The 144,179-nt window shown below is 42.4% G+C and overlaps 3 protein-coding genes and 10 non-coding genes across 14 annotated transcripts; 6 read left to right on the top strand and 7 right to left on the bottom strand.

Annotated features, from left to right (window-relative positions):
• The first annotated feature begins 6,427 nt into the window (after positions 1 to 6,427).
• htr2cl1 (5-hydroxytryptamine (serotonin) receptor 2C, G protein-coupled-like 1) lies at positions 6,428 to 40,308 on the top strand. Its single transcript, XM_085402389.1, has 6 exons — positions 6,428 to 6,955; positions 22,758 to 22,958; positions 35,317 to 35,480; positions 35,584 to 35,737; positions 38,292 to 38,524; positions 39,736 to 40,308. Exons 1-6 carry the CDS (start codon positions 6,532 to 6,534, stop codon positions 40,306 to 40,308), a joined length of 1,749 nt encoding a protein of 582 aa, XP_085258515.1. The 5' UTR covers positions 6,428 to 6,531.
• On the bottom strand, positions 13,655 to 13,727 carry trnak-cuu (transfer RNA lysine (anticodon CUU)). Its single transcript has one exon. It is a non-coding gene; the product is annotated as a tRNA-Lys (tRNA).
• On the top strand, positions 21,097 to 21,169 carry trnak-cuu (transfer RNA lysine (anticodon CUU)). Its single transcript has one exon. It is a non-coding gene; the product is annotated as a tRNA-Lys (tRNA).
• trnak-cuu (transfer RNA lysine (anticodon CUU)) lies at positions 28,809 to 28,881 on the top strand. The gene has a single exon. It is a non-coding gene; the product is annotated as a tRNA-Lys (tRNA).
• A 22,074-nt stretch (positions 40,309 to 62,382) lies between the features above and the next one.
• LOC146674438 (actin-binding protein WASF3) lies at positions 62,383 to 116,741 on the top strand. Of its 2 annotated transcripts, XM_085395915.1 has the most exons (11): positions 62,383 to 62,638; positions 89,495 to 89,639; positions 96,990 to 97,124; positions 102,278 to 102,431; positions 102,521 to 102,638; positions 107,519 to 107,587; positions 108,123 to 108,167; positions 109,508 to 109,641; positions 110,145 to 110,447; positions 110,552 to 110,964; positions 111,289 to 116,741. In XM_085395915.1, the coding sequence occupies exons 2-11, from the start codon at positions 89,507 to 89,509 to the stop codon at positions 111,444 to 111,446; spliced, it is 1,662 nt and encodes a 553-aa protein (XP_085252041.1). In that variant the 5' UTR covers positions 62,383 to 62,638; positions 89,495 to 89,506; the 3' UTR covers positions 111,447 to 116,741. The 2 variants fall into 2 exon arrangements, with proteins under 2 accessions (XP_085252041.1, XP_085252048.1); XM_085395922.1 differs by lacking the exon at positions 107,519 to 107,587.
• trnak-cuu (transfer RNA lysine (anticodon CUU)) lies at positions 63,624 to 63,696 on the top strand. The gene has a single exon. It is a non-coding gene; the product is annotated as a tRNA-Lys (tRNA).
• On the top strand, positions 65,654 to 65,726 carry trnak-cuu (transfer RNA lysine (anticodon CUU)). Its single transcript has one exon. It is a non-coding gene; the product is annotated as a tRNA-Lys (tRNA).
• Positions 66,161 to 66,233, bottom strand: trnak-cuu (transfer RNA lysine (anticodon CUU)). The gene has a single exon. It is a non-coding gene; the product is annotated as a tRNA-Lys (tRNA).
• Positions 75,111 to 75,183, bottom strand: trnak-cuu (transfer RNA lysine (anticodon CUU)). The gene has a single exon. It is a non-coding gene; the product is annotated as a tRNA-Lys (tRNA).
• Positions 75,582 to 75,654, bottom strand: trnak-cuu (transfer RNA lysine (anticodon CUU)). Its single transcript has one exon. It is a non-coding gene; the product is annotated as a tRNA-Lys (tRNA).
• Positions 76,914 to 76,986, bottom strand: trnak-cuu (transfer RNA lysine (anticodon CUU)). Its single transcript has one exon. It is a non-coding gene; the product is annotated as a tRNA-Lys (tRNA).
• trnak-cuu (transfer RNA lysine (anticodon CUU)) lies at positions 77,393 to 77,465 on the bottom strand. The gene has a single exon. It is a non-coding gene; the product is annotated as a tRNA-Lys (tRNA).
• A 16,827-nt stretch (positions 116,742 to 133,568) lies between the features above and the next one.
• gpr185b (G protein-coupled receptor 185 b) lies at positions 133,569 to 136,561 on the bottom strand. The gene is made up of 2 exons (XM_085402390.1): positions 136,425 to 136,561; positions 133,569 to 134,977 (listed from the first exon to the last, which is right to left on the bottom strand). The coding sequence occupies exon 2, from the start codon at positions 134,973 to 134,975 to the stop codon at positions 133,905 to 133,907; it is 1,071 nt and encodes a 356-aa protein (XP_085258516.1). The 5' UTR covers positions 134,976 to 134,977; positions 136,425 to 136,561; the 3' UTR covers positions 133,569 to 133,904.
• Between the last annotated feature and the right edge of the window lie 7,618 nt (positions 136,562 to 144,179).

Below are 144,179 nucleotides of genomic sequence, written 5' to 3' on the forward strand. Positions count from 1 at the left end.
GTGAAAGCTACCTGTGCCCAAGCTCTGAAAATATCTGTGTTAAATAATTTAAATTGCTCAAAGGCATGTGAAAGTAGAGTATGTTCCAAAATGACCCCAAATACACCACAAAGAAAATGGACTCACGAACTGTGTGCTTTTCTTTCTTTTTTCTTCTTTTTTCAGTCCCATTATAAAAAAGTGTGTGTGTAAGAGAGAGAGGAAAGAGTGCTCCTTTCTAATGTGTTATAACCCCAGGATATCAAATACTGCCATTATGAGTGTTACAAGGTGTTCTTGGGCATTGATGCCACACTGTCCCACCAGTATTAAAATTTGTGATAAAGTTTCTCTTTGGAAACGCAACAAACCCAACGCTTTGGGGCAGGTTTTCTCAGACTTTAGTCACATAGACCTAGAGACCAGTCAGCAACGCTTTTAGAGACTTAAAGATATGGAGATCTTTGCAGCTGTCCTTATTGCACTTGCATGCAGAAAGTTTCCTTATATCAATCAATCAAAGCTTTATCCGTCACATGCAGGTTGCCCTGCAGTGAAATGGGACCCCCCCCCCCCCCCCGACCTTACACATATAGCACAAACATTACTTGGGGATACAGGTCGGAGATTGGTAGAATCAGAGAAAAAACATTCAAATGTACACTACAATGGGGAAAGTACAAGAGGAAAAAAAGAGACCCCTACTCATGCTGTGCTTCCATGGTAGGACAGCATGAGAACAGGAAACAAAAAAACTCCTCTGCACAAAAAAGCACATAAATGTCCACAGCACAACATTGTGAAGACATGACAAGCCACAGGGGTGGGTGGTTGGTGAGGAGTAATCCGAAGCGAACACAGCAGCCGCCCTGCACAGCGCTACCATTCCAGCGCGGCACACAGACCCGCCGTGTTCCCTCGCAGGAAACAAGCATCGAAGGCGTTGGAAAGGGAGGGGGGATGAGTGAGTGCCTATGCCTATAGTGTTATCATTCTTTTGATTCTGAGACCTCACCGCTGCAGTGATCCGTTCCGCGATGTCTTCCAACTGTCGCTCAAGGGTCTCATTTTGAGCAGGCCTCTCTCTGATGTATCCCCCCATACGCTCAATGGTGTTGTTTTGAGCCTTCACAGCAGCTGCAAGCGTCTCCAAGGTGTTGACCATATTACGTTCGTTGTGAGAGATTGCGCCTCGTTCCATTTCGATTCCAGCGGGCAGCCTTGGGGGGGTTTGAACAGCCGGTTCCGCTCTCTTATTTCTCCGATAAACCAGGGCTAAGCCAACTCCGATCAGCATGAACCCTGTTATCACGGTTCCGAATAGATAGATATCTTCAGCGTCCTCGATCGACAGTCCCGCCAGGCACATGATCCTCCAGTTCTGCCACCCGTCCATCGTGTATCCGGCAGGGAAAGTCCCTCCAGGGCACTCAGGCTCTCCCGAGCCCAGATTTCTCGTTGAGAAAAGGTTGCCAATAGCATTCAGAGACCAGTTGATCAAATCCATAATTCTCTTTTAGGTTTTAGAGGACGACAGTGGGAGGCTATTCCAGGGAAAGTAACAGAGGTGGGACCAAGTCATTGTTTTGCAAGTCTCAAGTAAGACTCAAGTCTTTATCCTCAAGTCTCAAGTAATGTCAGGCAAGTCAGAGTCAAGTCTCAAGTCACTGGTGTAAAAGTCCAAGTAAAGTCACAAGTCTGAAATTTTGAATTTCAAGTCCTTTCGAGTCTTTAAAAAAAAAAACGAAAAAAAAGCATGTTGCAGTTATGCTAAATGTAAATATTAGACCATGTAATTTTAAAATCTGTGTTTTTCTCAACACATGACAAAATAGTGAACTTAGAAAATATACACAAATTGTGAAATTGCACCTCTTTAAAATGCAGCTCAATTAAACCTAGCTCCAAGAATAATTTTCACCGACAGTTCTGAGATAAGCTGCAGGACTGGCTTTAAAATCGCATGACAAAAATATCATACACATTAAAAAAAACTGCATCACCAACGTAGCCTGGACAACATTTGCTAGTTAGATGAAGTCAGCTATCTCATCTTAGCATATTTATATGCATATTTATAATCATACGGTTCTTGGAGTGAGTGCATACACTCATGAAGTTTAGTAACTTCAGGTCACTGCAACAAGCCCAGGTACCGTTTACCGACGGATGGGTGCAGGACCTTGAAATGCACCGTGTAGAAAGTAAAGACCATCGTACGTATCATAAGTTTACCAGTCTCACAAATTGTCGTCATAAATACACATTCGTTAACCGTTTATTAATAGGACCTTTGAGCTCAATGGTAATTAATTAGCAGTGGAAATAATTTCTGGTAGCATCACAGAAATGTAGCAGTGACAATAATATTGTATGTTGTAATCGTACTGGACAATTAGTGATACAAAACAACTGTTTTATCCTGTGAATAAAAGTATATGTTTTTGTCAATGTACCATAATAACAGAAGCGAAACACAATATTGTGTCAGGACAATTCACTATTTATGCACAATAAACAAAGGAGCATAGCGCGACAATTTCTGCTCAGCGCCAGACTTGCTTGTAACCTATATCACCAATTATGTTATGAAAATGACGCATTAACTACAACAGCAGACTGACCTTTGTGGAAATGCTTGGAGCAGACTAACCTGTGAGCTGGAGGTTTCTGGGACGTTATATTTGGTCTTTGAATGGCTGCGATCCAGGCCATTCGTCGCGTCTTTGTTACTTCGGAAACATGGCTCGAACAATTTCTCTTCAACGACGTAATCCGATAACAACCGATCTCTTTACCCGTCGGCTTCCCGTGGCTGTCATGTGACCGGCTATTGCAGTTAATAATACAACGGCTTCTTGACATTTTTGTGTTTCTTTTTATCGCTGTATAACTGATTTTAATTGAAAGCCTGCGTGCGCTAGTACCGCTTGCCACGAGTTCCCAGAATCCTTTGCGGTTCTACCCGTGAATGACGTCACATTTTCAATCTCTATATAATATGCATGTTAAATTTTATATTTGGGGTAAAATATCAAGTCTTTTCAAGTAAACCGGTTCAAGTCCAATTCAAGTCCCAAGTCATTGGTGTAAAAGTCCAAGTCAAGTCACAAGTCTTAGAACATTTTTTCCAAGTCAAGTCTAAAGTCATAAAATCGAGTCCAAGTCATGTGACTCGAGTCCACACCTCTGGAAAGTAATGCACACAAGACAAGACAATGACATAGAGGCTAAGCAGGGAAGATAAGGGTGAGGAGGAGAGGAGAAAAGTGTGACCGCCTTCGCTGAGAGCTGAAGAAGAAGTGTCTAATATAGAGCACAAACTTGAGGGAGGAATGTATTTAAACAAAAAGGAATGTATTTAAACAAAAAGAGCACGAACTGGTGCAGCTGGACTGTAGTGGGCACTGTGCCAACGCTTTAGGCTCTATAGCTCACTCCAAATGTTTAGAGGGTCCTCAGTAATACTGGTATTTGGATGAAGCACAGCAAAACCTAACTGAACCTCACAGGCAGTCATGCTCTGGTATGATGAAAGGCAACCACACCTAAAAAGAGTGAGACATGCGGGCTCCTGTTTTAGTTCTTTGCAGCATCCAAACACCTGTGAAATAGCAAGTGCATGTTTCCCATAGAGATATACGAAATTACAAGAAATTATTTGTGTCACTTTCAAAGAGGTGACTTCATCCCAGCTCAGTCTCAGGAGTTTGTGAAATAGTCACCCAAAAAAATGAAAGAACTACACTTTTGTCAGTGAGCACAAATTTGTAAGTCATGCAATTCAGTGGGAAATATGTTTTGTCCCAAAAGCACGTATGTTCTGTAGAAAAAGCAAGTGTCACCATGGCAACCAGAAAGAAGTGTTTTATAAGCCATGGCAACTGTTGCGTTTATTTTTTAAACCTAACCCAGCAGATTTTAATGCCTAAAGCTGCGTCCACAGTGGAATCAATTGGCTGCGACCTGGCAACCACACACCACAGAAAATCAACTTCAAGCGACTGCACTACTTGCAAATAACCCCTGACAATGTAAAATGTAAAATGGGCGGGACCTGAGATAACCATTTCTCAACTTTTAGGCGGGCAACTGTAGCGACTAAGTGAGCACAGGATACTACTGATTGGCATGTGGCCTGGTAGTAAATACATGCTTTTTTCAGACAACAGTGCATCCCTCACAAAGCCTTATTTTGGTTAGTACATTACTTGCCCACTAATCAGCCCATCGGCCCAACACTAACCCAACAAGCTGAAAAATGATACCAACTGGTCAGGTTAGACAGGTTGTTATAGGATGACCCCAAATGGGTCACATTCCTATTTCCAGCCACCCTGGGAATAAAAATGTGCCATCCTGTCAGTTGAGTGGAAAATGAGAAAAGAAGTGTTTATGTATAATAAGTGAAAGCAAAACAAACAAAAAAAAAACATTAAGGTCCAATTACTGCATTCAATATGATAAAAGACCAGTTGGGGAGGGTGTGGTTCAAGGTAAACTGGTAGGCATCTACTTTAGACTCAGTTCAGGGGTTTTTGAAGGTTCTCAGTCATCCAGGTCATCATCATCTTTAAGTTTCTTGAAGACGTTTCACCTCTCGCCCAAGAAGCTTCTTGAGTTCTAAGAGGTGGAGAGCCCTATTTAAGCCCTATTGGGAGTGTCCATAAGAGGGTTGCTGACCCTCTATTGATCATCTGCCTAATCACATGAGCCAAGGTGTGAAAACAGGTGCTGGTTACTATCAGCCTAATTGTCATTTAAGTACGAGGATGGGTTGTTTTTATAAACAACACAAGTTGGAACACACACACCCAGACACACACACAACAGTAATCTGAATGAATTATTGTGTTTGCACTCAATCGCACCTAGACAGTTCATTTGCATTCAGAGCAATTTACACAAATAAGTGCAAAGCAGAGACAAATGAATACACTTACACACATTAAACAATACAAATGTTAACAGACCCACACCCACAAAGAAGCACAGTTTTTATTATTGTGTATGTAGCATTCAGTAAAATATGGACAGACATACTCTATCCTTCCTGATATTATCATAGACTCGCCGCCCACTAAAATATCTCAGCTGGAGGCTTGGTTGCGTCTGGAGATGTGCTCGCTTATCATCTCAAAATACACACTCACAAGTGGACACATGGGAACGTAGAAAGAAAAAAGCACAAAAATAAACACACACACACTTATTCGCATTTCATTCTTAAACATCCCACGCAAACGGGAACACGTCTCAATGGTTTTTGGTCGTTTGTGCTCTTCACAGGCAAAGACTCACTGTATGCGCGTGCTGACTATCACACACACATAAACTCTCCTTGAAGACATTTATGAGGTGCTAAATCACTAAGCTGCCTGACTGGTAAGGGTAAATAGAGAGGAGAGCCATACATACACACACACACACATGCTGTGATGTGAAGGAGTAAACATCAAAGCATCTGTTGGATTTTTATCTTTAGTATATTTTTGAATGAGTACAATGTTTAACGTTCTTTTCAGACCTTTTTTTGAGGAGTGTGGACAAAGTCTAAATTAGTCTGGTGGAGAATCACTTGGAGGGCAAAGGAAGCGGAGAAAATGCAGGACAGAAGAAGATTTGAGTGGGCGCGCTGATGGATGGCTGAAGAGGGAAGAAGAAATGGATGAAAGCTCAAAAGATTTAGAGAAGGAAAGCATGGAAATTTATTGAGTAAGACTGAGGGAGAGGAGTGGGTGAATGGAGTAGATGGATGGAAGGAAAGTAATCGAAAAGGGGGGATATATCAAGAATATATCAAGACAGACCAGAAGGAATGTAAGAGAGAGAGGTTTGATTTATTCTCAAATCATGAATGACTGGGTGAAAACAACTTGTGCATGCAGGAAGTTCAAATTAGATGATCTGATTCTTTTTTTTTTCTTCCATTGCTTCTTTCCGCAGTTCGCCCTCACCATCATCTCGGATAAACACCTCAGATATGTCCGTTCACAACAGCAAGGTTCAAAGCTGAATGCAGATACTGAAACCGACTGACACCCTGTGGCAAACGGACTACAGCGATTGGGTGGACAGAGGACGATGGTGGCCCGGAGCCATGGATATGAGTCATCCAATTTCCAGCTCTAAATTAAAAACTCTTAAAGTCTCACTTCCACTTGGATGTAGATGTGGCTGAACACCAAAAAGCAACTCGGGACAGTTTTGCTCAGCATATACCTTGAGAACTCCCTGGCAATGATTTGTTGGCCAGTAATGGGAGATACAAGCCTAACAGAACAATTTGAGGCTGTTTGGAACTAGCAAGATTTATTAAAACACAATAATAAAACCAAGAGCCCTTGTAGCTGCTTCTTCCCTATCCCCCTGCCCCAGCTTCCCTGTCATTCACAATCCCCCAGATTTCTCCCTATCCTGCTTTCTTCCCATCCCATCTGATCAACTCTTAGGTGATATCCTTCAGAGAAGTGTCCCTTAATTTTGAGTGCAGCTTCTTCTTCTGTATGCTTCTGAAGCAGATTGTCCAATCTCCAGTAATCTCTCTTTGAAATGGGTGGCCCAGCAAGGGCTCTTCTTGGCGGGTTCGGGACAACCACATCCTCCTTGGAGGTCGGGAGTCGAATGGCTTGGCCGAGCAACAACCCCTTAGATCTCAATCAAACCCTCCCATGGGGGATAGGACTTGGAAGCAGCAGCGGAGGTGGTGGTGCTTCCGGCATGAGTTTAGGTCTGGATAATTTAACAACCCAGGAGTCTGTGAGCAGGGCGGTTATCAAAGAGAAGAACTGGCCAGCACTGCTCATACTCGTCATCATTGCGCTGACGATCGGCGGAAACATTCTGGTCATCCTCGCGGTGTCGCTGGAAAAGAAGCTCCAGAATGCCACCAACTTCTTTCTGAGGTCACTGGCTGTAGCGGACATGCTCGTAGGGATCCTGGTTATGCCAATCTCTCTTATCAACATCCTCTATGGTAAGTTTATGGTACCCATAAATGACATCAGCATGAAACACTTATATACAAATAAAATTCACAACTCATCTCTGCTGACAGTAGCATATTTATAGTCTTACGCAACTTTAAAACATCAGTGAACAATTGGATGAGTTGGTTTGGTTTATATGTAAGTATATATGTTATTGCTGTCAGCGTTAATCTCGTTAAAATGCCGTTAATGCAATAACCGCATTTAAGGCGTCAAATCTCCGTTAGCGAGTTAATGGAGATTTGCCACGTAAATGCGGTTATGGCGTTAACGTCATTTTAACGAGATTAATGCTGACAGCACCCAAAAAAAGTCGTTCATTTTACTTTCTGTATCTTTGATTTTTTTTTTTTTCCATTTTTCTTTTCTTTTTCTGTTTTAGCCATTTAAGAATGATTCAAGAGTCAATCATCATCTTTGTGTGCCGTGATCTCAGCACTTGATCGGATGTGTTCACGGACATAGTGCAACCTGTGATCAGACCAGCTGATATCATTTAGGATAACTTAGTAAATTAGTGTTTGCAGTGAAGATAAACTGACCACTTAAACATTTAAATGACGCTTTTCTAGTTTTGTAGCTTCAGGCTGAAAAATCAAAGAGAAGGTGGAAAAATTGCTGCAAACTGAGAAACTACATTACTCCTACATTCTCAGTAAGCTCAGTACAGTCAAAAGGAACTTGTAAATTACTCGTACCGACTTTGAAAGAATAGCAAAACAGATGATCCACTTTCCTTAAGTGTTTGTAATTATGTATTCACTTCTTTACAGCCCCTCCTTTAATAATAAAAAGCCAGATTCATCCCTATAAATCTCAATCTTTAGACAATCTGCACCTGATCTCAAATATCCCCCCACTTGCCAGCTGTTGTCAGCACACTGACATGCGCCTGCCATCATTAAAAAACATTTTTCCGTGCAGTTATTGAAATGATTATTACTTCTCTGAGACGGCGCACACTGTTATTTTGCAAGTGAATCAAAAGCCGGAGGATGCCAGCTTAATAATTGCAATTTCATACCAGCTTTTTACTGCTGTTCTTGCTTCCAGTGTCCATGCCAGGATTCTGCATGAACGCCCACATTAGCATAATAGGATATGTGCATTCCCCAAGCACGTGTGAAAACATTCGATTAAAGATAGACTGTCTTCTTCTAATGTTTCAGCTAGCTCTCGACGTGAACGCCTCAGGAGGGAGGTACATTTCCTACTTCATACCTGTAAATGTCACCATCACAGAGACGATCACAGAGCTGATAGTCAGTGAGAAAATCTGTTTCAGAGATGTAGATAAACAGATGGTGACCTTTACAGGTTTCAGTGACAGCATTCTTTCTCAGTGCTCACATCACCGGCTTCCAAGAACTCTTAGCGCCTTATAATAAATGTGTCTATGTTTTTTGGCTAATATCATACTTCCAATCGTATGAAGCCATATTTTAAAGATTTTTGATTAATCTGTTCAGTAATCTGAGAAACGTGAGGACATTTATGAAGGTATATTTTCAGGGATGCTGTGCACGATATACCTTTTTAAAGGGTAGCTATAATGCTCATTGTTTCTAGACCCATGTTTTTATTATTCGACTGCACTGGAGTGTCTTTGCGTGATTTACGTTTTAAAATAATCTTTTTTTATCATTTAGCTTTTCTGCAGTTCATTCACTCTAAAGCAGTGTGTTTGAGCTCCCTTCCATCTCCTTTTAAGACAACTTTGTTCTGATTGGCTGCCCCTCACAATTTGAATAGCATGTGGGTGGGGCTTCTGTGCTACATGCCCACAGTTAAGTAGAGACAATAGTTGTAGTGAAACCAAGTGCATAGAGGACTTGAGCTTTTGGTTCACGGAGATTGCTTGAATATATACTCTGACCTCATTATTTGAAACTGTGGCCATGTTTTGAAAATGCCACTGTGACAAAATATATGACAGAAATTAATGAAACCCATAGTGTGGCTACTTTGACCTCTTTACAGCTACCATGTTGCTGGCAACGATTAAGGCAGGATTTGCCCTTTGTGTGGAATTATAGAAATTTGATCAGATCTTCTAGTTTCCAAAACTAGGCTTCCTTAGCAAAACGCAAACTAATCCTAACCCTCATTCAGTGGGGATTCTGGTGGATGTTAGTCCTCAGTCACAGAAGCCTAGAGACTGGTCTGCAAACTCATGGAAAAATTAATATTCCCAGACTGGTTGCAAGGGGTTGCAGCCATCCAGTCGCTATGGAAAGATTTGTATTCCACAACAAATTGGCAAGTGGTTGCTGGAGTTTGCTGGCTAATACTAAATTGGTGTCAAAGAGGTATGCAGTGCTGCATTGGAAACTGCGTCGGTCAATAGCAGAATGCTCTGGTCTCCAGTAGTTTGCATGGAAGATGCCAACCAGTTTGCAAATACTTGCAAACTGGTTGCTAAGTCAAAGTGGATTTGTGAAGATTTGAGGCTAAATGTAAATGAAGAACTTTTACGTTCAAAGTAAACGTTGCACTTTTTGAAACGTGTTGGTTGCAGCAGTAAGGCACAACTTGCCTTGAAGGCAAATGCTCTTCATTTCTGGTTTGTGTCACACAAGTTTCGCCACCAGTAGTTGGTTAGTGCTAGGAGGAAATACAACCATTCTCCAGGCATGTGTAACTCGGGCTTTAAGAGCTTAGTAGAATAGAAGAATATACAATGTTTTTAACAGTGATGACAGCAGCGCAGCCCTTTCTGCAAAAGCTTACCATGAAATTAATCATTAGGACTTGTAACAGGTCAGAACTTGAGGTTTTCACTGTGAAATTTGATGAAGCATGCAAACAAAGTATGCAAACTAATTGGATAAAAGGAAAAGTAAACTTAAGCAGTCATCATCAGTTTCATCATCTTGCGTGAGCAGTGCTTCAAGCAGTAGAACTAACAAGTCAAAAGCCAAAGGATAAGTCACATGAATTTAATTACACCATTGTAATTGAGTTTGATCACATTTTAAGTTTAAGAATTTTAGACGCCTTAGTTCAGCTGATTTAATAATCAAATTACCTCAGAAAACATGATGATGAATAGCTTTCTTTATTTTTCTTGGAAAGTTAATCATACCTCGACACAATGTCACAATCTCAGCTTTTGTTGCATTCTCACATCCCACAGCTGCAGATGCACGGCTTTAATCAATTGTGAATCAAGGACCCTGAACATGAACCAGGAGTTTTGACAGGAGTCGTGAAAGACTTTAAGACCTGTTTTAAAGAATAAAAGGTGGGGGGAAAAATAAAAGAATAGAAGGGGCTGTGTAGGTGTGTGGGTTAGTGAGGATGTGTGGAACCTCTTCTCCTTTAACAAAGAGAAAACTTCAACAGAATCAGGCTCAAGGATGATGGCCATCTGTCTCAAACGGTTGTGGTAAGGGTGAGATTGGAGACAGAAAAGAAGAGTGAGGAAGAGAGGCAACAAACAATACAGCGATAGACACTCAGCAGGTCAGTGAGGCCGGTGGCTTCAGATTAGAAACATGCAGCTCTGGAGGCAGAGATACCAGCAGACAGGGCAGAAAAAGCACAAACACGAGGAAAAAGAAGGCAAAGGAGAAAACAGGAGATCAGTGAAAGACAGTTTATTGAGGTCATCTTCATGAGGTGGGATTCATCTGTATGAGTTATAATAAGGCAAGAGGCATATAGGAGAATGAGAAAGATGTATTCTTTATCTCAAATATAAACCAAAATTAATCAATCTATCGTCTAAACATTATTTAGAGAAGAACGTTTTGCCATATTTCTTCCATCCCCCATATATAAACAAATACAATAAAGGCTTTTATACATTAACCCCTCCATGTATCTTGCGTTAACTAATAACGCAGTAGGACTGTCCAAAAGTTTTTTTCCTTCTTTACGATCACCACCCTGGTTATATCCTGGCGTCAAAATCATTTATACCCCCGTCGTTTATGCGCCATACTCAATTCAGTGTTCTCCTAAACAACAAAATCTCTACATCAGCGCAGCTTTAGAAGAAGAAGGCGAAACGAGTTTTCTCCAGGAAGACATAAGAAGTATTACAAACTTATCCGGTTGTATGTAGAGACACTCAAAGAGGAAGAGGAAGGAAAAGAGGAATAGCTCAGGGAAGATTCATGGATGCAGTGAAGACATGAAGATTGTCGGTGTGACAGAGGAGGATGCTAGGGATACTGTGAGATGAAGGCATATAATCCACTCTGTTGACCCATAATGTAAGTAGAAGAAGGGTTATACCGGCAAAAGAGCTGGTATAAGTGGACAGATATCAGCAGAACAGATGAAGTGGTTTTAAGCTTTCCTGGTTCTTTGTTTCTGAAGTCATGCTCACACTGGAGATAAAGATATATCAGCCTCTAACCCACCTGTTTCTAAATCTTTCTTTTATGTCCGCTACTTTTACGGCAGTTCAATAAAATACTAATAATGCTGCAGGCCAACTTCAATTCACCTTAAATGTATCAATTCTTGCTTCCCAGCTTATAAAATGCAGATGTGATTCTGCACATACTGTGTGGATATTCATGCTTCGGTCTAACTCTTTTATTTTGCCCTGCAGGCCTTTTGTTTCCCCTGCCAAACCTGACCACATTCACTACAGTCATGTGTTGGCTTTGTGGCAGGCAGGCATCCTGCTGGAATGCTAAGCAGGACGGGGAAGGTTGATTGCTGCTTAATGGGCCACGCGTGGCCAACGGACACACTCGCTGGCCCGCTCTGTGCCTGTCTGTTAGTTCAAGCCACCGCTGATTGCTCACTGTGGTAATCAATTTTTCACACAGACACACACTGAAACAAAACACTGACAAGTCTGTCCTTTCCTTTCGCTCTTTCAGATGCACAAACACACTGAGACAGATTGGCTGTTTGTCTCTCTGTCATTTATATTACACAGAAGAACACGAGTCCCTGCAAACACACCCAGTGCTCGCACACACACTTGAGTGGAGTCTGGATCTTTACGTGCAGTGTTATCCATCAGACTGGTACTTGACTGCATTGATCCTCACGGCTGACTGAGTGATCGACCAGACACACACACACACACACTCGCACGTCACTGAATGTTCTCACACCATTTCGACTGACAATAAATTATTCCATGATGATGATGACAATCATGATAAAAGATGAAGGGAATGGTAATTTAACAATGGTTTTTTACCCTCTCTCTTTCTAATGCATAGGCCTACATGACATTTACACACACACACACACACACACACACACACACACACACACACACACACACACACACACACACACACACACACACACACACACAGCTTTTAGAGAATATGTGTTTGCATTTCTTTAATTGGAATTGCCAGATGATTAAATTAAATTGATGGAGCATAGGCTTTTTAAAATAACAAGGATACACGCACACAAATACCGGCAGGCAATTTGTCATGTAATATAAAATGATTAGATAAATGTTCTTGGACAGGAATTATGAGTTTAATTATCATAATCAAATCGTGCATCTCTGATAAATCTCTAGAAACCCAGCTAACACCAACTGTTGGCATCTGGGCTCCAGTTAGACAAAGACATAAACTTGTTGTGTCTTCTGTTGGGTGTAAATGGTGCACCATTTATCCATGGATAAAGGTCTTCATGAATCATGTATTGCCGTTACAGAGTGTACTAGAACTTACATAGATCTTTTCTACTCCACACTCTACACTGCTTTCTTACTACAAGCCTCAACTACCGGTTCACACATTGCCTCTTTTCTGTGCCTAAGCACTTACACAAGCTAATATTCATACACAGGTGCATCGGGGGGGAGAACACAGTGTTCAATATCAGTATCAGTGTTGTAAGTTAAAGACCCTACAATAATACAGAGAAAACAGAGAAAACCTCAACAATCATATGACTCCCTGTGAGCAAGCACTTTGGCGACAGTGGGAAGGAAAAACTCCCTTTTAACAGGAAGAAGCCTCCAGAAAAACCAGGGTGAGGGAGGCAGGGACATCTACCATGACCGGCTGGGTTGACAGGAGGAAGGCAGGACAAAGACACACTGAGGAAGACAACCAGAGATTAATAATAGCAAATTATCAATAATAATACTGTAGCAAATGAGTACCTTGCCCACAGATTCTTAAAGATCTGGAGCCATGGTAGCTCACTTATTCCACACAAGATAAACAATTTGCACACTCCAAGCAAAAATACCAGCTAGTTCAGTCAGTAGAGCATGAGATGCTTAAGCTCAGGTTAGTGGGTTCAAGCCTCACGTGGGGCGTTTCTCTTTTCTCTATCAAGACAGAACTTATGTGAGTTTACTCTCATGTAAGGTGCTGACAAACAAGATTCTTTGGGCATCATACTGAATCTTAGTGTGGATTCAGGAGTGGAGGTTGTCTCCTAATTGTGAAGGTTTTTGGTTGAATCCTCACATTCTGTAGTCTGCATGTTGATAAATTCTTGGGAGTCAATGAATCCTCTGAATGTGAACTTTTGGTTAATAAAGCTTCTGTGTGTGAGTGAGGCTAGTGGTAAGAAGTCATTGCAAGAGCTCCTATCAAGTACCAGTCATTTACCACTAAGCCACCAGCTTGTAATCCGCACACTGGAGGAACTGTGGATTATTATACCTTCTCAGTAACAGCTTCCACAATTAGACAGACTTTATGTTAATTATTTATACTAGACTGTAAAGTCCTAAAATTCTAACGCGGGGGTTGAACCCACGACCCTGAGATTAAGAGTCTCATGCTCTACCGACTGAGCTAGCCGGGCCTGCATTGTGTTTTTGTTGTGCATTTACTTGCAAGAAAAGCTCTGTCTGATTTGATGTGGAAGCTGTTATTGCGAATATTCATTCCTCGAAACCCAAACACAGTCCCAGCCCTTCAGCTTGCTTGGTTTCCTTTAATAAATGCTTTCTTGGTGATTCTTTTGGTGTCAGTTGCTAGTTTCAGTGTGAGACACTGAGAGATACTGCACGCCAGTTCCAAACCTGTCTCGTTACCTTCTGTTTCTGTCAAAACACAAAGGCAGCGGCAACAAAGAAGAACAGCTCAACACTTCACAACAGGACTTTGCTCATCATGGTGGGGGCATCCATCTTTCATACACAGCTGAAGTCTCTCCTGTATGCAAACTTTGTTGCTGTGTAGTTAACTTTTTCAGCTGCACCAGTAATTGATTGAGTAGAGGGGAGGAACGTGAAAATCTTTTAACTTATCAGAAATATCTGATGCTTTTCCTCTTGGTAGGACAGTTTAAAAAAGCAACAGCAAGAACACGGAGGTCTTCTTCTGGGTAAGACTTATGGTTCTGTTTTTCAGGATAATTTGTTCTGTTTTGCAGACGCGATCTAATTTCCATTCTGCTTTTCAGCAATTTGTCCATGTTTTCCCTTCCTCCACATTGAGACCTTATGACGGGAGGGAGATATGGTGCCATCTCAACTGAATGTAATTCAGATTCATTTGGCTTCTTCCCTTCCTCAGGTCTCTGTTTGCTCAGTGATAAAACATACAGTAGACGTGATAATAAAACACTGATAATACATGAAGCGAGGAAACTGCTCATTTTTGAAGGTATCTCACTTCAAGTCTTATGGCCAAATATAAAACAAATACCCAAAACTATGAATTATTGATGTGGGGGAGGGCAGAATGGTTAGGTAAGGATGAAAATGAGATGGAACAAAGGCAAGAGAAAGGAAATGATATCTCATGGACTAAATTAAGGCAGGAGGAGATTACACAGACAGGAAAACACAGCCAAAAAAGTGCATGACATGCAAGGTCAACTCAATCAAAGTGTTCATTGAAGGCTATTTCTCTGCTCACAAACTGGAAACATAGATTCCTGAAGAAGACATGTTTAAAAAAACTGATTTTTCCCCAACAGTGAATTAACTCAACACATCAAAGTCTGTGCTTTAAGAAACTGGAAAGAAGGCCAATGTACACAGCCAGAGAAGGCCTATTATCATCTATCATATGTCATATACAGACATACAGGCTCGGGCCTTTTTTAGTCAGTGAGGGCTTGGATGCCTCTCCACACCTGGCGACGGTTGTTGTCCTTGAGGAAGCCCTCTATCCTCCTCCTGTAGGCCTCCTTGGCCTGTTTGATGCCCCTCCTCAGGTTGGCTCTGGCAGTGCTGTACAGGGAACTGTCCCTCAACCTGAAGGCTGAGTTACGAGTTCTGATCAAAGTCTGTACTTCACTCATCATACAAGGTTTTCAGTTAGGAAAAATCCAGATGGTTTTGATCACAGTCACATTCTTTACACAGCACTACATAGACTGAGTGAAGGTCTCCAAGTCCTGCTGTTCAAAGATGGACCAGTCTGTCAGATCAAAACAGTCCTGTAGCTGGAGGAGAGCATCATTTGGCCATGTTTTAATGACCCGGGTGCTTGGAGGGGGATGTAGGCAATGATGTTGAGTGATGTTACTGTCCACATGGTCCAGTGTCCCATCTGCCCTGGTAGGAATAACATGGTGGTGGAATTTGGGGAGTACAAATTTCAAACATGCCTTATTATGTGGAGTTCCCCAAGGTTCCATCTTGGGACCCCCTCTGTTTAACATTTACATGCTCCCACTGGCACAGATTATAAAGAACAACAAAATAAACTACCACAGCTATGCAGATGACACACAAATATATATCACAATGTCACCAGGAGACCGAGGCCCTGTACAGGCTCTTGGTAAATGCATTGAGGAAATCAATGACTGGTTGTGCCACAATTTTCTCCAACTAAACAAAAACAAAACTGAAGTAATAGTCTTTGGCGCCAAAGAAAAACGATTACAGGTCACCAGAGAACTTCAATCTATACATCTAAAAACCACAAACCAGGCGAGAAATTTGGGTGTAGTGATGGATGCAGACCTAAACTTAGAAAAACACATTAAGACAATAACAAAGTCAGCTTACTATCACCTCAAGAATATTTCAAGGATAAAAGATCTGATGTCTCAACAGGACCTGGAAAAACTAGTCCATGCATTCATTTTTAGTAGGCTTGATTACTGTAACAGCATCTTTACAGGTCTACCTAAAAAATCAGTCAGACAACTACAGCTCATTCAGAACTCTGCTGCTCGAGTCCTCACTAAGACCAAAAAAGTGGACCACATCAGTCCAGCTCTGAGGTCTTTACACTGGCTACCTGTCCGTCAGAGGATAGACTTTAAAGTTCTGATGCTGGCCTATAAAGCTCTGAATGGTTTAGGACCAAAATACATCAGTGACCTGCTGACCCAGTATGAACCTTCCAGATCCCTCAGGTCATCTGGATCCGGTCTTTTATCAGTTCCCAGAGTCAGAACCAGACACGGAGAAGCTGCATTCAGCTTTTATGCTCCTTATATCTGGAACAAACTCCCAGAAAGCCTCAGATCAGCTGAAACACTCAGTTTATTTAAATCCAGGTTGAAGACTCACCTATTCTCAGCTGCATTTGAATAAAGCACCAAATCCACACTTTTAAGCTTAAATTTCAAAACTTACACTAACTACTGATCTTATCTATTTCTAATTTTATCTGTTTTGGTTTTATATACTGTTTTGTTTGTTTGTTAAGCTTAAATTTCAAAACTTACATTAACTACTGATTTTATCTACTGTTCTGATTTTATCTGTTTTGATTTTATATACTGTTTTGTTTGTTTGTTTGTTTGTTTGTTTGTTTGTTTGTTAAGTGGGTTTAGAGCTCTGGGTAGCTCCCCAGCTGGGTCTAGACTGGGTCTAGAGAGTATTTTAAATTCAGGGAATTTAAAATAGAAAGTAGCTCGTCCACAGAAGGACTGGTAGCTCCCCTTACGATAAGGGTTCAGATCGCGCGAACAGGTGTGGGATTAGAGCTCTGGGTAGCTCCCCAACTGGGTCTAGACTGGGTCTAGAGAGTATTTTAAATTCAGGGAATTTAAAATAGAAAGTAGCTCGTCCACAGAAGGACTGGTAGCTCCCCTTACGATAAGGGTTCAGATCGCGCGAACAGGTGTGAAATGTGTGTGTTTAGTTAGTTTGTTTGTTTGCTTGTTTTAATTAATTTTAAATCATGCTTTTTATTTGTTTTTGTTTCTAATGTCTCTGTAAAGCACTTTGAATCACCTTGTTGTTGAATTGTGCTATACAAATAAATTTGCCTTGCCTTGCCTTGCCTTGCCTATTAAAGTCCCCAACAACAATATGGGTGCCTTCAGGGTGCTCTCTCTGCTGTTGAGAGCCTCCTGACGATAAGTTGGAAGTGGTTGAGTACTGAGCTAACGTTAGCATCGAGGAGGATGTAACCAATGGTAACGTTGGCTACCGTTAGCACATGAAGTAGATAAAGTGGGCCTGCACTAAGTGGACATGGCCTCTAAGTCTAGTGAGTAGTGACTGTCTATTATTCTACTGATCTGGAACCGATCCTGAAGCACATAAGCACAGAGCCCACCACCACTTCCCCTACCGGAGTCTTTGTTGTGGTGCTGGCGATGTAATGTCCGGCCCAGTAATTCCACTTGGGATCGAGGATGTTTGGATGGAGCAAGGATTCAGTTACCATCAGTAGACAACACTCCCAGACAAAGGTTATTAAGTGGATATCCACTTTATAACCCACAACCTTAAGCCATAACACAATACAAATTAATGGGTTCGATAAACTCTTAAATTTGCCTTGAAGAAAAAAAGTAGCTATAGAGACCAAAACTGTCCATTGTACCCAACTGTTAACATGGTTTTTTTTCTGGTTTTTGAGCCAGCCTCAAGCTGATGGCGGCAAGCCCATTTTTCCAACATGGTGTGTAAATGTTATGTGAAGCACATACTGAGGTCAGCTGAGTGCATAGACTGTGTGCACACGTGTGAAGTGAAAGGTAAATGTCAGTGAGTTTCCAAGAGTTCTAGTGCATGAAATCTGATAAAGTGGTTCAGGTGATGTCACAAAAAGCTTTCAAGGCGCATGCCCAGCTAGTTCAGTCGGCAGAGCATGAGACTCTTAATCTCAGGGTTGTGGGTTAGAGCCACATGTTTGGCATAGCTGTTTTAAATCACAATATGCTGGAATAAAGTCTTGAGCAAGGGACCAGGAGCCTTATGTTTTTATAAAGATGTGTGTCATACTGTATGAATGTGCACTGCGCAAAAAAATATAGAGAGCATTGTTATTCCAAGTATACCACCAAGTAAGTTAAACTTCTGAGATATTGATCTGGTCAGTTAAGTAACATAGGAAGTTGTTAATGAGTTTCAGCTGCTGTTGTATTAATGATATTAACTAGAGGGACGACAATGAGACAACCCCCAAAACAGGAATGGTTTTACAGGTGGAGGCCACTGAAATCCTTCCATCCACATCTTTTCTTATTTTTTTCAATAGTTTTGCATTTGGCTCAGGTAGCGACATGATACCTGGACCCTACAGAGGTTGGACAGGTAGAACAGTATCTGCTGCTTCGCGCAAGGGCGAACAGGATGGTTGGTGTGACCAAGCAATCAGAATCATGAGGGTAACCTGAGGGCCTGACATCCTCTGTGCTAGTCTTCTAGCCCTGTGCTCAGTGCTCATTGGCTTTAGAACAAATTCAGACATATAGTGGTTAACACATTTGTTTGGGAAGTGATAGTTTGCTGATTTAGTTCCAGCCAGAGACACAAATTCCCCTTGGGTTTGTGTCTAACGCCAGGAAAGACATCTGGCATTAAAATCTGCCAAATCAAATTTGCAAAGCTCCATGCTTATCAAGGGATATAGTCAGGTAAACATGGAGAATTTAGTTAAGATGCTAAAAAAGCATGTAATTGCTGTAAAATCTGAAGCTGTTGCTGAGACAGAGCAATCCTTAGCTCCCCCTGTCTGCAGGTACAAGTGTCTCAGAAGGTTATAAAATGTTAGCTGAAGGCCATGAGTTTGAAAACCAGGAGATTTTCTTTTAGAAAAACAAATTAATTCATGTAACAAACTGTAAACATGCCTCTTTTTTTTTCCTGGTGAAAAAATGGACATTTTAAAATAGTAGTCTGTAGAAATTTGCTTGTTCAGTCAGCCTCAAGTGGCCACTGGAGGGACTGCAGTTATTGACTTCTTTTTTTTCAGTTCTGGAGTTCAGCATTTGGTCGAACGTGTTCATGGACATCACACGTCCCATGATCAAACTAGCTGATGCTTTTTTTTAATTTTTGGAAATCAGTGTTACATCAAACTAAAGTGAGCAGAAATACAACACAAATTCCCACCACAAGCGCCCTTCTTGACTACCATCTGACCTGTTCATACGTCATAACCTTTCCGTATTATGCAAAGCCTGACAAAATGTGCGATGATTCAAAAGTGCTGTTTAATTATCAGCTATTTTGTACAGTTGACTGCAACACTCAGTTATTTTCACTCGGTCTATTTAGAAGAAAGTCTAACTCACCCGGTAGCCAGCTGAGTAACACCTTGTGTGTTTGTGTGTGTCATGCACTGCCCCCCAAAAAGCGTTTGACCTCTGAAACATTATGCAAGCTGCCTCCCACTCAGCATGCACACAAACAAGCATGTGATTCATTCCACATGCATCACATACGTGCTGCTCGTCCTACAAATCAGAGATGAAATTAAGCAGCCAGATTACACGCTCGCGGGTTTGGCCCCAGGTCATGTCCTCGGTTCATATAAATAGCCGCGGGCACAGAGAGACAGTTTTTGCGGTATATGCCCTCTTTAGGAGGATGACACAGCATCAGTGTTGCTCACTTTTATTTATCCTTAACAGAACAGCTATTCAAGTGAAACATATCACTCAGAATCAAAGATTGCCTTTACTGGATGATTTGTGATGCACTATAGTCCCTTGAAATGTGGAAGCAATGGCACGGATTTCAGTTAGAAAGATATTTGAAATGAAAGTGACGGAAAATAGATATGAGCCAAAGCAATTGAAAAAGACGGAGGAGACAAGAAGGATGCAAGCTGTGACACTGAGTACGGTAATGGAGCATTCGTGCCTCGAGCAGTTAGCATAATTGTAGTTGATGTTTGGTTTTACTCGTTTCATTTCTTTAAATAAATAGTATCTTTCTTGCAAGTGCCAGAATATAATTTTAACCCACTCAGCAGCCAGCCTGCCAATCAAGCTAATTATTTAAGCCCAGTTTAAGCAGTGTGTGACCTGCTGATTGTAATTACGCATCCGCTGGACTCTGCTGACTCCCTCACGTGTGTTTGTAGCTGCTGTATTGTTATCCCAGGGGGTGTACATGGGCCCAACGCTGAGATGGCAGAGAGCGATTTTATTCCCAACGACCCCAAACTGCTCACCCAACAAATCAGCGAGGGGAGACTGACTAGCTAGTAGCTCTACAGGGTATCACACTGGTACTAGATTTGACCTTTGATCTCCAAGCGCAGGGAGAGATAAAAGAGGAATTCACCCTCTGGGATCGTACAGCATCACTGAAAAAGAAAAAAGAAAAAAAAGAAAGCTGATCTGATTTTAGTTTCACAAACTGTGCATCGGATGCTAGCTTCTGTTTCCTGCTGGGAGGTAAATTGAGCCCACTGTGGTCAGGAATGCTTTTCTTTTATCTTTGTTTGACTTTTAATGTCTTGTTTCACGCCCAGCACAGTCACTCTGGGCTATTGGTCGACACTCCAGTTAGGTTGGTGAGAGACAAGCAAATCAATGTCGTTTGTTCTTATACGGTTCTCTATGTGCTCATGAAAAATGAAGTGCACCCCATAATTCAGTAGAGCCACTTTTAGAAGCAATAAACTGAATTTGTTTCTTTGTGAGGTGACTTTATTATCAGTCAGGAATTCTTGCCTGCTCTTCTTTACAGCTTTGCTTGAGTTCATTGAGGTTTGTGGGCATTCATTTGTGCACAGCTCTCTTAAGGTCCTGCCACAGCATTTCAATCAGGATGATATCTGGACTAGACCATTGCAACATCTTGATTCTTTTCTTTTTGCTGCTTTGCTTTGGACCATTGTTTTGTTGCATGGCCCAGCTTCAGCCAAGCTTTAGCTGTCACACAGATGACCTACCATTTGACTCTAGAATAGTTTTTTGTACAGTTGTATAACCCAGGTTGTTAAGTCTTTTTCTAATGGGTCATGAACTTTAACATTTAGCATCCCGAATGACACTGGTAGACTTTCAGATGTAGGCATGGCTAGCTCAGGTGGTAGAGCATTAGACTCTTAATCTCAGGGTTGTGGGTTCAAGCCCCACGTCAGGTGTAGCTGTTTCTTCTGACTTTGTGGTAAGTTCTATTAAGATTGGCCTACTACATACATCTAACAAATATGCTGGAAAAAACTGCTTGAGAGAGTTCACAGTTGCTAATGATCAGTTGACTGCATCTTGTTAGCAGCCCTGATTCATACTAACCCAGTAAGTACGAGCCTGCTGTCTTTCAAATCCCTGTAGCTAACCTTGACTATGAGGAAAAATTGAACATTCTTGATAGTCTGAGAATTTATTTAACAACTTTCATTTTTCCTGTTAATAAATACATGAAATAAATCTTTCATGTATCTGAATAATTTGCGGCTTTTGTGTCCTGAATGTTTTTAGCAAAGTCTTCCATTCAAATGTTTTGAGGTGCCTCATCATAATGGTTTGTAAAAAATGCATTTGTATTCAGAGTGGTCTTTAAAACGAATGCTTAGAGTGGGAATACAAAACTCAAAGACTGCAGCTAGTTCTTGGCTTCTGCAAAGCCTTGTTGTTTTCAGTCTGCGGCAATACATTTTGCTAAGTAGTGGCAAAATGCAAGTATAATGATACAAGGAGCCATTAAGAAAAACAATTTAGTAGCAGTCATGCTAGCAGCTCTGTGAGCCAATCAGCACTTAGGTTAAGGTCAGTGGGCATGATTTACAAGACTGTAGTGAATTTTTTCAAACATGCACAACCCAAAGTGTAACTGGGGCATTTTGAAATTTGTAAGAATTTGGTCAGTTTAGGATTAAGTCTTTGGGCACCCTCGCATCAGATTTTAAGGTGGTTCATCAACTATTTAAAGCTAAAATGATTGAATCTCATTGCTATTTACATAATCACATGTTCTCTCCAGTATTGTCTTTTTTTAATCTTTTTTTCATCCTTGTTTGTTTGAAATATTGTCATTGTAATTTGTTATTGACAAGTTCAACTTTTTATTGAATCAGTTATCTCTTTAGAATCGGGGCTAATCCCTTATTCCTCTTTGTTAGATTCATTTTTTAAGGATGCAAGAAGCAATAAACCTCAGGCTACAACAACAACTACACCTGCATCACAAAAGCACATACTTATACAAATACTGATTTTCACACATAATTTTGGTGTAATCGCCCTGTACAGATGATAGCTATGGGACATAAAACACAATCTAAATTAAACCTTATATTCATAGTGGGTTCATTGATATGCAAACTGATAATCTACTCTTAAAATCTAATTCCCAGCCATTAAATTAGACATCTAAATAACTCCGCCTAAGCCTAATCATAATTTTTACAATAAACCAGAGAAATGCTGTAATCAAACTATCACATTTATCTGATTTTTCACAGAAACTTGGAGCTGCATGTAATTTTCATTCTCCCTTTGATGTACTCTAATTAATTAACATTTAGTCAGCCTCTCCATGCTGCATCTTAAGCCCTCAAAGTCTGCTAACCCTGATGCCATTCACTCAGCCAGACTCCTAGAATCGATTGAAAAAAATGAATTACTGCTTTTAAAGTCAAGAGCAGCAACCGCTGCCCATGAAAAAACAACAGGCAGCTTATTATTATTTACATCACGGTAATCTTTCATGTTCTCTCTCAATTCTTCCAGACTACGCCTGGCCCCTCCCCAGCGCTCTGTGTCCGATCTGGATCTACCTGGACGTGCTGTTCTCCACTGCCTCCATCATGCACCTCTGCGCCATCTCCCTCGACCGATACGTCGCCATCCGCAACCCTATAGAGCATAGCCGCTTCAACTCTAGAACCAAAGCCATGATGAAGATCGCTGCAGTGTGGACCATATCTATAGGTCAGCATTTGCATGTTAATACATAAATGTAGATTTGGCTCCTTTTCCACAGGCTCTGTTAGATTCCTAATTAAAAATATTTCAGTTAGTTAGAAGTGTAAGTGATGGCGTAATTATACATAATTGTGCTGTTTATATTCATGGTGTCAAGAGGTGGAGGCCACTTGACAACATGAATATCACAAATACTCCAATTTCAGCCAACAAAACTGCTGCACAGGCTTTAGGATGGACTGTTAGTTAAATTACCCGTGCAGAAAACCATATTATTTGCCAAATTATCACATTAAGACTGCTCCAAAAGGCACCAACATCACAGAAGTGGTCAGGTTTAATGAGTAGCTGGCTAACAGACAGCTGGTTAGCAGACAGATACTGGTTTAGCAAATTAGTGTAAAAGATACACGTAACTACCATGACATCATCCATTATTCTCTATCATATCGAGACTATCTCTCCACTCCGCTACATACTCCATATGTACAGAGTGGAGAGATAGTCTCTCACTCAGAGAACCAAGGTTACAATGTAACCGTACAGTTTGTGAAGCCATGTTTTGAAGCCTCGACACGGTTGTTTTCACCGTCACCATCTTGGTTTAAAAAAAAATGGAAGTGATGAGGACAAGAGTGAAACGGCTTGCTCACTGGTTAATGTCATGTAAACCACAAGTCATTGTTTAGTGAGCGCACCACTTCCTTTTTGAAACATAGTCTCCAACTCAGATTAACAAAATACACTTATATTTTTTACTTCCTATGACCAAAGATTTGTGGCTCAGCACATAAACTCAGCAGCAAACTGTTTACAGAGGCTAGGACAGCAAGTGGTTTTGCCAAAGACTTGTGAAGGACTGGACATCTATGTACCAAGTCTTCCACCATACAGCCTTTTTTTCAGGCTAAACTATATAAACAGGACAGAGCAAATCTTTTATTTGAATGAACTGTTATGTAAATGTGCCGCCATAAGGGACGGCCAGAGTTTTATGACTTTACGACTTTGTTAACAACTCGTGACAAAGCGCTTACAGACCAACATCTTTGACTCATCCCACCATGTTGATTGGTGTTGTTAATCAAGAAAAACATGAAGTATATGAGGCTGTTACTGTAGCAAAACAATTTGTCTGTGTGAGCATGTGCAATCAGATTTGTAAATGTGTTAAGAAATCTGTAAGTGTGCACAGTGATAATGGTTGAAAAGTCTAAAAATCTTTGTTGACGCACTAAGAACACAGACAAGTCATCAGTTAGAGCTCCTGGTTTAGATTCCATGATCTAAACCAGGGGTCCCCAATCCCAGTCCACGAGGGCCGGTGTCCCTGCAGGTTTTAGATGTGTCCTTGATCCATCACAGCTGATTTAAATGGAGAAATTGCCTCCTCAACATGTCTTGAAGTTCTCCAGAGGCCTGGTAATGAACTAATCACGTGATTCAGGTGTGTTGACCCAGGGTGAGATCTAAAACCTGCAGGGACACCGGCCCTCGTGGACTGGGATTGGGGACCCCTGATCTAAACCTTTCTGGATATTATCTGTGAGTTAATTAGTCTCTGAACACGTTCTGCTTTTGCGCTGGGGTTGTTTCTCTTTTTTTCTTTAATTCAGTGAACTGGCCTTTCATCTTCACACATCTATAAATGAGCACAATGAAGAAAATACATTCTACCTTTGTGTCGTTTTGTGGTCAACTGCAAGACTGGATTTTTATATTGCACCACTGTTAATTTAGCCGACCCCTACAGGTACACATGGAGAGTTTCGAGACTGATGACTGTTGTTAAATTTAATGACTTTTCAGAATCCCCCTCGCAGTGTCTCCAAAGGTCCTATCAGTGCCCCTCCTGACTTTATGAAGCAGTGGGAACCCTCTCAGTTTGTTGACGCTCAAAGCGTCTGGCTGTGTGTTGTTACAGTTGGAAGTGATTTGCATCACAGACTTTTTACTCCCCAAAGGTGATCGCAGCACTTTTCTTATTTGATTTTGTTAGAAGCTAGGACGAAAATATGCGAATAAATTAATTTTGTCATCTTGAAATGTAATTGTTAAAGGTAGCCAGAAGATATGCCGTAGAGTTATTGACACTTCATATATATATATACACACTGCAAGTCAACATTCATATGTGGATTCCTAAAAGATGACTTTAAATGTTTTACCACAAGGATTTTAGAGGGAATTGTGGCTTTGCTGGAGTAAAAGCAGTCATCTCATATAGTCTTATGATTTTTTTTTTTTATTTTTCGTTGTTATTTTAAAGGGACAGTACACCCCCAAAAAACAATTCGACATATTTTTTCCTCTTGCTTTTATAATGTTCATAAATAGGTGTAGATATGATTCTCTTGCCAAATTTTGAATCAGGAAAAATTCATCTCAGCAACAATTTCTCTTTAAGAAATCACAACCCGGTTTCATTTAAAAGCTGCTTCCTCTCTGCTGAACTGCACCTGCAGCTGGGTAACATTACAGCTCAGCCAAGGGTGTTTAAATCTTCTCATGCTGTCGCAAGCAAGAGCTTCCCACCACACATACTTCTCAACCCACTGTCTCCCTACTGGGAGTCAAATACTGACATTTTGTAAAAATCACTGGCATCTCGAAATGATGCACAAAACATCCTTTGCCATCTGCGTCATGACGAAACAGGTTTAGGCAATATAAAAGACATGCCTCGCTCCCAACTCTCAATTTTAAACGCACTGGCTAAGGCCTGATTGAGATTCTGCAGTTACATTGTAGGTTAAGGAGTAGATTCGCAGCTGAAGCATAATTCAGGCATATGGCGTCAGTCGCACAGGTGTAGAAACCAGTCAGTGAGTCCCCTATCAGCAAGGAAAATATGTCTCAAGCTAGATTGCTTTGGTTACTGTCAGCTTGCTGCGGTTGCCCGTGGTTTGGATATAAATGGAAATTGTTTGCCTTCAAAGTAAAGAAGAGCTGCTTGCAAAAGCAGCTTAGGGTGGGGGGAAAGGAGGGTTACTTTCCAGTCTTCCGTGACTGAAACTTTAGCAACTGCTTTCCAACAGGAACCGCTCACTATCAGTCTCACTTTTCTTTAGAGATCGTTCTTTGCCAGGAGGTTGCAGACTAGTCTCTGGTACCTGCGCTCTCAGCAGTGGTATAAATGGCACAGAGCTGTCGGGATGTCACCGTCTTACATGCAAAGCAACCAGTGTGGCAGATTAGGACAGATCAGGGATCAAAACAGCGACCTTCCGGTTTTAGATACGCTTTCCAAACCCCCTGAGCCACAGGGGGCGTGTGTTGCACAGAGGAAAGTATGACCTCCCTGTGAGGAAAGTGATGAGGGATCAAATGACTTTTAAAACTTTTCCCTCAACCCTCCCTCACTCTGTCTGACCTCCGGCTCCTGTTGATGTTGTTCTGAGCCCTTTAACACCCGCGAGGGCTTCAAGTCTTGACACACACATACAAGGGTGAAAGTGCGTACTGCTACTGTATGTCCTCGACCCCCAAAGCAGCTATGCAAAGTCACTGCATGCGTGCATAAACTCCACCTGGGCATCGATTGTTGCTGCATTTAAAGTCACGGTGTCACAGAACAAAATCCACAGGCTATCAGGTTTCCCGTGTGGGGATTTAATACGTGTTTCACTAAGAAACAAGTGAATCAAAAAGCGTCTAATGAAGGGCAAAGGTTTGTTATCTTTTGGTTGGATGCAATTAAATGTTCGGTCGTGTCCTAATGATGAAACATTTTATTAAAGGTTAAAGCTGTTGAGACTATCAACAGCTAGCCTCGTGTTGACAAATAAGTTGGTTTGTGAGTGCTTAAGGCCAAAAAGGGTGCCAAGCTATGTGCTCACAGTGGCTCGGTCAAAAAGTCCCAAAAGGTAAAACACAAGCTGTATCGATTCCAGGACTCAACTTAGTTATCTGCAGTTTTTTCATCTTATCACACACTGATACAAAAAAAACATGTATTTCTTTGCCCGAGTTGAAGAAAAGAGATCAAACATCATTAAAGTTTTATATAGTGCTTCTTTTCACTTTCTTTATTCTTTTATGCCCTTTTATGTGGAAAACAATCTACTCCTAACCAAAGATGATTGAGTGATCCATCTTAAAAGGGAAAATAGTATTTATGAGTCTTTTAATAGTTTCCTACATAATACATTCTTCCATCAGATAAAAAGTTGTTTTGCTGACAGGGATTACTTCCTGTGAGCTACATTGACAGACTGAGTTGATTGATGCCTCCAGATAGCAGGTAGGTTTTTACTTTTCTGTCCTTTCTTGCTCTGCACTCATTCGCATCCGGCTTTAAATCAGAAGAAATTGCTCTTTTCCTGCTGGCATTTCCTTGACCCCTCAAGAGGTTCTGCACCACAATGTTCAGCTGTGATTGAGGTCTGAGAGGGCTTAGAGAGATCAATGCTAAAGGATTAACAAAGAAACACCCAAACAGAAGATGTTTTCTGCTTCTTGTTGACTTTTTACTTTCTAGCATTCGTGTATCTTCCGGCTTTTTTCCCGCTGTCCATTAGAGCTAATGTGTGTCCTCTCAAGTGTCTGTGTGAACACAACCGTTTTCTCATTGGTGACAAATTAAAAATGCAGAGCAGGAGGTTTGCATGAATGACCTCAGTCTGTTTTGGTCCGAACTGACAGCTGTTACATATTTAGATGCACTTGTACTGCTCAAAGGTTTGAGGCTAATTTCTATAAACTGATGTCATCTGGAGCATAAGGACAACGTTTTGGGTACTGGGAGCTCTATGTTCTCTTTTTGTAGTCTAAAATGTGCTGACCCATCATGTTAAAGCAGCTAGTTGCAGTCTGAGTGATGACCAAAAGATGGAATACATTTACTGAAATGCAGTCATATTCTGGTGACGGCTTAGTGACCACTAAATGGGACTCTGAGTCTTGGCCCAAATATTTGATGGCTACATTGAAACACTGACCCCAGAGATCATCAGACTGAATTCAGTGAGTTTTGTGAGATTTGTTCATCTTTCTGGCATTTAGTTGTTTAGGAAGGGTGGGGACGGCGGGGGGGTTAGGAGTGACGGCGGTGTTTTGAGATGTGAGAGATTTGCGACATTTAGCGCAAATCTTGTGTAGTTAGTGTTTAGTGTTGTCAATAGTTTTGTTGTGTGAGTCAGAACAATGAGGCGACTGCTGAATGTTACAGGTGTTACAGGAGTGATACGTCTCCTGCTGTCAGGCCTGCAGGTATCAGGCTGTTGTTCTCCTTTATCTCATAGTGGACAGAAATTGTTTTGTGGAGTGGCACAAATAATTTGTTTGGTATCAAATTTGATGCAGAACAGCTGATTGTTCTGTAAATTCAGTTAAACAGCTGCAAGAAACTTTGTTGTTTGCAAAACTCAGTTACTTTTTTGAAGAAGTAACTATATAATTAATTGCCCAACATCGGCCATTATTTACTGTATTTTGCAGACAGAGTTACAGGACTCTCTCCCAGACCACAGACTCATACTCATAATACAAATCAGAACTTTATAAAAAAAAAAAGAGGAAGAAAAAGAAAGTTGTGTTTTCAAAGTTGGAGTTCAAGTTATTTTTACTTCCAATAGTGTTAACATACTACACAGGTCATGAAGATTTTTTTGAATTTTCATTGTAAGTGGGCTAAAGCAGTTAATTAAAAGTAGTCTAACATAAATGTAAATGCTGTAATTTGATTATTTTAATAAACCATGAAACTTGGATGGATTCGATGCTGGCGTGACCACAGTGCACACGTCTGCTGTTGCTCACAGTGGTCCAAGGGACCGCTCATGGAGTTTGTGTGTTCGCGCAGACACATGAAAAATTAGAGGAAACATTACCAGTGCGGTTTCACTAGGTGTGCAAGCCCGGCTAGCTCAGTCGGCAGAGCATGAGACTCTTAATCTCAGGGTCGTGGGTTCGAGCCCCACGTTGGGCGGAGATATTTTAAGACAGAAGTTATCAAGAAACTCTCTGAAGTCCTGGATTCAGCTGATTTTGTTATGACCTTGTTATTCCAGACATGTGAACTGCCAAAACTTCTGCTTCATAGAGGTTCTCACACATGCTTACAGTTAGACGCAGATCATCATCTGGAAGGTGTAAAGGTGTGCTTGATTTTCTATAGGACTGCACAGAGTCCTGTGAAAGCTTTCTTTTTCATCTGTAACTGAGTCAGATGCTCTTTCCTCGATGGAAAATAAATATTGGTGCAAATGCAAATCATGTCTTTATGACCTTCTGGTGCCGATCTGTCCTCACGTGGACATTTTTGCTAATATGATTCTTCAGAAGGTTTTTGGTCAAGTCTCAAGTCAGTGCTTTATGAAGTAAAATCTGGGCAAAGTCAGATTTCGCAGACTGAGGTTGGCTCTTGCTGTCATGATTGACATGACAAAAATGAACTTGAGCTGGCAGAGCAAGCACAGAGAAAGGTTGAAATAAAAGCAAGTTTAATGAAGGATAATAAGAAAAAAAACCACATACGTTTTTATATAGCTCTACCTCGGGATCCACATGGTTTTAAGGTGAAATGAATTAATGAGGTGAATCACAGCTTTTATTTAGATTCACCTGATTGCTTGCTCTAAATGAGAAAAACACCAGATGGAGGCAATTGTTTATTCTCCTTGCGTGATGCATTTTAAAACTTACATTTACTCTCTTGGTCTGAAGTTTATCGCCATGCTCTGCAGACATCTCTATAAGACTAAGAGCATCTGTTAGCAAACTGAAAACAAAATACTAAAGGTTATATTTCAGCTGTCCAACGTAGTGAGTATTTTATTTATGATTGTTAGTTTAAAACAATCACTGCTGGGTCGTTTGGCTCTCGGCGAAGGCACTCGCACTTTTTCTCCTCTCCTCCTTCCCCTTATCTTCCCTGCTTAGCCTCTTACTGTATGTCCTTGTCTAGTCTCGTGTATTTTTGTATTACTTTTCCCTGGAACACCCTCTCACAATCTGTTCTCTAAACCTAAAAGAGAATTATGGATTTGATCAACTGGTCTCTGAATGCTATTGACACCCTTTTCTTAACGAGAAGTCTGGGCTCAGGAGAGCCCGAGTGCCCTGGAGGGACTTTCCCTGCCAGATACGCAGTGGATGGGTGGCAGAAGTGGAGGATCGTGTGCCTGGTGGGACTGTCGATCGAGGACGCTGAAGATATCTACCTATTCAGAACCATGATAACAGGGTTCTTGCTGATCGGAGCTGGTTTGGCCCTGGCTTATCGGAGAATTAAGAAAGCGGAACCAGCTGTTCAAACCCACCCACGGCTGCCCGCTGGGATTGAAACGATGGGACGGGGCGCGACTTCTTAGAAAGGGCTCACTGAGTGCAGCGTGGTTAAGATCTTGGAGAAGCTTACGGCTGCCGTGAATACTCAGAATAAGACCTCTGAGCTAAAGTTGGATCACATCGTGGAGCAGCTCACTGCGGTCGTGAGGTCTCAGAATCGGCTCTTTGAGCACAAGAATGACAAGACCACGGAGTGCAAGTTTGATAACATCATGGAGAAGCTCACGGCTCTCCAACGGGAGATTGAGAGACCAGTGTCGGTGTCGGAGTGTTAAAGAACAGCTTTGAAATTCTCATGAGTTATTCGCACAAACGAAAAATCACCATCATAATGCGGCTATCCCTTCGGCGCTAGCTGTGGGCTCAAGGCTGGAGCTGAACAAAACTCTAAACGACTGTGTTTAGACTGTTCTTCCCACTGCATGCAAGGCCACCTGGGTTGGCTTGTAGACTGTTTACTTAGCCTGGTAGGGCGAAGGACACTGAACTATGGACACGCACACACATACATTTACACTGACAAGCACTCACTCATCCCCCTCCCCTTCCAACGCCTTCGATGCTTGTATCCTCCTGGGGAACACGGGCGGGTCTGGGCCCACGCTGGAGAGTCGGCGCAGTGGCAGGATGGCTGCTGTGTTGCCTGGGATTACTCCTCATCCCCTACACAACCCTGTTGCTGTCACGTGCTCTATAATGTTGTACTGTGGACATTTATGTGCTTTCTGTGCAGAGGAGGTTTTTTTGTTTCCTGTTCTCATGCTGTCCTCCAGCCCAGCATGAGTAGAGGTCTCTTTTTTTCCTCTTATACTTTCGCATTGTAGTGTACATTTCAGTGGTTTTTCTGTAATGCAACCGTTCTCTGACTTGTATCCCCATGTGATGTCTCTGTTGTATGTGTAAGGTCGGGAGGCAGGTTCATTCCACTGCAGGGCAACCTGCCACTGCATGTGGTGAATAAAATTTGAACTTGAACTTGGTGCAAAAAGTCTAATCCCAGAGTTCCAGGCTCGTCTCTTGTAGAGAACCTTGTGGATGGTTTTAGCATCTATAACAACTCAGTGTCACCTTTAATAAACTCTTAGTGAAGTTGTTCCTTTGATCTCAAGGAAATCTCCAAAAGAACAGGGCTCTGCAGATGTAGCCAGCTGTTCATTTTCTCCCATTTGTTTAGAAATTTTGTTTTCCTTTGTCATGTCCCATTTTACCCAGGTGGCCTGTGTTCAACTCCCGGTATGGGAATTGTCCTTTTTTACTGAGATCTATGTGAAACTGAACTTTGTGGAAGAACTGGCCTGGCAGAGGGATCAAGCTTGAAAATATGTACTGCAGATTAGGGGTGCCTAAGGCCCGAGGTGAAACTGGACTAATAAGTAAAGAGAGTCTATCTAAAAAGTGGAAGGAGTAATTTGAGAAGCTCATGAATGAAGTGATGAGTGAATCAGGAAAAGAATGAAAAGTGCAAGAACAGTTGTTTAAATGCCATAGGTATGGAGATATGAAGGAGAGAGTGTAACATGGTAGACTAATGTGCCTGTGTTAATTCAGCTCCATATTATTGTGTGAAGTTGCACAGGGTTGGGAGTGGTTTTGTGTGTGTGTGTGTGTGTGTGTGTGTGTGTGTGTGTGTGTGTGTGTGTGTGTGTGTGTGTGTGTGTGTGTGTCACATTTTTGGTGAGCCAATGGCTGGAATGGGGTTGGACTAATTAGAGGCAGGTGTACTTGATTGCACTGATACACTGGTCTACTTATAGCCCACACTACAAACACTGCTGTGTCATTTTGTCTCTCTGTGCAGGTATGTAATGTGATGAAATCAAATATGTTTGGGATGTATGGATGGGTTTTGTGCTATGAATTCTATAGTGAAAGTGTCATTTTGTCTCTCTGTGCAGGCCAGGGCCTATTATATGCCACAGCCTAAAGGCAGCAGAGTTGCAGAGGCTGGAGTGACCACTGGCTATATGCTTGCAGGGTGGTGGGTCTCCAAGGACAACTTCTAACCCTGTTAAAGGCAACACGTGGAGTGCACCTGGCAGTGTGGCATAGCTGGCTCTGGCCTTGGGACTGTGTGTTTTTTATATGATTCATAAATGGGACACTGGACTGTTTTATCTTTTATCTCTTGATATTTTTGTCAATAAATTATCTTTTAGAATTTTATTGACTCTCATCTTTTTGCCCACGACTGAGACGGTTGGTCAGACCTAGAATCTTTCTTTGGGTGTGTTACAGAGAGGGCCTGCAATTTTTATATATATATTTTTCAGCCTTTTACTGGCTTTATTACACAGATACAGTGAAGGCTAACAAGAAAGCAGAGGGGGAGACATGGAGCAATGGGTCGGACTCAAACCCGGGCCAGCCGCTCGCAGCCATGCAGCGTATGGTCACCTGCTCGTCCAACTGACCTAAACCAGCACCCAGGGGTTTCAATCTCTGATTGTAGACTAGCTAACCATACTGGATCAAACATTGGTAACGCTAGCTGAAATTATGGAAAAAAATGTCAAATATTAGTAGCTAGCTAACACTACAGCTTGCAGTGGGATGTGTTGGTTTAAAGTTGAAATAATTAAAAGGTAAGATAATCAATTTAAATCATTATCTAACAGCATGAATAACATATAGAGTTGTTAGCTAATCGTAACGACAAACTGGGACAGCTAAACATAACCAACAGCTATTAAACAGAGTCGTAGAATCAATTTGTGGATAGATTTCTAAAATAGTAAGCCCATAGTTAGGTGGAAATACTGGAAACATTTTTCTAACCATAACTGAAAGTAGTGCAGATCGAGTTTAAAAGAAGTTGAAATAAAGATATTTGATTGTGAGAGGTGGTGTTAATAAAGTTCATCATTGAGTCAACCTGAAGGACATTATAAGCAAAAAGCTGGGAGCCGTTGGTCTACACACTGTGTGCGACCAAGACCGCTGGACAGCCTCTTTACTCAACTCTATTTACATTCATAAGTTATTTGGACATTCACAAAAGTAAAATGTACTTTTAATGCGGACAAATTCATCCTTCTGGGCAGCGTGTGTGTGCAGTCGATTGCAACGATTGCATTAGGGGAGCCGCTACAACTCCAAATTGCATTTTGATGTTGGCCCGGTCGCCAGCAGTCCGAGAGAAAACGATAGATCTTGCACTTACGCCTGCCCACACTTCTGGCATTAAACAGCTAAAAGGGGATCGAGATGTGCGACCAGTCTGTAAAACAGTGCTGTTGCCTGTAGAGCTTTAAAACACGTCGCTGCTTCTCCCCTCGGTATCTCCGTTCTGAAACAGAGCCCAGGGCAGCAGACACTTTTAACACAAGCGCTCTTTGAAATCAGAAACGGCACATTAGTCAGTGTTATTATCATAGGTCAGAAAATCAGCTCTGTCTCAAAGGATGCCTCTCACCTCAGGCTTTTATCAGCAGTATCCTCTAACAGCACCAAAGCACCGCTATAAACATCCATTACACACTGATAGATTTCTACAGATCCAGCTCTCATTTAATATATTTAATGTGTTATTCTACAGCACCTTATAGTTATTTACTTTCATTATCATAAAAGGAGCGTGTTCACGGACCGGGGGTACAAACCACCAAATGTGTTTTCAGAGATAATGTTGCATTTTCTAGCCATGATTTATGATTATTACTCTGAAAATGACCCTCTGTGTTTCCAGGTAATGACTCCGGCTCTGAGCATTTAAAGTAACCTAATGCTAAAACTGAGTGGAAAGTGGTGTTGTTTCAGGTGTAATTAATCATTACCTTAAAAACTGCAATGGGAATTTGCAATAGGAATCATTAGATACAGCTTTAGTTACTCGATGCATGGAGTGAAAAATGGTGTATACAGAACCAGAACATTAATACAACCTGCATGAGATTCCAATCAGTACATTCAGCTTTGTGCCTCCAAATGTCTCTGACACCTGCTGGGGTGTGGATGTGGGACCTCTGGGGATTTTCTGTGGTGGCTGGCATCATGGGGTTTGCAGTGAATACTCTGGGTTTTGTTGCAGGGCGGAGCTTCTGCTAACCGGGCTCATTTCATTGCATTCCAAGTATGTTTGGTCAGATTGGCATCTGGGGAGTTTGGAGTGAAAAAATGTGGCTCTTTGTTATCTTGCTTGAGCTCTTCCTCTGCAGTTTTTTCCAACGTCACCCTGTATATTATCCTGCTGGGCGATGCCATTCCTGCCTGGTGCTTTTGGAGTGTATATTAGGTTCATGTCAACCTAACATTTGCTTGAATGTCAGGTCCAGCAGTTCCCCAGCATACCACTGTTTCAATTTACATTCTAACTCATTGGTATTCATCTTTTGCTTGTGCTATGCCTGTGTAATATAACAACACTACAAAGACAAATCCTAAAAATTGCCCTTATTGTTCATATTTTGTTCCCATTCACTCTTCTAACACTCTTAAAAACATTTTAATGGTCATCCAGCTCCACATTTATATTACTGGACTGCAGCACAGTAGCTTGTTTTGGACAGAGGATGTCCAAAACAAGTTGTTTTAGCTCCTCTTCCTTCAAGCCGTCTTTGTTCTGATGGGCAGTGCCTCACAGTCAAAATATTTGGCGAAATAGGTGGTGCTTCTGTGCTCAAAGAAGACCTGAGAAGACCACACAGAACCTAGAGTAGAGAAGGAAAACTATCTGAACCCAAGGCAGAACCACAATCATCTTTAGGGTTTGTGGAGAAAACATCCAATCAGCAGCAGGAGTGAAGATGCATTGTTGATGCCAAAGGAGAATGGCAAGACTGGCAAGAAAGGCAACTGCAAGTTTAATAACAATTTGTCACAACCAAGGTCTGCAGAAGAGCGTCTTGAGCTTTGAAGCAGATGAGCTACAGCTACAGAAGACCACACAGGATGCCACTTCTGTCAGCTAAGAACAGAGGCTACAGTTCACATGGAAAAAAAATATATGCCATGCAGCCTTTCCTTTTAATAACCTAGGAAATGAGGGAGGGGCATGCACCAAAATGTTCCCACAAAATATTACAAATGAAAGATGTTCAGACTTTTCTCCTGCTACCCTCGTTCTTTCTTTCTGTAGGCGTGTCAATGCCCATTCCAGTGATTGGCCTGCACAACAAGGACAAGGTCTTCGTCAACGGCAGCTGTGTCCTCAACGAGGAGCGCTTCGTGCTGATTGGCTCCTTTGTGGCCTTTTTCATCCCGCTCGTAATCATGGTGGTGACATACTGCCTCACCATACAGGTAGGGCTTTTTTTTCGTGTTTGTGCGATTGCTCTTCTTTGCAACATGCATCTGTTGTAATGTCTTTACTTTACTGCCTTCATCTATGTCCCCTCCCCTTCAGGTGCTTCAGAGGCAGGCCACAGTCTTCCTGTATGAGGCAAAGACTTCTTCCCAGCAGCCTTTGCACACACCAGCAATGGGAAATACATTGCAGCCTCCACCCAGCACCTTCCACCTTCCTCAGATCAATACACTTGCTCCTCCAGACTCACAAGGTAAACACCTACCAGGACTTTACTGCACCTGTATGTCAGCAGGAAAATCTCCCACTAACTTAACCAATGAATTTATGGTAAATACATGAATTTATTCTTGAAAGTATTAGCAAATAACACACAACCACAGACACATAATTATTGTTAGTGATTTTGTTTTCATGTATTTTATGCTGGTATCCCAGCATGTTTTACTTTCTGAAGGATTTGAATCACTCTAAGTATTAAACCCTCCAGCAATTAAACCAAGAAGAAGCACAAAACAAATTGATGGATTTTTATTTTGCCACTCTTGAGATGTTTGAGTCATACCGCCTAAGCATGGCATATTTCAATTTGTGTTTTAATAATGAAGAAGGCCTCCACAGCAGCTCAGCACCAACAGCATGCTTCATTGCACACACACCCTAGGTTTCTTATTCGACTTGGTCTTTAGCTTCAGGGCCTTCAACACTTTCATTATTGGTATGACAAGACTGTACAAATGCAGATAATCAATTTCTAATTAGCATAAGGTAAAATTATGATACTGGAGGTTCCTCTGTAAGTGATGTGTGTCTGTGCTCTTTCAACATATCCCTGTGTTAAGACACATAAGAAAGCTCTTCACTTTGAGTAGCTCCATTTTTGATATGGGAAAGTTTGAAACCCAGCCTCTGAGACTCAAGCATGTGGATCCATCACAAGTAAAGCAGCAGCTAAAAGAATCGTCTCTTCTGACTGTACACCAAGTTCTTACCCTGTTTGTCAAATCATGGCCTAGAAACTAGAATCGTGTTTGGGATATTTTTATTTTTTCAAAATTAGGTTGGCCATTGTTTCCCTATTTTGTGGTACTCTGTCCTGGACGTCGCTCTATCAGAGAGTTGTCAGGACATTTTCTGGCTCAGGTGGGTGAGCATGACTCATCGGTGTACAGTAAAGGCAATGGGTCTATCACCCTACTTTACAAAAATCTATAGATCTGCCTGTTACTTCTGATTGTATTGATTGATCCCCTAATTGAGTCTGTTTACATTTATTATGAACAGAAGTAGCAGAAGGGTCCCACTTCAGTGACCTCAGGATCTCGTCTCTGCTTTTTATGGATGATGTGGTTCTGTTGGCTTCGTCAGGCGGTGGCCTCCAGGTCACGCTGGAGCGTTTTTTAGCCGAGTGTGAAGCGGCAGGAATGAGAATAGTGAGGAGGGTACACTCTGGGTCAAGGATGAGTTGCTGCTGACGCGTTTTGCCGTGGGCTTGTTCACGAGTGACGGGGAGCGGGAGATGGACAGACGTAGTGTGGCGGCATCAGCTGACTCCACTCTGGATGCCTCACATTGCACAGTGTAGGGAACGGCAATGATTTGCCCATGAATGTTTAGGGAGTTTTGCTTTCAATTTGCTTTCGGTTTTAAGCAATTTCATTGTTGCTCATTTAATTATGGAAAGTCCAAAACATGATTGATATTCAGTTAACTGTGCAGCTGTATCCTTGTTTATCAGTTATGTGAACGTCGGCTGTTTTCACACAAATATGTGAGCTAAGCACTCAAACAGGTTGAACGACTTTGGTCTGGTCACAAGAGTGGATACAAAGAGCCCCTTCTCTCTTATGTGATGAAGCAGCTCTTGGAAATAGCTTTAGATCACAATTCTGGCATCTTCAATCCATTTCACGTCTCTAGAAGCCTGCAGGCCATCCAGGCTGAAGGCAAAAGATCAACCTATCCCGAAGGAAGGGTAGACCTAAACCTACAGGGTGTACCTGATGTAACAAGTCTGCTTATCTTTCAACATTTGATATCAGGTATTCCCTTATTAAATGCATCTGCTCTCTAAGTTTAGTTATGCATGAGAAAACCCATAACAGATGTTTTTCAGGTTTATGATACTAGAAATAATGAGCTTGGTCTACACCTCTCTACAAGGCAAGTGCTTCTATAATTACTGTATGTTCTTGAAGTGCATAATTACAGGATTCCCAGAGGGATTTCTCGATACCTAAGAGTTTGTATTGTCATCGTAAATCACGTGTAGGCCACGTTGCTCAGCGGGAATAACAGAAGGACAAAGCTTTGCAAAAAAGTTTCTCCAGCTCCGAGCACTTACAGTGGGTAAGGCGAAACAGAAAGCACACTTCGTCAGCTGTTTCCTGAGATGTTGTTGTGCTGCTGCGAAAACAGCATCTATCTGATCTGATCAGTTTGGGCGCCACTCGGACGTTTCCCATTCCAGGCCAAGCCTTGGCTTCTCCAGTTCAGATAAAATTGCATGATACTGCAGTCTCTGCCCATTTTCCATCTTATCCTCTCTCCAATCCCAGACACAGAAAATTGAAAATGAAACATTCAGCTCGTGCCTTAACTTTTCATCTCGCCTCTACCCTACAAAATATCAGCTGCAGTGTTAATAGAAAACTTGACATTCTTTCATTGGCTGGCTGTACAGGCAGCAGTTTTCTGGTTGACACATAATGATAACATGTGCAAGTCCAGCCATTCAGCTTTCCACTAAAACATTTTAAAGGCAAAAGTTTGAAATTTAAATGGTTGTTTTTTTGCCCCTTGCTCAGAGTTGAAGGTCCCGCCTCCTCAAAGCAGACGAAACACCTTGAGCTGCCTGAAGGGCACAGAGCCCAGCATTCTGCTCAGCGCCTCCACCTCAGATAGCATCAGCATCATTCCCAGCTCTGAGGTGGCGTCCCAGCTCAGCTCGCCGGCAGCTGGACCGGGCCGGAGTGATGCGTCAAGTCACGGTCGCCGGGGGATGATGCAGGCCATAAAAAATGAGAGACGGGCCTCGAAGGTGAGAATAAAAAGGAGTAATCAGGGGGTAAATGATAAATGTGCAATAAGTACACCCTCTTAAAGTTTTAATGGTTTACAAATCAGGACATTAAAAAGTATATATTTGGTCTTAAACACAACCTGAGATGAACAACAACTGAAGTCTGCGAGTCTGAGATCAACCTCTACAAAAGCAGATGTTTTGTGTCATGCAACAGGACAATGACCCCAAGAATAGCAAAATCCACACCCCAACAATTTCAATTTCGGAATGCTTTGGTGGAAAAACCTCTAAAGCTTTCAAACAAAAGGCTTTTTAACTTGGTCTTACTTTGGTTGTGCTGTGTTAAAATAAAATAAACTTACCATTAAGTTAAAAAGGTGATTCCTAAGTAATAATCCTCAGGCATACACCATCAGCGGTGTAGTCAAAAACGTTCAAATAGTGCTCAGTACTACTTAGACTAGAAGTAAATACTTAAAAGTGCGCCACTGTTTGACCACTAGGGGTCAGTGTACACAGCAAATTGTATGTGTTTGCCAAAAGGTTGCCTTATACAGTTGTTATAGCATACTGTAGCCTTTTCTGAATAATAATAATAATAATGGATTGGGTTTATATAGCGCTTTTCAAGGCACCCAAAGCGCTTTACAATGCCACTATTCATTCACTCTCACATTCACACACTGGTGGAGGCAGCTACGGTTGTAGCCACAGCTGCCCTGGGGCAGACTGACAGAAGCCAGGCTGCCATATCGCGCCATCGGCCCCTCTGGCCAACACCAGTAGGCGGTAGGGTAAAGTGTCTTGCCCAAGGACACAACGACCAGGACAGAGAGCCCGGGGATCGAACCGGCGACCTTCCGGTTACAAGGTTACAAAGTCTGAAAACTATTTAATGTCTCGTTTAATGCATCATCATCACTTCTCTTCTGAATGGCGTGTTTCTGTGCCAGACACTTTGAGTAAAAAGACTTGGAGTCGCTGAATGTGTGACTCGGGCTTGGCATTGTCCTCTGAAAATTCAGGTTAACTCTGGATGAAAACCAAAGCCCTCTTATATCTGTAAAATAAGTTTAAATCCTACTAGAAGTGGTGCAATCGCTGGGATATTGAAAGAAAAAGAACGTTTCGGTTGGAAGGTATTCAAACTGGCAAACTTTCTATTCACTATCTTCTTCTTATTCTTTCTTTCCTCCTCTTCCTTTTCCCCCTCTCTCTTCTTCTAGGTTCTAGGAATCGTCTTTTTCCTCTTCCTCATCATGTGGTGTCCCTTCTTTATCACCAACGTCACCTTCGTCTTGTGCAGCAACTCCTGCAACGAGTCACTGCTCCACGACCTCCTCAACGTCTTCGTCTGGGTGGGTTACATCTCCTCTGGAGTCAACCCTCTGGTCTACACCCTCTTCAATAAGACCTACAGGAGAGCGTTCTCCAGCTACATCAGGTGCCAGTACAAAGTCGGGGCCAACGCAGCCAGCCAGGGTTGCAAAACCCTCCTCGTCCCGCCGCCATGCCCTTCACACGCCGTGACTCCTCTTCTTATGGGCGATCACGGGAAGGCAGGTGTGGACCGCAACAGTAACTGTCGCAATGGCGGTAGGGGGGATAACGGGAGGCTCGCAGTGGACCCGGAGGACACGACGGACGATGGGACGCAATTCGGAATAACCTCGCAGAGCATTTCGGAGTGCCAGAACATTTGCATGCTTTCAGAAACAGAGCCGGAAACGGAGCTGGAGCCGGAGCTGTCACTCATCAGCTACAGCCCTGCCCCGAGAGAACACACAAGCAGCGTGTGACTGTGTGCATCCGGTCAGTTTTAGTCTTCTGCAACCTGCAGATGCTGTTCCAAGCAGGGCTGGTGCTTGGACACGACAGCTTTTCTACTGGTTTCAACTGTAGTGAGGACTCTTACTGGGAAAAGGACTAGTCTCTGCTGACAAGCCTTTTTCTCCGTACTATGTTCATCAATGTGGAAAGAAACCGGAAGAGTTAATATTTCGGGTTGGAAAGGTAGAATGAAAACCAATATTTCCAGTGTGCTCGTTTTGTAAATGTTGGCTTTCATAACATTAATAGAAAACAAAGGCATCCACCAGGCCTTTACCTATACATCTAAGCACTCATCAGTGGCAAGATGTGGGGGCTCCTCATGGCATTGACAATACCAGCTGAGATCCACTGAAAGGGATGAAGTGAAGAGGTCGGTGGAGAGCCAGCTCTCGTCAACCTAGCATTAAGTCAAGTGGCCCTTCACGGAGTCCCACAGACGCAGGTTACAGAGTCAAGCACCAACCGGGAGGCCACTGGGGTCAAACTACGCCTTCAAGCCTTCACACAGAGTCAAAATGCAGTCCGAGCTCGGGTCCACGTGGATTCCCTCCACACCAAGCAAACTAAACCAAATATATTTTTGTGCCGGTCGAGCTTGACAACAACAGCAGTCCTGAGAGCCATCTGAATGAACCTCTCCAGCATGTTTAATGAAACTATTCAGCCGACAGGAGGGGGATGTTTCTCTGAAGGAAACTGCAGTTGAAGCGTGTCTGAGGGGACCAACATAAAGGAATGTACTACCGCTGGTCTCTGGTGGACTCACAGTGCCATCTAGTGGTCACATGACTCAGAGAGGTCGCCTCTTACCCTCCCCCTTTCTCCTTTATTGGACTGAACAAGGGGGATACAAGAGCTAAGAAACAAGGTGCAGGCCTTTGGCTTAACACAGCTGACAGGCTCTGGCTTCTGTTGACCAACAGAAACACTTTGCAAAATGCTAAATTCACTACTTCCACAGGTTTTTAACTCAAAGCAACCAATGAAATCTTAAATAAAAGTAAAACAGTCTAAAAGGAATGCATTATATGTAATTTTTTTATGTTAAGTTGAACTCTTTTCATGTTTACACTCATTACTCATTCCCACTCTTTTCTTTATACAAGCCAAACGGGGAAATGTATATCTTTTGCATTCACCCATTAAAACAAGACTACAGTGTAACGTAGCCTCATGCAAATAAATGAAAAGTTTGAGTCAAAGCAGGTTTGATTTTTGATTGATTTGCCACAACTTATATGTGACTTTAATCTTGACTATATCCCAAACCAATGAGCATGCATATCATATTATCAGGTTACGCATCAGGATTTTCATATCATCTACAAGCACAAATCTTCGCAATTTGATATTCTGGGCATCTGTGAAGGACACATCCTTGAATTGAAAAGAACCTCTGTGTCATCTACTTTAAAAAAGAAAAGAATGAGGGATTTGTATTCAAGGACAGTTATTAATTTAGTCCCGTTTCAGTCATTCTGCAGGCTAAAACCTGCTTGAAGGGTAGAGTGAAAGCCAAAAAAAGGAAGAAATTAAAGAACACTAGTGGCTTTGTTTGCATATAAATCAACAAATTTTAGTAATAATCGAAGAATTACACTGAAACTAAAGCTCCAATGATGGTTTGCTTGGCAGCGTTTCAACCCTGCACTGAGTCAGACTCTCTGATCTTCTACAGCTTCACAGTAACTCACAGTTAAGACCAAGTAGCTTTAGATTTCATCCGTGAGACGGACAGAAAGTCGATACCCTAAGAGACAAAGTCCCCAACACTCAGAGCCCTGTCACTCTGACTCCACCTCTCTCACTCCCACTTTCCCTCCTCCCACATTTTTATTGACATCTGACAAGACGGCATGCTTCATCCACTCTGGATGAAATACCTGCAGTTTGATTTTCTCATGAACAAATTCACAAATTTATCCGAGATAACAGAGGACATCATGAGGTAGTTCTAATCGGCCCGATTCTAATTCCTGCTAGAAATACCTCAGCTTTTAGTTTTTACTGTCAAGGCATTCACATTTAACGAACGATCCATTTACAAAATCGATGAAGAACAGCCTGAGATGGCCTGAAAAAGGAACTAGATCTTCAAAAATATGTCTTAGTTCTGGTCGACCGTCACTGCAAAGAAATCCCAGGGTCATAAATCAAACAAAAGACACAGCTCACTGGTTTTACACAAACTTGGTTTGGTGTGACAGACCATTAATAACATCTTTGTCAGGAAGAAATAATCAGCAGTTTGTCCAGTCGCTCTCATGGCAGTTTGTAAAACTTTGTGTTAAAGACAAAAATTCCTTCTCTGCACCCTGAACGTTGTTCAAAAACACTCAGCCAACCAGGATGGGATCCATTTGCTGGGACGATTCTGGACAACACCCCTAATGTAGACTATATAATCTTAAGTCAAAGACGCAGTCAAAGATGCAGATAGGTAATACAGCACTCTGCTAGCTTTACAAACCTGCTTGTTTTTATTGATCCAATGTGTCCTGTGGAAGTAAAATACCCAAAATGCTGGATGGAAAACTTGTTTTAAAACAGCAAAGACTAAGTATCTGCAACACTCCGCCTTACAAAAGATATAATACTGTGTGGAGTTTGAAGGTCAAGTTCATGCTTTTCATCAAGAACTTCGCCTCTTAGAAGATAAGATATGAATGTATAAAGAAGATTTAACCTTAAATTAAAAGTTGGGCTAAATTTACTGGAGTTTTTCAAAGAAAAACAAAATCACAGCGCTTCTCCATAAAAGAAAACAATACTAGAAAGATGGCTATTTAGTAGAAAAAAGACCCTTAAAATGAAAGATGAATACTTTGCATTATTGGAAAATCTCTTTCCATCCACTGTTTCCACTTTATTGACCAGTCTTTGTTCAATCTGCCTCGTTTTTCTAAACGAATACTTTCTAAAACATAATATCTCTGACTGGCTCACACTTAATGACTACTTTTGTATAGTAGATGGCAGTTTCTCTAGAAATCAATATTTGATGTTCTTAATAATCGCCTCAAGCATATAAAAACACTAAGAACTTACAAACACTTGAATGTTTATTACCCATAATCTCCCCTATGCCCTTCAAAATCAAAGAGTAAAAGGTCAAAGCCTTCAATGTGATCAATCGAACCTAGAGCCTGAGGTCTGCAGCCACCTCTGCATGCAATTAGAATGAACCATAATAGTTCCCTTTGTTCTAATTCTATGCGCCTCTGTATAATTTATCCACTATTTGTATGCTACAGACTTACCCAGTGGGCATTGGCACCACTTTTGTCTCCACAAGGAGAGATCTACATGAGCTAATGTTGGCAAGCCAACAATGAGGTTTGACCCACGAATATCATGCATGTTTAAAGTGTTGTTCAAAAGGTCCTCTCTGCCTCACTTAGGTTTTTGCTTTCTTGTGAAGTACAGGAAAGAAATAAAGAACAAACACAGGGCAATCAACAAAACGCACCATCCAAACAGCATTCGGGCATTTTATCCTCATTGACTTCCCAATTATCACAATAATATGTAAACAAGGGGAAAAACAAGAAAAAAAATAAAAGGAGAAGAGAGGACTCTCTGAACGTGATTGAAAGGATTGTGTTCCGGCATGGAAAGAGCCGCTGCCAGGCCAGCCAACTCACTATGTCACAATGTAATAGCTCTATGTTTCTCGTGTACCTGTGTGTGTACCGAGCTTGGCTCAAATTGCAGTCTGAGATTGATTCAGAAGCTTTTCTGGGTTTTATTGATTGTGTCCAGCACAGTGGACTGAACCGCGAACGTCCCTGCAGGTGCCAGTCCTGTCCGGACAGCTGAAAGCAATCACTTTGAAAAGATTTCAGTGAAATTCGATCCAGGCCTGGTGTGTATAGACATAGCTGGAGCCGTTTTCTGACAGACTTTCTTTTCAGTACAAAGAAAGAGAGAAAGATTCTTCCCTCTCCGAGAGCTTTTTGGGTTTATGTTAAAGATTAAAGGAAAAATCCCAGAAATGCTACAGCAGTATATAGAAACTCATAAAGGGATGACAATGCGCTGTATCTTGTGTTAGCTGACACATTTTCTTACCTGGTATGAATCATTTTACATTTTCAAGGAATTATGTGTCTATACAGAGACTCAAGGAATGTTCTGACATTATGAGAAATGTGTTTTTTTGCTTTAATTAGATGATCATTAGCAAAGCCAGGACACTGTTAGCCTAGGCTAGCATAAACACTGGGAGCAGAGTGAACCTGCTAGCCTTAGCAACACATCTGAATAATACATAATCTGTCATTTATTATTTATTTAAAAAACCCAACAAGTAGAAGTATTATAAGAACTTCTTTTGTGGCCACAAATTGTGAATTATAGTTTTGGAATTTCAATAGCACCTTGGTTAAGCTAACTAGCTAGCAAATATTAGTTACTCCATGCTAGCACTTGAAGACAGGTCTGACATGCTAGTGCTAATGGGGGTTCATTTCGTAATTTTTATGATTTTTTTATGATGATTACATCAGAATCTCCTCCTTTTGGTATAAAATGATGCACTATGCCAGGCTTCATTTTGCTGTAAGTGCATATTTTATAACGCATTATGATTAAATAGTATATTTGAATAACACCTGGCACATAAGCCGGGATTATACTTTGTATGTCTGCAAGTAATTTCATCATCAAACAGTGAGTGCAAGGGTCCATGTGGATGTCCCTGTGCTTGCATGCTTTTTGTAACAGCTCTAAGTTATCCGAGGAGAAATTGCATGCCAACTATGTAAGCGCCTCAGGTGGCAGACTTCAATCAGGAAAGACTACTCAGTCATCAGGTGTCCACAGTGGAGTATACTCAAGAGCTTAACCTTTTAACATCCTCCTGGTCTCCCCCCAGGGTGGGATTATGGTTGCAATATACACACAATTAATAAATTCATTTTGGCATTGCAGGTATTAGTGTTTGCATTTCTTCCAAATAGGCAGAAATTCTATAGAAAAACTTTGACTTTAACATATCCCTAACCCTACTCTCTAGCATCACCAGATTTAGTGCCTGTTAAAAGGTTAGAAAATAACCTTTTTTTTTATTTTCCAGCAACTTATACAGAACAGAAGATCTATTCTGTTTGGCAATGTACCCTGTTCATCATGAAGGAGAAGAAAAAGCACTAAAGCCAACCTTAGCAAGCCTTGATTATTTAATATGATCCTGATTCTGTCCGGACTCACTTTGGCCCAGAAAATATCATCCTGACAGTTTTCTGGTGTGATGTAAGCATGTAGCAAAAATATCCTCTGCGCTTTTACATCAGTTCTCAATATTTCAGTCCAAACATAACGCTGGACAAGACTTTTGAAATGCCAACTCATATGAGCACATCCTATTGTGTATATAAAATCATAAAAAACAGCAACAAAGTCAAATGCACATATTTCCCAGAATGTCATAATCTTTACTTTTCTATCTCACGGAAATAGCAATAAATTGCTGCAATTAAACACAAAATAATTCCTGCCATTTCCGGATCATTTGGAAGGATGTCAAAGGGTGTAAGAGAACCCCAGGAGCTCGCAACATGTTACAGTTTTCAGATAAAAATGCATTTGCAAAAATGCTAATCAGACTTTTCAGCAGAGCTTTTTGAAAGGTACTCTGGTTGATCTTCCCAAACATGCAACTCTGTCACTAAACGGCTCAGAAAGTAGCCAAGATGTTCAAGAGTCTGACAAACCCAGCAACTCTAAATCCAATTTCATTGCAGACGACATTCGTTCTCGAGCCCCGAATTTAAACACCCTCTTTGATGCTGGTTTGCATCGACACAGAAATCTGGTTTGTCTCGTTCTTGTATTATCCGGCGCTCGTGGGTTTGAACTTTTTATGCGTTGAACTTTTTTGTGTTATGTAGTGGATGTTTGTTTTTTTGTTTTATTTAATTTTTTTGTTTTTTATACCATTTTAATTGTGAATGTTTGTCTATGACACATTTTTATGAGTTTTTACAATTTATGTCACCATCCACATGATGTTTTTTTTCTGTGTGATGCTGCTATTTATTTATTAAAATATTATTCCAATGTGAGGACAATTGTGTTATTTGTACATTTAGCCACATTTGAATCCATCTTAATGGAAAGCAGCCTGTTTTTGGTGCTTTACTGATGGGCTATAACTAGTTGAAAGTTTTCTTTCGAACTTCTGATTGTTTGATTGTTGGAGTTTCTCTCTCTATTATTGTAGGCTCTTTATCTAACAATATAAAGCGCCTTAAGGCAGCTGTTCTTGGGACTTGGTGCTATTTAAATAAAACTGAATTGACAAGACAAACACACTGTGGAACAATAGTGACAAGAAAAGCTTAAAAAACAAACAATAACACTACTTTGAAAGTGGTGGCTGAGATGAATTTCGATTTCTTTCTTTTTCTGTCATCAAACCACAATCATCCCTCCTCTCTAATGATTAACACCTAGCAGTGTAATGTGGGGAATTTGATAATAACAGTACAGGGCCCAACCCCCTGTTCTGACACCTCACTCTGCTCTACTATTATGCTCATTCTACTGCAAACCTCTGCCAATCAGTGGAGGCTTTTATCCAAAGTGCTTCATGAACAGAGCTGAACCTGGAGATAATTAAACTCTTGGCTGTGTTTTAGTTTCATGCTCCATGCAGCGACCCATGTAGTAAAACCCAACATGAGTATTATACTCGTGCTGGCCTGAGTATAGCATTACTGCTTGATCTTGTGCATCTACGGTAAAATATGATTGTGGGCAAGTTTCCTGGTCCGTGCAGGGTTGGTATTAATACTGCTAATCAAATACTCAGTAATTACCTGAACTTCAATTGAGATTTCTTACAAAACACACTTCATTCAATTTTAAAGAGGCTTAAAGCTGTTTGATGATGGATGACAGTGCTGTGAGCGCTACTTCATGCCTCTCGTGCTCGACTCTATAGTGAAAATATGACCATATTAATCAGCAGTCAACTGAAAAGGTTCCCATTCTTTTGATAGTCGGTGCATAAAGGTCCAGTGTTACTTACACAAGGGTCCACACTGTTACCACGCCAGCATACAGTACACTCATGAATATCATGCTAATTTTGAGCTGTTCTGTTAACTGTTCTTTTTTCCGGTTGGGATGACTGTACAGCATCTTTAATGATTTTTTTTTAATGAGAATTAGGTGCACAAGTTTGAATTTATTTTGGGTTTTCTCTAATCAACACAGGCTCAAATATATACATACACCCTCACTAATATTTGGTTAAATGTCCCTTACGTTGCACCCTGACTGGGTTGTTTTTGGTATCCATCAACAAGTCTCGGAAAATAATTCTGACTGGATATGTGACCACTCTGTTTGGTAAAATTGGTAGAGTTCATTTAAATAGACCTATTTATTTAGGTCTGAGCAGTTTTATAGTTTTCATAAATTTTCATTGGGCTTTGGAAAGACCTTTCCAGAAGCTTAATGTTAGCCTGCTTTATCTATTCCAAAGCTAATTATGATGTGTGTTTGGGAAGATTTCCCTCATGGAACACCTAACTGTGTCCAAGTTCCAATCATCCAGCTGTTGATTGGAGGTGAAACTGAACAATTTGGACAGAGTCCTTCTTCATTATTCCATCCACTTTGCACAATGTACCAGCATCACTGGCAGCAAAACAGCCCAGATTGTGATGCTACCATCACCATGCTTGACATTTGTTACAGTGTTCTCAGGTTTGAGAGCCTCACCTTTACTCCTCCACACATCCCTCTTATCATTGTGGCCAAATACATTATTTTATGTCTTGTCTGACTGTAGCGGGCCACTAAGGCAACTGCATAGAATGCAACCTGTCTCCAAACTATTGCAGTCCTGACTGCAATCAGTCTCAGATAGTTTGTTAAAGGTTTTCTAATAGCTGCTGTGTAATTTTTAAATGCAGACAGATTGCCTTCACGTTGTAATTTCTGAATTTCTGTTTCTAATCTATGAGTTAGTGGTGTGTTGATACAGCAAATGTTGATATCGATCCAGTTCCAAATGAATACAGAGTAAGTATTGGCAAAACCAATACCAATATTTTTAACCCATAATAGCTTATATAGGGGTGAGCAGGGTGTCGTGGTTAGCTCGTTAGCGTGGTTAGCTCGTTAACGTGTTAGCACCGTCCGGCCCCACCACAGGGCGATACACTGACAGCACTACTTAAAGCAATTCAGTTCAATTTTCAATTCAGTTTTATTTATATAGCACGTAATCACAACAACAGTTGCTTCAAGGGGTTTATATTATATTATTTATATTGTAAGGTAAAGACGGTACAATAATACAAAGATAGCAGAGAAAACACCAACAATCTATGAGCAACAGTGGGAAGGAAAAACTCCCTTTCAACAGGAAGAAACCGCTGGCAGAGCCAGGCTCAGGGAGGGGCGGGGCCATCTGCTGTGACCAGTTGGGGGTGAGAGAAGGAAAACAGGATAAAGACATGCTGTGGAAGCGAGCAAAATATTAATCATGTGGGCTCATTTCAGTGGGCGACACACTGAACTTAGAGGATAGAAACAAAGTATTGATCCTTTCACCCTATTGATCCAATACTTTGATCGCTCTTTGGTAATGATACCATCGATACATGGATCAATCATCGCACCTCTGATGGATGAATCTGGCTGGACTCTGAATGTGAGTAGTAAATATGAATTTCTCTTTAGGTGTACCACAACGGGCTTGCAGTTATTCCCAGTTATTTAACATATTATCAAAAACAAATTGCATGTAAGGGTCAACCTGACCTCATTTAGCTGCAAGTTGAGAGCAGACTGACTTTTGCTTTGAAGATGGTAGCTATGAGTGGTCACATACCTGGTCCTCATCTTTGAGGCAACCACTTCAATGGCAACGAGTTGATTGCACACACTCACAATAATGGTTATTCTCTATTTTTCCTCCCGTGAGTGTAGCATAGGAAACATTTCTTCCCACCAGCAAACCTCCTAAGAAACCCATTCCTCTCTCAATCTTCATCATCACTTCTCACTGGCTTGTGCTCAGGTTATTGGAAAAGAAGCCTACACAAGCTTAAAAAATAAGTAGATCTGTATGTCCCTTCTGAAACTTTTTCTTTCACTCTTTTTCATTTCAGAGGCTGAAAACAAGTCACGCATCTCATACCACAATTTTCATTAGCAGTAACAATAAGAAGGGATCCAACCTTAATACACGTCATTACAATCATCATAATCAATCAGCAGTCTCCTTATCTTCACTTCATCTTTTCCCTTCACCTCCCTCCCACCTACAGTTGTTCTGCTCCCAGCCAGTGGCGTCCTCCCCACAGTCTGTAGCTTCACAGGGTTTATCATTTGATTCTCAGTCACAAGATGGCAGCAGAGCAACCCAAACAATGTGATCAGAGTGGTAATGAACAACTACAATGTCATGAATCTCCACAAGTACAACAGGTAATGAGAACGAGCCACCGCATGACATCACCCCCGTTGTCCTCTGTTTCACCTGTTCTGAGTAAGTCTCACTTTGCCAGATCCAGGTTTCCTGCTTGTATATCAGGCCAGAACATGTGAAGCATACTGCATGCAATAAGTCATCCCCTACACATCCCTCAGAAGTCCTGGTTATGCTAATATAGGCAATTAAGCATAATGGCACTGCAGGGAAGCATAACGGAGCCAAATACCCGCGAATAAAAGTGGACAGCTACATAAACACATAATTACATGTGGGTAAGTTTACAGGATTAATCGTGTTTGTTTATGTATTTATTTGCTATTTACTGAGCTCCTTTCTGGGTGGCAAATCAGCACCACGGACAGCGACACAGAAGTCAGCACCCAGGACAGAGACAGAGGTGACATATGAAGCAACAGCGCCACTTTGTGGGCGAAAGGGGGCACAGCAGCAGTGTGTAAGGTTATTTATGAGGACTGGATAAGCTGCTTCTTATCCAGGGTGATATTTCAGCTTGTTGACAGACAGGTGGAGCTGTAAAGTGGCTCCGGGAGCAACGCTGGCTCAGACAGCATACCTGGTGGCCCGATGAAAGGCATCTCCAACACCTCCGTGAGCTGCACTGCTAAGCCATATACCATGATTGGCATCCTTTTACAGAGATTGTTGTACTGACCGGGCCAACGGGTGATACAGTTTCCTTTTCACTTCAGTAGGTGGATGGTTGGTGTTAGTTAAATTGCTGTTTCAAGCCTGTCCCTTCACACCACATGCTGTTCACATGTGAGTCATTTTTTCCTCCTGTGGTCAGCAGTCTGGAGCAAGAACACAGAACAGTTTGCTGATTTAGGACATAAACTAGACTCCAGATACTGTCTTTAGTCATTGATAAAGAATATTTCATTGATAAAAATATGAAGAGCATTTTTCTCTTTCAACAGTCAACCTTAACCTTAATACATACACACGCACACACATATATATGTGTGTTTGTGTGTGTATGTGTATATATATATATATATATACACATACACACACAAACACACATATATATGTGTGTGCGTGTGTGTGTGTATGTATATATATATATATATATATATATATATAAATATATATATCTGTGTGAATATATATATATGTGTGAATATATATATGTGTGAATATATATATATGTGTGAATATATATATATGTGTGTGTGTGTGTGTGTGTGTGTGTGTGTGTGTGTGTGTGTGTGTGTGTGTGTGTGTGTGTGTGTGTGTGTGAGAGAGAGTGAGTATGTAGGGGGAGAGAGAGAGACAGTGCTTATACACATATTCACAGTATCTAGTAAAGACAGGTGTAATTATGAAAATGATGAGCTAAGAACACACAATCAGTAACATCAGGGTGGATAAAGATATAGTTAGTGTTGGAAAATAAATGACACCAACCTCTCCCACAGGGGAACTGTAGAAAAGGGGAGAGGCCGAAGAGGTTCCCCAAATTTATAGGGTTGCACCAAAGAAGAAGAAAAGGATGAGGAGGGGCCCTAACCGATAATGAAGATAGCTACAAGCTACAGGCTTAAAGGTCCTAAACGTCAGGTATACCGGGAACAGTTTGGGGATTCCATTTTGTGTAAATACAATAATGTGTAATATATATATATATATATATATATATATATATATATATATATATATATATATATATATATATATATATAGAGAGAGAGAGAGAGAGAGAGAGAGAGAGAGAGAGAGAGAGAGAGAGATTATACTTTCTAGTTGTTCTTCCTTAATTAAAGAGAAACGAGCCTCCGATCGACGTGTATTTAAATGGAAGTGTCGTATTCCCGGAGGCCTGCGGCGGCTCTGCCTGCTCATCCCCGCTCTGCTACGCGGAGTGTGGGTGGTGGTCCTCGGCCGCCGCCGGCAATCGTCGGAATGCTTCGGACAGCGCACGCGCTCTTTCGCCAATCTGCTGCAGCCCTCTGATTTGACAGCTGCGTCAAGCTAGCGGAAGGTAGCAGCGAGAAACGGCGGCTGTTAAAGGGCCTCAGCTGTCAGCATAAAGGTCTTAAAACGATTGAAATAATGTAGGTAAATATATTTATGCAGACCAGCGTTTAGCTGCTCTCACTACCATCTTGTAAACGTTTTACTCTTGCTGCTATCCTTCTGTGAGCATCATAGTCCGCACAGAAGAGGAGGCTGGGGTGGAGGTGGGGAGTAAATAATAAAACAGATAAACTAAAGGACATGATGAGATGTAGTTTATGTTTCTAGCTCAGCTGGCAAAAAATGGCAGGATTATTATAGTTAACTGAAACTAAAACTGTAACAAGACAATCCACTCTGAAACGAAACTTAATTTAAAAAACAAAATAAAAACTTCAAATAAACATAAAAAGCCAAACTAATAAAACAACTTAAACAAAATAGAAAATACAATATTAAAATAACTGGGCCCTAGCCATCAGACTTGCCTCTTCCCGTTGATTTTTTTATAGGCTTTCATTTCATGTCCCTCCTCCCCTGTAATTTTCCCAGATTTCACTAATTATTTCACAGCAAATTTCATTAAAATTCCTTTTTAATCTAAAATCCATGAAATGAAATTCATGCTTTGAAATAGTCGTGTCATTTGTTTTATAATGCTTTTTTTTTAACACCCTCTTAAAAATACAAAAAGTCATGGACATTTTAGCTCGTATAAAATGTAAATCTGAAGGAGACTGCACATTCAGAATGTAGAGTTACCTGGCCTGTAGCATATGTGGAAAATTTGGACAAAATTGTTATAGCACAATATCCTGTGCTTGACCAGTCTATTTTTTAATAGCTGAAATGATAAAAACATGAAAAATCATACTTCTTTTTAATGTTGTTACTACCATGAAATGTCACTGAATCGTTGCTGTGACCCAGTGCTGATATTTCTCCCTAAGAAAGGAAGGAATGTGTAATGACCTGTTAGTTTGTTTATCATGTTCAAATTTTGTGATATAGTAGAAACCAATAGTAGCTTGAGTCGGGGCCACATCAAATGTGAAAACCACTCAAAGTTTTATATTACCCACAATTTTCTTTGTCTTCAAACGTCACAATGACATACTAAGCTTTGGATTACTTTGGTTAAGTTTTAAAGCCAACTCTTCTCCAATCTGATAGTTAAACACAGAAAAATACACCATTTTAGTATGTAATCCAACATAGATCAGAGGTCACGGCCACATTTATGTGGAAATATAAAAGCAGGCTGATGTCGTCATATTGTAATAAAAACGTAATAAATCCAGTTTTATTATAGCTCTTACCCTGTGGAGAGAGTTATACTGTGTGAGTGCTCTTGTTCTGATAGTTACAGATGAAATGATAAAATCATGGAAAAATTGCCTTTTTTTCCCCTTTTTCTTGTTTTTTTTTTTTTTGTTGTTGTTTGTTTGTTCACAGTGTTACTACCTTGAAATGGCACCCTGCTGATATTATTTATCTTGTGGCAGTTAGTGGAGTTAGGTTAATTGGTTATTCTAAATTGCCCATAGGTGTGAATGTGAATGCGAATGGTTGTCTGTCTGTATGTGTTAGCCCTGCGACAGACTGGCGACCTGTCCAGGGTGTACCCCAGCTCTCGCCCTATGACAGCTGGGATAGGCAGAAGAGAGTGGATGTATGGAAAAGCTGGTAATGGACAGTAAAAGGATACAGCTGGTTACAGACTCATGCAGTAAAGAGGATGTATTTTGTCTCACAAGACAACCAGTGTACTTACTTTCAGTTCTATGTCCACTATCACCCCAGTGTCCGCGCCCGGCTAAGTCGGAAAGGCATGAGTCTGGGTTCGAGCCCCACGTTGGGTGTTAGTGTTTTGTGCTATGACCTTAAATCATTCACAAGTATGATGCTACGAAGCTACAATGATCTACTGTGAAGTCTGGCTTATAGTGGAAGCAGGAACAAGTTCTGGTTCTTCCAGTCTGCAGAGTGTAATTAATCCCGATCCATAAATAAGGCTGTTTTTTTTCATCGGAAGGCCAGTGGTTCATTCCAAAATCCTCTACTCTATATGTTGACGTATCCTTGAGTAAGTTACTGTATCTCGAGTGCCTCTGATCACCTGCACTGTAAATGCTTTTTTGTTTCTTTAGTATTTCAGATTCAGAAGAATTATTACTTTTTTTTTTTTTTTTGGCCTGTCCCGTTTGGCTCTTTTGCCATCAGAATTGTTGTCTAAAGGCAAAGAAAGATGCCCAACGGATTTACTTTACCAAACTGACCATCCCAGCCTTGCCGTAATGGTCCATTTGATTCACCTTTTATTGTTTATTTTATTTTCACTTACTGAATACGGGACAGACTTGACTGGGGGAAAGAAGGGGAGAAAGAAAGAGGGAAAGAGAAACAGCTGAGAAGAGGGACGGGGGAGAAGGGCAAAAGACAAAAACCAACAGAACGGGCAGAGAAAAAAAATGCATATGTCAATCACCTGGATCACCTGCTGAGAAAGAAAAAAGAAAGCAAGCAGAAGAGAACAAGAGTAATAGAATAAACAACATCACAATGATATATGGGAATATGACAGTAAATACTAAATGTTAAACATTATTGTGCAGGACTTCCGGTTGAGCTTTGATGGAGTAGGACGCGAGTCTGGGAGCTCCCGCCGATTTCGATTAAATTGTTATTTATTCGCGCGTTTTGGCCGTATTTTCAGTCCTGTTTTGGTTTGTGGATTGTCTTGTTGAGAAGTTTTACTCGGGCCGGCGTAAAATGGCAGCAAAAAATGTTAAAACCCGCAGTACTATTCAGACACAACTGAGGCCTAGTTTGCAAACCGCGACCACACCCTCGAGTGAGCCGTCGTCTCCTGCAAAGCCCCCCACATGTCAAGCTAATCCTGATATTGAGGCTCTCAAGGTCGAGTTGCTGGCTTCGCTGAGGAAAGATATCGCCGACATCTTTAAAAAGGAACTTCAGGATACTCTGGGTGATGCTTTGTCTACCATTAAGTTCAACCTGCAGGCGGTGAAGACGCAGCTGGCGATCGATAAAGCTGCAAATGACGCTACCATGTCTGAGCTAAAAGGTACGGTGAAGGAGATGGAGCACGCACTTACTGTCTGCTCTGATGATATAGCTGAGATGAAAAACACTATCAAGGGTCTCACAGCTCATGTAGCCAAGCTGGAAAGTAAGTGTGAAGATTTGGAGTCCAGATCGCGGCGCAACAATGTTAGGATAGTGGGAGTACCGGAGGGCCCTGACACGTGCACCACTGCCGCCGTAGCTTCCTTGCTAAAAGAAGCATTTGATCTGGGGAAGGAGCCGCTTTTGGATCGTTCGCACAGGACCCTCCAACCCGCACCTAAGCCTGGCGACCGTCCACGAGCCATTGTATGCAGGTTTCATTACCACACTGACTGTGTCGACATTTTACGACGTGCTAGAGAACGCCGACAGATTAAAGTTGGAGATCGGACCATCTCAGTCTTCCCCGACTACACCGCCAGGGTGGCACGGGCTCGTGCTGCATTCAACACGGTCAGGCAGCAACTCCGTGGCATTGACGGTGTTCGGTATGGCCTGCTTCATCCAGCGCGACTCCGCATCACATATAAGGGTGTCGAGAAGGACTTTGTTTCGGCAGAGGAGGCCAGTGATTATGTCAAAACTTTGATTTCTGGGTGAGCCTCGTTAGCTCCTCAGTTTGATACTGTAATGCTGCTAAGGGTTCACGGTCTCCTTAGGTTTAACGCCACCTGTGCATTGTTTTCTTAGGCCATTGTGCTGGTTATTGTACTGTTGGTGTGCTGGTTCCTTTTATTTTCATTGTTATTTATTGAAACTGGATCATATAATATACTCTTGAACTTCGGACCAGTCCGGCACAATCTTCTCCAAGCTTGCTGCATTGATTTGCATAGGACTGAGTTGTTTTTCGTTTCTGTTAAATTTTTATTTATTTATTTTTTTGTTTGGTTGTTTTTGTTTTAATTGTTTATCTATTTATGTATGTTGTTTTTGTTTTTTGTTTTTTTAAATTTTATGCACTTTCGGTGATTTGTTGGAAAGTTCTCCTTCTGAGGAAGTCATATTTTGTACTGTGAGATCTTTTTTTGGTTGGTTGGTTTCCTTTTTATTTTTTCCCTTTTTAAAAAAAACATGTTTACTGTTACGCGCACACTGTTATGCTGTAGAGAAGTTGGTGAGAGGTTATTTTTCCCTCTCTCGCTTTTATTTTTATTTAGACAACAATTAGTCCAGTCACTTCGGTGAATCATTTTTGCTACTTTGGGGGTACACTGCTGTCTCCTTTGTTCTGTTCTGTGGAGACTTGGGGGTGTATTTGTGTTCAGGGTTGGGTTGGGGGGGGGCTGTCCCATTTCGGCTCTTCATGGCCACTGGCATTTTGGTTTGGTCTTTTTCCTCTTCCTTTTTGTAAATGGTTAATGGAAATATAGACCCCAGCATTGCTGGGTCAGGTATGCCTCTTAGATTCATTAGTTGGAATATCAGAGGTATGGGTAACCCTGTTAAGAGATCTAAGGTTTTTACTCACTTGAAACGTCTAAATTCTGACATAGCATTTTTACAGGAGACTCATCTTCGCATTAAGGATCATTATAGGTTATATTGCCCTTGGGTAGGTCAGGTCTTTCACTCAAATTTTAATTCGAAGGCTAGAGGAGTGGCCATTCTCATTAATAAGAAAGTTCAATTCACTTTGACCAATGTTGTCGCTGATAGGAACGGTAGATACATCATTGTTGCTGGTACCCTAATGCAGAAAAAGGTTTTGTTGGTAAATGTATATGCCCCGAATTTTGATGATGCTGAATTTGCTAATAGATTGCTGAGTAACATCCCCTTTCTGAATACACATTTGCTTATCCTTGGTGGTGATCTGAATTGTGTTTTTGATCCAATTTTGGATCGATCTAGTCCTCGTAATTTGACTCAATCATCTATGTCTAAAACATTCTCAGATTTTATGAAACAGAATGATCTTGTTGATCCATGGAGATTTCGCAACCCTTCAATCAAAAAATTTTCATTCTTCTCTCAGGTCCACCAGTCTTATTCCAGGATTGATTATTTTTACATCGACAGAACTCTTAATTCATGTGTTAATTCTTCCGACTATTCTGGTATTGTAATATCTGATCATTCTCCTCTGCTATTGGATGTTCATCTTTCTACCCATAAACGTAGCCCTCCACTTTGGAGATTTAACTCTCTCCTTCTGGCGGATAAAGAATTTTGTGAATTTATTTCAGGCTCTATTGAGGAGTTCTTGTCCTTCAATCAGGATGATTCTGTCTCATATTCTCTGCTATGGGAGACTCTTAAATGCTACCTGAGAGGTCAAGTTATTTCTTACTCTGTCCGTGCTAATAAAAAGATTAATGCCAGGCTTAAAGAACTTATAGCTGCAATTAGTAACCTTGATCAAAGTTATACACTGAACCCTTCTCCAGAATTACTGAAGCAGCGCCTTGATTTGCAAGCAGAATTTGATCTTATGTCAACCAAAGAGGCTGAGCACTTATTACTACGCAGTCGTGGCTCATATTACGAATATGGTGACAAGGCTAGTCGCTTGTTGGCACATCAGTTACGACGTCAGGCCTCCTCGCGTGTGATCCCCATTATTAAACACTCTGATGACAATATTACTACAGATCCCTTGGAAATTAATTCTACCTTTAAAACATTTTACTCTTTGTTGTACAGGTCCGAATTTCCCACGGATAAAGCTAAAATGAATGCATTTCTTCATAATCTTTCAAACACTGTTATTGGTGCTAATGATGCGGGGCAATTGGACTCCCCATTATCTGTTGAAGAAGTATTAAAAGCTATTACAGCTATGCAGTCTAATAAAGCCCCGGGCCCGGATGGGTTTCCAATTGAATTCTATAAAACATTTATTGGTAAATTGGCACCATTGCTTTTGTCTGTGTTTAACGAATCCTTGGAAACCGGTTCATTACCACCTACTTTCACACAAGCAACCATAGCGCTCCTTCTCAAAAATGACAAGGACCCAACCTCCTGTGGTTCCTACAGGCCATTATCTCTGCTTAATGCCGATGCAAAGGTATTGGCTAAAGTAATTTCATCTCGCCTTGAGGATGTGCTTCCTCGAATTATATCTGAAGAGCAGAATGGCTTTATAAAGGGACGGCAATTGTTTTTTAATACTCGTACACTCTTTAATGTTATTTACTCAAAGCGTCTATCTGAACTTCCTGAACTTGTGATTTCTTTAGATGCTGAAAAGGCTTTCGATAGGGTGGAGTGGGAGTACTTGTTTGCAGTTTTAGAGAAATTTGGTTTTGGTGATAAATTTATTTCCTGGATTCGGCTTCTTTATTCGTCCCCTAAAGCCAGTGTTCATACTAATGATGTTTACTCTGATTATTTTGCGCTGGGTCGTGGTTGTCGTCAAGGTTGCCCTTTGTCTCCCTTACTCTTTGCCATTGCCATCGAGCCTCTGTCTATTACATTGCGATCTTCTTCTGTATTCAGGGGAATCATCCGTAATGGAATTACACATAAAGTATCATTGTATGCGGATGACTTGTTATTATATATGACTGACCCCGCATGCTCCATCCCTGCTGTTTTAAGTATTCTGGAGAACTTCAGTTCGTTTTCAGGTTATAAATTGAATTTGGGGAAAAGTGAGTGTTTTCCTGTTAATACGGCAGCACGTCAACTTCAACAGTCCGATCTACCCTTTCGTCTCAGTCCGTCTGGGTTTAAGTACTTAGGGATTAACGTGACTCGCTCTCTAGCTGGCCTTAAATCAGCAAATTTGTCTCCTCTTATATCTAGGGTCACATCTGATATTCAAAGATGGGGTAATCTCCCCCTTTCTTTAATCGGTAAGATTAACGTTGTTAAAATGAACATCTTACCAAAATTTTTATTTTTATTTCAGTCAATTCCCTTATTTTTGCCGAAACATTTTTTTGTTTCACTGGACAAGATTATTGGTTCTTTCATTTGGGGAGGGAAGCCACCTAGGGTCTCTAAAACTTTGCTGCAGCGATGCAGATTTAGTGGAGGACTTGCATTACCTAATTTTTTAGTCTATTACTGGGCCGCTCACATCCATAAACTTTGCTACTGGCTAAAATCTTCTGGTTCCTCGTGGTGTAAATTGGAGCTATCATCATGTAAGGGCTCTTCTTTACCGGCTTTGCTCTATTCCTCTTTACCCGTGAGACCCTCTCTGTACACTGATAATCAGGTGGTTCTTAACACACTCAAAATCTGGTTTCAGTTTAGACGTCACTTTAATTTTGTAATGCCGTCTTCCTCGGGTCCTCTAAGCGAAAACCATTTGTTTCCCCCTTCACTTTTGGACTCGACATTTTCAGTGTGGTGTGACAAGGGTATAAAACAGTTCAAACATTTATATGTGGATGGTGTTTTCGATAGTTTTCCCAACTTGTCTTCTCGTTACAATCTCCCTGTTACCCATTTGTTTCGCTATTTTCAAATTCGAAATTTTGTTGCTAAGTGTTTCCCAAATTTCCCCTCTTTACCTCCAGAACAGCAGTGGGAAACTACGTTATCATTTGTTCCTCATCACAGAGGAACCATTTCGAAACTCTATGATGCTATTCTGTCTTTTAGTAACCACTCTAATGTTAAGCTTAAGCGTACATGGGAAGAAGAACTGGGATTTCGAATACATGAGGAGTCTTGGGAACGGGCTATAACGAGGATACGATCTTCCACCTCCTGTGCTCGTCTTGGACTTATTCAATTTAAGGTCATACACAGGGTGCATTTCTCTAAGTCTAGACTTTCTGAATTGTATCCAGAAGTGGAAAATAAATGTGATAAATGCCATGGTTCTCCTTGTCACCTTAGCCACATGTTTTTTCTGTGCCCTGAGCTACAAGGTTTCTGGACAAGGTATTTTGCTATTATGTCAACTGTTCTTGGGGTAACTCTTCATCCTTGTCCTCTGATTGCTGTGTTTGGGATTCCTGCTCGCTCACTTACACTTGATTCCACACAAAGGGATATTATAGCCCTTCACATCCCTATTAGCGAGACGTCTAATATTGTTGCATTGGAAGTCTGCTAAGTATCCTACTATTTCCCGGTGGCTTAAAGATGTCATGTTTTTTTTAAAACTTGAAAAAATTAAATATACGTTGAGAGGTTGCACAGCCAAATTTTTTCACAAGTGGCAACCCTTTATCTCTTATTTTGCTAGTCTAGAGGTATTGCCTGTTTAAATCTACTTTTGTTACTGTTATATTCCTCTAATATGTTTGATGGTTGTGTTGATCTGTGTGGGACTGGGGGGGGGGGGGGGGGGGGGGGGGCGTTGTGTTTAGTTTTTTTGTTTTTTTTTGTTGTTTTTTTCATATATATATATATGTTAATTTACTTAGGAAAATTAAGAAAGGTTGATTGTATTTCGGTAACTGCAAGTACTGTTTTCTTTTTTCAATAAAAATATTTTCAAAAAAAACATTATTGTGCAGCACATAAGATCAACAGAACACAGTGTGCTTTGAGGTAGGAGCCAAAAAGGGTGTAGTTTGTGGGTGTGATCACCCGTGTGTACACCTGTGAGCATGGACGCGCTTGTTTTTTGTTTTTTAAAAGGTTCCTTCATGTAATAATCTGCTAGAGGGTGTGGGGGGGCCACAGCCCCGTCCTCCAGGGCGTGAAGCAGGTGTGGAGGAGATCAAAACTCCAGACATCCAGAGGCCCCCAGAACACAAGAGACCAAGGAAGACCAACAGAGGGGCAGCCGCGCCACTGTCCCGGAAAGAGCTGAGGAGAGTCCCAGATGAGGGCTCACTCAGCAGCCGCGGAGCAGAAGCCAGGGGGAGTTGCAGTGACGCGCCCGTGAGCTCCGCCGGCAGCCAGCTGCGCCTGAGTGACCGAGCCCCAGGCCGAGAGGCCGGGGGCACCCCACCTCCGAAGTGGCCCGAGCGAGCCCCAGGCTCCAGGCCCCGATAAGCGGCCGCCAAGGAGTGAGCCGGTGTGTACCTGGACGCCCATCCCCGGACACAAAGAACCACCAACGCAGATACTGTCTTTAGTCATTGATAAAGAATATTTCATTGATAAAAATATGAAGAGCATTTTTCTCTTTCAACAGTCAACCTTAACCTTAATACATACACACGCACACACATATATATGTGTGTTTGTGTGTGTATGTATATATATATATATATATATATATATCTGTGTGAATATATATATATATATATATATATATTTGTGAATATATATATATGTGTGAATATATATATATGTGTGTGTGTGTGTGTGTGTGTGTGTGTGTGTGTATATATATATATATATCTGTGTGAATATATATATATGTGTGTGTGTGTGTGTGTGTGTGTGTGTGTGTATATATATATATGTGTGTGTGTGTGTGTATATATATATGTGTGTGTGTGTGTGTATATATATATATGTGTGTGTGTGTGTGTATATATATATATATATGTGTGTGTGTGTGTGTATATATATATATATGTGTGTGTGTGTGTGTGTGTGTGTGTGTGTGTGTGTGTGTGTGTGTGTGTGAGAGAGAGTGAGTATGTAGGGGGAGAGATAGAGACAGTGCTTATACACATATTCACAGCATCTAGTAAAGACAGGTGTAATTATGAAAATGATGAGCTAAGAACACACAATCAGTAACATCAGGGTGGATAAAGATATAGTTAGTGTTGGAAAATAAATGACACCAACCTCTCCCACAGGGGAACTGTAGAAAAGGGGAGAGGCCGAAGAGGTTCCCCAAATTTATAGGGTTGCACCAAAGAAGAAGAAAAGGATGAGGAGGGGCCCTAACCGATAATGAAGATAGCTACAAGCTACAGGCTTAAAGGTCCTAAACGTCAGGTATACCGGGAACAGTTTGGGGATTCCATTTTGTGTAAATACAATAATGTGTAATATATATATATATATATATATATATATATATATATATATATATATATATATGCCTGCTCATCCCCGCTCTGCTACGCGGAGTGTGGGTGGTGGTCCTCGGCCGCCGCCGGCAATCGTCGGAATGCTTCGGACAGCGCACGCGCTCTTTCGCCAATCTGCTGCAGCCCTCTGATTTGACAGCTGCGTCAAGCTAGCGGAAGGTAGCAGCGAGAAACGGCGGCTGTTAAAGGGCCTCAGCTGTCAGCATAAAGGTCTTAAAACGATTGAAAAAATGTAGGTAAATATATTTATGCAGACCAGCGTTTAGCTGCTCTCACTACCATCTTGTAAACGTTTTACTCTTGCTGCTATCCTTCTGTGAGCATCATAGTCCGCACAGAAGAGGAGGCTGGGGTGGAGGTGGGGAGTAAATAATAAAACAGATAAACTAAAGGACATGATGAGATGTAGTTTAGTTTCAGAAGAATTATTACTTTACATTATTGTTAAGCACTTTGTGATTTGTATCTTTGAAACGCGCCGTGTGAATACGTTTTACCTACTTGTGTGTAAGAAACCTAAAAAAAAGAGTAGACTTTTATTTTGAAGGACAAATCGGAAGTGGTTTCTCAGTACGCCAGATTGCAGCTTGGCGGTCATCGGGTTAGACGGACGCTGCCTTGGAAACGACATAAATCCGGTCCACGCGAGCAGGGACCCAGATTTCTCCACTTCAAAGGCTTCCGCTCCTCTGCCCGCTCCGCCTCTTCTCCATCCAACCATCCATCCTCCCTCCGGCCCGAGCCTCCAACACGGTCGTTCCGAAATGAAATGCGGAGCAGGGTGAGAAGGAGAAACGGTGAGAAGCGTTTAAATAACCGAGAGAGGAGAAGCGGAGAGGAGAAGGTGACGGGAGAGCCCGAAGCCAGGTAAGAGGGGGCGTCTAAAAATCGGTTTTGCGTTTGACAGCGATGGTGTGGACACATGCCCGCTCCCCTTGGGAGCTGGTACACGGGGGAAAGGGAAAGGGAGGGCGCATTTGTTGTTGTTGTTGTTGTTGCATCACGGAGCTGCACGCGCAGAAAACACGAAGCCCTTTGATAATCGAGAGGAAAGAGCTGCATGCTTCTTTAGGACGGCCGGGTTTCACACCATTTTCTCCCTCCTGTAATCCCTCCATCTCTCCCAGTGCGGTTGGTCAGGTGCCTCTCCTCCCCTCTCTCTCTCTCACTGGCTGCAACAAAATGTCAGCAGTTGGGAGAATGTGTTGTGGGATTTGGCTGCAAACTAGCTTGTGGCGGCTAGAAAAAAAGAGCAGTGGGGCTTATGCAGGAGGTGTGCAGGGTGTGGGGGGATTAGCGTGCGCAGAGGATCCACTTTGTCTCTACGTGTCTGTCCCCCCCGTTTTTCTGTCTCTGCGTACCTGACTTTGGAATTTTTGGAATTCCTGCAGATATTTTAATACGTCCATACTGACTTAAATTGGCCATTAAGCTGTGCTTTCATGTCTTTAACCGTGAAACAGGCTTCAGTCAGATCAAAAAGATTCCAGATGAGTAAGTTTTTATTATTGTGGCTCCTCTCTTGCTGCTTCTGCTCCCGAGGATGCTCCTGTTGCTCCTGTGTTTAATTTAATTAATTAATTCATTTCATATTCCCAGTATGGAGGCCTGCTGCAATGTGAATCCAGCCAACTCAGCCACCTGGAGGGATTTGTGCACATTATTGGCTCTCTACCATGTTTTATTTAAGCAAGAGGCAGGGGATAATGGTCCAAAAAATGGGGTGGGGCAAAGGAATTAAACACTTGTCTGGTTGTCATCCAAATCTTTATTATTTATTCAGTAAAATTTAATCTGTTGTTTATTTGTATCTATATGTTCCAAACAGGCAAAAGTGGTTAATCTTTTGTAAGCCCGGCTAGCTCAGTCGGTAGAGCATGAGACTCTTAATCTCAGGGTCGTGGGTTCGAGCCCCACGTTGGGCGCTGCACTTTTAAGACAGAACCTATTATGGATGGTTTACAGTTTAATGCCCCTTTTCCATTTATACCTCCTTGGATTTACTCAACTGGTTTACCATTACAATCAAGTAATGGTTGTTGTCAAAGCAACATAGCCCAGCATCCTGTGACATAATTGGTACGAGTCATGAACGCTTCAACAAATGTGGACGTCGAGGCAACAATATACCTGCTGCTCGGTCTGTGGCTTTTCATGTATCTACCACATCGTGTTTTTGTTTTTGTAGCCATTTTCCTCATTGCCGGGTTTCAGAAATGGATGTTTTGATTTTTTGTGAATGAGACACTCTAATCACTCATTGAGTGACGCCACTTACCAGCCAATCGGTGGCCTGCATGACCTGCTCGGATTGCTTGGAAGCCCGGGCGAGCAGGCACCATTTAGTACAAAGTACTATGACCAAATGGAAAACCCTTAAAATCGTGGCGATCTGAGTAAGTACTAATGGAAAAGGGGCTCAGCAAACTACAAGTAATTACTATAAAGTCTGGCTTATGTGCAATCTGTTACTCAGAAGGTAGAATAGGCCACACTCCTACCACTTTGCAGAGGAGAAGCTTCCTTTGGCGTAACACCGAGTCCTGATGCATCAAGTGGAAGGTCTTATCGTTCAGGGCATAGAGGAGGTTGTTTCCTCCTTGACAAGGGTTGGTGGTTCAATCCTCAGATGATGACAGTAGCTTTAGACCTCTCTAAACACTTGGTTTCAGATTTCTTTTTTTCTTTTTTCTTTTTTTACCAATAACTCTATATGATGTCAGTGAGTGCAGAGCACCGAAGCCCCACCCACCTCTAGTACAAACCTTCTGTTTACATTAAGCAGCCAATCAGAATAACAGCTTTATCTGCATGGATTGGATAGGATCTTAAAGTGAGGCCTCTACCAGTGTAAGCGATCCAGGAAGTGGAATGACTTCAAGATTTGGCCACTGAAAATAAGTGCTCTGTTATGAACTAATGTACTGAGTCCAGTTCTGTGAATCCTTTCAAGTCTAGACTCCAGCCTGGGTGAACAGTGATTAGATAATAGGCTTCTTTTATGTGCGTTTGTGTAGCTGCTGTATTCATTGGAGACGGTGCTCAGAGAGGCTTGCGCTGATTTCTTACATAAGCGAATCATCGAGGAATAAGGGCGAAGAGCGGTGAGCACTAAATAAGCATAAACGCTCCAACAGGGGACACACAGCACAACACACACACACAGATGCCTAACTGTACACACATAAACACATTCGTACACTCGTACACAGAGTTACTTCAGGGCTTGAAGCAAAGACAAAGGAGGGGCGATGCTGTGCTGGGTGACAAAGGCATGCGCTCTGCTGTGGCCACAAAGGCTAGTTTTCTGGTTTTCAAGGGCTTTTTACATGCATAATCCCCCCTTTCCCCCAAAGGTATTTTTAGTCCACTTACAGTTACTGATGCCCTGACTACAGCCAATTAGACAACACTTGTGAAAATACATTATTAATGTGTACAGGCACTAAACTAAGGTCTGTTTTGAGGAAGTTATTTCCTAAGTGTTTTTACTTAATGCATTATGGTGCTATTACTTATTAGCCTATTACTTAGCAACATCCATTAAGACTTGTTGAGCTTATCTAGCAAAAATCCATCCGCCCATCCTTACACAGTGTTTTGTACTATTTATTTGTTTGTAGATCCACTAATTATTTTGTCATTCTTAGAACTTTGGTGTGTTAGAACCTTTGTTTTCTTTCTTTTTTTTACATGGGAACTGAGCCAGACTTGCATTTTCTTCTCTTGAGTAATGAATTAAAATTCCTGCAGTGATTCAAATATCTAATCAGCCTCCTGGCAGTAAATTGATGCATCTATTCATGTCGATGTGGTCAAGATGATGACCTGCTTATATGGTATGTTGTACCCCTGGAAATGAAAGTAGTTTAGGTTGTGTAAGCCCGGCTAGCTCAGACGGTAGAGCATGAGACTCTTAATCTCAGGGTCGTGGGTTCGAGCCCCACGTTGGGCGATTCTCTTTTAAGACAGAACTTACATCAGTTTACTGTCATGTAAGCTGCTGAAAAACAAGCTTTGGGCATCATACTGAATCTTGGTGTGGAGGTTGTCTCCTAATTGTGAAGGTTTTTGGTTGAATCCTCAGATTCTGTAGTCTGCATGTTGACAAATTCTTGACAGTCAATGAATCCTCTGAATGTGAACTTTTGGTTAATAAAGCTTGTGTGTGTGAGTGAGGCTAGTGGTAAGAAGTCATTGCAAGAGCTCCTATCAAGTACCAGTCATTTACCACTAAGCCACCAGCTTGTATTAATGTATTAATCTGCACACTGGATGAACTGTGGATTACACAGTGTGCAGATTAATACATTCTGACTAACAGCTTTCACAATTAGGCAGACTTTATAGCAATTATCTGTACTAGACCGTAAAGTCCTAAAACACTAACGCCCAACGTGGGGCTCGAACCCACGACCCTGAGATTAAGAGTCTCATGCTCTACTGACTGAGCTAGCCGGGCTTGCACCGCTGGATGAGTTTTCGAAACACCACTGGCTACTTGAATATTGTCCAGCAGGATAACACACCATGGCCCAGAGCTCAAATCACCTCAGACTGGTTCACTATACTTAAATGGCCTCCACGGTCACCAAACCTCAATCCAATAAAGCGGGAGACTGAACAGGAGATTCTCGTCATGAATCCTGAATCATGTCAATATTTACCAAAATCTCTGAGTCTCGATTTCCACTGCAGCTTTTGGAAGATAGAGTCTGAATTTGGCATGAAACAACATGAAAGCACGGCTCCATCCTGCCCTGTATGGTTCAGGATGATGGTGGTGTCATGGATCCTTTAAACACCACAGCCTTCCTGAGTGTTGTTCCTGACCGTGTTCCAGCATGTGACCAGCAGAATAACACACACAGTAAAATTACTGGAACACATCTTTCCTTTAATCTCATAAAAGAAACAAGTTAGTTCGACTCGTCCTTTATCCACGCTTTGCGATGAAGGCTGTGTTTATGTTCAGCACCAGGCCTGTTTATGAGCGTTCTTTTCAGAACAAGGATCAAATATAGCTTCAGCCCTTTGTTTGTGCCTCACTCCTCTGAGTTTCTGGTCTTTTAGAGACCTCATGGCCCCCTAGATTCAAATGAAGGTTGTTGTCTAAAAGTCACATATGAGTGCTTATTAGCTCTGATTCAGTGATGTTGATGCTTGAACTCTCAGTTTCATCCCTGCAGAAATAAATGGGTAGCTTCCAGCCGGAAACAGCCTTCCATCTTAGATGAGTTGTGCGTGTTTTTTTTCTGACTTTGTGAGAGATTTAACCCTCAGTCTCCCACGTTTGCCTCAGAGGATGATTAGGATTCCATCAGGAAGTGCCGTGTTTTCACCAAAATCTGTATTTCAGGAGTCAGCCGTTCAGGGGATCCTCTTTTTTTCTCCAGTAGAAGGCACATTATTCATTTTCCAGACATGCATTTGCTGTTCTTTCCTCCCTGAGGGGCCTATTCTGGTATTGAACCTCCAGCCTGTTTCTCTGCCTCTGAACCAGAGCTGGTCAGCTTTAAACATTTCCAGGTGACAGGAAGTGGGGATTTTATTGTATTATTGCAACAGATCTCTGCCTTCCTCGGATTTTCCCTCCAACACGTGTTCAGTTGTGGTTAATGGTTTGAATTACTTCTGAAGATACACAGCAGGCTCTTCAGGGTGCACTCACGCTGAGTGATGTGGCCGCTTAGAGGTGGACTCTTGGGCTTTTTTGTTGTTTGAATAACCATCTGACATGCTGAATAGGATCTGTCTGTCGTGAATTTTCCATGCTCTGTTCTTACTTAAAGGTGGTTGTATCATATTCGCTTAGAGCCACTGCCCCATTTACTTCTCATGAGTGTCTTATTTTTGTCTTAAAACATAAACAGAGCTCTGCTCAAATATGTTTTTTAAATATTCACTTGGCAACTTAAAAGAAAGCAGTGTTTTCCATTAGGTTGTAGTACCTGGTACCAGGTACTTTTTTAGTGCCTGCTTGCCCGGGTTTCCAAGCGATCCGAGCAGCTACTAAAATGTGCCATCGTCAGACTGCATCCCACTGATTAGCTGGTAAGTAGCGTCACTCGATGAGTCATGAGACCATCTCGTTCATAAAAGTTAAAACCACCATTGTTGAAACCCAGCAATGAGAAATATGGCTACAAAAACCAACACCCTGATCCCCGAGTCTAATGAAAAGCCACAGACCGAGCAGCAGGTATATTTTTGCCTCAACGTCCACTTTTTGTAGCGTTAGTGTTGCATATTAATTACGGCGCAGGACGCTTGGACGCATTGCTACAATGGCGATCACGCACGTTAGGTAGTACTGGATTATAATGGAAAACCAGTTGATCCGAGTCGATTCGTGGCGATCAGTGGCGAGCCAATAAGAGTAGGTACTAATGGAAAAGGGCCTTTAGACTGCGTTGCTATAACAACCCTACCCACATTGAGGTGGTACTCAGTTGTAATGGAAAATGATCAAAACAGAGTCGAGTCTAGTTAAGTAGGCGCTAGTAGGGTGAATATGAGTGTGACCTGTCCTCGTGCACCCCACCTCTCACGCTATAATAGCCGGGATAGGCTCCAACTGGAATTGAGTAAGCAGAAGAAGATGGATGGATCAATGACTGCATGTCGAATATGTACCAAGCCTAAAGTGGTTGAAAGTAAATTTTTTAGTTGATTTGCATGTTATAGATGTTGTTCTTTATATCTTTCTGCTGTTTTCTGTGTGTACAAACCTCACATTCCCCGTTTCTTCCTTGATTTCTCCTGCTGGCTGCACTGTCAAAGTCCATTTATTATTAACTTACTTCTGGTGCACCGTTCTTTAGGGAAATTATTTCAGATTGTTGGCAGGAAATATTTACTTTTTGTCTCTCTCAGCTGGATGCGTTTCCAGGCCGTGTTTTCCCTCAGAATCTGCAGAATGTGATATTGTTTTCTCACCCGGTCGTCAGGACCTGAGTGCTTCTGTTCTCAGTGGGAAGAGCCACTGCATTCATTTATGCACGGCTCTCTGAAGGTTTTAAACAGGTTGTGGTCTGGATCGTTGCAACACCTTGAAATGTTTTCTTTTTCAGTCATTCTGTTGTAGATCTGCTGGGATCGTTGTCCTGTTGCATGACCCAGTTTTAGAGTGTGAGATGTTGCCCTTGGGTTGTTTGATTATTGAGGGTTTCTCTCTGTTATAGGGTCTTTACTTTTAACTGTTGTCTTTTGATGCTATATAAATAAAAGCTAAAATTGAATTCGGTTGTTTGCAGTTTCTCTGAATATTGCATAGTCTGAATTTTGGGTGAATGTGCTGGGACGTGCGCTCCTGGTAGGATTGTTTATTGTGGTAACGCACACCTGAATGCTCCAATGTTCTGCAGCTCTGCGTGTCTGAGGTGTTTTCTGCCAGAGTTAATCAAAAAGTGGAAAATGTAATGTTGTAAAGTGAAGCTTTCTGTGGGCTGAGGCTTGCACACTGCTGCTCGACAGACAGCTTGGATTGCACTCAATTCCCCGCTTCCTGTGAGTCTGACGGTGCTCTGCTGTGCAGCAGCGTTTCACTTGGCCAGAAAAAGCAAATCTGTGTGGGATGGATGGTCTGCTGTGTTGCAGCTCTGACTTTGAACTTAGACGGGTTTTTTTGCATGAACGCCTTCATCGCCACATTAGAGCAGAACATTCAGCTGTGAGCGTGTCACACATCGTTAAGGAAAGAGCAGTTTGTCAGTGGAAGTACTTGTTACATGTGCAGTGCAATAATGAGAATGATGAACCCTTCAGCTTTTAACAAATTCCACGTCGTCTGTAACACTGCAGCTCTGCAGTAGAAGAAAACGACGGGGCGTGGTGAAATAGAAGCCCTGAGCCTGACCGTTCAGCACTGCTGACAGGCTGCTGGGCCAGGGTCACTCACCTCTAAGGTCTTCGCTAGCTTTGCTTTAGCATGCTGTCTGCATGCACGGATGCCTGCAAACAGCCAAAGTTGTTGTGGAAGTGCTATAAATATGTCCACGACGCAGTTTACTGTCACGCTCTTGTGCTTTCATGCATTAAAAATGACAAAATCACCCACCCCACCACTTCACCCTTTTCCTCCTCCCTTCCTGCACAGCTAGCTTAAATCAGCTGATAGCAGTGCGTGTACACAGGAATAAAAGCCACGTTTGAAGGTTTTTTCTTTTCTCTCCACCCATTGTGCAGATAATTAAAGAGCCTTTGTAATGACATAACTGTAACTGTTGGGTAGTTAATTGGAAATTTATCAAAACAAAGGGGATTTCTTTCAGTTCTGCTAATTTAAAAATATTCTGTTAGTATTTTAAAAGGCGAGATATGCTGTCTCTAATGATCTTTAGACTAGGCCTAGTAACTGTAAAGCAATTTCATTTTTTAGAAGCGAAGAGTAACAGAAATGGGGAAAAATATAGTTTTACCAAAATGTCATGAGCACAAAATATGCTTCAGCTGTGGTGGAGAAAGTTATTTAAATGAGGAGTCTTTCAAAAATGATGAGTGCTGAGTAGGATGGAACGCAGTGCTGAGGTCAAACACTGTCAGGAAGTAAGTATATCTTATTCACTTGCATTGTATTATTGTCTTTAAAAATAAATAAAACTGAATTGAATTGAAAAATTGAAAAGTGCGTTTTAAGGACAAAAATTTCATTTTTTTTTTTACAACACAAAATGAGATCCAACAGTTAAAGTGACACAAATGGATAAAACTAAAAAAAGGCAAGTCTGCACAGGCCTTATTTTTCCTTGAGTAAATTACATAATCAAGCACAAAAACGTCCAGCGCAGCAAAAATGATACAAATTAAACCAGAGATTCTGATTTTCTGATGTTTCTACTGTTAGCATGTAGCTCCTCAGCTTTAGGAGTCAGAGAGCTGGAACCAGCAGATTTTCTCGCCTGAGCTCGCCGCGTTCCACCTCCCCAATTTTTGAACTGGGAGCAGTGAAACTGGGACACTGTGAGGCATCACATCCACAGCTTTAATGTGACCCGTCTCCCCTCGCCTTCGTCCCAGTATCCGGGGCTCACCGCCCACCAACCCTGCACCAGGAGGCCCAGTTTTCCTGTGTGCTGTAAGTGTGACAGTGTCAGGTCACACGGTTCTGCTGGATGACTTGTTGCAATTGCGCTGAGGTCGGCACATTTAATTGTGAGGGTCGCAGAGGGGTGCGAGGGGAGTTTTCACAACACACACACACAGAGTGGTGGACTGAATGCAGCTCAGAAACACTGCGCTCACTGCATTCATTCTGTGGCTGACCTGTTTACTAACCACATTAGTGGAGGATAAAAGAGGGCATGGAAAATGATTGTGTGTCTGAAGCGACTGGCATCTGCTATTCTGTGGCCATATCTTTGGAATAACTGTTCTCTATATTTATTAAGGGGTTAATCAGGTAGTTCCTTAATGCACCCCACGGAGTTTTAAAGCAGTCCCTGCAGGACTCCGTGAGGAAAGCTGTTACAGCTGTGGTCATTGCGCTCTTCCCCCTCATGTGTTGCTGATTCCATCCTCACTTCTCCTCCTCTGTCTCACCTTCAGCTGTCACCGATTGCAGCGGTGTCCTAGTTCTGCTATCCAGCTCCAACACCAATCATTTGCTGTGAGAGCTTCAATGATTTATAGTTAATTCATACTAGGCCTGGTTACCTCGCACCGTGCCCGAGCACAGTTGGCCCCTCCTCCTCCCCGTCTCCGATGCAGGCCCAAGCACGCTCCATCTCGCTTCAGCATCTCAGCTCCTTCCTGTCACGCGCACTCTCCTCGTCTTTAATGCACACGCATGTTTCTAAAGAAGCGCTCTGGCGGAGCACAGAAACGTTAATTATTTAGAAATTGTGCGGTTAAGAACGTTTTTGAGGTCCGTGCTTGGGCAAGGTTAGTGACCACACTACATTTGTAACATGTACAAATGCTACCGACTCCACACCCCAACCCACGTGCAGCAATCACACCAGATACAAACTGGACTTCAGGGATCGGCTGTGCTGGGGATCAGCGAGCATGAGTAAAGCTGTAGTGTAAGCAGCACTCCTCTCTCTGTTTCATACTTCTGTGTGATTTAGCTCGAGGCTGCTCGGTAGCTTTTTTGTTATCTAACAAGCTTTGTGCCTGTAATCTACTTAGCATAGGTGCTTGCTTTTGTTTTTGGTTTTGCTTTTGGTTCTATAACCTCTTCTGATCACTAATCTCAAGAGACTGAGGCAGTGTTCATTACCTCATGCACCACACCTGTGTCTGCTGTGGTGTATGGGTTGTGTCGGTTAAGCACTACCCTTTTCCCCAAGGTCACTGAGGCCTAGAGACTGGTTGGCAATTGGTTGGAGGTCGCTATGGAATTTGATTACTAAAGACCCGGTCACGCAGTCACACACGCCTAGAGACCTGTTAGTGGTAACCACCAATCAGTAGGGAAAAGGGCTGTAAATGCACTGCATCTGCTTGAGCACTTAAAGCACTTTGTACTACAAGCCTCGTTCTCCCATTCACTTTTTTCCTTGCCTAAGTGCTTTCTGTGTAACACTCACACACTGCTCAACAGGAGCACACACCAGTGTGTGAATATTAGCTAAAGCTTGCCCAGTCTGCATATTTTGGCATGCAGTTAGCGAGTGCTCGCAGACAAGGAGGCGTCTTCCATGCAAACAACCGCGGCAGTGACCAAAGCAATCACAGGGAGGTTTTTGGTGTTGCATCTAAATAACCTAGCAACTGCCAGCAACCACTGTCCAACCGCTCAGGGAACACACATTTTCTCCCTGCCAACCTCCAGTCCCTAGGCTTGTGTGCCTGAGGCCTTACCAGGCTAGCTAGTGTTAGCTGACAACTGCCTACTCCGCCCTCTTGAAGAATGTAATCAAATCAAATCAAATCAAATCACTTTTATTGTCACATCACATGTGCAGGTACATTGGTACAGCACATGTGAGTGAAATTCTTGTGTGCGAGCTTCACAAGCAACAGAGTTGTGCAAAATACAATAATGTAAACAAGCAAAATACAAGAATGGCTACATCTGAAACTAATAAATATATGTACAATATATAATAGTATATGCATTTCTGGATGTGTATACTAAATATTTTTCTACGTGTGTGTGTGTGTGTGTGTGTGTGTGTGTGTGTGTGTGTGTGTGTGTGTACACATATTTTACAAATTAAATAGAGTAAACAATAAATAAAATGTAAATGTGTCCATGAAGAATTTAAAGATTAAGGCTTTAAAATATGTTCATCACAGTGGATACATTTATCTTTTATCTATAGTCTGAGTAAAAAGGCAGAGCATTTGCACACTTTAGAAACTGCACAGTTGGCCTCCACAGCCATGTTTGTGAAGAGGGGCGAGAGAGCAGTAACCGGGTGCACAGCCCGCTCACCAGTTATAAATAGGACTGGATATTAGGATTGATTCAGCTTTATCTTTCAAATCCAGACCAGCAATTTGACCATAAATGGTCTCTTTGTTTAAATGATCCATGTGGCAAAAAAGGATGATGAATTTAGGAAACGGAGCCAGAACCCTGATTCTGAATGTTATTGCAAATGCTGCTGGACAGTCAGGAGTGTGTGCACTTGGTGTTTATCTGATATGTTTTGTCTTTAAAGTAGCTGTTTCATAACAGCTCATCTGCATTCAGCCTCACTTAAGAGGTACTGTAGGCACACACACAGACACTGGAAACAATGAAGTGACTGAGATCCCTCGCAAAACTCGATCGCCTCGGTGTAAACTCTCTTCTGTCTCTCGCAGCCCTGCTCTGATCGCCAAAAAATGAAAACGCTTCCCAAGAAACCATGACAACAACTCCACAGAGTCTGCTGGTTCTTCTCACAGAAGGAGGGGGGCAAAAAAAAGGAGAGGAAGTAAAAAGAGAGCGTTAAATCGCCCGTCTCTTCTTCTCTCTTTTGCATTATTTGTTTTTAGTGAGGATTAGCGCAAAAAAAAGGTGTGCATGTGTGCTACCGCTGTAATTGACATCGTTTTTGCAGAATTGCTCCTCATCCAAGAGCATCAACAAATGCAGACATCAAAGAGAGCTGAGCCTGAGCGGGGGGGAGGGCGTAAGGGATACAGTTAGTTAAAGGATGAGGGAAGAGGGGAGGAGAAAGGAAGCAAGAGTCAGCGTGCTGGGGGTTGGGGGTGGTAGAAATGAAGCTGTAACTGACATCGCTGCTGTTAACATTCAGTGTGGTTCATGCAACATAAGAAACAAACACTTTTCTGCTCTTTTCTTTGCATCGAGCCTGCCTTTTATCATGTGATTTTCATACAACACTCGTCCCACTCATTTTGTTTGTACATAGTTTTGTAAATGTTTTATTATTTAGTGCTTTGTTTTGCTTCGTACTCGCGGATGCCTTTTGTTAGCTGACATTTGGCGTTCCACCAAACTGAGAGCTTCCCAGGCCTGCAGAGCAAAAACCAGAGTAATCCTGACTCAGAATAAAACATTAACTCTGTTTCACTGTGTTGGCTCGCTTTGCTGTTGTCATAGCTGTGCGCTCCCAGACTGTCAATCAGGCTTGGCTGTACAAGCCTAGCTGTTAACATTACACAGATATTAGTGTTTGCTTCTTGGCTCCACAAGGTTCTGAAGAGCTGCATGTTTCTTCATCCAGAAAAAAGACGTTAAATGATCTTAGTCATGAAAAATGAGTTGTTTATGATGTTTTCGTGTGGCTCCAGGAATATTTCAGATTTCTGATTGGTCAAACTCCATAAGAAGAACTCAAGGCATGTTTTACAAATTGTTCATCTGTTCATCAACATATCTTTCTCTATGGATTTTATACATAATGGGTCTCTTTACTGTTTTAAATGTGAATAAGCAATAGTTTTGTAAAATTTCTGTCACTTGTGCTTAAACCCTGAATTCAAGGTTCAAGGTTTTGGTCACTTCATTAGCTACACCCATTCGCCTGTTTGGTAACTTGAATAATGAGCCGTATCACATGGCACTGCTTTAAGGCATGTAGATATGATCAGGACAGCCTACTCAAGGTCAAACTGAGCGTCAGAGTGAGGAGGAAAGGTGATTTAAGTGACTTTGAGTGTGGGATGGTTGTCGGTCTGAGTAATTCACAAACTGCTAGTCTGCTGGGATTTCTCACACAGTCATCATGAGTCTGAAAGTCTGAAAAGGAGAAAACATCCAGTGGGTTAAAAGTTATTGTTCAAGCGAGAATGCAGAGGAGAATTGAAAGAATGCAACAAGCTGACAGGAATTCACGCACATCATGTGTCATCCTTGAACCAAGACCGCATTGCCAACTGACCTCTCAGCCCATGTGGGTTGTTATAATCTCACCTGAGAGAAACCTCATAAATTCATCGCCCAACATGGGGCTCGAACCCACGACCCTGAGATTAAGAGTCTCATGCTCTACCGACTGAGCTGGCCGGGCTTGTATTGGCATTCAATCTTTCTGAGTAAGACCTTCTACAATAAGTCAGACTTCATAGTGTCTTGATGCATCCTCAATCATCCAGGTAAGTAGATCCCAAAAGGTTGATTCTGTTCATCTGGACGTAGCGTTTTCAGTGGGAAAATCCTTTCATCACTCATCCAAGTAACTTCTTCAGTCTCAGCTGACTGCAGGTTTCCCCAATCTTAGTAACAGTACATTTGCATAATGATTGAAACCAGCCCACTGAATGAACAACGGACTGTGAGTTCCTTGATCGTTAACATGCAAATTATCATTGCCATTGATCAACTAGATTGGAGCTCACCTAACAGTACACGTGGGTTGTTAGACTCTTACCTGAGAGCAACCTTGTAATTTCTGACCTAAAACTATATCGCCCAACGTGGGGCTCGAACCCACGACCCTGAGATTAAGAGTCTCATGCTCTACCGACTGAGCTAGCCGGGCTTCTGCATGCAGTGGCTGTGTGAGGGATATTTTCGTCGCACACCCTGTACCACTTAATTAAAGTTAACTATTGTTTAAACCCCTACCTGGATATTGTTGCTGACCATGTTCATCCCTTTATGACCACAGTGTACCATCTTCTGATGGCTGCTTCCAGCAGGATAACACACCATGTCACAAAGCTCACATCATCTCAAACTGGTTTCTTGACCATGACAATGAGTTCACTGCACTCAAGTGGCCTCCACAGTCACCAGATCTCAGTCTAACACAGCACCTTTGGGATCTGGTGGAACGGGAGATTCTCCTCATGGATGTGGAGCTGACAAATCTGCAGCAACTGTGAGATGCTGTCATGTCCAAATGGACCCAAATCTCTGAGGGATGTTTCCAGCACCTAGTTCAATCTACACCATGAACAATGAACCCAGCTCTGAAGGCACACCTTGTCAAACCTTGAAGCAGATGGGCTACAGCAGCAGAAGACCACATTGGATGCCACTCCTGTCATCTAAAAGCACGAAACTGATACACTTCACATTTGCTTATCAAAATTGCATGACAGAAGATTGGAATAACCTTTCCTAATTAGATGAGTCTCGCTTTATGCTGCAACATTCAGATGGTAGGATCAGAATTTGGTGTAAACAACATGCAAATATGGATTTATGCTGCCTTGTATTAACAGTTCAGGCTCCTGGAGGTCGATAGTCCTGAACCACAATCACCTCTCATCAGTATTCCTCCCAAGGAACTTTCTCTTCTGCAAACTGGAAGAACTGCTTTCTGAGTAAGACCTTCTACAATAAGTAAGACTTCATAGTGTCTTGATGCATGCTCAATCATCCAGGTAAGTAGATCCCAAAAATTGATTCTGTTCATCTGGACGTAGCGTTTTTAGTGGGAGAAATGTTTCGTCACTCATCCAAGTGACTTCTTCAGTCTCAGCTGACTGCAGGTTTCCCCTAAACAGTAAATTTGCATAATGACTGAAACCAGCCCACTGAAGGAACAGTGGGCTGGGAGGTCAGTTCCTTAATCATAATTATGCAAATTCTCATGACCATTGATCAACAACCACTGACTAAAACCCACTGATCAATGGCCATGAGTACCATTCACAGAGAGTTGGGGAATGGCTGCAATCACAGCATTGTAAGATTTGATCAACTAGATAGAAACTGACCTCTCAACCCACTGGGGCTGTTGGACTCTTACCTGAGAGCAATGTCATATTAAGTTCTGACCCAAAACTGCATCGCCCAACGTGGGGCTCGAACCCACGACCCTGAGATTAAGAGTCTCATGCTCTACCGACTGAGCTAGCCAGGCTTGTGTTGGGGTGGCCCTCCCAAGGAACTTTCTCTTCTGCAAACTGGAAGAACTGCTTTCTAAGCAAGACCTACAATAAGTCAGACTTCACAGTGTCTTGATGCATGCTCAATCATCCAGGTAAGTAGATCCCAAAAGGTTGATTCTGTTCATCTGGACGTAGCGTTTTCAGTGGGAAAATCCTTTCGTCTTTCGACTGCAGGTTTCCCCAATCTTAGTAACAGTACATTTGCATAATGATTGAAACCAGCCCACTGAATGAACAACGGACTGTGAATTCCTTGATCGTTAATATGCAAATTATCATTGCCATTGATCAACTAGATTGGAGCTCACCTAACAGTACACGTGGGTTGTTAGACTCTTACCTGAGAGCAACCTCGTAATTTCTGACCTAAAACTATATCGCCCAACGTGGGGCTCGAACCCACGACCCTGAGATTAAGAGTCTCATGCTCTACCGACTGAGCTAGCCGGGCTTCTGCATGCAGTGGCTGTGTGAGGGATATTTTCGTCGCACACCCTGTACCACTTAATTAAAGTTAACTATTGTTTAAACCCCTACCTGGATATTGTTGCTGACCATGTTCATCCCTTTATGACCACAGTGTACCATCTTCTGATGGCTGCTTCCAGCAGGATAACACACCATGTCACAAAGCTCACATCATCTCAAACTGGTTTCTTGACCATGACAATGAGTTCACTGCACTCAAGTGGCCTCCACAGTCACCAGATCTCAGTCTAACACAGCACCTTTGGGATCTGGTGGAACGGGAGATTCTCCTCATGGATGTGGAGCTGACAAATCTGCAGCCCAGGAGGACCTCGATAAATATGTCAGTAGTGGGTATTGATCGGCCTTCATGGGGAGTGGTTGGATTGTCTTTCACTGCATACTTTGGAACAAGACCCAGTTAAAACCTTCAGATTTAATCAGGTTCATGTTTGAGTGCTTATGTTTACAGTTCAATATACGAGCTGTCACTTCTAAAACAACATGTCTTCATACTGTTTCACAGTCAGGGTGGTGCTTTGCAAATTAGCACATTTTAAGACTGCAGACTAACGAGTTAGTATTAAAAGTAACAAATATGAGCTTATGCAAATCATTCCCTCAATTTACACTTGAATTCACCGCACACACAATCCGCTGTTAGCCCGGACTTTAATCCATTTACATTAACACGCGCCCTCATAACACTCAGCCACGATCTTCACCTCTTCATTCTCACATGAGCTGCACCGCTTGTTCGGACCAGCCTGCATGTTTTACACAACAGATAAAAGGACACAGGTCGCAATTCATTTAACACAGAGATGTTTGTGGTAGCATGTGGAAGGCATATTCTATTTTCTTATTGTTTTCTTGCTCTGTGAATCACTTTGAGGTTTGTACCGTGCAGCCATGCAGAATTAATCGAGGCAGTTTGTAAAACCTCTCTGTTTCATCATCGTGAACAGGGATGCACCATGAAACACTAATCCGCTTGTGAGGCGATGACATAACAACTCTTTTTTTCTTGTCAGGCTTTGAATGAGGCACTTTTTGAACAGCTCCAAAAAGCTGCTCTCCACTCGCCTCCAGCTTTTCATAAGCACTTATCAAGTAATCAAGTCTTAAGTGTGGACATTAAGTTCACGATCAAGACTTTTTCGTAGAGAGTAATCCAAAAAAACATAACAGCATATTATTGATTTGCTTTGTGTTATAAGCAGGCTCATCTCAGTGTAGTTTCACGGTACAGGGTGGGCCATTTATATGGATACACCGTAATCAAATGGGAATGGTTGAGAATAAAGTTACGTTGAAACCAAGCACACCATTGTTTTTCTTGTGACATTACCAATAAGTTTGATGTGTCACATGGCCCTCTTCCTATTGAAAAAACAAAAGTTGTATCCAAGATGGCCGACTTCTAAATGGCCACCATGGTCACCACCCATCTTGAGGAGTTTGCCCCCTCACATATACTAATGTGCCACAGACAGGACTTTAATATCACCAACCATTCCCATGTTATTACTGTGTATCCATATAAATGGCCCACCCTGTAGATCCTAAGTATGGATTTTTGCAGAGAGCAATTTAACTCTTATGCTACACCCAGTGGTGTCAAAAATAAGGCCTGGGGTCCAGAATCGGCCCACTAAATGTGAAGGAGGGCATAAATTTTAGGCAGGTTCAGATGTTTTACAGCTTTTCTAAATACCTCATGGCCATTCATACTACAGCAAAGTAAATAAACAATGAATGTTCCTGTTTTTTCACCGTCTACTATGGAAATTTATGATATTTTGACTGTCTGTTCATTTAAAACAAAACACAATTTTTGTACTTTTAAGCTAACGGAACATATTCTGTAAATTTATACATTTACTTGGGCTTCAGTTGTAAGAAATTTAAATTTAAGGACAGATAATATTATTTTTGTTTAACAGCTCTGGCGTCATATTTATATAAATTCTTTCTGTTACATTTTCTCCATGCGGGCTTGCTTTCTGCAGCATTAGTGGGATTTTAAACAATATCTTTTTATTAAGAGTTTTTCTTTTATACATATAAAGAAAAAGAGAAGAAAAGGATTACAGATGATCTGTACATTCGGGGTAATTAGCCTGTACATTTAAGGCTGTGAAATAGAGAAAAAAAAATTTATATAAACATACTTATAATATTTAACAAAAATAACATAATCCCTGCAAAATGATCCCATTCATTCCCACCCAGGTCACTTCACCTAGACCTGCACACTGTATTTCCACGCCTGACATAAGAGAGTTTGCTGAAAGATTCTTATAAATTTTGAAGTGCATCAAGGAAAGGACCCCACATGCTTTTAAATTTCCCACTCCATTAGTCTGCTAATCATAGACGTGACTGCGTGGCTGATGTTCTTTAAAGTCACATGCATGCACATGGTGACATTATGCAGAACCAGCTAGCTGTCGCGCAAATGGGACTCTTAACTTAGCCCAGTAAGTGTTCTAATTATATCGTTAGATCGAATCAGTGCTGGTCGTTTCCATTAGTTACTGCACAAAGCTAATTAGCTGTGCTTATACTAGGGCTGAACGATATATCGCATTTGCGATAATATCGCGACATGATCAAGTGCAATTTTCTAACCGCAAAGGCTGCGATTATACTGCGATTATAAGGCTGTCCAAATTACTACCATATCCCAGAATTCATAGCGCGGCCCAGCCAAACTCCAGTTTCCAGCAATGGCGGCCGCTACTAAGTTTTAAAATTACTCATACTAATCTTTCTGGGTCACAAAATAAACTTTTAACATATTTTCAGGCGAGAAAGTAGTTGTGTAAACATCAAATATCTGCTCGGTTTATCAAGATATCCCATATTTGCAAAAGTGCTTCGACGTTTTCAGAGGCGTCTGCTACCCACCAGCTCAACAGCTAGCCGGGAGCTCGAGGGTTACTGATGCGGCCGAGAACGGCACAACTCCCGGCACATCATTTTCAGATCACCGCGGAGTTTCGCTGCTTGGGTTAAACGTAATATATAAGTCACTTAGACAACCTAAAAATGTTATTGTTGGGCTTTTTTCAGTGTTTTGTTTGTTTGTGAGTAAATCGGTTTGGCTGAGATTAAAGTTATTAGATTAGATAAAATAAAACTTTATTAATCCCCCGGGTGGGTTCCTCCTTGGTTTTCACACAGCTGACTAAACGTCAAACAGAAAACTTATTAAACAGAAGTATGAGACAGTCGAGAATTTACACCAGTGTCTGGTTATATTTTAGATAGCAAGAAGCAGACGGCCGAGTTTATTAAACTCCACCGAGACAGCGGTGACGCTAATCAGAACTAGACCGTCCAATTTCACGCCTTTAAACTTTAAAGGCGTGTTTGTGTGTGTGTTTATACAATTGCTATTATGTTTGCACTTTATGTGTAATGTTACTGACTGCAGAGATCAGTAAGATGTGTGTATTTTTTATTTATTAGTTTTATTTATTTAATATTATTTTTTAATTGAATGACTGTCTAGTAGTTCACAGATGTCGAAAAACTGAGTGTGGTAAAGCCACTGATTTTGTTTATGTATATTTCTGCAATCTGCACATTGTACTGACTTTCATTTTAATGTTTACACCAGGGTTCCTTGTCAGCACTTTATGCTCAGATGTTTGTAAGCTAAAAATAAACTATTGTGTATGTTCAAATATACTGTTGTGATTGAAGAAGTTAAATAAAAATGTCAGTCATCAATTCATGCATCACCTCATGTCATCATAACAGAGGTCTGTCTTCCAGGAAAGAACAGTTTAAAATTAATGTAATATAGTATTGGCCATACTATATGATGTATTGCTTGTCTTTGTTTAATAATACAGAAGACAAAGACCTTAAAAAATAATCGCATCGCAATCGCAATATTGGGGCAAAAAATCGCAATTAGATTATTTTCCATAATCGTTCAGCCCTAGCTTATACAGGTGGCTCCTGTGGAGCGCGGTAGTGGAGGGAGGGCAAAGGGGGTGGAGACAGGTTGCTAACCCTTCTCAGAACTGACTGAGGCAGACCAGGCGGGGTGTAGCACAGCAGGACAAGTGTGTGTCTGTGTGTGTGCGCCTGGCTGAGCAGACGGAGCAGTAATAGCATTAGCTGACTGACTGCCTGCAGGAATGATGAGTTTGGTTGAGGACAGTAATTAATACCATCTCCTCTTTATCTGCCCGTCTGTCAGTTTAAATCAAAATGAAACTGCTGCAGCTTCCAAATTAAATATGCAAATCATTTTAGAGTAAAAACAAATTGTCGTTTCATTTCTGTGCAGAGGCTAAACAAAATCGATTGGTTTATCTCCTGGGAAGATGTTTGGGTGCAACACACAAACTAGGAGGAGGGGGGGTCTCTGCTCCTCCTTGCAAACGGGCTCCACTCAGCTTTGGATCAGAAGGATAAAGTCTTATCTGAGGATAGCTGTAAGTTAGCCCTCAACCATCTAAACATGAGGAGGATGACGTGTTGGAGATACAGAAAAGGGAGACATGTCAGTGGACCTGCAGCGGGTGTCCAAAGAGCCCGGTTGGTCAGAAAGCAGATCCTGTAATGCAAATATCACATCTGGGATCTTTACTTGTGTGCAGCTCAGCAGCTCGGCTTTTAATGTCTTAACATTAGCCTGACGCTTCGGGACAGTCTTGGCTCGGCAGCTCGGTGGTTCATCATTGTGTCTTTGTGCGAGATACTGAACAGACAAAATTCCCCCAGTGCAAAGGTTAAAAGCGCTGCATGTATACAGTAAGGACCGCTGTGCCAGTGAGGGACTGGGGCTTGTAGCATGAAGGGATTTCAGTGCTTTATAGTGCTAGAAAAGTTGTGGATGAATAACAAGGCTTTTTAACCAGAAATTGGCAACTTTTAAATGCATTTATTTAATTAATTTTAATCTGTTTTCCCTTTTCTAATAGTCCTGATGTTAAGAGTTTAAAAAAAAATAAAGGAGAAAAAAACAGCGACTGTGCAAAACTGTAGATGATTAATCTTAACAGTGAAGAAGCTGCTCATCCCATAAATCCTGATTCCACAGTGAACCTTATTTTCATCACTGTAGTGATTATACGGTTCATAATAACGTTAAAAAATAAGAAATTTGAATGTATTTTGGAGTTTGTGTGTGTGGTTGCCAGTATGGTACAGTACAATCACTCCTCACAAGCTTTTTGATGCTTTGGCTCACTAAACAACAGGACGTTTGCAGGTTTAAACAGAAGTTTCCATGGTAACAGTGAATTCCACCAATTGGCGGTGTTGCTGTTTCAGTTTAGGATTGTGGGTAGAGCAGGGTGGACTCGTGGTTCCTACAGGAGCATCGTTTCACAGTCTTGTAGCTCTGCACGTTAGATGGTTACAACAGTTTGTTTCCTAATGAAAAGCAGGATTTTGACTTTCTGAACGTCACTGTTGTGTGTGCACTGATGCTTTTGAGTATTCCTCCTTGAAAGGCTCAGGTTGAACTAGGATAGATCCTGATAAATGCTGCCGATTCGCTGTTTCTAAAGACCTTTAAAGTGATGTGTTTAATGACACAAGAGGCATGAAAATCACATGTCTGTCAGTCCTGGTAAAACTAGAAAGTCTGTTTATGTGCCACTAATTTTGTATGAAATGAGCTTTGAATGAGCTCATGGGTGGATGTGGTTTCCAGTTTTCCTGTCCAGGCTGCAGCTTCATATTTAGCTGTGTCTTCTTCTCTAACCCGGTGATCATAGCAAGAATCATAGCAAATAGCTGTTAGCCATTTTTTATCTCAAGATCTCTGTCAAGTAATTTCATACTTGACTTTCCTACAGTTTGAGCTGTTTTGGCTAGTAGTAGAAGTGTCATGAAGTGAGGAAATGAGTTCAGAGGACGTCCTAGGACTCCTTTCTTTTAAGGCACCAAAAGGCAGCAGCCTAGTGTGGGGTGATTCACACGACCCCAGCTCGTCTCCGCAGAGTCCTCAGACATCTTTCATCCTGTCACAAATCCTCCTGCGCTGTATCAGCACCAGCGTCAGAGTGGAGTAAATCCTTGTGGAGTCTGTCATGTCAGAGTTTCTCCTCTAACTCTAACCGTCTTCCTCTCTCTCCCGTCCTCTTTTCCCCCCTCTTTCTCCGTCTCGTCCTGTCCCCTTCTTTCTCTTTCCTACTATTTTGGGAGTCGTGCCAAGTTCCACTTTTCAACAGCAGAGCGGAGTCCTCGCCACGTTGCCGTGGCAACACTCCCATGGCTCACCGACATACTTTTTTCCTCCTCTTCCTCTTCTTCTTCCTCCTTCTTCTTGTCATGCTAATTTTCTCTTTCCCTCTGTGCCCTACAGTCCCAGAAACTCTTGAGATGTTTAAAGTCATTTAATCCAGGTAGAGATTTGATAGGGTGTTCTTGTCTAATATTTTCATGTGTGTGCGCATGCACGGGTTTGTTGGTATGGGTATATATGTATGTGTATATGTATGTATGTATGTATGTATATATATATATGTGTGTATATGTATGTGTATATATATATATATATATATATATATATATATATATATATATATATATATATATATATATATATATATATATATATATATATATATATACACATACATACACACACATACACACATATACACATATATACACATATATACATATATATATATATATGTATATGTGTGTATGTGTGTGTATGTATGTGTGTGTATATATATATATATATATATATATATATATATATATATATATATATATATATATATATATATATATATATATAAAAAATTGTAGGTTGTGTATCCTTCAGGTGTTAATGGGGTTATTGAAAATGTGTATATGTGCATATGTGTGTATATACGTAGGTATGGATAGATAGAAACATATATGTGTATATATTAAAAAAAAAAAAAAAAAAAAAATTACACATAACATATAATGTAATTACAAGGAGGTATTTCTGTAGTCTATTGATACTAGATAGTGGAAAAGGGGTGGGATTAAATAAGCTTATGCTTCTTCCTGCTCCTTTTTGAACATGGACGTTATTTGGAGTTGTGGTTGCTCGTTTTCCTTTTGTTTGCTTTGTTCATTTGTCTCTTTTAATTCTATTTTTTTTTTTATATATACTTTTTCAACATGTTCAAAATAAAGATTCAATCAATCAATCAATCAATCAATCCAAACTCGCAGTCGTGCCTGAACGCATCTTCGTAGGACTGAAACGCCCTGGCAGAGGTCTTCTGTGCCGCGGTTGTTTCTATTGTGTCGTTTTGGTTTTTGGGTCAGTGTGGTTGCTGGTAAACTAGTGTGACCTTTTCATTACACAAAGACAAATCCCATCAGCCCCTTTAAAGCAGCCCATGTTATCGATGATGGGTCATCTAAACTTTTCAGAAAATGGGTTGAAGTCATGTAATAATTTCAGGATACTGCTGCCTTGTCGTTACTGCCCAATAATGTTGACCTACAGATGGAACAGTTTTGTAATTTGATATAAGCTAATTATCTTTGATCTTTGAAAGCACAGGCTTTCTCATCGCTCATCTCCTCAACTTCTGGATAGTTGCCCCATCCCGAACCGCTAAACTGTCTTTACTTTAGCAACAGTTACAGCAGAGTAAAGGACAGTTATATTATTCAACTGTTTGTTGAACAAACAAATCTGAGATGAAGAGCAGCTACCGAGGCAGCAAAGGAGGATGAGGAGGAGTGCATATGTATTATTAAATACCCAGAGTGTTAGATTATTTACAACAGCTGGAGGAGGGGGAGGTCGATACTGGCTCACCCACGCACTGGTAGGGACGCTCGCTCGCACTCTCACGACGAGCCGGCGGCACAATCTGAGGTGGTTTGTGTAATTGAATGTCAGAAGCTATTAGAAGGAGGAAGGGCGGAAGAGTGTGTGAGAGACATAAAGAGGACAAACCAGTCAGTTTTTATTAAAGTTGGCATGTGAGTTTCAGGCAGGACAAACAAATTAAGGAGCATGTGAACAAATACACGTTTAGTGTCTTACAAGTGTAGAAATCGATTTCAGGGTTGAGGCACCAAAGTGGGATTATCACGTACGCCGTCATCAAGATAAAGTTTGCATCACAGACTCACAGATTCACCCTTTCTGCCAGTGTTTTTGTTTACCTCCATTGTCTCGCCTTAGTACTGTTGATTGTGTCGTTGAATATATTAGAACTGTGGGAGGCAGCGCAATAACAGCAGAGCGCTGACCTGGGAAAACACACTTCTCCCACATCTACATACTGTACGGACACACACTCCAGTGTGCACACTTTGGGAAAATACACACCATACACAGATGCCATATACGCACATATGAATACACACAGACTTGCACAAAACCCTGGCCCAAAAATAACAAGCGTGTCCCACATTGAGAGTTCACTGCAAATGGAGAAAAGCCAAGCAGCTTCCTCTCACGTGTTTGACTCTGTCGGGAGCTCTGTCACACTTATTTTCCAACTTTTCTTTCTGTCTTTCTTCACCGCTCTCATGACAGCCTCTTTGGAAGAGTTGGGCCAAATGAGACTGTGCTGTTAAAGCATGTTGGATCCCATTTGGTCAATAATGTGATAATCTTTGAGAAGGAAGTTCAAATCTCCTAACTCCCTTTTTATATTTCATTTTAAGACTGTTATGGTTCGTTGGGCCAGTTGGCTCTTTTCTGGTTGGTTGTCTGGTTGATTAATCTGTCTTCTTGTTTGAATGACTGGGCAGTTGGTTGATTGGTCTGGTTGGTCTCTTTGGTTAGTTTGTTTTTTGGTTATTTGATTGGTTGTCTGGTTGATTATTCTTTCTTCTTGTTTGTTGGCTGGTCACTTGGTTGGTTTGTTTTGTTTGACTGATCATAATAATCATTCTGTGTGTTTGTGCGGTTGGTTGTTCTGGATTGTCAGTCTGTTTTTATGTTCAAGTAAACGACTGACACGTCCCATTTTCATGTTAAATATCCGCTATTCTTTTCCAAAGTTGCATAATCTGTTTACAGATTATCAGTACAGTCTACAGGTGTGCAAGAGCTGAACAGTTATATCAAAAAACACAGTTGAACAACAGATATTGGAGTCACGGTCCTGGGTTGGTGGCCCAGTGCTTTGATTTTTGTATTATTATTATTATGAATCGTTGCTTTCATCTTGCTTTATGACTGCTGGTGTTTTGGTTGCTGTTTTGTAATTGTAGCTCTCCAGTTCCTCTGGGTTTGTGATTTCTAGGTCTCAGTTTTAGGCTACGTCCACATGTACGCAGGTATTTTTGAAAACTGGAAAAGCCCGTCCAAACGTGCAGTTTTGAACAAATATCTCAGTCCACATGTAAACGCTAAAAACGAAATGTTGGCCAATCAGAAGTCTAGAAGCCAAGTGTGAAATAAATAAAAATGAAATGAAATGAAATGAAATGAAGCCTGGGAAAGAGTACACAGGGTTTTGTACACTCACAAAAACTTTACGTTTTTGTTTTTCTGGAAAGGCAGATAATTTTGTGTTACTTTTCAAGTGCCTTCATCATTTCAGATGTTATTAACTAAAGGCATTATTTTGGTTGGTGTAGACCAGCGGTCCCCAACCTTTTTTGCGCCACGGACCGGTTTATGCCCGACAATATTTTCACGGACCGGCCTGTGAGGTGTCGCGGATAAATACAACAAAATAAAACTAGTACCGGTACAGAAAAAAAGAAGATTTATTCATAACACACGTGAAAAGACCCAGGAAAACCGAGTTAACAATCAAAACGATAACAAAATAACGCTGAAAACCAATAAAAACCCTGAAAACCATACATTTCACACCTGAGCCTCAACTCTTGCGGCCCGGTACCAAACGACTCAGGGACCGGTCCGAGGCCCGGGGGTTGGGGACCGCTGGTGTAGACTCACAACTTAGGAATGAACAAAATGCATACAAAATACATACATTTAATTTAAGAAAGTAAATTTATTCAAGACCGACGTCAGCATTTAATGTAGAAGCCACGTCCGTAGTTCACTCTGATGCCTCTGTCTTTCTAAATAGAAGGACAGTAACTGCGCATGTGTATGTAAGCGTGGAAAAGTATCTTATCTCTATCTGCCACTGCAGTAATTTATGTAAACAATAACGTGGCGGACAGCGTGACGTCAAGAACGGCGCACACCTGTGACGTTGCGAGACTAAATCTCAGTTTTCCTCGACCACACTTAAACGCAAAAATGGAGTCTTTGAAAACACCTGTGTACGTGTGGACGTAGTTCTAGTTCTGCCCTCGTGTTTATTCTCTTGTTCCCCAGTCAGTCGTCTCTCATGTCTTTTTGGCACTAATTTATTCTTAAGAGGCTTTAAGGTTGTTCATACTGTGTGATAACTTAGTTCTTCATTAAGTCCTATATCACAACTATGTGCAATAGTGAAGCAAAAACAGAACTTTTCATATGATGATATAGTAGAGCTGGGCGATAGAACGATAACGATATGTATCGCGATATAACTTTTACTCGATAGAGAAATTAATCTATCGCGATAGACCTCGCCGCTCTTGTCCTCTTAAAAAAAAAAAAAAAAAAAAAAAAGGTCAGCCAATCCAAATTAAGTAGCGCAGAGCCGAACCAATCACAGCCGCAGCGTCACGTCACGTGACTTGTTACGTATAGCACAGATTATAGATTATTTTTTAAAACGAAAACGGAAAATCTCCGTTTTCAAAAATACCCGTGTACGTGTGGACGTAGCCTCAGTCTCTGACTGGAAGTGCTAATTCGTCATTCGGCTTTTGTCAGACTGAAGTAACTGTTAAAACTGTTTGAAAAGCTAAGCTATACAACAAGGAGAGATTGAGAATTTCCTTTTAGTTCTCAGTTTATTTGATATTGACAAAAGTTAGTCAGTTTTGTCTGTTCTTCTGTAAAACAAACTAAGATTTATTTTTAGAATTAATATTTTGTTTCTAAGTGGAATTGACAATTTAGTAGTTTGTTTCGTTTGTTCTATTTTGAAACTTAAACGCTTTAGCGGCTGCCTTTTGTGTAGTTTGTAATATTTGCCTTTATTTATCTGAAAAAGTCTCATGTTCCTTAAGTACATGTACCCTGTTGAACTTATTATGGGAAATAAATATTTAAATAAAAACAAGCTGCTGATTATTTCACATTTTACTTGTGAGCAACGGCACATTTAAATCTTACAAATATAGTTATTTGGCTTATATCGTGATAGATATCGTTATCGCCTGAAATGAAAAAACATATCGTGATATGAAAAAATCTCATATCGCCCAGCTCTATGATATAGCGTTACTTTCTGTTATTGTTACTTTCTGTTACTAACTGTAATAGACTTACACATTTTTTAAATTACATTGACTCCCATATATCTGGGTTTTTCCCATTTCACTCGGCACAAAGACATCTGGCTTTCTTCATCATACAGGACAGGATCTGCAGTATATGTAGCTCTTCTTCGTGACGTGCCCTGACATCCTGTCTGTTCTCTCCTCTTTCATATTCAGCTCGTCTCTCCTTCTGTCACTCCGTCTTTCTCTCGTGGCTTCACTGACCACGGTTGCTGCTCGTTAGCACCATTTAAAAACTTCTTTCTGGCTCATTGGGCTCTTGGCTCATTCCAGCAGCACTGACATTAAGCAGCGTGATGAGTGACTGTGCCCCGCGGCAGACATGACACCTCCGTTTCCATCAGCAATCACAGCTGAACATCAACCCATTTTTTTTCCTTAGCTTTCCTTCTTTCTTCCTTGTCTGCCAGGACGTGGCTGTGATGTTAGCTGTGTTTCCCAAAGGGGGATTTAAATAAAGAGCAACAGCATATTGGCTGATGTTAGAAGATATTCTGCAGACTACAGGTGAGCTGTTAGCCGGCGGCTTTGGAGATGTAAACTCATTTCGAGGATGTCATGTATTTAAACATTAGTAGAAATCGAATCAATGTTTCAAGTGAAAATCGCATAACAATTTACCTCTCTCTCTCTCTCTCTCTCTCCTTGTCTCAGTGTCTTCTTCAGGTATAGACCAGCATGCCGTTGGTGAAGAGGAACATTGAGCCCCGGCACTTGTGCCGTGGAGCGCTGCCAGATGGGGTGACTAGTGAGCTGGAGTGCGTCACCAACACTACACTGGCAGCCATCATCAAGCAGCTGGGCAGTCTAAGTAAGTATACTGTAGTTCAGCACAAGAACATCCTGTAACATTCACGTAGTTTTCATTCCGACATTTTAGCATTAACATGCTAGCATGAGTCTTTAGCATGATCTGATATGATGCACGGTTTGGGGCTCTTTTTTTTGGAGGGGGGAGGAGCTTTTTATTTAAAAAAACTATTTTGTAACATTATTTCCTCTTTTAAAGAAAAATGCACTGCTGACACAAGCCAGGCAGTTTTTTGGGGTTGGTCAGTAAACCCTGTTCTGTAGCCTTGGTTTATCCAGCATTCACTGAATCAGCCCTACTGAAGATACTCAATACTCAAAGTTGCAGTCAGTCATTTTGTTGAGGTTATTTAACAGAAAAAAAATGTTGTACTCATAAATCTCTTGAATACAGTGGTTAAGATGGAAATCAACCGCTGCACATAAACGCATTGTGTGTAAGTGGCTAGAGAACGGCTACAGATGTAGTATGTAGTACAGATGTAGGCGGAGGAGAAGAGAACTGTACTGTGGAGGCACCATGTCTGCACCTTCAACATATGAAGGTCATACCTATGTTTTATTATATGAAGGGGTCCGCTTAAACAAAGAAGCAGAAGAAAACATAAAGGAAATATACATCACCGTTGGAATCTGGATAAAACTTCATCTTGCTCCTCACTCCAAGCCTTAGCTCTTGAATTGAAGTCATAGCTGTAACACAAAAAATATGCATAAACATGCTTATTTATTCCCAATATTGAAACAATTACTTATTGTTAGCAGGTTAGACATATCATCCTTCCACTCTCCAAACAGCTGACTACAACAAAGCTAAACAACAGCAGCTACCAGCTAATGCTATGCTAAGTTTGAGTATCCTAAAATTCATACTTTTCCTCTGATAAACAGTTTGATTACATTTTCATTTCATAAGTGTCAAAGTTAAGCAAAATTAAATCCACTTCAAAGAAAGTTTAGCTGCTGGCTAACCGGCTAACAGCGGCTAACAGCAGCTAACAGCGGCTAACAGCAGCAAAAATAGAAGCTCTGACCAACAGAGAAGTTCAGTATATCCTCAGCAACTCACCACACTGACTCATCAGCTCATTTCACAAAGTTTTGCACATATCGACAGCTGAGCTAAACAGTGAACTGGAAGCCTACACTCACTACAGATGAACGTAGAGCTGGGCGATAGAACGATAACGATATGTATCGCGATATAACTTTTACTCGATAGAGAAATTAAGCTATCACGATAGACCTCGCCGCTCTTGTCCTCTCAAAAAAAAAAAAAAAAAAAGTTCAGCCAATCCAAATTAAGTAGCGCAGAGCCGAACCAATCACAGCCGCAGCGTCACGTCGCGTGACTTGTTACGTACAGCACAAGTGCCAAGCCGCACGTGTGTTTGTTTGCGAAGCAGCCAGCGGGTAATGGAGCCAGCGCGTAATGGAGGAAATGAGTGTGCCGACTAGAAAAATCAACCGAGCGTGACCGAAGAGAAAACAGATGATGGTTCCAATGCCGGAGAGATTGTCAAACGGAAGAGCCATAGAAGTTCCGTAGTGTGAAGGTATTTCGGCTATTTCAAGTCTGACAAAAAACAGAGTAGCGTGCACTGTAAATTGTGCCGAAAGCAAGTCTGGAAATACAATAAACTGGTGCATGCGTCACACTGTGCGCCACGTTATTGTTTTGGTGAAATGAATTTCTACAATACTGTTACTGTTAATTCTACTCTCTGCAGTGTTTAAATGCTTACATATACACACAGTTACTGTCCCTCCACACATACGACTCGGTTCTGCTTCTATGCCGCAGCTTTGTTTACTTTTTCCCACCGAGGCTTCTAGACTTCTGATTGGCCAACATTTCTGCACGGTTAGGAATCTAGCGCCACCTGCTGCTTTGGCATGTTCATAGCAGCGTTTTCCTTCATTTCTGCCTTTATGTGTGGACGGGATTATTTTTTAAAACGAAAACGGAAAATCTCCGTTTTCAAAAATACCCGTGTACGCGTGGACGTAGCCTCAGTCTCTGACTGGAAGCGCTAATTCGTCATTCGGCTTTTGTCAGACTAAAGTAACTGTTAAAACTGTTTGAAAAGCTCAGCTATACAACAAGGAGAGATTGAGAATTTCCTTTTAGTTCTCAGTTTATTTGATATTGACAAAAGTTAGTCAGTTTTGTCTGTTCTTCTGTAAAACAAACTAAGATTTATTTTTAGAATTAATATTTTGTTTCTAAGTGGAATTGACAATTTAGTCTGTTTTGTTTGTTCTATTTTGAAACTTAAACCCTTTAGCGGCTGCCTTTTGTGTAGTTTGCAATATTTGCCTTTATTTATCTGAAAAAGTCTCATGTTCCTTAAGTACATCTACCCTGTTGAACTTATTATGGGAAATAAATATTTAAATAAAAACAAGCTGCTGATTATTTCACATTTTACTTGTGAGCAACGGCACATTTAAATCTTACAAATATAGTTATTTGGCTTATATCGTGATAGATATCGTTATCGCCTGAAATGAAAAAAACATATCGTGATATGAAAAAATCTCATATCGCCCAGCTCTAGATGAACGGCAACCGCAGTTGTTTGTACAGAAGCCACCAAAGCTACGATTATTCACTTACTTACTGAAATCTAGTGGTGAGACGTTACACATTATAATTTTAAAAATTGTTTTTCACGGGCCCGTGAAAAATGAAGCGCACCCCACGATTCAGGACCTCTTAACCACCTTTAACAAAAAGTTCACGAGTTTTTTTCGTGACTGTAGTGAAGAGGACCTGTGTTGTTTACCCTCCATCGCAGTAGGTCACATGTCTGTCTCTTTTTTTTTCCTTTTTTTTTTGTGTCCCGTTTGGATCTTTAGCCATCAAAATTGTTGTCTTAAGGCCAAGAAAGATGGCAAGCGGATTTATTTTACCAAGTGGATCATCATGGCCTTGCCATATTGGTCCATTTGATTGACCTTTATTATAATTATGAATTTATTTTATTTTCAGTTGCTACAAACGGGACAGACAAGTCACATGTCTGTCTCTAACACTCGTGAGCAATCAGAGCCCAGCATGTCTAGGCATTTACATGCAATCACACCTAAAATGAATTCAGAGCCATGCTCCTTAATGCAGACCACTTGAGATGTGTTGAGTGTGAATAAGGCCGTGCGTGCATATGCTGATTAGTTTGTGCGTCAGCAGTTGTTTGCTGATGAGCACAGTTGCCATAGTGATTGATGTGAAAGTAAGGTGAATCCAAGGTGATTTTTGTATTTTTTTATCAGGTCTAATAACGTGCAGGTGAGCATGTTTTCAGAATTCCTTCTGAAGCATCGTATCCCGCAGTTTAGCGTCCTCTGTATTCTCTTTATTGGAATTTCTCACCCTGAACAGCTAAACACATTCTTCATTTGAAAGCAATGAAGTCATTCATAGCTGATGTGCTCTGTAGCAGACGAGGCATACTTCAATGGAAATGAATTGAGTGTGAGGGGGGGAAAAGGCTATTTAAATTCGATTAACAGTTAGAGGATAGATTATATTCAGCGACAGCTCACTGCAAATGAGCGAGCGCTCTGCCTCTGCTCCATCTGTGATGACGTGGGCCAAGAGATGGAGACGCAGGACGAGAGAAGAGAGCGAACGAGGTGGCGAGACGCTGAAATGAGTGTGCATGTGATTCAATTTGAAGGTGACAGTGTTATTGAGGAAGGCTGCTGTTCTGCATCTCGGTAAATGCATTTAAATATTTGTGCCACTGTCGTCACAGACGTGCAAACGCTCTCAGACAGAGAGGCCCTGTTTAAATATTCAGTCCGACAGGTGCACAGCAGGAGGCGGCTGGTCCTGCTGAGGCAGACGCCGGGAGGAGGGAGGGGAGCAACCTCCATCTCTGAATTTCTCTTCTCGTACATTTCATGAACGCCTTCTTCACAGCCACCCTTCAACTTAGACAATTCTGACGAGGCTTCAGAGAACAGTAGATGGATCAGGTGAAGGTCCAGATGTGTCTCTCAGGCCCGTGTCAGGCTTCTGCTGGATTTTTTTCTCTATCTTAAGGACATGACTTTCACATACTGTCCATGTCCTTCTTTTGTCCAGTTTCCATGAAAACACCCTGCACAGCAAGCTGAGGTTTGCCAAGTTTTCACCTATAAAGCTCTTTGGGAACCACCTTGTCTTGTCTTTCACATTTTTCATAGATTCAGCTAAAGAAATGGGAACAAATGAGGTTTTTGGGACGGGCTGCGAGTAACAAAGTGCCCAGAGATACAATTTAAAATGATCCTTTTGCTAAGTTGTCTGGTATGTGTAGACACAACACTGGTTGAGTTGTGTTGAGTTAGATGCCTTTTTGCACTTGAATGATTCATAGGCCAGTGATAAGTGGCTTAACAAACAAACAGGACTGAATGAAGACTAGGATCATCTCATTATTTATTTATTTATTCTTTGCAGTTCATCTTTACACAGGAAAGGACAGACAGCTGGCTACAGCTAGCATGCTATAACAGAGCCTCATTTGGACAACACACTGCTCTCTGAACACTTCCTCCAAGTAGAAATCCAATCAACTCATACATACAGAGCTACCTTACAGTGTTACAGTAAGGCAGAGAAATGAATTGGTTAGAATAAAGCAAAGTGGAGAATATCTGATCGCAGGTGAGTCCGTGCACACTGTAAACTGTATGTACAGTTGTCCCTCATTTATCGCTGGAGTTACAGTGGGGCAAAAAAGTATTTAGTCAGCCACCGATTGTGCAAGTTCCCCCACCTAAAATGATGACAGAGGTCAGTAATTTGCACCAGAGGTACACTTCAACTGTGAGAGACAGAATGTGAAAAAAAAAAAAATCCATGAATCCACATGGTAGGATTTGTAAAGAATTTATTCATAAATCAGGGTGGAAAATAAGTATTTGGTCAATAACAAAAATACAACTCAATACTTTGTAACATAACCTTTGTTGGCAATAACAGAGGTCAAACGTTTACTATAGGTCTCTACCAGGTTTGCACACACAGTAGCTGGTATTTTGGCCCATTCCTCCATGCAGATCTTCTCGAGAGCAGTGATGTTTTGGGGCTGTCGCCGAGCAACACGGACTTTCAACTCCCGCCACAGATTTTCTATGGGGTTGAGGTCTGGAGACTGGCTAGGCCACTCCAGGACTTTCAAATGCTTCTTACGGAGCCACTCCTTTGTTGCCCGGGCGGTGTGTTTTGGATCATTGTCATGTTGGAAGACCCAGCCTCGTTTCATCTTCAAAGTTCTCACTGATGGAAGGAGGTTTTGGCTCAAAATCTCACGATACATGGCCCCATTCATTCTGTCCTTAACACGGATCAGTCGTCCTGTCCCCTTGGCAGAAAAACAGCCCCATAGCATGATGTTTCCACCCCCATGCTTGGACATGCACTGGCTTCAGCAGCGGAACACGTCTGGCACTGCGGGATTTGATTCCCTGCCGTTGTAGTGTGTTACTGATGGTGACCTTTGTTACTTTGGTCCCAGCTCTCTGCAGGTCATTCACCAGGTCCCCCCGTGTGGTTCTGGGATCTTTGCTCACCGTTCTCATGATCATTTTGACCCCACGGGATGAGATCTTGCGTGGAGCCCCAGATCGAGGGAGATTATCAGTGGTCTTGTATGTCTTCCATTTTCTGATGATTGCTCCCACAGTTGATTTTTTCACACCAAGCTGCTTGCCTATTGTAGATTCACTCTTCCCAGTCTGGTGCAGGTCTACAATACTTTTCCTGGTGTCCTTCGAAAGCTCTTTGGTCCTGGCCATGGCGGAGTTTGGAGTCTGACTGTTTGAGGCTGTGGACAGGTGTCTTTTATACAGATGATGAGTTCAAACAGGTGCCATTCATACAGGTAACGAGTGGGGGACAGAAAAGCTTCTTACAGAAGACGTTACAGGTCTGTGAGAGCCAGAGATTTTCCTTGTTTGAGGTGACCAAATACTTATTTTCCACCCTAATTTATGAATAAATTCTTTACAAATCCTACCATGTGAATTCATGGATTTTTTTTTCACATTCTGTCTCTCACAGTTGAAGTGTACCTCTGGTGCAAATTACTGACCTCTGTCATCATTTTAAGTGGGGGAACTTGCACAATCGGTGGCTGACTAATTACTTTTTTGCCCCACTGTACATTCTAAAAATAATATGTGAAATCTGCAAAATAGCCAACTTAATTTTTTTACAATCATTATAGATGTTTTAAGGCTATGAAACCCCTCACTACACACTAGAGATGGACCGATCCGATATTACGTATCGGTATCGGTCCGATACTGACCTAAATTACTGGATCGGATATCGGAGAGAAATAAAAAATGTAATCGATCCATTAAATATCAAAAAAGCACCTCACAAAACTTGCGACATTGTATAACTCGGCTTATAACCGTAGCACGTTGGATCAGTGTGGTCACGTGATAGAGCGGCTGTGGCGTGCGATACCTGTCAGCGGTCTGGTTGAGCATTTGGAGCCTTGCTACCAAACCGGCTTTTCATCTCAGAGAAAGTGATCCCAGAGAAGTAAAGCAAGTGTGTAAGTTCATCTCTGAATGTTTGTAAAGCATTCCCGCGTTAAGCTTAACAAACGATATATGGAGCGACTGCCTCTTCTTGCTGCTACTTCAATCATGAAACTGATCAATGTATGGTGCCATCTCTAGTACACACTTTATACACTTTTCTCAGACAGGCATGAACATTTTCACACTTTTCTCTCTTGTTTAAACAATCTCAAAGTTCACACCTCTGTAGAAAAATAAGGCACCTGTGGTTGCGTCAACATTGTTGTGTTTGTTGGGGAGAAAACTTTCAAATTTACAGTGCAGCACTTCAGAGTCACACTGCTAGCGATCAAAGATTTATGTAAAGTTGGCAGCTGAACACATTCTGTACTGTACAGGAGACACAGCACGAGATTGATTGACAGTGGTCTACAGCCAATCAGGACGCAGAACACAAAAAAGCAAAATTGCACCCCCAAAAAATCTGCGAAACAGCAAGGGCGCGAAATGTGAACCGCATTATAGCGAGGGACCACTGTATACATGTAGACCTTCTGTTATCACACTTTCTTTTGTCCTTTTTGGACGGAAACCTGAAGTAACTCTGAACGTCTTTAATTGTGTCAGCTTGCTCTGCTTTTCCAGACAGTCTGATTCTCCCAGCTGATTTAATTCTCGCTGCATGTTTTATTCCTGCGGTGTGAGGCAGAGTTCAGCTGGCCAACATGGAAGTGTGAATGTAGCCTGTTAAATATCCCTGGATGAAAGATATTAAAGTGGCGAATCTGACTGTGTGTGTGTGTGTTTCTCTCCCTCTGTACAGGTCGTCATGCTGAGGACATTTTCGGGGAACTGTTTAACGAAGCCAACAGCTTCTACCTGAGGATGAGCAGCCTGCAGGAGAGGGTGGACCAGCTGGCTGTGAAAGTCACCCAGCTCGACTCCACTGTGGAGGAAGGTGTGTGTGTGAGGATGTGTGTTTTTATTCTCTTTGTGTGTGTGTTTGCAGCACTATAGATTATTAATTGTGCTGTTAGAGAGCACTGACTGTTTCTATGAGTGTACACGTGTTTATGTGAACTGCTATTAGGACTAGCGTGGGTGTGTGTGTGTGTTTGTGTGTGCAGCATTTTAATGGCTGTGCTGATGATTTATTGATGAGGGGTCTCTAGGCTCTTATATTATGCCCTGTGTGGGCTCCTGGTTGTCTTTGTGGGTGTTTGAGTGTGCGTTTGAGGTCCTGTGAGTGAGTGAAGGTGTGGCTGAGTCTCACCTCAGAGTAGCCGTTAGGACTCGACTTTTGGAGCTCGAGTTAATCCTCGGCTCAGGGTTGGTCGGGATAAACCGAGGTATCTGTGAGTCCTCGCAAAGGTAGAAGGCCATCTGCTTGGTGCGTGTCAACAAGCTGTTTCGCTTTCTTTGTGTCTGTCCGCCTCATGTTTGTGTTGGAGTAAACACTCTGAGATAAACGCATCTCTGCAAAGCTTTTAACCTGTGTGTGTGTGTGTGCGTGTGTGTGTGTGTGTGTGTCCCCGGCACTATGGATTATTAATTGTGTTGTTAGAGAGCACCGACTATTTCTATGAGTGTACAAGTGTTTATGTGAGCTGCTGTTATGACTAATATGTGTGTTTGCTGTTTGCACAGTGTGAGTCAGGATCTTTATCTCCATCATTAAGCTTCAGTCTGTCTCTGAAGGTCAATTCTCTTAATGCAGTAATTGATAGGCCTACACACACACACACACACACACACACACACACACACACACACACACACACACACACACACACACACACACACACACACACACACACACACACACGGAGTTCTGTGTGTATGTTCTTTTTTTAAAATCTTTGATCTCTCTCATACGTTTATTTATCCTCCTGTGCCTCTAACCTTTTTTGTCTCATCTTTTCTTCCTCCATCCTCTCATGTCGGCCTCTCTGTTCCTTTTGATTTGGCTCAATTTTCTCTCCTTTTATCCTTTTCCTGCCTTTCCTGTTCTCTCCTCCTCGTCACTCTCTGAGAAGCCCTCATCCCCCTTTCTTTTCTTCTGTTTTCCTTGTTTTCTTTCCCCACTGTGTCTCCCCGCTATCCTAGACTCCTGTTCTTCCCCTAATGCCCTCTCCTCTCCTCTGGTTCCAATTTCCTGTTTCTTTGTTTCTCTTCCTCCTCCCCTCAGTCTTTCCCCACCTTACTCCTCCCTTTTCCTCTTTCTCCTCTTCCTCCCGTTTGTCTGGATATATATTTTTCGTCTGTAGCTCTGTGCGTCTCTCTCTGTCTGTGCTGATACTGCCGAGTCATTCTGCAGCACGCCGGCCTCAGACAGCGTCAGAGAGAGCAGCACAGACGAGGATAAAAAGGAAAAGCTCAGCAGTCTTCTGTCTTATCCTTCCCTCCCCTTATCTCGCCTCCTCCTCCTCCTGCTCGCCTCCTCACACTTTTCCACCCTCTCTCTCTCGTCTCTTTCTGTCTCTTTTTACCTCTTCCTCCTCCTCTTCCTCCTCCACACAAACCATTTCTCAGTCCTTTAATTCCTTCGTTTCCTTTTCCACACATTCACTCAAATTTGTTTTCTGTCTCATCATGTCCCACTACTCATTTTTCCACCTCCTTTCTGATTCCTCGCTTCCTCTTCTTCATTGCTTCTTTTGTGCACCACCCTTTTTTCTTCCGTACATGAAGAAAGGAAAGGAGGAGAGAAGAGATGGAAGGAGGAAGGAAAGAAGGATTGCGAGAAGGAAGTGAGGAAGAAATGAAAGCAAAGAGAAAGCAAAGAAAGATGATCTAAGGTCAAAAAGGAATGAAGGGAGGTAGGAAATAAGGAAGGATGGAAGAAAAGAGAAAAAAGGGGGAAGGAGCCTACAGGAAGCAGCACGTCCCTCCAGACAGTAAAGTGATTATAAATTGTTCACATAAATCCAAATAACTCTAAATTCAGAGGTTAGGTCAGTGCAGAGTTCCTTAATCAGTGTGTGCATTACACGAATGTGGTTATTAATGGTGTTTAACACAGTTTATGCATGTGTATGTGCAGAGAGGGAGGAGAAAGAGGAGAAGGAGAAGAAGAGCAGAGAGAGCGAGGTCTCTTTGAAGATGTGTCTGAATGAAAGTTGCATTAGCTGCGAGTTTTGTGGATTATTCATTTGGCTGTAGGGAAGGAAGCTTAGGGAGGAATGATCAAACAGACAGGAGTGTGCTCTGACTGCACACACACACAGATCAAACGGCCAGTCGCCCTTTGGTGTCTGCAGGCGGATTTTTAAGCTAACCATAGATTTTTCAGTAATAAAATGTGTCCATACAAACACAGACATGCTGCGTCAGTGCACAGAGCTAATGACAGGAGCGTGTGTGACACTGACGTGGTTTAAACTGATCGTATAGGACACTGATCACGCCCTGATCGTCTCTGTGTGTGTGTGTGTGTGTGTGTGTGTGTGTGTGTGTGTGTGTGTGTGTGTTTAGCCATCTGCTAGATCTTGGATAGCACTGCAGCGGTGATAAATCTCTCACAGGATTGACACACATACGTGTCACGTTCTGACACTTAACACACCGCCCAGCCTCCTGTTGTTGTGCAGCCACAGTTTGCATGCGTGTGTGTGTGTGCGATGCTTGTTAAGCTGATGCAACAAGCTCCAAGTCTAATCTGACCCTGCTGTCCTATTATTTGTGCATGCGTATGTATGCGTTCGAGTTCAAACACCGTTTAAGCTGTATGTTCTGTATCAGTCGATATGCACACGATGTGCGTGTATTTGATCCGTTTATCCGTTTTACTTCTAAAATGATCGTCTATAGGTTGCAGAATCGTAGCAAACAAATACACACATATCCAAACGGTGTCTGTTTAGAGAAGCATCTGCTGATAAGTATGTACTCCAGGAATTACTTGACAATGAAGTGTTCTAATTAGACGTCTTTGCCTCGTAGCATTTCATCCCCTGCCTCTCTCAGCAGTTTCCTACATTTACCACGCCGCTTTTCAACGACCGATAAACCCATAAATCTCAACAAGGTCAGAGCTGCGTGTGTAAAGTTACCATTGAGGGTCAATAGCTGCTCTGAGTGTGTTATGGCTCCTGCTTGAGCAGCATGTGCCGTTTTATTTGTCGACGGAAAGGTCGAAACGATGAGGTTAAAGTGAAGTGCAACAGTTTGTATACTGACGGGGTTTTGGCGGCACCCTGCTGGGCTGGTGGGCGGGGGGACACCCAAGTTTGTGATTGCGGTAACTTAAGAACGAGACGACTTGCTAACATTCTGGGACGAGTTCAAATCCTGGCGAGCTTGACCTCACAATCAGAGGTCAACTGCTAGGATTTTCACATTTATACTACATGTGCATCTACCAAGAGGCTGATGGCTAGTATTATTATTAATATTAGTATTATTATTTTCTTTGATTAGTTGCTAACCCCTTATTTCCTGCGTATGTTTTAAGGCAAGAGAAACAAAATACAGATTCTTCATCCATCCATTCTCTTCCACTTATCAGAGTTATAAATTAGTCAAACAAATACAGGAAATTCGTCCAAATTCGGTGTGAATGGCCAGAGTTGTCCCAGCAGCCTGCTGATGTGTTTTGGAAAAAATTTGCGGACTTTGAAATTTTCTTTTTATAAATTCTACGGCTTTTCCTGCTGACAAAGACCTCCCCCACAGCCATTTAGTTAAGTAATTGAAGATAAATTATGTGAATTTCAGGAGCGGGACCACGCCTCCAAACACGCCTCTTCCGGGTCTTGTCCATATATGACCCCCCCAGTTCTACAAGCTGTTTGTTCTCATTTTCGTGCCCCACCCTAGTTCCCCCTTTTTTCAGTTCTTTCACTTCTCATTAGTACATGAGCCCAGGAGCCGACACCAGTCCCAAACCTAAAATGAGGACATGGGCAAAGTTCCTGTTTTTTTACTATTAAAGAAAATCTTTCTGTAATTTTACACATTTGTCATGTAGAAAAACTGAGACGTGTTGTTGAAATTTGTCTTATCTTGTATTAAGACATCTCAGGGTTTAAATGTGTTGTTAAACTTCTTTACACTGACAAAAAGGGGGATTTCGTTATCATATCATATTTAATACCCCCAGTTTCTCAGACTTGAACATCATCATTGTGATTTTTTTTTTTTACATAAATAAATTGCACAAAACATTTTAAGCAATAAACTGAAAAATAAAATACTGAATGTAGCAAATACGATACAAACTAAAACTCGTGTATGCAAATTAATATTTAATTTATTTTTTTATTTTATTGTCATTTTCAAAAATTTGAATTTTCTAGCAGTTGTTTCATGATTCAGGTTTTAAAGGTTTAAAATATGAAACACAAATCTCACGTGTCCGGTGTTTAAAGGACTCCTGGAATAAGCAGAGCCCCCTGGTGGCTGGTAGAAAAACATATTGGCCAATCAGAAGCTGCACACGCATTGAGAACGGCAGATGTTTGCATATTTATAGAGTCTAGACTTCATAAAAAAGCAGATCATCTTTATTTAATGAAGAACTCCAGCAGACGCACGCTGTCATTCAGCCCAGAGCATGTGACGTGTGATGTAATGGTGTAGTGGGTATGATAAATGGGAAGTGATTAGATGCATTTTATCTGTGAGCAGTGACACAAGATTGATTAACTCCACTGTAGGAAGCTAAAAAAAAAGAGGAAAATTATTATTTTCTGATGATTATCTGTTTTTATTTTTCACTCGGATTGTCCGTAATTGTCCTTAAACTAGATTTTAAAAAGTTTATTTTCCAGGTTGATGTTTTCTTTGGTCACTCCATCAGACTGAAGCTTGAATTAATTGGCATTAAAAATCTGCTAAACTTGTGCTAATTTTTTCTAAGAGCCCTAACAAGAGATTAGGCTCTTTTTCTCTTAATGCCACAAATCCTGGCTTTGATTCATGCGTTAAAAAAAAATCGAGGGTAGAGGAGAGTGATGCATATGAAGGAATTAGTGGCTGAAACCGGCTGTTTTGGGGGATTATGATGTCAAACACCAGTGTTTGTGACTCTGCCGGCTTAATCGCCGTGTTGTTGTTTTTCATTCTGTTTGCTTATCATAATTTAATGCTGTCCTCCTTCTCTGTTTCCAGTTTCTCTGCAGGACATCAACATGAGAAAGGCCTTTAAGAGCAGTACCATTCAGGACCAGCAGGTGGTGTCGAGGACCTCTGTGCCCAACCCTGTGGTGGAGATGTACCACCGCTGCGACAAACCTCCACCACTTAATATTCTCACCCCCTATAGGTCAGTCTTTTAGCCTCTCTGCCAGTATTGATAATTTACCAAGCTCCGCTGTTTTTTTTTTTCTTAGTTTCACTTCCTCCTCCTCGCAGGGATGACAAGAAGGACGCCCTGAAGTTTTACACCGACCCCTCCTACTTCTTCAACCTGTGGAAGGAAAAGATGCTGCAGGCCACTGAGGACAAGCGCAAAGAGAAGAGACGGCAGAAGGTACGATGTGTGCGCCGAACGAGTGTTTGTGAGCGTGCGCTGTATGTTTGGGTGTACGTCACCGTGGTCTGGAAACGGTTAAAGAAATTCATCTTCTGCTTTATTTTGCGAATTTTTATTTTCCTGCCCGGTGGTGCCATCTATGCTGTTATTTCAGTTTCATTTCTCTCTGACTGTACTCTCCATTTAGCTTTGCTTGGTTGTTTAATCGGCTATCGATGCAGCAGCAGCTGAGCAGGCCGGTTATCCAGAGACAACAACGTGATCGAGGGAGAACTTATACGAACGTTGTATTTGGCTGTAGTTACATACAGTGTAAAACTCTTGAGACACCACTCATTGCTTTATATTTTTCTTCCAAGCAGCCAGACCTTTAAGTGCTCTTGAGTAATAGTTCTCCAGGCTTTCTGAAGGTCTTTCAGAGTTCTTCTTTGGACATTGTCTGCTTTTTCACTCATTTTCAGTCCAGTCGTGGAACCTGACCATTTTTAGAGGATTTTGTTTGTTAGACCAGCGGTCTCCAACCTTTTTTGCGCCACGGACCGGTTTATGCCCGACAATATTTTCACGGACCGGCCTTTAAGGTGTCGCGGATAAATACAACAAAATAAAACTAGTACCGGTACCGAAAAAAATAAGATTTATTCATAACACACGTGAAAAGACCCAGGAAAACCAAGTTAACGGTACAAATGATAACAAAATAACACTGAAAACCGATAAAAACCCTGAAAACCATACATTTCACACCTGAGCCTCAACTCTCGCGGCCCGGTACCAAACGACTCACGGACCGGTACCGGTCCGAGGCCCAGGGGTTGGGGACCGCTGTGCTAGACCACTGAACCCTGACCTATGAATCATTCAAGAACAGAAAAGGCACCTAACTCAAAAAGTGTTTTAGCATTAATCAGCAAGACCGTGGCTAATAGCTGTTTCACCTCGTCCTCTCATATTGTGTGCAGTGTGTCCCTTAAAAAGTTTGAGGAAACTTGACAAGTGGAAAGAAGAAGAAGAAGTGGCGAGTCTAAAAATATATATCTATAGCAGATGAACCGCATCTGAAGCTGTGTCCCAAAACCTAGGCCACGTCCTTCGGAGGACCCGGCCTTCGCGGTCTACGTGGGCCGGGTCCTTTGAAGACCGAGAAGGCTGGAAGTGCGAGGCTGTGAAATGGGACGGTCCAGCCTTCAAATCTGCGTCACCGCTGTCTCGGTGGAGTCCAGTAAACTCAGCTCTCTGCTCCTTGCTATCTAAAATATAACAGGACACGACCGTCTCACACTTCTGTTTAATCAGTTTTCTGTTTGATGTTTATTCAGCTGTGTGAAAACCACCCGAGGGATTAATCAACTTTTATTTAATTTAATCTAATAACTTTAATCTCAACCAAAACGATTTACTCCCCAACAAGTAAAACACTGAAAAAGCTAAACAATAACGTTTTTAAGTTATCTGAGTGACTTATATATCATGTTTAACCTGAGTAGTGAAAGACGGCGGGGGTCTGAAAGCGATGAAGCCGGGAGTCCGCTGTTCTCACCGGCTCGAGTGACATTGAACCCCCAGCTAGCTATCGAGCTGGTGGGTAACGGACGTCTCCGAAAACATCGGAGCGCTTTTGCAAATATGCGATGTCTTGATAAACCGAGCAGATATTTGAAGTTTACACAGCTACTTTCTTGCCTAAAATATGTTAAAAGTTTATTTTGTGACCCAGAAAGATTAATAACAGTAATATTAAAAACTTAGTAGCGGCCGCCATTGTTTGGAAACTGGAATTGGCTGGGCCGCGCTATGAATTCTGGGATATGGTGGGCCACGAAGGACACACCCGGCCCATTCTTCAAATCTGGGGAAAAGGAGGACGTATTTGTCGGCCGGATTCGGAGGAGTCTACGAATTTGGACAGTCTTCATCGTGTCGCTGTGACGTAATTGGTCTACAAATGTGGCCTCAGGAGGAGGCCACATTTGTAGCCTCCTCCGTAGGCGTTTCTGCTTGAAAGTCATGTCTTTTAGAGCCAGGGAAAAAATCCAGCGAAGACCTGACACGGCCCTGAGAGATACAGTGGGGCAAAAAAGTATTTAGTCAGCCACCGATTGTGCAAGTTCCCCCACCTAAAATGATGACAGAGGTCAGTAATTTGCACCAGAGGTACACTTCAACTGTGAGAGACAGAATGTGAAAAAAAAATCCATGAATTCACATGGTAGGATTTGTAAAGAATTTATTCGTAAATCAGGGTGGCAAATAAGTATTTGGTCAATAACAAAAATACAACTCAATACTTTGTAACATAACCTTTGTTGGCAATAACAGAGGTCAAACGTTTACTATAGGTCTTTACCAGGTTTGCACACACAGTAGCTGGTATTTTGGCCCATTCCTCCATGCAGATCTTCTCGAGAGCAGTGATGTTTTGGGGCTGTCGCCGAGCAACACGGACTTTCAACTCCCGCCACAGATTTTCTATGGGGTTGAGGTCTGGAGACTGGCTAGGCCACTCCAGGACTTTCAAATGCTTCTTACGGAGCCACTCCTTTGTTGCCCGGGCGGTGTGTTTTGGATCATTGTCATGTTGGAAGACCCAGCCTCGTTTCATCTTCAAAGTTCTCACTGATGGAAGGAGGTTTTGGCTCAAAATCTCACGATACATGGCCCCATTCATTCTGTCCTTAACACGGATCAGTCGTCCTGTCCCCTTGGCAGAAAAACAGCCCCATAGCATGATGTTTCCACCCCCATGCTTCACAGTAGGTATGGTGTTCTTGGGATGCAACTCAGTATTCTTCTTCCTCCAAACACGACGAGTTGAGTTTATACCAAAAAGTTCTACTTTGGTTTCATCTGACCACATGACATTCTCCCAATCCTCTGCTGTATCATCCATGTGCTCTCTGGCAAACTTCAGACGGGCCTGGACATGCACTGGCTTCAGCAGCGGAACACGTCTGGCACTGCGGGATTTGATTCCCTGCCGTTGTAGTGTGTTACTGATGGTGACCTTTGTTACTTTGGTCCCAGCTCTCTGCAGGTCATTCACCAGGTCCCCCCGTGTGGTTCTGGGATCTTTGCTCACCGTTCTCATGATCATTTTGACCCCACGGGATGAGATCTTGCGTGGAGCCCCAGATCGAGGGAGATTATCAGTGGTCTTGTATGTCTTCTATTTTCTGATGATTGCTCCCACAGTTGATTTTTTCACACCAAGCTGCTTGCCTATTGTAGATTCACTCTTCCCAGTCTGGTGCAGGTCTACAATACTTTTCCTGGTGTCCTTCGAAAGCTCTTTGGTCTTGGCCATGGCGGAGTTTGGAGTCTGACTGTTTGAGGCTGTGGACAGGTGTCTTTTATACAGATGATGAGTTCAAACAGGTGCCATTCATACAGGTAACGAGTGGGGACAGAAAAGCTTCTTACAGAAGACGTTACAGGTCTGTGAGAGCCAGAGATTTTCCATGTTTGAGGTGACCAAATACTTATTTTCCACCCTGATTTACGGATAAATTCTTTACAAATCCTACCATGTGGATTCATGGATTTTTTTTTTTCACATTCTGTCTCTCACAGTTGAAGTGTACCTCTGGTGCAAATTACTGACCTCTGTCATCATTTTAAGTGGGGGAACTTGCACAATCGGTGGCTGACTAAATACTTTTTTGCCCCACTGTACATCTGGGCCTTCAACTCATATACTGTTCACTGAAGCCTCATCAGAAATGGTCTCAGTGGAAGGGTGGCTGTGTGTGGGCTGAGGTATGCCAGATTACACAAGAACTGGACCCAAAATCAGTGACAACAGATCTGATGGAGTGATGAATCTGAATTTGAAAGTTTTGATTCAAATCCTGGAGGCTCTGTCGTGGTTTAGAGCTGCAGTGTTTTTGGAGATCTTGTCAAAATCGATGGAATTATGAATGCAAAAAAGTACCATAAGGTCCAATACCATCCAGCAAACATCTGATTGGATAGAAAAACACACAGTGGAACAATATCAGTTATGGATTGGCCTCCCCAGGGCCCGGACATCAATTTTATTAAAGCAGTTTGGGATCATCTAAATTCAGAAACATCCAAAGACGAGCTTTAAATGTCCTTGAAGAAGCCCGCAGAACTATTCCCGAAGACTGCTTAAAGAAATTGCAAGAACGCTTCCATAAGAGAGTTCTGACTGTGCTGAAGAATAAGAATATTTGCCATTTTCCTACAAAAATGTAAAGAAACCAGAGGTGACTCAAGTCTTTAGCACACTACTGTACGCTCACTTCCTGCTGGATTTAACTGAACTGTGTCCTGCTGTTTTAAAGTAGTGCATTCAGTTTGCAGGTCTGTGCGCTGGTCTACGTGAACACCAATAACCTGGAGCACTGAAAGGAGCTCCAGCACACCACCATTGCTCTCGTTTATTAATCCATTCAAACTAATAGGAACTGAGCTACGAGTATTTCAGAGCTGAGCTTCGGTGGTGTTCCCCTTCACACTTCCTTTGGCGCTCTCTTCCTTTGTTGGTGATTGTAACCGCTCAACAGCTGCTGCTGCATGTGTTTGCTGCAGTTCGGTCAATATTTCTGTTGAATTTAATGCTGCTCACATTTTTCTGTTCCCTCCCTTCGACCTGGAAACCATGCAGAACCTTCCCCCCCCCCTCCCACCTCCGAAACAACGCAGCTTCAGCTGTTACTCAACAGGTCTGAGAGCCCGAGCGAGCTGCAGGAGGATGGCTCCTCCACCTCTATCCTTTCCTCCCACAGCTCCTCCTCCTTCGTTTCTCTCTATCTTTAGTTTCCTGGCCTTTGAAGACACCCCCCACCCCCTCCTCCTCCGCCTCCTCTGCTCAGTCTAACGCACCAGCTTGTCTTTCTCCCATGTTTCCATAGGGCTGTCCGGCCCACCCTGACAGGCCCCACTCCAGACAGGCCCAACCCAGGAGCCCCCTGTCCATCTCTGTAAGACAACCCCGACCCCTAACCTAACCTGCCCCCGTTCTGCCCCCCCACTTCCCCTCCCTCCACTTCCTCCCCACACATCCCACTAGCACACATTACAGACTCACCTATCAAAGCAGACATGTCCTAACACCATTGAGACACGCTGATACACATGAAAGTACTAAGTAAATGCCAGCACACACACACACACTCCCTCCTGTTTGTCTGTGTGTGTGTTTAATGTCACCTCAGCTTAACACCTCACCGTCTTGCTAACCCTCCGTGTTTGGTTTGGTTGCTGTCCTGTGCTCCCACAAGTTTTGGCTCTGTCATCTGTACCGGTGTTTTTGGTGTTGTCGAATAGTGACTGGGTGGTGCTTACACTGTGTGTGTGTGTGTGTGTTGGGGGCTGGGTCAGTGTGAATTTACCCCGTGGTGAAGGAGCTGGTGATGGGGTTGAGCTTTTTTATATTTCCCTTTACACAGTAAATAAATAAATAGCCAACAGCTGAGTTTCCCTCTGCTCCTCTGTGTGTCTGTGTGTCACTCGTAGGAGCAGCAGAGGCAGGTTGAAGACCCGAGCAGAGAAGTGAAGAAGGTCAGTAATCACTTACTAAGTTTATTATTAATGGTCATTTAATTAGAGTTATCAACGTTCCTCTGAAACAAGAGTAAAGCAAGCGGTTAAATCCTCTATACAATCATTTAATGAACAGTTTTTAACAGAGTATAAAGCAGATCATAGTTTTGACAGGTGAAGTGAACAACACTGATTATCTCTCCATCGTTGCAGCTCTTAGTGGGCGGGATATATTAGAGAGAAGATGAACAGTTTATCCTCAAAGTTGATGAGTAAGAAGCAGGAAAAATGGGCAAGCATAAGGACTAGAGTGAGTTTACCAAAGGCCAAGTTGTGACGGCGAGACAACCGGATCAGAGCATCTCCAAACCGCAGATGCTGTGGGTTGTTCCTGGCCTGCAGTGGTCAGTGACAGGGTCATGAACGTCCAAGGCTCACTGATGATTGGGGAGCTAAGGCTGGCCCGTGTGGTCCGATCCAACAGACGAGTTACTGTAGCTCAAACTGCTGAAAAACGTTAATGCTGCTTCTGATAGGAAGCTGTCAGAATACACGGTGTTATCAGTTTGTAGATCAAAGGGGTCAAGTTAGCAGTCACGCTTAATCTGTTTGTAATAATCAGCTGGTTTGGAGGCAGGTTTTCTATGTGCTTTTTTTGGAACTGAGTAAACACTTGCACATTTCAAAGCACGTTACTGTCCTTAAACATCAGTCTTTTCTTACATATCTCCTCCTCCTTAGACCCCAAATGACTCCGGGCTCCCCGACGTTTGTGGGAATATTGTGTTTCTTTCAGTTTAGCTTTGATTTCCATCGTTGACACCCATGAAAAATCGCTTTAATTCAAATTTACTGGCTTACTAAGAGTAATCTGACCTTCCTCCTTCATTTACACTGATTCTGCACTTTAGCAGATGTATTATCTGAGCTGGTCTTATACAGTCATCCTAACTGCATCAGTAACATCAAGAACTGATGAAGAAGAAAATAAATCACAAAGCTGCTTAGAGCCAAAGAAAAGTGAATTTGCTGGTAAAATACTTAATAAAAGTGGAATAAAAAGAGCAGAGACCACATTGTTAGTGTGGAGAGCTCTTAATCATTTTAAAAGGCATCTCTAGTAAATGCTGCTACTGGAGTAGAGGCAGTAAAAATCTATTTTCTATTAGTAGGGTGCAATACAGGTACAGCTGTTCTAATGCTCCGCTCTAAAGGTAGTGACTGTGAAAGGATTGCAGGAGAAAGATGTAATACAGCAGCTTAATCTTTCTAAACTCCATTACTATAATTATATACATATATCATTTTACCTGTAACTGCAGTGTAACGTGTCTGTTTCTCCCGGTTTAACCTTGAAGGTGCGTAAAGCTCGTAACCGACGCCAGGAGTGGAACGTCCTGGCCTACGACAAAGAGTTCAGACCAGACGCCAGGCTCGCCCCCTCCCCTTACCACGGCATGTCCTCTGAAGGCTCACTGTCCCCAGATAGCAGGTAAACACACGTGTGCACACACACATACATTAGCTACAAGTGAGGTTTGTCTCTGAGGTCCTGTTTCCTGTCCTAGTTTATGTGTACAGTCAGTGTTTGAGGATGGGCATTGGATGAGTGTTTCTCTCATCCTTTAAAGCCTATAAATACTATTCATATACTATAAATAGTACACAGTGAGCTGGCGTTGTTACACAGCCACTATAAGTGTCACATAATTTAAGCACATACCTGCTTAATACAGAGATTTAAGAAGTGCCAGCTTACTGTGTCGTTTACAGCTCTGTGCTGCCCTCTTCTGGCAAATGTAGTGCAGAGCACCTGGATTGCGTCACAGCAGGTTGGAGGAAACGATGAGGTTGACTTTCATTAGGGACTGAAGTCACTGCTGTGGCAGAGCAGGAAATAATACAAGGAATAGAACATCTAACATTTCTGTTATTATCATGATTCACTGCTCCTTCCTACCTGCCCTCTAATTTTCAATTACAACTCTCCAACAGATCAATGGCGTCCGACTCCTACCCAGCCAGCCCCAACCACCCCTCCACCCAGGCCTCCAGCACTGCCCACCCCGCCGACCACCACACCAGGGATCACCTCAGTGCCGCGGCCCAGACGCAGTCACTGGATCGGGGCCTGAGGCCGGCCAACCAGCCCCCGGGAGCGGGCGGTGCTGCGGCAACAGGTCGGCACGTGGCCTCCCTGGGCCGAACCCCCTCGGGACACGGCGTCCAGGCCGGAGGAGATCCGACAGTCAACGGGCCGAGGCAGCAGTCGGTTAAGGACTACCGCGCCGCACACGGGTTTGTTTTCTGCGTGTTATTGCTTGATCTGTTTTACGGCTTTGTTTGCGTTTAGTTTGTTTCTACTCATTAAAAATCTTTAATTTACTTCTTTCCATCACCAGAGGGCAGCCCTCCACCATCCCCGAGTACTACATCCCGCCGGCCCCTCCCCCACCCCCACTAACCATCCCTTCTGCCCAGACCGCCTTCGACTCCACCAACGCCCCGCCCTCCGCCACCTCCGCTGTCCCCCCGACCTCTTCCGCCCTCTCCCGTCCCTACTCACCCTCTCCTCCTCCTCCCCCAGCCAACTACGTGCCCTCCCCCTCCCACCCGCCTTCAGGCGCACCCCCGGCCGCCCCTCCTCCTCCTCCTCCGGGAGCCCCCTTGGGCCACCAGGCCCACCCGTCACCCCCGCACGCCGCTATCGGTCAGTCAGCTGTGGACGCGGCACCCTCGACGAGGAAGTCCACCATGCTGGGGATGATCCCCATGAGCGACGCCCGCTCCGACCTGTTGGCGGCCATACGTAGAGGTGAGTGCGTCTGTATGAGGAAGGGACGCACAGGGTCTTTATTATTAGCCCCCACATAGAGCAGGGAAGTTAACACAGCTACGTTTCATTTTGGTTGCTTACAAACAAATTTATTTCATAAAAACTACCAGGATGGATGAGTTTGAATAACTGAAAAATGCCTTTGCATCCAAAATAGTTTGATTTTGGTGGAACAAACACATAAAGAAATTTTAAATGTTTTAAAGATTTTACACTATAAAAAAACCCCCAAGAATTTACTTAAATTTCTTAATAGAAATTATCTTTTTTTTGTTAACTCCGCCCTTCCTCTGCCCCCTCCAGGTATCCAGCTGAGGAAGGTGCAGGAGCAGAGGGAGCAGGAGGCAAAGAGGGAGCCCGTTGGTAACGACGTGGCCACGATCCTGTCGCGTCGTATCGCAGTGGAGTACAGCGAGTCCGACGACGACTCCGAGCTCGACGAGAACGAATGGTCCGACTAAAAGAAGAAAAAACAATAGAGAGATGAAGCGGGGAGAGTTAAAGGGGGAGAAATGTGACGCTAAGTTGAAACTTAAGGGGTTTGGTTAGTTTTAATGTTCATCATCAACTAAAAAAGTCTGATTAAAAAAGAATATCAGTCATACATTTCTCACACACCTGTTTGTGAACTTAAACCAGAGAGGTTTTTGTGTCCAGCCACCCAGGGCGTATGGCACAGTAACCACACACACTGTTTCAGCCCCACATCTGCTTATTTTTAACCTTTAACAACACTCAGTACTCAGCAGCTCCCCCTCCCCTACACGCTCTATTAGCAATATTACAGGCTCTGTGTGCAGGTGGGCCCCTAGTGAGTATGGGGGCGACGTGTTTACAAAACACAAGGTATATAGCACAAGACAAACTAATTATAGTGCAATCTTAACTCCTCTACCAAATGTTGAGAAAGGATTTATGGAAACGAGTAAGGATAATCAGGGAAAATAAAGAAAAATAGCTTATTAGCAGATAACTCGCTAGCTTTCTGGGTCATGCCTGTTTATGAAACACGCACACCTTCCTTTGGAGACACTGACCTTTTGAGAGTTTGGCTCATCTGAACCAGCGTGAGACAGCAGGAGCAGCATTATCTCTGTGTAGTGAGCTGTCATGCATGCTAACAGGATGTGGCTAATGTAGCTGTAGCTAACGGGAGATAAAAGTGCTCTGCGGAGGGACGTACAGCTGGAGACGCTTGTCTGGAGAGCACCGTTAGTTTATGATTCAGTCACATTGACACATGCACTCAACAACCCTGCTTTTATATTGGAATATAACTAGTATGCAACCAGCTGAGCTGAGTCTCCTATTGCAAAGAGACGCGTTATAGACGAGTTGTGCTCTCTGGTGTTTAGAAATTAGAGGACAGTGATTTGCAAACCTTTGCCAGTCAGTCTGAGAGTCAAGTGTTCGAGTCAGTCTGCATTTGTTTGGAGACCGATTGCCTCCCACCAGGCAACCTGTGCAGTCGAGGTGAAAGCCCAGAAGGTTGGCGGTGCAGCATTTTGAAGCTCTGGACGACCAGTTAGTTGCTGTATCTACTTGAAGTCTGTTGGTGATTGCAAAAAAAAATCCAATGCAATTACCAGGTAACCACCTTTTTTTTCTTCTGAGGTTTTTACTCCAGTGTGACTGAGCCACTAGCGTACTAAGGAAAAACTAATGGGGTTGGATTAAGTTACAAAGGATGTATGAAATTACATTTTTAAGAAAGCATTTCAAAGCTACACAGCCATAAACAAGTGCTAGTTAGCTGTTGGACGTACATGCTGTACACTCTGAGTTTTGGGCCTACCGTTAGTTAGTGAGGCCTTCCTGACTGTTACAATGATACAGGGAGAACGTGCAACATCGACACGTAAAGTCACAGAAGAAGAAAGATTAGGGGGTTTCCCATCGATTAATGTACAACACGAGGTCTCCCCCTGCTGGTTGAAGAAAGACTCCAGCTTTCATGTTGGCTTCACTTTTCAGACCATTAGCTGGGGCCATCTTTTATATACAGATTATGCTGGTGGGATATTTCTACAGTTGGGACATGTAAACAAACCAGTTCCAGTGTTGTTGGGCCACCAATGAGCAGATAATCTTATTCTCAAAGCCAGATAATATGCATTAACATATTTGAGCCCACTGGAAAATGTTCCTCGACATGATTATACAGCTCTTTTAAAGAGGTCCTATTCATAATATCAAACAAACACACGATCAGCAGCATTCGAAATGCTCAGAGTAATATTTTATGTCACAGGTGTGTTTATGAGCTCGCAGTACGCTGGCGTTAGCTTACAGGCAGAAACTACACAGAGAAATGTGGAAGCTGGCTCTCCAGGTACGTTTTGGGTACAAAAGTGATTGGACAGCCAAACTCTCAAAAACAAAAAAAGGGGTTGGGTCAGTGCATTTCCTAAAAACATACCTTCTAACGTTAGAATAGTGTGATGAAACTGTGATAAAAGACTCCACCCACCCAGGATGAAGCTGGTGTGGGAAAACAAGCGCCAGCAGCCTCGTTCGAGTTTCCCTCTCATTGAATAATTGAGCCCCATCTGCCCAGTCTGAACAGTGACTATCATGAAATTAGTTTTTGGTATTTTTTGTATTCGTTCATAAAGTGAAGCCTGACATTTCAGCCAGTGACTGTGTGCTGTGCTCTTGGTCTTATTATAAACGCTTCCACACTTAAACCACAGCTGGAGCAGCTCTCACAAAGCCCAAGGGTCAAAGGTCATGTCCACTCCTTCACTCGACCCTGGGTCAGCACTGCTGTCTGTGGAGGCTTTGTGAACGCAGCCCCTGGACTATAAATGCATAAATGTAAGAGGCTCGCGGCAGTAATCTACAGTATATTCTCTCTTCTCTGTTTTCGGTATAGGTTTGGCTAATCCTCGGTATGAGCTGGTTGGACTGTAGTGTTTTTATAATGTGCTTTTTCTTTTTTCAAACGTGCTGCAGTGAGTTGTTCACTTTGATTTATTTTAGGCTTTTCTAACTGTCCAGGCCAGGATGAAGGTACCAGATAAAACAGGTATATCACAGAAGCCACGTAAAGGGTGATCTTTTGTTATTATTGTTACCAGATTGACCTTTAAACATTATCCTGCAAAGACAAATTCTAATATTGGTTTTAGTTTTCTTTTCAGTTAATCGATTTCTTTGTTGTTGTTAATGCTGCAACCTTTAATTGCAAAGCATTGTGGGAAGTGGAGTTCTACTCCTCCGTGTGCTAGCACTGCGGCAGAGATATTAACCCAACAGCGTTTCAGTCGGTTTTTAATTTGTGAGGAAAACGTGCGCTCTGAACAGTTTCTGATATTCAACGGTCCCACCTAACCAAAAAAAGTACAAGTGTACATGTGGAAGATTACATTAAAAGGTTTGCTCTACAACTTTTAGATTTGAAAAGTTAAAGGTGAAAATAGTTTTTTCAGGCTGTTAAGAAGGAAAGTGATTCATGAATCAAGGTGCATAATCGTGGATTCATGGTTAGAATTAAGCTGTATGGTGCAAAAGTCTTGAGTCACCTCATTTTTTTTTAATATTTGCTTCCAGGCAGCGTGGCTTTCTTGTAAATTTTGAGTAACCGTTCTCCAGACTTTGTGAAGGTCTTTCAGAATTTTCTTTGACATTGGCTGCTTTTTCACTCATTTTCAGTTCAGTCCTTGTACCTGAGCAGAGACTTAACACTGACCTATGACTCATTCAAGGATAACTTTACAGATAATTTTAAATTGTATCTTTAGGTACTTTGTAACTAGCAACCTGTTGCAAAGTTTTAATGGTTTTAGTTTTTCTTGCTGAATCTAAGAAAAATTGACAGATAAATAGTATTTTTGTCTAAAAGTCAGAAATAGGAAAAAAATCCAACAAAGACCTGAAACAGACCTGAGAGATGCATCTGAACCTTCAGATGATCCGTCTACTGTTCACTGAAGCCTCATTAGAAATCAGTGGAAGTGGAAGGGTGGCTGTCAGGAAGGCTGAGGTATGTCAGATTACACAAGAACTGGACTGAAAATCAGTGACAACAGGTCTGATGGAGTGATGTAATAAGGTCAGAGTCTGCAGACATCTGTAAAACACGGTGGAGGCTGTGTTACGGTTTGGAGCTGCATCTCAGCCAGTGGTTTTGGAGATCGTGTCAAAATTAATGTGAATTGTGAACACAGAAAAGTACCATTGGTAAATCATTCAATTGGCAGCAACTTAATTTTTAACATGACAATGACCCCAAACACACTGCCAATGCAGTAAAATCATAACTGGATAGAAAAACACACTCAATGAAACGCTATCAGTCATGAATTGGCCTTCTCAGAGCTCAGATCTCAATATTGTTGAATTTGTGTGGGATCATCTAAAGACAGCCAACATCCAAAGAGAGCTTTGAATGTCCCTAAAGAAGCCTGGAGAACGACTCCTACTTAAAGAAATTACAAGAAATATTGTCTAAGAGTTCAGGCTGTGCTGAAGAATAAAGGTTGTCACACCAAATATTGACTTTTAAGTCTCTTAGAATTATACAAACTCAGTTTTTTCCTTATATGCTGTATTTACATGTATGTTTGCATGAAACTAAGGTATTGCACCTACTTCCAAAATGCAAAAAGATGAGGGATGGATCAGGACTTTTGCACAATATTGTAGTAGCCTGAAAATATGACAGTTTTGACTAGCCGGCCATATTTAGCTCAGAAAAAAGGGGGGGACATCAGTGGACATGTGGTGCTTGGTGGGACTCCACATTTGTCTAAATTGTACATTACAGCTGTTTAATTGTACAATCACTAACTTCAATGTCTAATTACTCTTGCACATGTAAAGTGTTCAGCAGCATTCGGCCTAATCTCGACCTCCATATCTCCTGCTGTAATAATCTAAGTCTGTATCTGAGACTGTTCAGACTGCTCAGTACTTTCACCTTTACCTGTGCAGGTTTATTCCCAATAACGACATGATTCTGAAAAAGGGACAGGGCTCAAAAGTAGCTTTAATTTTTTTGTTCTTGTATATAAACTCAATTAACTCAACAACTGCACTCTGCTGGAGATTCACAACTGGACTAAAGGGCGGACAATGAGTGGACAGGTTCTTGGTTTTCTCCCTGAATGTTTAGAATAAGATTTAAGGATTTGTGCCAAGGCCTGCGTTTATAGACATTATTACTGAAGCAAAAAAAAGCACATATGAAGAGATAGAGAGTGGATTTGCAACAGACCTGGCCAATATTTACCTAGAATTTAAAGAAAAAAAAAAAAGGAAGAAGGTTGTATCGTAACGGAGGATGCAAAAACCTAGAGAAAAGTGGTCTGATTGCTCTGATTGTTCTGATTGTTTATTCTATGGTCGTGTTGTTGTGCTGGAGCCATAGATATACTCAGTCATGAAATTCGCCCGGAGTAGCTGGTGACCCTGCAGCTTCTAAGAATGTAAAGCTGTGACTTTGACGATTTTGCTACTTCCCGTATTGTTTGATGTGCTGACAGCTTTTCCGGTCCTGGCAACAAAAGCAGAGACCTCGCATATCAAGCGTACCTTGTGTATCTATGGCTACTGGCTTCTAAGAAAACTTTGTTATGTGTTGAAAATGTGAAAAACGAACTATGTTGTAAAGACTTCTTTTGGTAAGGCAGCCTGTAAAGTAAAATTGGGGTAATATAACCTAGACAATGAAACTAAATGAAACTGTGTACTGCACACTAAAATCAACTGTAAGCAAGTATGCATGTAACTATAGCTAATAAATGGTGAACAAAACTGTGTATGCTGTACTTTTGTTTTAGGTTTTATGCATTAGTCACAGACCTGTTTTTTTGTGTCCCTTGTGGTTAACGTAGACACACTAATGGATCATCATTTGTAGCCCACCTTTGTTTTTTTCCCTCAGCCACATGTGAAAACACTCACCGCAAAACGTGCTAAGAAAACATCAGCATTACATCACTGTTCGTATGAGACAGGATGGAGCCTGCCATCTGAATGTCACAGCAGAAATCGAGACTCTTGAGTTGTGTGGTCGGTGTGGTCTTTTTCTGCTACAGACTCAGAGATGATCTTCTGCATACCTTGTTTGTAACAAGTGGTTATTTGAGTTACCGTTACCTCTTGGTACCAACAATGCATTTTCACGCGGTAAACTGCCACCCACTGGATATTTTCTCTTTTGATGGTTGGTTGTGTGGAAAAATCCCAGCATATCAGTTGGGATCGAATCACTAGAATTACATTTCTTCCCCATTTTGAGGTTAGATTTTAGCAGGTTGTCCATGACCATGCCTACATGCCTAAATGTACTGAGTTGCCGCCATAAGATTGGCTGATTAGGTATTTGCTTATTTTCAAATTATCATTATCAGTTAACTTTAATCAATTTAAAATAAGATTAATAGTTGTATTTGGGCACGTTCAGTCTTCTATAACAGGAGGATATAATAGAGAGATTTTTATACATTGATAGTTGTTAGACATCCTGTGACGCACATGATTTGATGTTTTCTGGCATTCATTTCTCCTTAACATCAGGTCAAATTATGTGCATTTAAATTTTGTTACAAAGAAGCAAACCTTACCAGCCCCTCTCTCACAGAGAATCAAATCTGATAAGTGTTACTCAGCAGTATCTGTCATTTCACAGCAATGACGTAAATCCAGCCATCATCACTTTATGTTCTCAGCGCTGTGACACGCCTACTGCTGGTGACGCGTTTGGTCCCAGCGCCGTGCCGTTCTGGGCCATTGGCAGGGTGGAGGAGGAACCGATGGGTGCTGTTTTGGACCGAGGAGTCATTTTGGGGCACAGATGGTGACACAGCAGTGAAGGAAACAGAGAAAAAAAAGAGAGCGAGAGACAGTTCAGTGGCAAAAACAACAAGCACTGCAGAAATGCTGGAATGATGAAGAGATTTTTATTTCGGACTAAAAACCTACAGCTGACCCATGCTCAGAAACAGAAATGTCTTGGTGATGGATAGTCCTTTTGCTTTGTTCTTTGCTTTGTTTTTGCTCCTAATTTCAGTCAGGATCTAATTTTGGAATCAAAGGTCTATAAATAAAAAATGTGCTTGATGGAACCGGTTCCCAGGATGACTTGCACAGACTGTATTTAAGAGAGGACAAGTGTTTGAGTCCGTCCTGCGCTGAGATAAATAAATATTCACCACTGATTAAAATATCACCTTCTCTAAATGATATAGAGGCACATAAAACAGTACATAGTAGTTGTGTGAGCTACTGTTGGCATTATTTCTGTAGTTTTAAAGGGAGGACAAGGAGACCAAATACAGTTTTCAAGTGACAAGCAGTTTTTGTCGAGCTGCTCTGAGACCCAAAAAGACTACAAGGTAAAGAGTAACAGTACAGGTCAGTCAGTGGCGGTCCCAGCCTGTTTGGCGCCCTATGCGAACAATCCCTCTGGCGCCTAACCCTAACCCTATGACTATGACTGCACATTTACTCCAACATCATCCTCGTGCAAAGACAAGTGGAAGCAGACAAAAACAACAAGCACGCATGCTACAAACTTTACCCGAGTCATTTAGACAGCCGTTAGCACATGATTCTCCTTATGGGGACCTGATATGTTTAATATGCTGCTGAGAATATAGCCCAGAAGAAGCGGATAGTATAGCTTTTATTTTGGAAAGAGACATTTCTCTGTAATAAACTCTCTTTTCCAAAGATGAGTGATTTCTCGATCAGATAGATTTATTTTATTTTATCCCTTTGTTGTTTCAGCAACATTAAATTTAAAAACTGTACTTTTGAGTTAAAATATATATTTATAATTTTAATAAATGACAAATTAAAAAAGGCATGAACATTTTTTTGTATCAAAAAAATATCGACCCGTGACACCAAAGTATCGAACCGAACCGAACCATGAATTTTGTGTATTGTTGCACCCCTACTACATACCTAATTGTACCTCAAATATGAATTTTATACTATAGGTGGATGAAGAGTGTGTAGCACTATTATCTCACAACAAAAGCGTCCACAGGTTCAAATACAACATCTGGACATTGGCTTTCCGTCTGTCTGTTCTCCCTGTGCCGGTGTGGGTTCCTCCCGCATCCCAAAGACATTCATGTGGTTAACTCATTATTCTAAGGTGGCTGTAGGTGCGAATGTGAGCCGGAAGGTTGCAGGTTCGATCCCCAGCTGTCTTTCTTGGTTGTTGTGTCCTTGGGCAAGACACTTCACCTACCACCTACTGATAATGGCCAGAGGAGCCAATGGCGCGATATGGCAGCCTCACTTCTGTCAGTCTGTCCCAGGGCAGCTGTGACTACAACTGTAGCTGCCTCCAACAGCGAGTAAAATTGTAAAGCGCTTTGAGGGTGTCGAAAAGTGCTACATAAATGCAATCCATTATTATCATGTATCATTAAGGCTGCCTCGACATATTTGGTAATTTTGGCTGTAAAAGGGCCAAAAATCATATTATAAGTGAATTCTTTTGCCCCTTTTCTCAGAATACCCTCAGCTTTCAATATCTGGAAGTCATTTTACATTATTGTATTGTTGTGACAATGAAACAACAGTTAAAAAATATCCAGGCCTTTTGGGGGCGTTGCCACTTCTCCACACCCGTCATTCTGCTCCATGAGTCATCAATTTTTACATGTGATTGGACCGTCGCAGCTTGTGCCCCCTAATGATGCACCGTGAAGTTTCGTAAAGCTCGTTTTCTTGTCTTTTAGTCACCATTTGAAATGTCTCTCTTGCCCAAATGGTCGAGGAGTTACGCTAGTGTGAAGCGCACCTAAGTGGAGTTGGCTTTTCTTTTTCCAGAGCAGTAGCTTGCAAACCGTTTGTGCTACCGTAATACACCAAATATCCCTGTAAAGCGCAGCTTCTCTTCTTTCAGTAACCAGGTGAATTTTTTTTCTAGCTCAAATGGTCGATGAGTTACGGTAGTCCAAAGCGCACATGGTAAAACCTAGGCGAAGTCGAGTTTTCCTTCTGTGTTCACATAGCAGTAGCTTGTGAACGATTTGTGCCACAATGACAAGAGGTATGTTTGAAGGAATAAAGGTGAAGCTTTACAACCTAAAAATCCTATCCGGTCGCAGTGGCGTGTCTAGAAAATTTTTGTTGGGGGGGCCAGGTAGGGGCACAGATTTGGAGAAGGGTGGCAGATGTAATTGGCAGATAATGTTTAAAAATAATCCTATAAACCTAATAACCGAATGAGCTTTTAACTCTTATTAGAATGAGATTTTAACCACTACGGTGCAAAGTTTTTAGATACTGCGTTGATAAAGTACAAGAGATACAATCAGTGCTTTGTCAGTGTTTACTCAGCATTCAAGGACAGCAATATTTGCATACCATTTTTACTGACATGTAGTGCACATATGTTTTGGGCAAAAACATTTTTGAATATTAAAATACGAACATTTGTAACAAACAATTGACAAATTAGCCAATTCCAATGTAAAACTTTATCTGCCTGTTAAAAAAAGAAGATAATCTTCTCACAAACTGGTGTTTGATTTTAAAACAGGAAAAAAGTGGGGAAACAACTGAAAAGACTAACATTTGAATAAAACCTGAAAGCAAGTAAATACTTTCTATGCTGCCTTATGGTAAACTTTGGTAATATTGATAAAGAACAACACTGGCTGACGATGAAATACAGTCAGCTGGCATGGTGACACTGCCAGTATTAACCTGCAGGGCTGGACTGGGACAGAAAATCGGGCATTTTGACTACAGACCGGCCCACCAGGTATTAAAACCATAAAGCCTTTGAATGAAAACAAACCCTGTTGTGACAGTGATGTACACAGTCTTGTTGGTATATGTATGATTTCTATACATTTTACATCAGATAAAAACTTTGGTTGTAAGATTTAGATAATTATTTAATAAAAGCTAGATATTTTAAATGAGAATAAGAAAGAAAAGTATTTCTTTGTGCCCACCTCTCCCTGTTAATTCCCTACCTGGCCCCCTGGCATAACTTTGCTAGACCCGCCCCTGCACAGTTACCAGCTGTCAGCTACCTAAAAAAGGATCCTGGTGTTATTTGTCTCTCAGAAACAGTTCATAACTTCCCTTCAACTCATTCATGTCACCTAAACCTGTTTCTTCATCACCTGTTCAGCTCTGATGATCCAGTAAGGACATCTCCTGGTTTCATGTTTCCCTCTCACCACATATCCAAACCGACATCATGACCAGCAGCTTTACAGCTGTGGCTCCAGCAAACATCAGCTGATACTGGAAATTAATATTAAATAAATTCTAACAACAGCTGATCAAGCTTAAACGTGCTGCTGTTGTTTAGCGCGACATCTGCTGGTTTCCTCTTTCTGGCGCAAAGTGGGCGATAAATAAACAAGAGAGCCGATCAGCTGATCATTGATCAGTTTCATGATTGAAGTAGCAACAGAAGAGGCAGGGGGAGATGAGAGAAGAGGCAGCTGTGCAGCGTAAACACACAGAATAAATCCAGCTTTGTCTTTTTCCATTCTAGCTAAAGTTCGGGACAAACTGCGTCTCTTCTCAGCTCAATACCAAACGCATAATATTTTCTCTGAATGAGGGACCATTCCATTTTTAAGGAGCCGTTGGCAACTCTACTAACTAACCTTATGAATAAAATAAAGTTTACTATCAGTAACATCATAGCAACTGAACAGCTGTACAGAAACTCCATCATGCTAGCTCGGGCAGTATGAGTTATTGCAACTGACAGTAAAAAGTCAGCACAACAAAAATAAACTGCACCTAAACTTGGTTTATATCTGACCCAGATAGACTGCAGGTCATAACTTCTTACCTGAAGTTCAGTTCACCTGACACTCGGACTGGCGGCTGCCTCGGGGCTCTCCTCCTGCCTCCCCTTCCCTCATCCACCTGCTGGCCTCTGTGGAAGCCCCGCCATAGCCACCACCAAACAACTGAGTTATTTTTACACATCGACCTGCATCTGGCCAATCCACCACCTCTCATTGTTCATGCCCTTACAAAATAAAAATAAAATATAAGTCACCGGGCATATGCCCGGTATGCCCGATGGCCAGTCCAGCTATGTTAACCTGCAACCAAATCTGCAGCTCCATACAGCAATGTTACGACTTAGATGATATCTTATAACTCATAACTCTTATGTTAGCTGCCCTCAGTAGCATACTGTCTGAAATATTCGAGGGCTGCAATAATTCTTTAAGTGTTATTTTTTCCTTGGTATTCTAATTTCACCGAAGTTTACTAAACTCAACAAACTTAATATTACTTACCGGGACATTTATTCTGTCCTCATTTTCTTTCACCGAAAAATTGTTTCCTGCGGTGCCGTCTTTCTTGCTTGGCTCTCCTACCTTTGCTAACGTGATGCACATAGCGCAGAAGCCGATGCTGCATTCACTTACACTCGGATATCTGAGCTTCACCGTGAAAACATAATCGGACATTTGATATTTGATTGAATTGTATTGTTTTGCCTTTGGGGTGGCACCTGGGGTGGCCAGTCTGGTTGGGGGGGTGGCCTGTGCCCCCCCAGGCCACCCCGCTGGACACGCCATTGTCCGGTCGTTAAGTCTGACGTCACTAGCCGTGTCTGGGCCTAAACTCCGCTGCAGGTCCATATATCAAACGATCACTATGGCATTACTGAGGGTTGAAAAACTGTCTAAAGTCTTTCATCTTTAATAAAATTATCAGCGTTCTGCTCTACCAGGTGTAATAATTGAGTTTAACATCCAGGCAAGACAGAAAACTAAACAGCAGTGACGTTTGTAGGGTTACTGAAGTTGGGCTAGCTGGTATATAATGATGTGCTACGTGACCGCTAGCGACAAAGCTATGTTAGCATAATATAAACAAGCTAACTCTTTTTCCATTCGATAAAAGTTAACGTGAGTGTTCTCGGTGGTCAGGAACAAATGTAATCGCATGGCAGGATGTTGTAAAAGGACCAAACTTCAGCCAGGAGAACAACTGAGATAATCCATCCACAATACAAGGTTAGTCATTCATATACTGCTGCATGGGCTGGGCTGTAGTTACATCCTAAGGTTTTAAAAACTGAGCTTAAATAAATGATTAGCGGTAATAAAAGCTGAGGGAGGTCAACAGTGATCACTGACTGTTTTAGGAGCTTTTTGAGATCAAATAGAAGAAAATACATAACATTAAACATGTTAACAACACAAAAGCCATATTAAACGCAGACTACTTTAGACCCGGAAGTAGGATTCGTCACGTCATCACTTAACGACCGGATACCAACTGTCAAGCATGGTGGTGGTACCATCATGCTCTGGGCTGTTTTGCTGTCAATAATACTGGTATATGGTATGCTTTTGACCATGTGTGGATTAGAGAAATTCAGAAAAATAAATTCAGACTTGTGCACCTAATTCTTGTTTTCTAAAGCCTATGTGTGCTGGCCAATCATCCCACCCTGGAAAACAAACAGTTCAAAGATATGATTAAAAGCCCAAAATTACCCTGACATTCATGCCCATGAAGGGTGGATGTAAACTTCTGACCATAACTGTACGCTGATTTCATCATTTGAAACTTTGGTCATGTTTAATATGTGCATGTAGCAGAATAAATATGACAATAAACAGGAAAACATAACAGGTTCTCTGTTGTATATAGCTGTGCTTTTGTAGCATTAAGGCTTCTCACACTTACCAAATCCCTTGTCCATGCATCTGAAGGGGACTGTTTTTGTATGTCTCAGTGGCGCCAAACAGCGAGAATTAAATCATGTCACATTTTTCAGGGTCACGTGTATTAGATGCTCCATTTACCAAAAAAATCATCAGTTCCTGGAAAACTTTAAAATATGCCAGATCAGTGACTTAATAACTTTCAGTTTTACATTAAGTCCACTCGTGAATCATCTCCTCGCCACATGGAGTAAGTCATCGTCACAGGCTCCATTCGAATGTTAATCAGTTTCATATCAGGCTCAGGATGTGTGTGCGTGTCGAGTCAGACACGACAGATGCGGAAACATCACCACCTTCTGTGCGTTCGTTTCTCCCTCGAACACATGCACATACATCGAGGTGATTTGCAGCATCCTGCAGCAGATGGTGGAGAGAGTGCTGTGACTCACTGAGGGTGTAAGGGTGCATACAGAGTGAGAAGGAGACAGTAAGGATAAGGAAAAGGGGAGAAGGGCTTTGCTTCGTGCTTGTTGCAAGAGAGCTGCTGTAATGACGTAAAAGAAGCCCATCGTGTGTGTGTGTGTGTGTGTGTGTGTGTGTGTGTGTGTGTGTGTGTGTGTGTGTGTGTGTGTGTGTGTGTGTGGGTGGATGCTGCGTCTTTTCCCTTAGTCTCCTGACTGCGCAGTACTCACCTCTGGCCACACGGCGGAGCTCTTCGCCTCCATGTGGAGACCGCATAGAGGTGAGTCAAGGAGTTTGAACATCACCTTTTAAAGTCTCACGCTGTCACCCACACGCTAGCAGGTGAACGTGTTTATCAAGAACTTAATTAAAGGTTAAACGATAAACACGCTCACCTGCGTCACCAAGTCTGCAGCGCCGTTAATTATTTATCAAGACCCCACCCTTCAGCAGCACCCTCGCTATGGCTATCGTTGTCTCCAGGGAATACACCAACCTAAAGACGTGTAGATCACACAAATGTGTGTGTTTCTTTTAGTTTTTAGGTTGCCACACAAATACATATACACTTTCTCACACCTTTCCCAGCATCCTGTCCCTCTGGGCTTCCTGTTTTCTTCTCCGGGAATATCAAACGTGTTTTTTGTGTGCGTGTTGCATCTTTTATTGGAATCTGTCCCTTCTTCTTTCCCGATCCCTCTTCTCCCTGCCGGGATATCTCGCCTTCTCTGCTGTTATGCAAGCAGGGAGTGGTTTAATAATTCAGCACCATCTTTTCTTTTTTATTCCCAGGCTTTCCTTCTACACTACAGTGACCTGCAATGTTGACTCATACGCACTCATAATCCCCACACACACTCGAAAATGACACCCACACACCGATAATGTCACACAACCTACAAAGCAATGACGTTACTCCACTCCAGAATTTTCTTTTCCCCTTTTTTATTCTTTTTATTTTATTTGGCAAATTATTCTCCACTTTTTCTTCTTTCAATTTTTGCAGTCCTTTTTTTTTTTTCATTGTTTCTCTTTTCATTTATTTACAATAGTAAAAATAAATCTTTCTCTTCAAGGTTTTACATTCGACATTTACAAGTGCAATGTGTAACATGTCCATCTTATAAAGTGCATTTGTACTTTTTAATCATGAGCCGACCGTGTTGCCGCACAAACCCGAGAGGAGCAAAAATCAAAGGAAACACAGTAAGAAATCATAGAAATCCAGGAAGAATGATTCAAGAACATCATATTAGCTCTCTGATATCACAGTATTGTTACCCAATAACACGCTCGGTGCTGCTTCTCATCGGGACCGACAGCATCGATGCGTAAAACTACGCCTTTTTCTGTCCGTGAAGGCCATACTCGGTCCGATAGAAAATTAGCTCTATAATGGTTTTTTTGAAATCAATTGACAATCTCTGCCAGGTTGTAGGTTACAGAGGAGACACATTATAAGCCTGACTGACAGTTGAGCTGGTCCTGCTTATTTGCTGTAGGCACTCGCCCCAAACCCTGCTTTTTTTCAAAAAAACACAAATAAACAGAACCTTCATGTAAATGCTTGTGCTCACAAGAAAATAAAAGAGGCTTTAAAGGATGGATAAGGAGACTGTATATAAAAATAGACACACGAGAACGAAGAAAACAAAGACCGGCAATGTTTTTCTGCCTACCGCAGCAAGGTGAAGGTTTGCCTCTGCCCCCTGGTTCATTTCGACTTATTTACTCCCACCCCTCCTTTTTCTTTTCTACTCCTCTTTTTCTTTTTAATCTGCTTTCGGTGGGGACTATTTTTAGACGGCGCCTGACCGACTAGCTTCCTGCAGGCCACGGATAGCAAAATGTTAGACAAGAGAAAGAGACAGAGGGAGGTGGGAGGAAGGAGTTGAGGATGGCAAAGACGGGCTGAATGGAAAGAAGAGGAGGGGGAGTAAAAAAGATTGATAGAAAGAAATGAGGGGAAAAGGGTGTTTTCTAAAGGGGGGGGGAGTGGCAGGTGAGTGAAAGCGATGGGGAGGAGGAAAAAGTGAAGTTTTTTCAAACAGAGGAGGGGGTGTCTTTGAAACGACCTGCTCCCTTAGACACGACTCAGACAATATGACGTCACCGGAGCCCTGACTCTGTGACGTAAAACTGCTGCTCACGAACTCTCCGTCTCCCTGTCGATCAGTGCGATTGTCCCCCCCCCCCTTTCTTTTTTAACAGATAAAACCCTTCACTTTACTGCAATCTGTATCGAGGCTTGTGTTTATCTGCAGTCAGAGCAAAAAATAAGTATATATAGGTCAGAAAGATTTACTGGTTTTAACGACTTTGCGTCTTTGCCCTCCGATTAACTTAAGATATATACAAACCAAAAAATAAGACACTAGAAAGTCAAAAATTATGGCACTTTTTTTAAGCATATCCGACACACAACTTTCCCCCCCAAAGAAACTTTTGACGTTTGTTTATAGGAAGAACACAGAAGAATAGGAAGAAACACACGCTCACAACAGACTCACAGCAGCGACCATGTCTTGTAACTCATGCCCTGATGAACATTACAAAAATATACATTTCTGTACAGCATTGCATAAGAAAAATAACACACGCACGCACACATGCGCTCTACACGCTCACTTGTACGGTATTTCTTTTCTTTTTAAAAACTGAATTATAAGTCCTGTATAGCGGCTGACAAAAACCATTCTGCGTGTTTGTGTTTACAGTTAGAGTTGCTATGGTTCATTACAATTGGCTATGATCCCGGGCACACGCGTTAAACCCACACACACACACATACACAAACACACAGTGAGTGGTCGCTCCACTCCTGTCCCAGGAATGGTAGACTGAGTAGTGGCATATTCACAGATGAGTCTTATTAATTGTTAAAACAACCGCTTGATGGACATGCCAGATGGGACAGTTTATAAAATACATCTGGAATTCACAGCGACTGATTAGTTGCCGCTGTGTTTGGATTTCAGCAGGCTTGTTATATTTATATATAGCAATTAAATATATATTTATATTTAAGATTTTATGCAGAGTTGGATCAAATGAACATTGTGAGTTTTGCTTTAGTTTTTTGGACACCCAAAAACTGCCTAAATAGTACTGTGAAAGTGCAAAACTGAAATCCTTAAATTTCAATCACAGCTTTTCAATTGGAGACTTAAGGTCACCAAATATTTAAACACACTGAGAATTATGTTATTTAAAAAAAGAGAGAGAGATTATATCTTTAGGCTTTCGTCACACAAAAAAGTAAAATTTATGTGGTTTTATTTCATAAAATATGTGATTAATATGTAACTTACTGAGATGCCGACATGCTAGCGCTAGCTGGCAACCTGCTAATGCCAATTAGTCACAATATTTCTCTAAGCATCTGTTTTCTTCATCTTTAATGGGCTGTTTACACCATGAGTTTTTTGTTGTTTAAACTGTGTATAATTCAATAGAATAAAAGGAGTTTGTGAAGGCAAAGAAGTAGTTGAAGGTAGCTAGCCTATTAATAGCTAGCAAGCTAGTTAGCAAGGTAGCTAACAGGATGCTAGATTCATGGATATTAGTACAGTACTTTTAAACCAAGATGGCTACAACACGAGGCTTTAAAACAGGACTTTTTTTTAAAGAACTCCTGCCAGGGTGAAGACTTTCAGAAACTTTGTTTCTGCGGCTACATGTGGACAAGAAAAACTGAGCTTTTGTTTCAGAGCATCAAAGATATTTATCTTTATCTCTTTAGCCACTATCTCTTTTCTGGACTCTGTTTATAGTAACCATTGTCCTTAATGTAAATATGTAAGACAAACTGCGTGTGTTTCTGTTCTGTGTCCTGTGTACTGTTTGTTGTATATGTGTCTTTCTGGCTGCCGTTACAACCAAATTTCCCCTTGTGGGACAATTAAAGGATTATTCTATTCTATTCTCTATTTTATTGTTTGTGAGCTTCTGACTTGCCAACATTTCCATATGGTTAGGGTTATGGATATCCTTCATCATCTTGATGGAACTTGAGTACAGAGATATTTTTGGAAACAAACTTGAAAAAATCCCTGTTTTTAAAGATATCCATGTGCATGTGGACGTAGACTAAGTAATGCGGCGTTCGCTAATTTAAAAATTTCCATGGTATCATTGAAATCCACATTTAGATATGTTGCTGTTTGGATTTAGGAAACTGTAGGAATGTCATAGCTTATACTAAGTCTACTTTTGATTGTTTCCACATTATGGCTCATAGTCAGATTCCCTATGGAGAATATGAATAGGATTTTCACTTCCTGAAAGTCATTGCTGAGCTGTATTTGAGTCTTTGGGAAAATGGTCCTCGCCTCAGTTTCCCTATGATCTCTGCAAACACTCTTCTTATGAGTTTATGGTCTCAGTTCCTAGCTTCAGGTCACAGTGAATAAAACGTGAATGCCATTTTGTAAATTTTGGTCATTCTTATATAGTTAAAAAAGAGAGTCATCCAGGATATGTCCATTGGTTGAAATCCTCAACATGTGCCATCAGCCAATGAGCCAATCCTTTACTAGGTTTCTTTATAATGGCAAGAGTTCAAAACAGGGTTTCATAAACCAATAGGTGAGGTCACGTGGCTACATACATTCTTTACACTGTTTATGTTTTCCTGTTTTCTTCCTCATAAATAAGTGCTGAACAGATTAGAATGGTAAATGCTGGTGTTCCCATGCCATATCTGGAGTCAAGACAATTTCAAATGTTGACATTTTTAGGTGGCCTTACAGAATCTAAAACAAGCCTCAAAATTTATTTCCCTTCAATCCAGTTCTGCTTCATGATTCTCTAATAGGTTTGATTAGCCTTTAAGAGGAAAGAAGATGAGTTTAAAAGCCACATCCCTGCTAGTGCAGGTCTTCTTTTACTATTACAATTAAAGGGCCAAACTGTACCACTGGCAACACTGGCCATCTGTTAGAAACCGTACCGGATGTGACATTATCCTCACCTCATTTGTGACTGCTCTGCATGTCCCATCTAGCATATCCAAACACAGGTGACCAGGCAAGTCTCGCATATCATTGTGCATACAAGAGAACTGTGTGCCAAAAGGATCCGCATCAGTTTCCTGTGTGAAATAGATTCATTCAACTCTTGTGCGTGGATATGTTTCACCCTCCCTCGCGCACTGCTGCGGTTCACCGAGTGCCAAATTTCATCCACATCATGCTTCCAGCCTCAGAGTAATTGAAAATATTTCACTTAATAATTGATGCAGGTGGTTTACCATTAGGCAGTTCCATCAATGCAGTGATTGAGCAAAAGAGAGAGGAAGGGAAGAGGTCGCACCGGCAACTTGTTCAACTGGTGGTTTTATAATTAAATTATCAAATTAGTAAAATGGCTGCAGATGCGTTTTATTTTGGAGGTTTCTGTCTGCAGTAGATGAGCTAAGAAAAGAAGTTGAGCATTTATTTACTCATTAGGTTTTCCATGCTTTTTAGAAAACCCCGACCAGGCAGCCAGGATCATATTTCTTTCCAATAAAACCCAATGTGCCATTTGTTGCCTTGAAACATTTACTTTGAGTTATTCTGCAAATCTTCCAAAGCCGACCGCTTCTCTTTCTCTCTCCATTTCTCGCTTGTGGCTTTTTGTACACAGCAAAACACAGTTGGACATTATTGCGAAGGAGTTTTTGTTGTTCCAATAAGGCCAAAACCAAACAAATAGAAATCAAAAGAAGACACAAGAGAGTCTGCCGTTTCCAAAGGAAATCATTGACAGAAACTCGTGTGGCTGTTGTTCTGCTAACAACTGCTGCAAAAACAACTGATTGTTGCTTCCTGCCAAGAAAAGTAGAAAATACTTCTACTCTAAGCTTTAATTTACATCATAGAAAAAGAAAATACCTGCTTCTCCTGTGCGCCATTTTCAGAGTTTCATTGAGTACATGTGTGTTTTTTGCTTTCACGCCATAATGTTGCGATTTATTTGGTAGAAAGCGTTGAATTTGGAAGTGACTCCCTGTAGTTACACAGTTTTTTTCCTGTGCTGAGTCTTACTGTTGCAGTTCGAAACTACAGCCCAGTTTCCATAAACTATTTTCCCAAAGCCAGCACACCTCCCACACATGTATATGAGCAGCATGCCAGCAGCTTAGTCATTGAAACGCTCTCCGAGGTTGCTCTGAGGAACACGAAAGTGAAAAGTATCTCCGCAGATCATTTAAATACAGATTGAGGTTGGCAATAAATCCCTTCTCCAACTCATCCTCACAGCATTCTCTGTACATTAGGCCAGCTCCCTGTACCATTACTGCTCAGATATTATTATCATTAGCTGGATTTACGGTGCATGATGCCCTTTCAGTGGGGAAATAACTTCATCCTGATTGGGTGCATGGTGGACGTGACCTGAGGTTGCGTTAAAGCGCGTCTCGCCTGGTGTTTCTATTTCACGCCACGTCACCTCACCTCTCTTGCTTCTCATTAACCTGCCGAGCCTTCAGAGGTGGCTCGCGGCGGAGCTGCACTGCTTCTTCAAGGCGGGGTGAGACTGTGTGCATGTCTGCAGAAGGTACCCAGCTACTGCTGACAGGCTGCACATAGGGAAATTAAAATGGAAGCCAGAGAATTTTTCGCCATATGGTGCTTTGTTTCCTTCTTAATATATAGACTTTTGCCATTTCCCCTGAATCTATGACATACATCTATGAGTGTTTAAGCGTAAGCATTACAAATATTTAGCAATAATACAAAACACATCCATTCTTCATTTATTTTCAGAGGTGCAAGAATCGCAAGTATGACTTAAAGCGTAGCGTAGCCGACCAAAGCTGCCCCCGATGAAAAACGACCTTTTCGATATGGATTGTGCTCAGCTCGGCTAATGTAAAATCAATGGGGCTGTGGAGCCAGAGTGCCGTCTAACTTTAGAGCCGCATGGCCAAAACAGCTTTATGGAGATTGCAGAAAAACACAGGTCCTGTTCGCCTCAGAAAAATATCAGCTGCTCTCACCTTTCCCGGTGACGACGGGAATTTCTGCTGATCGCAAACACGGGGACAGAGAGGACGGGGTCATTGTTTTGATTGACTGACTCCTGGAAATATTTTAAGATTGATATCGAGGCCGATATTTAAATACATTCATGATTGTGCATTATAGACAGAGTTTCCATCAGAGAAGTAATTTAGCCATGTTTCTGGATCTTTAATCCAGTTTTAAAGTTTTTTGATAGTTTTTTATGTGTCGAAACATCAAACAACAAGAGTATGCTAAAAAGACACTTTGGCTAAAATAACGATTGTAGCTTTTATCTAAAAAATAATTAAAAACTGGCCTGGCAGGGGTCAAATTAGGCTTATAATATGCTGGTCTTAAACAGTGCTGAGCTTTTACCATAGCTGTGTCTCAGATACTTCCATACTTTGTATTTCAAGCATAAAAGTAAACGATTCGCTTGACGCACATCGCTTTGAAGCTGACAGCTTGTAGGTGTTCCAGGCTGCGGTTGCCTAGGTAACCCTCTAACTCATTTACTAACAGGTCATATGTGTCCTGTGTTCCAGCTAAAGAACGAGCAGCAAATCTTTAGTATGCTTTGATGTGGTGTAGTGTTATTTACACTTTCCACCCCAAATAATTGCTGCTTTTGCTACATGGTAGAAGAAATGGCCAAAACATTTCAGACAGCAATATGACAGAAAGGAAATACATTCCAAGCAACGATGCTAGCTCCCAATGCTAGCTAGCCAGCTAAATAGCATTCACGAGACCAACTTTGGTTTGCTTTACTTGTTCATGAAAGTTAAATCAGTTTCTTTATTGCAGAGGAATCTTGTCGTATGTGCGGTCAGCTGCTAAGGGAGTAGTAAATGTTCACAGATTGCAGCAGCTAGTGGGATAATCACTGTTATACACTGACAGTGATACTGATGCCAATATTTGGTCATTTAAAAATCTGAAATTCCGATATATATTTAAAAAAAAAAATTCTGTCAGACACATGAAATCTAAACAGACTTTTTAAACATTTGTTATATGTAGTTATTTATTTACCCGTTTACGCTCTGCCTGTCTCTGTCTGAATCAGTTGATTGTCGTATTTGTGGTGTTCCAAACACGTGTCGCCAACAGGTTACTTGCAGAGTGCCCTCTGGTGGACAAATCTTCAACACTTATAACAAGTTTGAAGTTGGAGTTTCTCCCATCAAATCTTTGTTAAATTTTAATTTATCCGCCGTTTTAAACAACAATACCAAAAAGCTGATTATATCATCCCACTGATAGATCAGTCAGGCTCCGATCAATGTCCAGTCATCATTTCTGGAAAGTATACAGCTTGCTGTGGTCAGTTTGAAACAACATTACCACGTTTAATTTTAAACACTATGCAAGTAAGGACATAGCGTAAATGCAAAGTGCATGGAAGTATCCAAACCGAGACATAAGGTTTGCAGATGTTAGCTATTGATACTAATCATAAATGTCTTTTGTGCTCTCTTGTGCCACAGTGATTAACTAGCACTATTAATGTTGTTCTGCATGTCTTTTTGAAACTGAAGCAATCACATAACAGAAGAGTTTTAGCAAACACAAATTTTTAAATACCTTTATCCATCCAGGGGTGGACAAAAGGGTGAAAGAAACTCCAATCATGCTGAAATGCTCCTTTAAGGCCCGTCTCACATTTCCCCATAAAGAGGGTGTAAAGAACAGCGTAGCCTACTTTCCGGCGCTCTCCCTCCCCGCAGCAGAGAGCATTCCCAGGGTAGCAGCGCTCTGCAGTGACGCTGTCCTTGGTGCTGAATTCAGCTCTCTCTGCTTCGCAGTCACGGCACAGCGGCAGGCTGAGAAACCCATTTTTCTCCGTTGCGGAGCAGATTTCATTTCAACGAACCAAGGACAACACATGCCAGTCTAAATATGGAAATCCCTCTCTAGATTCTTCAAACTAGCCGGGCTTGTTTATGCATTCAGAGACTGGTACATTAGATTTCATTTCGGATTTGAATGTTTGAGGAGGGATGTTGTGTGATTAGCTTTTTTTCACTCTTTCCTGAAACTTGCATCGAAATGGGAAAAACAAATAATAAAGGCTGTGCTTCTGGCATTGGGAAAAGGCTTAATGGGCAAGACTCAGCTACTTAATCTGCATCAGCTGAAGGAAACATTGCTCAAAATGTTTCCAGGGAGGAAATATTCTCGTTTTTTTACCAGGAGAAAGTAGCTCATTGTGAATTTTCAAGGTCGTTCCTTGTGTATATTTAGCTCATTGTATTTTTATCCACACGCCACTTAATTTCAAACACATCAGTTAAAACACAAACAAGTATTTTAAGACTGTTTCACTCCTTCTGATTGCATAACCATGCAGTGCTGCCCAGCCTCAGGACATGCAGAGATTTAGCAACTTTCTTACTAAATCTCAGCTTCACATATATGCTACTCTTGAGAAGCAGGACTCACTTTTCGTGCCCTAACAGAGGCCAGTGGAAAAGTCACCTGACACTTCCCCCACAGCCTGCCTCAGCTCCCACAGCCATGATGAGGATACCTTAAACAGGTGTTTGCAGTTGGTTTCCACACCATCTCCATCCATGATTTTGGTTTTCTCAAGGCTACAAACTTTCATATCGTTTTTCTTTTTCTTGTTTTTTTTGACTATGCATCGTCCTCTTCTCCATCAGCCGCCAGTGCCACATCTACAGCGGCCAGCTGAGTGTTCGCCATCAGCCTGCCCCGATATGAGAAGCAGAGGAAATCTCTTTCCTCTTTCCTCCTAGCCACCTCCTGTCCCTCCAACCCTGACTCGACCTCAAGCATCACACTAAGGAGACTCCAACCTTCCCTGCTACACATCACTGGAGGTCCTGGGTCTTAAGGAGAGGTTGGAGGGGACGCACCCACAGCAGGCCATCCATAGCGACTTCTGGATGTCTGGGTTTCGGAACGCATAGATGATGGGGTTGATTACAGAGCAGCAGGTGGCTGGGAGGACCGTGGCGTAGGTGTATATTACGGGGTAGCTGGAGTCAGCCACAATGGAGTACATGGCGAACGGCAGCCAGCATGCCCCGAAGGCACACAGGATGGCCGACAGTGTGGAGACACCTTTGGTGGTGGAGATGGCCAAAAACTGGTGCTGCACCGCGATCTGCTGCGCATGGCGGAAGGCGATTTTGCAGATTTGAAGGTAGAGCTGCATCATGAGGGCAAAGACCAATAAGAAAGTGACGGCGAGAGCCACGGCGTTGTTTTTAGTGACCGGTCGGCAGATGCTGCACGTACTCTCGTCTCTCAGACAGTTCCAGCCCAGTGCCGGCAACAGGCCGAGCGTGAGGCACGACACCCAGATAAAGACCACCATGACGTAGGTGAAGGTGACCGTCCGTTCAGTGTGGTAGGTCAGGGCGTTGTAGAGCGAGAGGTACCGGTCGACCGTGATGGCGAGGATGTTGAAGACAGACGCTGAGAAGGCCGAGATCAGCAGTCCAACGGACAGCAATGTCACAAACTCCACCGAGCTGTCGATCAGATAGGTGAAGACAAAGTTCAAGATGAGGCCCAGGCCGGCCAGGAGATCCGCCACCGCCAGCGATCCAATCAAGATGAACATGGGAGCGCGGAGCGTCGGCGTGTAGAACAGCACAGCGATCACCAGGGCGTTCTCGCAGGAAATGAGAGTCCCCGTCACGCAAAGCGCAATGTCCCATGGGCTGACTTCCTGAAGAGCGACGGCGGTGGTCGCTGGCTGGAGGTCAGGGGTCACAGTTTGCACTACAGGTTCTGACGAAGAGTTGGCGGGGTCCTCAACCAGGCTCCACGAGGTGGAGGAGTCGAAGGGGTCGAGGGGAGAGGAGGAGTTGAGGCTGCTACCGCCACCGCTACTCATGGCTGCCGCCGCGGCCAGGGAGAGAATCATAGCTGGAGAGAGGGAGGAGGGAGGGAAGAAAGGAAGAGGTGAGTCAGGAAAGAGGTGGAGCAGAGGTGCAGACGTTTGTGTGCAGGAATGTGACATAGCAGAAAGATGGAAGCAGAGAGATGAGTTAAAAACACGATGGAAGAAGTTTTCAGAAGTGGAAGTGAGGACGAGAGGAAAGCAAAAAGAGTGGAAGAGGACGTGAGACGGGGAGAGGAGGGCAAAACAAACGAGAAAAGCAGGGAGGAGGCGGAGGAAGAGGAGGCGGAGGAGGAGCAGGGATGTGTGCTCAGCCATCCCGTTTCACAAAAGAGACCAAATAAGAAAATCACTTTTTTTTCATCCATTCAGAAACTCGTGAAAACGACCGAGCACTTTTACCCTCCAGCATGCACGTCATCAGCAGCTCGTGCACCACGCTGACAGGTAATTATCAGCAGGTGCGAACACACACACACATACACACACAAGGACAAGTCTTCCATAACTGGCAGTACTCTTCCTGCCATTTTGGCTTCAAGCAAAACAACACATACACCAAATAAACAACACTGTCAACAACAACAGTAATAACAATAACGAGAGTCTGGCTCGCTCCTACCTGACAGAGTCCGGACAACCAAAATCATCACCGACTCTGTCTATTTTTAGAGCGTCTCTAAAAATGGTGCATGACGTCCTGGGGCACGGCTGCCGTCCTATTCACCGGTGGCGTGTGTGAGCGCGAGCCCAGACACGGGCACGTGCGCCCACAGTTTTCATTTAGAAGCTGCTTAATTCGGATTCTGATCCACATATTTGCGGCTGCTGACGCTAATTTTAGCCCAGCAGCAGAGCAGCCAGCGCGCGCGCACACGCACGCACAGCGACACACACACACACTCGCAGCCGCGTGCGCCAAAGAGAGATGTGGAGCTCCATTCATAAAAAAAAAAATCTCTCCCCCCTCCTCTCGCACCTCCCACCTCAACGCCCCCACTCACCCCTCCTCCCCCTCCTCTATTCTTCAGTCCTCCTCTCGCACGCCCACACGCACGCGCACACACCGTCAATGACTGGAAACGTCCAGGGAAGGTCACCACCGTCCCCACCACCACCACCACCTACACCAGCATCAAAAGCCCCGCAGCTGAGAGGGGGAGGAGGAGGGGGGTCTCACATCCCTGCGGTAACGGGGAGCTCGTGCGCCCCAGAGCCCAGCACACAGCACTCACGAGCCTTTTTTTTGTTTGTTTTGTTTTTTGTTTTTACGCCCCTGCCGAGCCTCCAGCACTGAGGGCAGGCTGTGTGCAGCAAAGACAGAACAAAAGCTTAAATACCTTCATCGGTTTCATTCAGCTGCAGCAGTGCAGTCCCTGAGCCAGCGCGCGAGAGCGAGAGAGCAGGATGGAGAGAGAAAGTGGGATGGATGAAGACCACGCCACACACACACAAACACACACACACATTTACCCGCTCCGTGTCTTCTTCTTCTGCTTCTGCTTCTCGTATCTCTCTCCGTCCTCCTTTATTCTCCACTTCCCGTGAACGTGTTTTCAGTATTTTCTTCTTTCGGGGTTTCCCCCTGTCTCTCGCGCGCGCTTCTCCCCCAGTCAGCGGCGCGCGCTATATTCCTCCGTTGGCATGGTTATTAGCCTTCTGTCGGCTGCTCCGTCCTCGCGCTGCACATCCTCGGCCCCTCATTGGACGCGCTTGTCATTCTCCTCGTCTGACGTCAGAAGTCTCCGCTCCTCCAGTCACCGTCATCATGGTCTGTGTGTGAATCACGGAGAGAGGGAGAGTGGATTAACACATCGTCACCTTCACTGAGTTTATGTGTTTGTATGTAGGTCAGGTTTCAGAGCTCCTTATCGCCATTACTCTATCTTTATTAATATTGTTGTTGTTAAACAGCGGGGTGAGCGTGTAACTACCTGTGCCTCAGAGTTGGTGTTATCTGTCCTGGACTTGGAGGGGTGACTGAGCAACACTGTGCATCACACAGTGACTGATAACCCGCTCAAAAGGACAGTGGGAGACTTTGCTGCCTCCCACTTTAGGTTCTGCGTCACCAGGTGTGCTGATAGAAATAAACAAACAGCTACAATATGAAAATTAATTGCTGAAAGTGCATCTGCAAAAAGTACCTGTCTGTGTGTATGTGTGGTCTGCAGCATAACCAGTCAAACTGGCTGTTTGTGCTGTGCAATACCAAGTAACTAGTATTACTGATACCAATACCGATACTGATACGTTCAACTTACAAAGGTAGCTTGTGTAGTGTTGATCCGTGTGTCAAGATTTATGAGTGTTACTTTCCGCAGTAATTAGTTTATTAGCACTTAGTAATCTACAATAAAGCATATAGTTTTAAACAGGGTTTTTAGCCCAGCAGTCTACATATTGAACCTTCAGGATTAAATGAAATATCAATCCTATCGCGCTAGCATCGATCCATACTATTGATATCTGGATCGATCCACCCACCTCTAAGTAGCAATGGGTACCGGTATCCGGTGCCATAATGGCACCGGATACCGGTACGTGTGTTTTTGCATTTTGTATTCTTTTCTTATGATGATGATTATGAATCTATGTTTCAGTTATTCTTGTTTAGGGATTAGTTCGTAGGTTTTGTGTTCTCATGTTTATTTCAGGTTTAGTTCAGTGTCTAGTCTGTCTCAGTGTCGTGTCTGCGTCTTTGTGCAGTGTTTTCTTGTTTCCTGTTTTATTGTGAAGGTCTGCGTCTCATGTGAGTGTGTTCAGTTTACCTCCCTTGTCTCGTCTCGTTAATTACTCCCAGCTGTGTCCACCACCTGTGTGTAATTTCCTGTGTTTCTCTGTGTATATTTAAGTCGTGTCTTCTGTCATTGTAGTTGCTGGTTCGTCTGTGTATCCACCATGTCTCACTCGTGTGTTTTCCCTGCTGTCAACTGTCGTCTGCCTCTGCTCGCTCTCATTCTTGTTCAGGTTCGTGTCCAGTAGTTAGTTTGTTCCCAGTATAGTTTAGTCCTTCCTCCGTTTGCCATTTGTCCATTTTTATTTTGTGTTTAATAAACCACCTTCACACCTTTACAAGTGCCTGCATTTGGATCCTCCTTTATTACTTCCACACGGCTCATCTCACTCGCCGTGACAGTACGGTCCAGCCAGATATGGATCCAGCGGCATTCAGCCCACCCAGGGAGCTTCAGGAGGTCGTTATCGACTGCTTCAAAATTAATCAACCTGTGGTTAGAGCATGAGGGAGAAGCGTTTCTTTACACTGTGGAAGCCAACCTACAACACCTTATTGCCGGTTATCCCTGGCTATTGGACTCAGAATTTCGTTCTCCACGAGCTTCACCTTCACCCCCCGGCCGCTACCGCTCGCCCGCTCGCTTCAACGGAGGACATGCCGTCCGAACTGCCGGACGAGGAATTAAATGGTAAATGGCCTGTATTTATATAGCGCTTTTTCTAGTCCCTAAGGACCCCAAAGCGCTTTACATATCCAGTCATCCACGCACACATTCACACACTGGTGATGGTAAGCTACATTGTAGCCACAGCCACCCTGGGGCGCACTGACAGAGGCGAGGCTGCCGGACACTGGCGCCACCGGGCCCTCTGACCACCACCAGTAGGCAACGGGTGAAGTGTCTTGCCCAAGGACACAACGACCGAGGCTGTCCAAGCTGGGGCTCGAACCGGCAACCTTCCGATTACAAGGCGAACTCCCAACTCTTGAGCCACGATCGCCCGGCCCGTCAGAGCCGTCTCCGAGAAAAAAGCAACGTTCGCGACGTCGTTCGCACAGCCGGATGTCGGGACATGTAAACAACCGGCAGTGGTGAGTGAGAGGGACACTGTTTCTGCTTTGTCAGATACAAGGACTATTTATTCTGGGGCTATTTTTTTGTGTTTCCACCGAAGATAATAGTGGTTTTTCTGTTTCATCTATGGCTATTGCTTCAAAGACTGTCTTTCCTGAGCCCACGCTCTGTGTTAATGACTGTTTCCACTTTGTTGTTGCCAAGCATGGAGTTACTGAGCCTGGCATTATGAACTTAGAGAATGGAAATGTTTGGGACTCTTTTTCACCTGCACTGGTCCATTCAGGGGAAGCTGTAAACCTCACTGAAACAGTTTTTCCTGACCATGTTCTCCCATCCACACTTTCACCACAGTCTAACGTTGGGTCTGTAACACAGTTAGCAGTTCAGTCAGCAGCCCAGCTGCCCGCAGTTCGGTCAGCCACTCCACCACCTCTTACACCTCCGCTACCATCGCTACCTGTAGCTCAGTTGCCACTAGTTCAGCAGCCTACCCACTCATTCATTCAGTCACCATCCTCACCGTCTCATTACGAGCAGGGAACACACTTCACCACTGTACCTGGTGGATCTCTTAAGCTGGCCATCTCAGAGACAGTCACTTCCTCTAGGGCCTCCCCAGAGGCTGGGTGTCAGTCACCAGCCAAGTCTGGACCCCTAGAGGTCAAGACGCCAGCACCAGCAGCTCCACCGGAGAACTCACCAGAACAGTCTCGGCTCTCAGCACCCCCTGAGAGTTCAAGTGAGTTCACCCGTCCGCCTCCATCCTCTGCTGAGTGTATTAGGGAACACTTTCTGCCCTCCGAGGACTGCATCCCACTGTTGCTGCCTGAGTCAAGCCACTGTGCTGCTCAGAGGTCTCTGTACCTGCTGCTTCAGTGTCTGTCTCCACTGGAGGGCTCGAGGAGCTCGTCCAGTCTCAAGCCACGTCAGCTGGGGGTTCGAGAGAACCCGTCCAGCCTAGAGTGTCGTCAGCTGGAGGGCCCGAGTCGCCCGTCCAGCCTCAAGTGTCGTCAGCTGGAGGGCCCGAGTCGCCCGTCCAGCATTATGCCTCGTCTGCTGGGGGGCCCGAGGAGCCCGCCTGCAGCATCGCCGCCTGCAGCATCGCCGCCTGCAGCATCGCCACTGCCGTCAGGTTCCGTGTATGGGGAAATGTACGCCGACCATCTGTTCAAAGATGGTCGCTCACAGTGGACATAGATGGCTTCTTTCACTCCTCTTTCAAACCATCTGTCCTCTCTGTCCAAAATGTGAACATTGGCATCCTCGAAAGAGTGTCCTTTATCCTTAAGATGCAGATGGACTGCTAAGTCTGTGTTTTGGAGTTTTGTCTTTCGGGTGAACCAGTTTTTGTCTGAGCGTGTTGCTGGGTCTGAAATACACTGGGATGTCATGCTTGGAGAAAACTCTCCTGAGTTTCTCTGATACACCGGCTACATAGGGGATGACAATGTTGTTGCGTCTGTCCTTCTTATCCTCCCTCGCTGGTGTCTGGTCTTCTTTTCTGTGCCTCTTTGCTGACTTTAAGAACGCCCATTTAGGATAGCCGCACGTTTTGAGTGCTTCCTTTACATGTGTGTGTTCCTTCTTTTTCCCTTCAGGCTTAGAGGGAACATGTTCTGCCCGGTGGTGTAGGGTCCTAATTACTCCAAGTTTGTGTTCCAAAGGGTGATGGGAGTCAAAGAGGAGGTACTGGTCCGTGTGTGTGGGCTTCCGGTAAACTTCGATGTTGAGTTTGCCGTTCTCTTCAATGTGCACAGCGCAGTCCAGGAAAGGCAAACAGTTGTTTTTTGTGTCTTCCCTGGTGAACTTGATGTTTTTATCCACAGCGTTGATGTGCGCAGTGAAGGATTCCACTTCTTGTGTCCTGATTTTGACCCAGGTGTCGTCCACATATCTGTACCAGTGGCTGGATACTCTTCCTTTGAAAGAGCCAAGAGCCTTCCTTTCCACTTCCTCCATGTAAAGGTTGGCTACAATAGGTGACACGGAGGAGCCCATGGCACAGCCATGTTTTTGTCTGTAGAAGCCTTCGTTGTATTTGAAGTATGTAGTGGTGAGGCAGAGGTCTAACAGTGTGCAGATCTGATCGGGTGTGAAGTTGGTCCTGTCTTCCAAGGAGCTGTCTTCTTGTAGTCGTTTTCTGACCGTCTCCACGGCCTCCGTGGTGGGTATGCAGGTGAAGAGAGAGACTACATCAAAGGACACCATGGTTTCATCTGGATCCAGGGTAAGTTTCTGGACCTTGTCAGTGAAGTCGGTGGAGTTCTTGATGTGGTGTGGGGTGTTCCCCACGAGAGGAGCAAGGATGGTAGCAAGGTGTTTTGCAATGTTATAAGTATCTTAAGGATAAAGGACACTCTTTCGAGGATGCCAATGTTCACATTTTGGATAGAGAGGACAGATGGTTTGAAAGAGGAGTGAAAGAAGCCATCTATGTCCACTGTGAGCGACCATCTTTGAACAGAGGCGGTGCTTTACGACACCAACTGTCTGCCATCTATAATCCAGTTTTGAGATCCCTTCCCAGACGCCTTAACGCCGTCTGACATCCTGGGCCATCTGACCTCAGGAATTCGCATGATAAGGTGGGGCCAGGTTTCACAATGAACTCACCCGAAACTCTGGCTGATTGGGACCCACGCCCAGTTTCCCACCTTGGCTCAGGCGATTAGAGGATCATCAGGGGGTCCTTTTGTCCCGCTGTGGGCGGTCACTCCCACTAGGTTTAAATCTGGGACTCACCACCATTTGACCTTAGAACTGAAGAAGCTTCTCGGATGAGAGGTGAAACGTCTTCAAGTTACGTAAAGAAGTCCAGACGCTTTTCTTTGCAAGCTCCTTAGACTACGATGATCTGGATGACTGAGAACCTTCACAGGCAATAATAATAATATTATTCATTCAGTTCATTCCGAACTACGCGGGCAAAACTGCCCCTTTAAGGGACCTGATAAAGAAAGGTGGGCGTTCGAAACCTTAAGACTGAATTGCCTTGGACGTCCGCAACAGAAACCGCGTTCATTTCACTAAAACAAGACTTGTCGAGAGCCACTGACCTGGCCACACCTAATTATGACAAACCATTCTACTTAAATGTTTCTGAAACACACGGAATCGTAAACGGTGTGTTGTTTCAGAAAAAAGGGTGTGGGAGAGATGTACTCATGTATGTCAGTATAAGACTGAATCCAACAGAAACAAGACATCCCACATGCACACAACATGCAGCTGGGGTCGCAAAAATAATACAGAAAACAGCACACATAGTGAGAGAACACCCATTAAAAGTACTGACCACACATAGTGTAGTGGCATACGTGAACTCACAAGCACTTACCATGACACCACTGACACAACAGAGATTGAGTAAAGTTCTAGATGCACCAAATCTGACATTTACACACAAAGGAATCAATATGGCAGATTTAATGGGGTCAGGAGAACCACACAACTGCGTCAAAAAAGCGGAAGCTGAAGAAAAGATCAGAGAAGATCTGAAGGTAGAGCCCATCCCGGAGCTGAGGACTGGTTCACAGATAGATCCTGCCATCAAGATGAAGAAGGACTGAAAGCAGGCTACGCCATAATCTGCCGACAAGGAACTGAATTTGAGGTCAAAGAGGCCAGGAGACTTGAAGGGCAACAGTCAGCACAGAGAGCAGAAGTAATAGCATTGAGTCAAGCCCTGAGACTGGCTAAGGATAAGAGAGTGAACATCTACATGGATTCAGCCTACACATTTGGAGCAGCCCACGTGGAGCTCGCTGGAAAAGAGCGGGGTTCAGAACGATAGGAAATGCGCCCATTTGCCACAAGAAAGAAATGGAGGAACTGGAAAAGGCCCTGGACGACCCGGACGAGGTGAGTATCATAAAATGCAAGTGACACTCACAAACAACGAACATAGTGGCCAAAGGAAATCAGAAAGCAGACGAAGCCACCAAGGAAGCAGCAGGTTACAAAGCACGAAGGCAAATGGTGCAGGTAATTGCTGAAGAGGAATCAAGCACCAATGTGCTGGAGGAAGCCAGACAGGCTCAAGAGGAGGCATCCCCGAAGGAAAAGGGGGTGTGGCAGAACCGAGGAGCCTGGAAAGAGGGAGGCCTATGGAGAGGAGCAGATGGGCGACCTGTCCTGACAGCCAAGATGGCGAAACAAAAGATAACAGAGGCGCACGGGCTCAGCCATGTGGGAGTGGCTCAGATGGAGAGGAATCTGTGTCACTGGTGGCCCCCATATTTGAGAGACATGATAAAGGAGAAAGCCAGGATGTGCCTGATTTGTGGGGCCCACAATCCAAAGCCAGTGATAAAGCCAGAAGCAGGTAAGTTTCTCATTCCAGAGAGACCAGGAGAGGAGATTGTCATTGACTTTACAGACATGATTGACATGGGCCCTGGGGGAGTCAGGTATTTGTTGGTGTGTGTAGATGCTCTAACCGGTTGGCCAGAAGCATGGGCTACCAAGATGGAGGATGCTAGAAGTGTGATTAAGTATTTAGTCACCCATTACATCCCCAGGCCTGGGTTTCCCAAATGCATTAGATCAGACAATGGGACCCACTTTAAGAACCAAGACCTGGCGGAGGTGGAGAGGATGTTGGGAGTGCAGCATAGGTTTGGGACACTGTATCATCCTCAGTCTCAAGGGAAAGTAGAGAGAATGAATCTAAATTTGAAAAACAAATTGGGTAAAATCTGTGCACAGACGGGGTTGAATTGGGTTGCAGCCCTGCCAATTGCTCTAATGACCATAAGATGTTCTGTTAACCAATCCACGGGTTTCATGCCCTATAAGCTGCTGACGGGAAGGCAGTTTCTGGCGCCCTGGACAGCGGTCCCGGTGGAACAAGGCACCAAAAGTAACAGGTCTCATACAGAATATTGGAATGAATTAAAAACTCTTGTGTCTAGTTTCACACAACAGGTGGCCTCTGGAGTACATGCTGTGGACAGAGCGGTCCCAGACGCGAAAGCGGTGTGACTGAAGGTCATTAAATGAAAGCGGAAAGAGCCCAGGTGGACGGGTCCATACGAGGTGACTGCCCGAACAACAACAGCAGTTCAACTGAAAGGAAGGGGCGACACCTGGTTCCACTGGTCGCAGTGTGCTGTGGCGGACGAGAGCTTGGTGGAGAAAAGCTCGTCTCCACCTAACACAGGTGTTAACAAAACAGAGGCATAATAAACCCTCTCACCTGTGCAACGGGCCGACCAGCAGTCTACCTGGAAGGCCGAAGAAAGAAGAGGAGCACCACAGAAAACCATCCGAACAGCAGAAAGGAGTGGTAACAAATTGAGAACTCCAAAGGGAGAGAAATTTTACGCTAAAGTACAAAAGAAATTCACACAACACAATGCCATCACACGAATCAGAGATACATAATGAAAAGAAACGTATTAAAATGTTC

Source organism: Rhamphochromis longiceps, linkage group LG3, assembly GCF_057381845.1.
Source record: "Rhamphochromis longiceps isolate RC_006_pf linkage group LG3, R_longiceps_female_GT1.1, whole genome shotgun sequence".
Lineage (NCBI taxonomy): Eukaryota > Metazoa > Chordata > Actinopteri > Cichliformes > Cichlidae > Rhamphochromis > Rhamphochromis longiceps.

What these genes read in the sequence shown, in the direction of transcription:
- htr2cl1 (XM_085402389.1), top strand. Translation starts at nt 6,532, where the DNA reads ATGGGTGGCCCAGCAAGGGCTCTTCTTGGCGGGTTCGGGACAACCACA. An exon ending in AGTGTGGACCATATCTATAG is followed by an intron (nt 22,959 to 35,316) that starts GTCAGCATTTGC and finishes TTCTTTCTGTAG; the next exon opens with GCGTGTCAATGCCCATTCCA. An exon ending in CATACTGCCTCACCATACAG is followed by an intron (nt 35,481 to 35,583) that starts GTAGGGCTTTTT and finishes CCTCCCCTTCAG; the next exon opens with GTGCTTCAGAGGCAGGCCAC.
- LOC146674438 (XM_085395915.1), top strand. Translation starts at nt 89,507, where the DNA reads ATGCCGTTGGTGAAGAGGAACATTGAGCCCCGGCACTTGTGCCGTGGA. An exon ending in CGACTCCACTGTGGAGGAAG is followed by an intron (nt 97,125 to 102,277) that starts GTGTGTGTGTGA and finishes CTCTGTTTCCAG; the next exon opens with TTTCTCTGCAGGACATCAAC. An exon ending in GGAGCCCCCTGTCCATCTCT is followed by an intron (nt 107,588 to 108,122) that starts GTAAGACAACCC and finishes TGTCACTCGTAG; the next exon opens with GAGCAGCAGAGGCAGGTTGA.
- gpr185b (XM_085402390.1), bottom strand. Translation starts at nt 134,975, where the DNA reads ATGATTCTCTCCCTGGCCGCGGCGGCAGCCATGAGTAGCGGTGGCGGT.